Genomic DNA, 144,179 nt, shown 5'->3' with positions numbered 1-144,179 from the left:
TGTCACCTATTATGTCTCATGTAACAACCCGTTATTTCAAGTCAGTAAAAATCGAGTCTTGTAACCTCTTTGAGAAAGGAAATAGAATATCATCGAAAAATGAAGTATTCAAAAACTCTATTTGGAGTACACTATGTGGTAGTTATCGTCTTAAGGTTTCCAAACATATAAATAACACAAAAATCCGAGTTATAACGAAGAAGTTATGCTCATTCTAAGTTTTCCGACAAAAACCAGCAATGCGAAGTTGCGTAAAAACGCAAAGTTTCAATAAAACACTTTCCGACCTTAGGTGTCTAAATGAAAGTCGTAGATATCGTTAAACTACAAACATGCATAAAAAGAACGCTCAAATCGGACATCGTATGAATAAGTTATGAATTTTTAAAGAAATTCCTTAATCACGTCATTTTAATAAATAAATAATAAAAATAATTCCGGAATTTGCCAACGAAATCTAAATGAAAGTTGTAGATCGTAGTCTCACCTTCGCGGGAATATAAAGAACGTCAAAAACGGAGTTCGTATGAAGGAGATATGAATTTTCGAAGTTTGATAATTAATTTATATATATATTTTTTATAAAACTTCGGTATTATCCGAAGGGGAGTCAGCGTCCTCATCCGAGGTACGCGCTGCGTACTCCTGTATGCCCCGCGTACCCGAGGAACTTGGCCTCAAACCGTCCACATCGCCCTATGCGAGGCACCCGACCCGACCCGTCCCATCCGACCCGACTGCCTGAGCCGTCCCATCCGAGGCCGAGGCAGTCGAGGCTTTGGTCACGCATGACGTACGCGTACGCGTTGCGTACGAGCGTACGCCCCGCGTACGTGGCCTCTCAGGCCCCCCTATAAATAGCATGCGAGGGTTCCCGGGAAAATGGCCCATTCTCTCTCTTTTTCTTGTGTTTTACCTCGTTTTCCGTGCTCGCACTACCCCGAAGCCCTGGTCATTTTGTGCAAGTCCCGAAGGTCGATTTTTCTCCCGAGGAATCCTGAGATTTCCGAGGAAAATCCATTTCCCGAGACGAAACTCTGCCCGGTTTTCCATCTTGCTATCTTCAAACTTTCAAGTGAGTTCATACCCCTTTCAAACACACTTTAAATACATTTTAAATGCTTTTTATACTCTTTTAGGGGGGGAATACAAGTAAACATACGGTTATTATCGTGTATTTTATAAAGTTTCACTTCACTTGTTTTATCGAATAAATCACTTGAAACTCATTACTATTATGGAAAACTCTTGTCATACTTTGCGTGTATCAGACATTATACAAAGTATATAATGATTTCAAAGTAACTTTTGTTGTTAAGTCGTTTTATACATTCTAAAAACTTATGATTTTGCTTTGTCAAACATTGTGAAAAAGGGATAAACTTTGCATAGAAAACTATCACTTTAATACGGGCTTAATTGAGAATCCATGAGACGTGTATATCTTCAAACGTTACTTTTCTTTATTAGAAAGTAATGTTGCAAGTCCTGTCTATAACCAGAGTCTCCCGTTCGGAGAACATGTCAAATGTGTATAGATCTATACGGGAAGTCATGATCCCGCGCCCTGACTGTTAGCTACAGTCCGTCTTTTGGGGTGACAGTTGTCATAACGCTGCGACGCCTGAAGAATGTCGTTACAGGCATATTATGTTTAGTATGGTTATAAAACTCATCGGATATACAATTATTATGGTATTATGTTTTTATGAACGAGTAGCTATTAAAACTATTCTTCATCTAATAAATGCGATCTTCGTATGGTTTTACTATATAAAACTATGACACAACTTTTGAGAACGTCGGTTTCTTGCGATTTTCGGTCTTAGAGACTGCCAATTATATTAGGAAAATAAGGGTTTCTCCTGCATACAAACCAAACAACTAATAGGAAAATAAGGGATTTTCCTGGTGCAATTATTTACAACTTATAACACGAACATTTATATGCATTTCATACTTTTATAAGAAAATAAGGGTTTTCTTGGAAAACACAACAACTCGTATCTCAACCATTAGGGAAAATATGGGATTTTCTGGATCTAATACATTCACTTTCAACACAACAAATCACAACTCTTTACATTTGAAATGCTGCGTTTTCTGGAAAATATACACCCATTTTGGAATGGCATCCAATTTTTCTAAACTACTTATGAACTCACCAACTTAATTGTTGACACTTTTTCTTTGAAATAACTTGTATTCTCAGGGAACCGCTAAGCAGGTTTGGGAATCAACTTTTGGGATTAACGCGCTGGCGTTAATTACTTCTTTTGGATGATGTTTATGTATTTATCTTTTGAACATGTAATGAATACAATTATGTAAACATCTTGGAAACTTTAAAATATATGGTGGTGTGTACTTTCCTTTCTATGAACTGTTATGATACTGAATATGACGTCCTCCACCCCCGAACGTTTACGCCGTTATGGTTTGGGGGTGTGACATCTCATATTTGCCACTTGTCAACCTATTGATTATTCATTTAAATTTTAAATTTTAAATTCCTCACTCTATCTACATTAAATTAATAGCATTAAAAATCAAAATCAAAATAAAATTAATATAAATTATAAAGTGATATAATTCTACATATTTATTTAAATCAATGATTATAATTTTATATAACTAAAAAAATCTCTTAATTAATAATTTATTTAAAATAATTGATTAATAACTTTGAATTTTTACTATAAAAGTTTAATTAATTTTGTAACCGTGGTTCCCACGGGTTATAAACTAGTAATCTAATAAATCATCATCTCTCTATAAATGTCAATCTAATCAAGTTCTAGTTATGAGGGTAACCCAAAAAGGATTTTGCTTCTAATTACTATAATATACCAATTTAGTTACTAGCTTAATAACTTTAACCCAACATATTTACCAATCTTTCTCTCCTCTGTATCAACAATGTGTTTCGTAAATCGAGCTTTATCATTAAATTCGATGGTATACTCTTGAACCGGTTTCGACCCCTACACTAATTGTAAGAACTCTTGCTACAATTGTCGAACTATAGTTTGGGAATAATACTCTTCACAGAATTTCACTTTAGATAGCTCCCATGTCAACATGTTCACCAATTCCTTACCCAAAGTATTTTTGATCATGTCTCACCGGTAAGGAGCTGCTTCAGTCAGCAAATTAGCTGCATAATCCATCTTATCTTTTTCCGTACATTTGTTGGTGCGAAATTTCTTCTCGGTATGTGGTAGCCATGTCATAGCAGCTATCAAATCGTCTTTTCCTAAAAACTCTATGGGATTACAATCCATGAATTATATAGAGGTACATCTCCCTTATGTCCACTTATATCCAAACAATTCCTAAGTTTTGCAACTTGCAAGATAGAGACATTATTCTCTATGGATAGTATTGTTAATATGCAATACCAGCATACCAATTATCCTCCTACTAGCTTTGACATGTAGTCAGAAATCAACTGGACTTCTAGAAATCAATACCCTTTGAATTTTTCATGGAAGTGCGGATTCCTATTTCATAATGCTTCATCAAGCCCCTGATTAGGCTTCTTAAGCTTATGCATTTTTTCAGTCTAGTGTATATGTTCAAACCCTTTCAAGACATTATAAACATATTGTCACACCCCGGCTACCGGCAGAAACGTCGAGGTGCGCGACGTAAATTAGTAATTACAGTTATTGAATATAAATTGAACAATACAAATACAATCTTCTATTATTACCAATATAGAAATGAAATTGACAAGACCATTGCTAAATCAAGATACACGCCTAACAATTTGGCGTTTACAATAGTACAATAAAAATAACTAAGAGCCTTCGGAGCGAACACTTCCGACTTGCTAAATAACCTGAGAATACAGGCATTAAAAATACATCAACAAAATTGTTGGTGAGTTCCACTGGTTTTGACACGAAGTATTTTTATAACCAAAAGCGTTTTATAAAATTTATCTGGTTAAACAACTTTTATAAATACATACCTTTGTATCAGAAGTATAAGATAATTGAGTTATAAAAATGTATTTTGTCTCATTTAGAAACATCATGTGTTCAAATCCAAATTTTCAAAATTTTGCAAAATAAATATATGTCAAAACTTATATAAAAAATTATACGGTTCTCATGACCAAAATGCTTTTTATATAAGGATTTTAGTGCTAATTTATATAAAATAAAGTCATATCGCATCTTGTGAAAACATAAAATGACCAACTTTACTTTAGAAATCTTGCACAAGCGTTTGTATAGTTTATATGTAAAACTCAAAAGTTTCGAATTTTAAACTTTGTAAAATCGTGTCATGGTATTATTTAAGTATTATCTTACTTAATTTAGGAACCGACACTTAACCAGTGGTGAAAACTCCTCCCACATACATATTGTGTTTTCGTACAAGAACAAAGGGTTTATATAACAAAGGGTTTATATAAATAACTTATTAGCTGTAAGTTATTAAACCTTAATCAGACGTGTCATGATATTAATTAAGTGTTATATAACTTAATTTCTAGTATTGAAACTTATCGTTTTAGGTCACAAATTATTCCACTACCTACAGTCTCTTTCAACTAGTATCAGTGAACAAAACCCCTTGTACAAACCAAATGTTGATTCTATACGGTAACGAAACAAAACTAGGATTTTATGTTGAACTCATAATCGAACTTATGACACCATACTTTTACACCGGCACATTAATAGGGCATGTCTAAATCCCTTACACCACTATAATAGGTGGTAAAATACAATGGTACTAACATCAGCACCAAAATCCGTCTCGTCAGATTTAGTTATAGGTAGCAACTCCCAGGTTGGCCATCTAACCATACAAGATCAATAGTATGACACGTATACCTGTCGTTAGTCGTTATCTGAGGATTAACTATTATGAAAATAAAGAGTTTTCCCACTAAGACACACAATCTTAATATACCCAACAACATAGCTCAAATGGCTTAGGAAACGAACCTAACGCATATGGCTCTAGAAACACCGTAACACCAATAGGGAGACACTGGAGGGTTGGATCCTAGCAATGTGTTTAGGCATCCTAGTCCTAACTTCCCGTTATAAAATTGTTGAATATTTATGAATTTGTTGTTTAGGAATAATATTCGATTGAAGTCTTTTAATATTAAGATATGCAAGACTTAATGGATTTCTAAATTCCTATTGTCTGTTATAATGAAATTTAGGCAACATAACGGTTGCTTTTATAATATTTACCAGGTTTCAACCAACGTGAAACCAACAATTTCCATAATATTTATAATTCACGTGATTAATACAATATAATATTTCATAATTAACAACTCTTAAGTTCTGACAGCGATCATGTTATTATATGGCAGAGAAGTATAATCATATAAGATTATACATGTTTATACGTATATGCTTAATCATAAATGATTATACATATATGTCTATTCACATATTGAGTAATCATAAATGATTATGACAGTTGGTGGCAGAAGAGGTGGTGGTGACAGAGGTGGCGGTGGTATAAGTAATGGAGGTGACTGTGGTGGAGTCGGCTGGTGTCAAAGGTAGTGATAGTGGTGGTGGCGGTTATGGTGGTGGGGATCGTGGTGGAGGAGAAAGGAATGGACGGAGCTGTATAATCATTATACCAGGTCTGCCGCGCCGGTACACCAGAGGCTTAGAGCGGCAGATGTGAAATACGTAGTTGAGGTTGAATCTCAAGATCTCTATTTTATTTTTAATATCAACGGAACCTCTCTCTCTCTTTCTCTATATATATATATATACATATATACACACACACACACACACACACACACATATATATATATATATATATATATATATATATTAAAGGTTAAATTTGATAATTTTAACCAATAATTATATAATTTCATAAACTTGATCTATCCACAATTTATGACAATGTACCTTTTGTTTTATACGCGAATAATATTTTGGGTCATTTTTATATATTTTCATGCTTCCATGAGGTGCTTTAACTTATACATATAAAACCATCATTTTGTGACTTATAATATGAACTTGTGTTAATATAACAATCTACTTATAATCTTGTGATTTTTCTTAATAATTTTATTCATATTTCACATAATGCATAAATATATCATCTTTTAACAATCTACTTTAACTCAATAGATGTACTGGTGATTTATCACATTTTTAGATTGTTATTTCACAAATTTTTGATCAATAGTAAAGTATGATGCTATTTTGAATATGAAACTTGAAAATCTTCAAAACTTTAATAGACACGTATATATTATCCGCCACATATTAAAACCGTAAAAAATGGATCGTAGAAACTCACATTCGATGCGTGATCTTGAGTTGTTTGGAGTTCATTTATTTTTGCGAAGCTTGACATGAGAAACCGCAAAAGCACAATTCATGAATTTTGAAATATTTTCGGGACCATATGAAACGAATGTACCTTATAGGGGTTGATTTGTAACTTCACTAAACTATAGGGGCGGTTTGGTATTTTAACTAACCAGGTAGGACTGATTTTATATAAATAAATCAAACAGGGGTTGCTTTGAATAAAATAAAAGGAGTTAATATTTGAGGATTGGAATGATCTTTTAATGTATTGTCGAAGTGAGGGCTAATTTTGATTAATTTAAATGCAAGTTTGAGTTTTCTTTGACTTGACTTGGTCAAAATCAGAAAGTGTTATCAGTGTTGAAGCCCCGGAGAAGATGAAAGGATCACGAAAGGAAGCAGGCAACAATGGCGCGATCGTCGGTGGTTGATCCGTCAGAAGAGGAGGTGCACTTCCGGTGCTTAACTGGAGCAATAATGGTTAAAAAGGAAGCATCAAGGCTTCTTAGGCAGTCTCCATGTTTAATGATCGGGAGAGGAACGAGCAGTCGAAGTCGCTAGGGAACTCCGACGGTGGCTGGCGATTGTGAGAAGGGGAGGCGTCGATCTCCGGTGAACCTTTCTCGTTCCTAGCAGCTCGTCACGGTCAGCAATCCGTCAGAAGAACAACAACATTATCAGTCACCGTCAATGGGGGGTTTCAGTAGTTCTGATCGATGGGAGAAAAAGGAAGAAGAGGGTGGGTTTGGGTGGTGCTTTGTCGACCGAAGGGGGGCCTACAATCGGCAGCTCCTTTATGTTTTCTTCTTTCTGAAGCGATGGTACACTCACAGAGGGAAAAAACAACATCCAGGGGTGTTTGTGGGATTGGTACTCGACAGAAGGATTATGAGGAGGAGGGCTGCCATGGTGGCCGGCAGCCTCTTCTTTTGGCCGGAGACACCATCATCGGTGGGTGTTTTGTCGATCCCCAAATAGAAGAAGAAGGATCAAAGACCGAGAGGGATCAGAGGTTAGAGAGAGATCAAGATAAATGATTTGTTAGGAAAAATGGTAGCTTCATTTGAAGCTTTGGTTGTACATCTAAAAGTCTCACCGGCTTTAAGAGAAATTTGGGCTATACATATTTATAATGTATATTTGTGGTATAAATCCCGATTCTCGATTCACGTGCTGTTATATTGTCTCAAATTTCTTGAAAGTGACTGCTCAAATTTCCGGTGGATGTGATTTTAAAAACACAGACCAAATTCAGTTCTGATCTATCAAAGTCTTCGAATCAATGTTTAACATTTCACGATTAATTGATTCTTATACTACAGATTTACAAATCTGATTTTGATTGGAATTAAAAATATTATAAAAATAAAATAAAATAATAAACCATAATCTGAGTCCAAAAGTATGCTTAGAAAAAATTTATGAGGCTGGTAGATATCCCAAACGAAGCAGTGCACGATTCGTTTTAAGAAATTAAATAAATACTGAATTTTATAACTTTAAAGAGATGTAACTTTCTGTTACGATATCCGTTTTGGACGTTCGTTATATCCACGAAATCAGTAGAACGTAATCTACTCAAATTTCTTATCCATAACTCTCAAATACACTTAATGATAATATTTATTTTTAACGTCACAAATAGTTTTAATTTAGTGATTTTTGATGTGATCTTCAACGATAGATGGTTTGAGCAGTTTAAGATGTTCTGAAACTAATTATGAATATAATATTTCTAATATACATTATAAACATAAAATTACACACAATTGGTCCTTAACATATGGCGGTTCGCGGTGGCTTGAGCGCCGAACTCTGACCTTTTACCAATTGTTACACATATTTCCTGAAAGTTTTAACAATTCCTTTTTATTCCTCGCATTTTGAAATATGAAGAGGAATTTCGTAATCATATGTAAATTTGAGAATGCAGTTTACACAACTACTATCTATATACATCGGATCTTCAAAATCTATCATCAAAAGTATTTCCTTATAACCATATTGATCATGAATTAGAGCAAAACCTTTTGTCATTTAGATTTCAAGGTGCATACATTCTTATCCATGTGAATCTATCAATTCCAACCTATAATCATAAGGCAAGTTTTAGGAAAAACCAAAATCACATTTAGGTCTCCTTCATTGACTGAACTTTGCTAATCTAAATTTCTTGCCTTCTGGCAGCTCAAAAGGCCAACCAGTGCTTCCATGTAGTTAAAAGTTCACATATATTGATCAGTGATAGTACGCTGATAGATTTGGATGAACCTAACAACTACAAGGAAGCTATGGCGGGCCCAGAGTTTGCAAAATGGAAAGAGGCAATGGATAGCAAGATTCAGTCCATGTATGACAATCAAGTTTGGAACTTGGTTGGAAATGTATCGGGTCATAAGAAAATCAGGTACAAGTAGATCTTCAAGAAGAAGACCGACATGGATGGGAAAGTGCATACGTTCAAGGCACGATTGGTTGTGAAGAGCTTTATTCAAATGCTTAGGGTTGACTATGATGAGACCTTCTCACCACTGGCCAAGATCAAGTCTATTAGGGTTATGTTGGCCATTGTTTCATTTTATGATTATGAAATTTGGCAGATGGATGTCAAAACCGCTTTCCTTAATGGGAAGCTGGCTGAAGATGTTTGCATGTGTCAACCAGAAGGTTTTGTGGATGCCAAATACCTCAATAGAGTGTTCAAGCTTAAGAAATCCATTTATGGATTAAAACAATTGTCTCACAGATGATATTTTTGTTTCGATGAGAAAGTCAAATAGTTTGGATTTTTGAGAAGCGAGGATGAATCTTGTGTGTATCTTAAGGATAGTGGGAGTATAGTTAGCTTTCTAGTTTTGTATGTTGATGACATACTATTCATAGGAAACGACATTCTAACCTTGCAGGAGCTTAAGTCCTAGCTTGGGAAGTGTTTCACTATGAAGGATCTAGGATAAGTCACTTATATTCTAGGGATAAGGATATTGAGAAACAGAAGTAGAAGACTAACATGACTTAGTCAAAGTACTTACTTGGACAAGGTGCTGAAATTTTTTAGCATGGAGAGTTCCAAGAAAAGGGAACTATCGATCCAAAGCAATGCCAAGCTGAGTAAGACTCAGAGCCCGAGTACCGATGCCGAGATAGCAGAAATGTGTCGAGTGTTACATGATTCCACAGTTGGCTCGATTATGTATGCTATGACATGTACTCGCCCTCATGTGGCTTTTGTGCTAAGCATGGTTAGCCGATATCAAGGGAACCCGGGTAGAGAATATTGGACCACAGTGAAGAACATTCTTAAGTACCTGCGAAGGACTAAGGATTAGGTCCTTACCCTTGGTGGGAGTGATGACTTGAGAGTGACAGGGTACAATGACGCCAGCTTTCAAACTATCAGAGATAACTTCTTCTGACATTCGGGTTAGGTATTTACCCTGAATGGAGCGGCAATCACTTGGAAAAGTTCCAAGCAGGAGACTGTGGCTGATTTAACATGTGAATCAGAGTACATAGCAGTGAGCAAACCGTCGAAGGAGGCAATATGGTTGAAGAACTTCATTGGAGACCTCAGAGTTGTACCAGCCATAAAGGAGCATATGGAGATTTTCTAGTGATAACGAAGGAGTGGTTGCCTTAGCCAAGGAAATTATGGATCATGGTAGATCTAGACACATCGACAAAAAATACCACTTCATCAGACATTGGGTAGAAGAGGGACTCCTCGTAGTAAAGAGGGTATCGTCGGAGGAGAACCCAACAAATCCCCTTACAAAGGGTTTGAGTAGGTTTAAGCACTTACAGCATGCGAAGAGCATTGGTCTGAAGGACGATATTAGTTTTAGTGATTAGATAGTTGTTTAGAAACTTGTAATAGATAAAATGTAATTGTCATTTTATGATTAAATAAAGGAGTTTTATTTATGACTAAAGTTACTATTTTGTGTTAATTGTTTACTATTGTTTCACATTTGCACGTTTTACTTCCAAAATAATTAAATTATTTAAATTATCCACATTCAATCATACTATGGGAGTAAGTTATGAGGTTAGACTATCATGAATTGGTTTGTAGATTATCTAAGTGTTTAGATATAGCAAAGTTTTGTTGCAACGTTCATGAGTGCTCTTGAAATAAGATTTGAGTATTCGATTAAACCCATGCTCATTTGAATAACTTCATGGAATTTATCACGAGTGATTGTGAGACGATAATATCGTATAATCTTTAAACCGAGATATATGAGTTGTTGTTTACAAGTTGGTTGTGCGATGATAATACGTAAACGCATCGGTAACTTGATGTTATAAAACACGTTGTTGTGTACGATTTAATAAGTAAATAGTACAAGCATATAAGTCAAAGTTTATCTGTTCCTTTTATCCTAAAAGGGTAAAAGCGATATCTTGGGCCCCTTGATGATTTCGTGTTGACTTATGTGCCGGGCTCGGTCATGACTGAATTGATGTGTTCAATTAAATTCTATGTCAAACAACTCAGAAGTCAGGAACAAACCGTTGGGCATTGAGAATGGTTATGTTCCATGTCATTGTCCACATGATATCTTGCAGAATAGAGGATTATATGATCCCTTATCTAAAGGACACATCATTGACTAGGCCAGGGTTCGACAACGACTTTTGAGAGCTACGATTGCTAATCGGATTTTGAATTCATTCTTGCAGTTATGTTATTAGACTTATCCAAGTGGGAGACTGTTGGATTAGGTGTCTAAGCCCACAACTATAATGGGTATGTACTTGACATGATAGTAGCATGGTCCTTTTGGGTTACCTTCACCATATCAAGGTGATAGGATGAATTATGGAGAAAAAGGTTAATTGTGATTTATTAATAAATTATAAGAATAATATATTAATTCATAAATCATATTATTTAATTAGTATTGATCAGAAATAAATTTGGTGATCAAAAGAGACTGATTAAATTGCAGGGACTGATATTGCAATTATATGATAGTTGCAAGTTGGGCTTATGGATCCCTAGGAAGGGGTGAATGAAATTCTATGTGTAGCCCACATAGATTTCGTCCAAGGAGGCCTTCTGGAAGGATCTATTGGACTACTTAAAGCTTAAGCAATCAGATTAGGGTTTTACTTGAAACCCTAATGGCTCAGTTATATAAGGAACCCCTTGGAACCCTAAAATCGGCCAATGCTTCCAAGAAAAGAACCCTAACCGATTTTTAGAGCCTCCCAATCTCTATCATATTCTTCCAATTGCTACTTGGTGTTTGTAACTCATTAGAGGTGCAACAATTGAGGCACTAAGCTCTTAAAGGTCAAGATCTACAAGCTAAAAAGGAAAGGTATTCATCTAACTTTGTTTTATGTTATAAATCTCGAAAATTGTATGCTAGATAGGGTTCATGCTTTGGATGATTAGAATTACATGTATAGCTTGAGAAAAACCTAGATCCAAAGAATTAGGGTTGCATGCACACCATAGGAATGTTATAGTGCTCAAAAGCCATCATATCATCCTTCTTGGTTTGAAATGAGTTTCAAGTTACTATTAATAGTTACTAAAGCATGACTCTAAAACTTGACTGGAACAAAGTATGGCTCATCTATGATCGAACTATTTCCAACAATTTTTTATTCCTCTTCTTAGTCATAAAATTGCACTAACATGTTCTTAGAGGATTAATTGTGATACAATTCCACAAGTACTAAGATGATCATAAAACATTATACTAAAGCACCCTTATTTCTTTTCAGATTGAAGAATGATTTTATATTCCTGCTTAATTGATTTTCTATTCGTTCTTTTACTCTTTGAATCTTTTCAAAGTATCATAATTTTGTTTTATCTTATAAACAAAATCCTATTTACTAAAGCATCAGTAAATCACAATGAATAAAGTTATCATCCCTTGTGGTGGATCTGAAGAGTCAATATGAACATGTATTGGATCCATTTGTCCTTTACTTGCTTCAAATAAGCATGTGAACAATAAATTAAGGCATAATTTTCTAATGAACAATATTCTCATATATTATACAGTTTGACTTGTACAACACCAAGTATCTGTCCAGTTGTTGATGGAATTTCATTTCACTTGGTTAATTATGACAATACCACAAGCAATATGATAAGAATAAACTTCCTAATTAATATTTCTATTATTAGAAACATAACCAACACTTTCATTAATATCATTGAAATGAAATGAAATAAGGCAACTACGTAAACCAAAATTTCACTTTTATTGAAATAAAATAAAATTTGGAACTTGTCCTTATAATGCATAAAATGATAAACTATATTTCTAAACATCTTCAAAGACTAATTGAAATGTATTAAATTATCCTAACTCCCTAGAAGTAGCTCCAAATTCTGACCATCGAACCACGCAACGAAAGTCCATCTTTCACGATCTGATTTAGCTCACTTTGCTTAAGCTTTCTTCTTTCATTTAGATCATGCAATACCATCAAAATGTGATCATCGCATAATTTATTAAGAGTCTAAGAATAGGAACTTATGGAATTATATAATAGATGTACCTGGATTAGAATCACACGACATGACTTTACCATCTTTAAGATCTTTCATGTATTGTGGGTAGCTTCGCTTCCAATATCCCTTGAATTGGTAGTAAAAACAAATGGAATCGTTGGGGTCAACATGTGAATGATCTCAGAATGATCCTTTCTCTTTACCATATGATCAAATGGGTTGATCTTGGCCGACCCCTTTCTATTAGGAAGAGAAACCCTTTCTTGATTACCATTGTCAACATCCAATGAATGTTTGGGATTAGAACCTTTAAGAATTTTTTCTTTAGTTGTACTTTTAAGCATATGTGCTTCTAGAGTTATCAACATATAGGTCAGATCAATTAGGGTCACATCGAGATTCCTCATATGAAGGTTCTCAATGAACTGACCATATGACATAGGAAGCGAAAGAAGAACCAAATCAATGGCTTGCTCCTTTAGGAATATGACACCCATCCTTTCCAACTTGTCAATGTATGAACTCATTTTCAGAACATATGCACACAAACACACACACACACACATAGTTTCCATCTTTGTGCTTACATGCCAATATAGATTGAGTACTTTAATATTTTTTCAACCCGAGAAAAACATGATGTTAGGAGAGTCATAGGAGGAAGAGGTGGAAGATTGGAAGAGAGACGATATCCAGTACCACCATTTCTTAAGGATGGTAAGACATTTTCACCGTGACTTCAAAGTGGAAAACCATTTATATAATATTGAGGAAAACCATTTCCATAAGAACGAGGAAGACCATCATTGTCTTGATTTGACATCTAAAATTACGAGAATAGAGAATTCAAGTTTATTGAGTTTAATCCATAATTATTAACCCACAAATTTAAATTAATGTTAAGATCCATACTTTCAATTCAAACTTTGAAGAGGGATGTCGTAATCAAATTCAAATCTATTTTAGGTAGGTAGAACATTTCACCAGTATCAATCACATAAAACTCCTAGATCTTTTGTGTCACAACTAGCAAATCTAGGGTCAATGTTGTATCACTATACAAATAATTTCTCTATGTAACCTTGTTGAAATAGATTATTGTAATTCAAAAATGACAATCTTATTACATATAAGCATACACTAATAATCGAGTTGTAATAACCTCTTATAAGCTCAAGTTTGATCTAATAGCTAAACAAAAATCAATTTTTGGGCCTTTGGTTTAAAGTTTTCAGCCCAAATAACCCTTGACCAAAAACCCTTCTTATTGGGCCATATAAAACCCAAGAGCCCATATCTCCAAGACCAAAAACCTTATGTGAAGGGAGGGTGTTTTCGGCCACCCTAAAACTAAAAACCCCTTTGGTTTCGGCTGGACACAAGGGCCGAAATCCCTTGGCTTTTGGTTGGAACAAGACCCAATAATTTGACCTTGCAATGCCACCTCATAGATTTACACCTCATATAATATCAAACAACAATGCAAGGCAAGAAAATATCCTCCAAACTTCCATACCATGCAAGCCTTTATACATCATACCTCCATGCATAACACTAAATGGACCAATTTACAAAGGTAATAGGTATCCCCTCCTTCCTTTTTAAAGATGGCTGAAAAGTGGAAGATCTTCCACTCTTTCCATTCCTTCCCACTCTAACTCTTTCCTTCTCTCAAAAAATTCATCCAAGCTTCTTCAAGGTCAACACCACCAAGCCGGTTCTTGAGATTTTGGTAAGTTTCTTCATAAAACCTAAGTGTTTTTATACATTTTTGTCAAGTTCTTCATGTTTACACACATTTTTGTGTGTTACATCCTTAGAACGCTAATACCTCCAAGAAGTTATTCAAGTTCATACATAAGGCTAGGCTCGAAAACTCTCACATCTTCCTTCCTACAACCCATGAAAATCACCAAGGTGAGCTTCATACCCCCATTATTTTCAAGTTATACATGCTTTTAGGGGGGGAATACAAGTCAAAACACATTTAACCAATGGATATTTGCATGCATCAACTTGTTTATGGAATAATATATGCATGAAATGTTGAAATCCTCATATATTTACACTTAAAATTCGTGATTTGCAAGGTGTTATAAGCCCGAAATGTGTTTGTCCATTGGATATATGCATGAACTATCTATATTTGCATGAGTATGGGATAATCCTTATATAAAAGTAGATATTATTTGTCACACCTCCAAACCAAGGATGGCGGAAACGTCCGGGGGTGGAGGACTTCATGTATAGTATCACAACCGCAATTTCAATAGTAATTTAAGCAAACACAACCAACATATATATAATTGAAAAAAAAGTTACATCACTTGTATGAATTACATGTTTCAAAATCAATTACAATATGATGACAAAATATGAAAAGTTTGATGCCTTAACGTCCCATCCTCAAAAGCACTTGATTACCTGTTTAGTGTTTTCCTGAGAATACAAGTTGTTTGAAAAGTGTCAACACAAAGGTTGGTGAGTTCATAAGCTTTTATTAATAAACTTATAAGAAGTCTTTCACATGTAAATATCGCGTTTGTTTCGGAAAAATCCGATATTTTCCTTGAAATCCGAAAAATGTAGCCTTATAACCAAAGACTAAAATGTATAAGAAATCATCATTACTTAGTAGAAATGTCATGAGTTTAAAATGATATGGAAAGTAAATTTCTTTATCAACCTAAAACCTACTTCGGTTTTATGAAACCCCGTAAACTTTATGAATTTTTATCTCCCTAGGTGAGTCGCTATAATCATACTGTGACTATGTGAACCTGCCACAACGTTTCTCAGGCGTCGCGAAAATGAAATGACATTTGTCACCCGTAGACCTGCAGGTCCCACTGTAGCTAGCAGCAAGGTGTGGGGTGTCAAACCCAATATAGATCTATATACAAGTATCACGTTCTCCCTCAAGGAGATTCTGATTATAACTACCAGGAATTATATCCCGCACTCGGACGTACGGGGAGAGAGAGAGTCTCACAACATAGGTTAACAAGTTTACGTGAAATGTGTGTGGATATAAATCTTTCTTGTATGAATGTAACCTTTTTGTACGAGTGTGTTGAGTGATGTATCATAAACTATTCCTATTATAGTTTTTTTTCTAAAATGTATATAATATGTATGAATTCTTTTATGGAAATGTATTAGTGTTGTGAATTTATCGAACTATACTTTTTATAGTTACATAATACGTGTTCTAAATGAATGAATAATACTGAATATGAATGACTTAGTTTCAGTTCATAATGATAAACTAACAAGGAAACACATTCAAATATTAGAACTTATGATTATACACTTTGCTCAACATAATACAAAGTGTTATGATATTTACATGCTGTTGGCTAACTTTAGCAATTCTGCCCTGTTTTGGAAAAATCATAGAAAAATCATACGAAGTCAAAAACTAGATCCGTAAATTCTGAGAGTTCACAAAATGTGTCTAGTTTACTCATAATTTTTATCACGATTTTTAATGACCTCCAACTTGGGTGAAAAAGTCCATAATCACAGACTGGTCCGGATTGTTGTTTGAAATGATAGGCAGTTTTGTAAAAATCACCATAAATTGTAGAAAAATGGTATGGAGATGTGCAAGTAGTCATTTTAAAGCTACAAACTTTAACTATTTGCACCTTGTACAGTTTTGAAAACAAAAAATGTTTAAGATACCCAAAACAGTCCGTGAATGGAGTTGAACTTTTCTGATGAAGGCTGTTAGAAATATTTAGTTATGTTCTTGATGTTTTAACTTGTATCCCCCCCCTGAAAAGTTGAGAGAACATGAAAATGTAGGGGTATGAACTCACCTTAAGTGATTTCAGTAGATGATTGTTGAAGAATGGAAGTGTTTAATTCAAGAACACTTGGAGATGCCTTGAAGGTTTTCGAGAATCTAACATTATAGTTATGGAGTTTGTGTAAGCAATCAAAGATTTGAGTAGAATGAAGTGAAATAATAATAGGGAGGATGAATTTTTACTTACTAGGTGTGGAAGAACACTTGAAATCAGCCTTGAATCTTGAAAATTTGTGTAGAAAAGTTTGAGAGAAAAGTGGTGTTTGTTACTTAGTGGAATGAGAGAAATGAGAGAAAATGAGGAGTGTGGTTGTTTGTTCCAGCTCAAAAACGTGGGAGTGAGTGAAATTTGATTGTAAGGGAACATTGAAGTGACATAGGTAAGGTGGGGAGGTATGGCTAGTCATAGAGTGGGTGTGGGGTGGTTGCTTGTTTCATAAGTTAAGATAAAGTCAACACTCCACCTTAAATAAATCCCCCATTAGATCTTTATTATTTAGATAATGATTTTCATAAAAATATGTTTAAATTATGAATATTTAGAGTTTATTATGTTAAAATATAATTTCTGGAGAAAATCCCGCTTTAAAATCACGAAAAACGGGCTTAAAATGTTAAAAATATCAAAAATGGGCTAAAAGTGACAATTTCCCGAAGTCTGGCCGAGGTTCGGCCTTCTGGTGCTGAACCAAGAGAGAGGGAGGCAGAAACCGAGAGGGGAGAAGAGAGAGGGAAGGAACCGAGAGGGGGAAGGAGAGAACAGAGGGCGCGAAGAGACAGAGGGGCGGGTAGAGACCGAGCGAGAAGAGACAGAGCGGCGGGTAGAGACCGAGAGGAGCAGAGCGACGGGTAGAGACCGAGAGGAGCAGAGCGACCAGAAGAGAGACCGAGAGAGGCAGAGACCGAGGCTCGGTCTCGCATGCCTCAGCCACCAGAGGCTCGGTTCTGGTCCTAAGAGGCCTCTCATTCCGGTTTCGGTTCCTAAAGCCTATTTTTCTCGTTTTCGCCCCGTTTTAAGCCGTTTTTGACCCGGTTAAGGTCCGGAATGACCCGAATGATTCTAAAAAGTTACGGGAACTATTTGAGGGAGATTTGGGAGAGATTTCACATACTTGGAGAGATTTGGGAGAGATTTGACATTCTTGGAGAGATTTCTCATACAAAGAGATATTTGAGAGAGGTTTCACATACTTGGAGAGATTTGGGAGAGATTTGACATTCTTGGAGAGATTTCTCATACAGAGAGATATTTGAGAGAGATTTGGGAGAGATTTCTCATACTTGGAGAGATTTGGGAGAGGTTTGACATTCTTAGAGAGATTTCTCATACAGAGAGATATTTGAGAGAGGTTTCACATACTTGGAGAGATTTGACATTCTTGGAGAGATTTCTCATACAGAGAGATATTTGAGAGAGATTTCAAGTGTGGCATTTGTGAGTGTTTGGCTCCGCAATGCAAGTTTCTTGAGCCCCGTTAAGTCATGATTAAGGATCCCACTCCCTCCCAATGAGTATGCAACATGGTTTTCATCAGTTTAGTTCATTGATTAGCACTAGGGCTTAGGAAAAAAAAATTTTAACAGAAGACTTTTCTCAAGTGATGTTTTCCCATTAATATAGCAAGTTATACAGTATGAACACAACACAACCCTAATACACAAGGTTTAATAGAGTTGACCGACTTGACTTGATGACTTGACTTGACTCAAGATTGACGATTGTCACATCATTCCCCCGTTAGAGGGAATTTCGTCCCGAAATTTAAATTCGGCTGGGACTTCAAGGGTTTGGGAAAAGATGTGGATACTTTTGCTTCATTTGATCTTCACGTTCCCAGGTAAACTCAGGCCCTCATTTCGCGTTCCAACGAACCTTCACTATAGGAATGCGACTTTGTTTTGTTCTCTTGATCTCTCGATCCATGATCTCGACGGGTTCCTCCACAAAGTGGAGATTTTCATTAACTTCGATTTCTTCGAGTGGTATTACGAGTGTCTCGTCAGACAGACACTTCTTTAAGTTGGATACGTGGAAGGTAGGGTGTACATTACTAAGTTCTTGTGGTAGTCGGAGTTTGTACGCCACAGGACCAATCCTAGCAAGGATTTCGAACGGACCGATGTACCTTGGGTTTAGTTTCCCTCGTTTACCAAAACGTATCATCCCCTTCTAGGGGGAAACTTTTAGTAGTACCCGGTCTCCGACCTGGAATTCTAAAGGTTTGCGTCGCTTATCCGCGTAAGTCTTTTGTCGATCACGAGACGCTTTTAGTCTTTCCCGAATTTGAATGATCTTTTATGTGGTTTCCCTTATGATTTCAGGCCCAGTAAGGGTGCTATCAGGGACTTGCCCTCTGGCTAGCTGAGTATCTCCAACTTCTGTCCAACACAGCGGTGATCTACACTTGCGACCGTAGAGAGCTTCGAATGGAGCGACTCCAATGCTAGTGTGATAACTGTTATTATAAGAGAATTCGATAAGCGGTAGATGGGTATCCCATGCCTTACCAAAATCTATCACACAGGCTCTCAGCATGTCTTCTAACGTCTGGATGGTTCTCTCGCTTTGTCCGTCAGTTTGTGGATGGTAGGCCATACTCATGTCTAGCCTAGTTCCCAGAGACTTCTGTAGGGACTGCCAGAAACGCGAGGTTAATCTACTATCTCGATCAGAGATAATGGATGTTGGTACACCATGTAGTCACACGATCTCTTTAATGTACGTCCTGGTTAACTTCTCCATCTTGTCTGTTTCCTTTATTGGCAGGAAGTGCGCGGACTTGGTCAATCTGTCCACAACCACCCATATGGTATCCACCCCACCTGATGTCTTAGGCAGTTTGGTTATGAAGTCCATGGTTATTCGCTCCCACTTCCATTTGGGTATATCCGGTTGTTGAAGTAGTCCTGATGGCTTCTGATATTCCACCTTGACCTTGGCGCAAGTGAGGCACTTGCTCACATAAGTAGCAATTTCAGCCTTCATGTTTGGCCACCAGTATAACCTTTTGAGGTCTAGATACATCTTATCTAACCCCGGGTGAATGGAGTATCGAGTCTTGTGGGCCTCGTTCATTACAATGTCTCGGTACCCACCGAACTTCGGTGTCCAGATTCGATTCATGAGATAACGAGTTCCATCCCCTTTGACTTCCAAGTTCTTGTCCATCCCCCTTAGTGCTTCGCTTGCCACGTTTTCTGGTTTCAAGGCTTCTAATTGGGCGTCCTTGATCTGGGTGGCCAGTTGGGAGTGGATGGTCATGGCTAGGGATTTTACTCGGCGACCCGAGTATTCCTTCCTGCTTAAGGCATCGGCTACTACATTAGCCTTGCCCGGGTGGTAGCGAATTTCACATTCGTAGTCATTCAGTAATTCCACCCATCTTCTTTGGCGCATGTTAAGTTCTCTCTGATTGAGAATGTGCTGAAGACTTTTGTGATCAGTGAAGATGGTGCACTTGGTGCCGTAGAGGTAGTGCCTCCAGATCTTCAGGGCGAACACCACCGCTCCCAGTTCAAGGTCGTGGGTTGTATAATTAACTTCGTGAGTCTTCAATTGCCTTGATGCATAAGTGATGACTTTTCCCCTTTGCATGAGCACACAGCCGAGGCCTTGATTCGAAGCATCGCAATACACCAAAAAATCATCGGTTCCTTCTAGAAGAGACAAGACTGGTGCGCTGCATAGGGCTTGCTTTAGTGTCTGGAAGGCGGCTTCTTGTTTATCTTCCCATTCGAACACCACACCTTTTTGATTTAAGGTGGTGAGAGGCTTAGCGATCTTGGAGAAATTTTGTATGAATCTTCGATAGTAGCCTGCGAGTCCCAAAAACTGTCGGATTTCTGTTGGCGTTGCAGGTGTTGACCAATCTTCGATTGCTTTGATCTTTGAGGGGTCCACATGTATTCCTTCTTTGCTTACTACGTGGCCAAGGAATCCTACTTCACGGAGCCAAAATTCACACTTTGAGAATTTGGCGTAAAGCTTCTCGGTTCTTAAAATCTCCAGAACTAGTCGTAGATGTTTTCGGTGCTCTACTTCGCTCCTCGAATAGACCAAGATATCGTCGATGAATACGATGACGAATTTATCCAAGAAGGGTCGACACACACGATTCATCAAATCCATGAACACCGCATGCGCGTTTGTTAACCCGAATGGCATCACTACAAACTCATAGTGCCCATAGCGAGTTCTGAATGCCGTCTTGGGGATATCCTCTTCCTGAACTCGTAGTTGATGATAGCCCGACCTCAGGTCGATTTTTGAAAAGTAGCTGGCTCCTTGGAGCTGGTCGAAGAGGTCATCTATTCGGGGTAGGGGATAACGGTTCTTGATAGTGAGTTTGTTTAGTTCTCGATAGTATATGCACATGCGAAAAGACCCATCCTTCTTCTTTACAAATAAGACTGGTGCTCCCCAGGGCAAGAAGCTTGGCCTGATGAACCCTTTGCTCAATAGTTCATTCAACTGGCTGGATAGTTCTTGCATTTCTGCCGGTGCTAAGCGATATGGAGCCCTGGCGACGGGGGTAGCTCCTGGGATTAAGTCGATCCGAAATTCGACTTGTCGTGCGAGTGGTACACCAGGCAGATCGTCTGGGAAAACATCAGGGAAGTTGCATACTTCTGGAATTTCTTTGATGTCCTTCACCTCCTGTTTCTTGTCTACGACGTGGGCTAAGAAAGCATGGTATTGCTTTCGGAGGTACTTTTGGGTTTTAACACAAGAGATGATTTGTAGGTTCGCACTAGGTTTATTGCCATAAACGGTGAGAACGTTGCCATTCGGCAGATTGAGGCGGACGGCCCTTTCGTAACATAGAATGTTGACACGATGAAGGCTTAACCAATCCATACCAATGATTATATCGAAGCTCTTTATGGTGACCGGCATAAGGTCAATTTTGAACAAATGGTTGTCTAGAGTGAGAGTACACCCTATGTAAATATCATTAGCGCGCTCAACCTTTCCATTTGCCATTTCTACGATGTAAGAATCTTCTAGTGGTTGAGAATTTTGCTTAAGTATATGTTTGAATTGGTGACTTATGAAACTTCTTTCTGCCCCACTATCGAAAAGTACGCATGCATAAGAGTTATTGAGGAGGAACGTACCAGTAACCACAGAGGGATCCTTGATTGCTTCTCCCTGTCCTAAAGTTAGGACTCTCCCTACACCCCCAGCATTAGGGGCTCGTGCCTTGGGGCAGTTCCTCCTGAAGTGTCCCGTTTCACCACATCCATAGCAGGTTTGGCTTGCTCCGGTGTTGGCGGTCGTAGCGACTTGTGCGGCGGTTTGGGTAGTCGCTCTACAGAATCGTGCGGTGTGCCCCTTCTTGTTGCAGTTATTGTAGTGTAACTCTCGACAAGCACCGTTATGGTGGTAGTTACACTTGTTGCACTTGGGAAGAGTTCCCGTATACTGTTTCGGCGGCGCTGGAGCGACAGCAGTAGTGGCGGCACGAACAGCAACAATCTATTGCTTTTTGGCGGGGTCCTGAATTGGTTGTTTCTTTTTATTGCCCCAGAACTTCCTCTTGTTGTTTCCTCCTTTTGTTCGGTCGGTGGCGGTTATCACGGTACCACGGCTAGCCCTGTGATCTATGAGTTGTTGTGCCAATTCCTTGGCACTCTCAAAGGTAGTGGGTTTCGTGCCGCCACTACTGCTGTCACTCCAGCACCGCCGAAACAGTATACGGGAACTCTTCCCAAGTGCAACAAGTGTAACTACCACCCTAACGGTGCTTGTCGAGAGTTACACTACAATAACTGCAACAAGAAGGGGCACACCGCACGATTCTGTAGAGCGACTACCCAAACCGCCGCACAAGTTGCTACGACCGCCAACACCGGAGCAAGCCAAACCTGCTATGGATGTGGTGAAATGGGACACTTCAGGAGGAACTGCCCCAAGGCACGAGCCCCTAATGCTGGGGGTGTAGGGAGAGTCCTAACTTTAGGACAGGGAGAAGCAATCAAGGATCCCTCTGTGGTTACTGGTACGTTCCTCCTCAATAACTCTTATGCATGCGTACTTTTCGATAGTGGGGCAGAAAGAAGTTTCATAAGTCACCAATTCAAATATAGATGAAAACATAGAAACCCAATTCCTTGGCACTCTCATAGAAATATGCTTATGAACTCACAAACATTCAATGTTGACATTTTTCAAAATCACTTGCATTCTCAGGGAGCCAGGTAACCACCTCTTTTTGAGATCAAGTGATGCTGCACTATGCAATTTTACTTTTCTGTCACTTTTGTGTAGCTTGTGAACAAATACAGTATGTAAACTATGCCAGTTTGTATTCTCAATGTATGTTGCTTGGGTTTCTATGTTTTCATCTATATTCAACTATTATGATACTATACAATGACATCATCCGCCCTCGGACGTTTTCGTCGTCCTAGTTCGGGAGTGTGACATTTTGAGATTCACTGAATCTTAAAATGGCATGTTTAATCTTGATTATGCTCTTACCAATTGTTACTGGGATGTTGAGGATCACAATTAAGATGTGAATAACCATGCTAACTCACACAAACACCCTCAATCGATTTATAATATCCTATTGATGTGATGGTTAACCACATACGCTCCATCAACAATCATAAACACGAGTTGTTTCATTATTTTATATTTATAGTCCCAAAGTAGTGTTTCAGTTAACTACACATGCTCCACTAACTAGAGGGAGATTCTTTTAAAGAAGGGTATAATACTTTATATATTATAATTTTAATTTGATTATGTCATATCGAACCCTTTCAGCTAATGACCCTCCACCATTCAAGAGAGCGGTGGGTGAAAAAGACACCCATTTAACGGTCATTTTATAGGTCGTTTCTTGATACCCTCTTTATATAATGTCTTCGTGAATGAGACTTACTAGCGATTCGACTGATTTTCCTTATACATATATTAATTAATCTTATATTACATATATAATGGTGTATTTTAAAACATTTCAAAATACTAGGTTTAAGATTAATTATCTGAACTAATTGATTATTGAATCAAACATTTAAAGATTTAAAATTAATTATTTTAATTGATTAATTAATTAATCATTTAAACCATTTATAGATTTATAATTAAATTTTATTTAGTCATATGATTAAATTAAACATTTAGATCCATTAGGATAATATTAATTAATCTCATAACTAATCATTATCTTCTCTAAGATTATTTCTTAATATTTAGGGATTTTATTTAATCATCCAAAGCATGCAAAATCGGATTCTAACTGATTTCTAAGCAAATAGTTAACAAATAAAAATCAAATAAATCAAAATAGGCAAGAAATCCTGAAATTCTGGATTCTTACTGAGTTTACGTCGTGACAGATACACTGTCACGTCGTGACAGATACACTGTCACGTCGTGACAGATACACTATCACGTCGTGAGCTTAATCTAATAGACATTTTTTTGTTCAGTTCAACTAATGTGTTTTGATTGTTAGACACATCAATTAGCTCTAATATTACTGATGTGTTAGTTAGGTTTCAATCCTTCGTTTAAAGAGATTGTAAAGCTAGAACCAAAAGGATGATGCCTCTAATTGCTACACCTAAACCCTAGAACTAGAAAACACTTGAGGAGAGAGGAAGAGAGGTATAATTTTCTATCACACCCCGGTCGGCGGCGGAAACACCGGGCGGTGTAACGTCATTTCTTGTATCACAGTTATTGAATTTACGAAAACACATGCATTTTAAAAATACGTCAACATAAAGTTGGTGAGTTCACAGGTTTTGCCTCCATATAAAGTAATACTTTTCCGAGTCTCAAAAGTATAAAACATAGTTTGAAAAATGTCATTTTGACTCATACTTGTTTCTAACATATAGTATATATATCCTAGGTATAATAGTTTACTCATAAATTAAGTGATATATCAAAACATTCCTTGTACCTAGGGTATAAGTATGGGGAAACTTATACTTAACATTAATACTTGTATAACGATAAAGTATAATGTTTCTAACAATTTTCTAGCATGAGTCTGTAATCGATGCTATGACATACAAAACCTCTGAAACCTACTCATGCTTTCCATGAGGATAGCCCACTCATGATTTCCATGAGGACTTCCACAAAATACCGCGCGCTTCATCGACTCCGGAATAATAAACAAATAAAAGGACAGCTCATCACTCGCTTATGTTGGGTTGTAGCTAGCAACCACAAGTGGGGTTGTCAACCCGTATATTATTCATACACGGCTTCCTTGCTCCCACATGATTAATGGTTACAGGTCATAGGACTTTCACTAAGATCCCCAATCTTAGTTGATGAATACAGTAGCTCATGTAGACTTTGTCGGCTTCCTATAGTTCTAACAACAAAAAACATTTTCATGTCTAAAACCCTAGGTTACTAGACTATGCTTTTAAACATTACTCCTAATTTCATAATATTTAGGCAGTACAACAACTATAACTTGAGGTAAAACTAGGTTTTATCTTAACATAAAACCAACAATTACGATATATAACATACTAGGTTTTATCTTGACAGAAAGAAGAAGGTGTAATGAGAGAAGAGGCTAGACTTGCTATTTATAGATTGATTTTGGCTCTCTCATGTCGTGAGCCATGTCAAGAGTTATCTCGTAGCCTTCCCAGGTGTTTTCTAGCCTCGATTAGTGTCCGTTTGACTCCTCACATCGTGAGAAATCCTTGCTCACGTTGTGAGCTTTTGAATTATCGATCCATAGATTCTAGCTTCGAAATGTGGCGTTTTGACTCCTCACATCGTAAGAAATGAAGCTCACATCGTGAGTCCAGTCAGATTAGGGTTTCTGACACGTTTCATGCTCTCAGATAGGTGTAACTTCGGAATGTCATAACTTTTGCATACGAACTCCATTTTTGATGTTCTTTATATCCACGCGTAGGTAATTCCAAGTAATACAACTTTTGTTTAGATTCCAATAGCTAATTCTAATCCTATTTTATATTTCTCTTATTATAGATATTTTATAGTGTTAGAGTTTATCATAACCTCTTCACGCGAAGTCAGATTTAGCTGTTATATATATTGTTGAAATCGTATGGATGTCTAATTTGATTTATACCATAATGTATCTATGAAAGTTAATAATTGTATTAGAATTTACCATGAAATACATAGTGAGTTTACTACATTACTTGTTTGAGAAAATCACATTACTTGATTGATCTAACACATGTGATTGTTATTGGCCTATTTTAACCAGCGTTACATCCCCACCCCCTGTTGAAGTAATTTCATCCTGAAATTTATTTTGTACTAGATACCACCAAAGGGTCCTGGATAGCTTCCCGGCTTCCTATTACGAATACCCTACCACGACCTAACTTCCTTGACTCCTTAACTTTGGACATTCCTTCTTGATATATCCAATTTCACCACACTCAAAACATGCTCTTCTTCCATCATAGTCTGTTCCAGTGTTTGTTCCTTGACTTTCTGTTGTAGGCGTTGTGCTCGTGCAGTAATTCGTAGTGTGTCCCTTCTTTCAGCATTTCATGCAAGTATAACAGTCTCCTACATGTTGATGGTTACATTGACTACACCATGAACAATTACCTAGATGATGATGGTTGCACTGAGTGCACCCTGGGAATGTTCCAACATACTTCCTTGGTTGTATGGGTATTGTTGTTGTGGCTGCATAGTTAGTTGCCACATCTTGTCTCTTCTCATATGATTGTCTGGGATTCTTCCCATTAATTTTGCGCTTGTTCTTTCCAGATTCGGGAGACTCAATTGTAAATCTCACCTGGATTTCTGTGTTGGTTAGTTGATGAGCTATTCGCTTGGTACTTTCATATGTTGTAGGCTTTGATGCAATCGCCAAGCCTTTGATTTATGATGCTTAGCCCCAGATATATCGCTCAATATTCTTATATTTAGGGGTTACAAGTGTTGGACACATCACCACAAGATCATTGAATCAAGCTCACATCGTGAGTCTAGTCAGATTAGGGTTTATGACAAGTGTCATGCTCTCAAACAGCTATAACTTCAGAACGTCATAACTTTTGCATACGAACTACATTTTTGATGCTCTTTATATCTACGCTTAGGTGATTCCGAGTACTACAACTTTCTTTTAGAATCCAGTAGCTAATTCTAAGCCTATTTTAAATTTCTCTTGTTATAGAGATGTTATAGTGTTAGAGTTTATCATAACATCTTCATACGAAGTCAGATTTAGATGTTCTATATATTGTTGAAATCGTATGGACGTGTACTTTGATTTATACCATTAAGTATCTATGAAAGTTCGTACTTGTATTATAATTTACCATGAAATACATAGTGAGTTTACTACATTACTTGTTCGACAAAATTACATTACTTGATTGAACTAATCACATATGATTGTTATTGGCCTATTTTAACTAGTGTTGCATTTTCATTCATCACCATTGAGGGAAGTGTATCCACAAATTTGAGTGTCCAAGGGGCCTTATTTATAGATTAGGTAACTTAGCGACAAAACAATCTTTGAATAATTAAATAATGGATTTACTTCCAATTTAGTCCTATCCTTATTAATATGTAGGAGGCTTCTAAACACCCTAGAAAGGCTTCCAAAACCGTCTACCCTTGGATGGATTTATAATTGCATCTTTTGTTAAACTATTGAATAATTATAATTTAGCCCTACACCTTTCATTAATTCCAATTAACCCCAAAATAATTACTGATTAATTATGATTAATAATTAACTAATTCTAATTGATTTCTCATGGATTCATTAATCATATAAATTAATATATCAATTATTTTAATAATTGATCTCCTATTATTTATTAATCCCAAAATAAATTAACAAATCAACTATCTACTTCCAATTAGTATATTAATTATGTAATATCTTAACAAATCATTTCCTCATAATTTCCAATTAATTTTTTAATCATATAATAATCTAATAAATCACCATCTCTCTAAATGTCATTCTAATCAAGTTCTAGTTATGAAGGCAACCCAAAAAGGATTTTACTTATAATTACAAGAATATACCAATTTAGTTACCGGCTTAAACAACTTAATCCAACATAGTTATCAATCTTTCTCTCCTCTGTATCAACCATGTGTTTCGCAAATCAAGCTTTATCATTAAATTCGACGGTATACTCTTGAACCGGTTTCGACCCCTACACTAATTGTGAGAATTCCTGCTCCAATTGTCGAACTTTAGTTTGGGAATAATACTCTTCACATAATTTTACTTTAAATTTCTCCTATATCTACATATTCACTAGTTCCTCACCCAAAGTACTATTGATCAAGTCCCACCAGTAGTGAGTTGCTTAAGTCAGCAAATTAGAAGCATAATCCACCTTATCTTTTTCCGCACATTTGTCGGTGCGAAATTTCTTCTCAACATGTGTCAACCATGTCATAGCAGCTATTATATCATATTTTCCCAAAAACTATGCGTGCTTACAATCCATTAATTATTTAAAGGTACATCCTACCATTTTATAAGTTTCACTAACTTGGCCCCCAACTCTGGTCTCTCCTTCTCCTTCTTTATTTACATTCTTAGGGGTTTTATCTTGCCTTCGTTTCTAATTTGCCTCTTCCTGAGAAACAAGAAGAGTAGGCAACACATTTCGAAGGGATTCAGCTACCTCGTCTTCAATCATTGTTCTAAGGTTTGGGAGTTGTTCGGGTGGCCCTTCACGCCCTCCCTGGCGTATCGAACTTTCTGATCTTCTTGTCCACCACAAGAGCCACCCCCTCCACGTGATCCACCTCTATTTCAGGTATCTACCATCTTAAACAAACTTTTCAACAATTTAGTTCAATATCTCTCTCTTTCTCTCTCTCTCTCTCTCTATATATATATATATATATATATATATATATATATATATATATATATATATATATTGTAACGACCCAATTTTCACGTCCAAAAATTTCGTTTTTAAAACATTACTTTAGAAAATGTTAATAGATAAAAACATTGTTTGATCAAACTACGTCACAACATAAACCATGTTCAAAAGTCAAGTCATACAACCAATCGAAACATCAGAGTATAAATCCCAGAGAAATCTAATAAATGCGGAAACCCGTGTGTGTGCATGATGTGCCGCTACCGAGCCAACTCCTTCCCCTTCGATGAAGAGGTACCTGAAACCAAAACTGTAAACTGTAAGCACAAAGCTTAGTGAGTTCCCCCATTGTACCACAAACCATACAATCACATAACATACATAAATTATCAGGCATATCTGGGTGCCCGACCTACCCCTTCGGTCCTCTCGACCGGATACAGCCTAGCATATCTGGGTGCTGGCCTCCCCTTTGGTCCTCTCGATCGGATACTGCCTAGCATAGCTGGGTGCTGGCCCCCCTTCGGTCCTCTCGACCGGGTACCGGGGACTATTTGACCCCCTACTACTACAACATAACACATATATCACAAAGTCTATCTAGCATGGCTGGGCATGAATGCCCCTTCGGCCCTATCGACCGGTAACCTGGGGACTATCTCCCTTACTATCACTAGCACATAGCATCATATCATACAAACACATAAACATAACACAGGTAGTAGCAACCCTAGATGAATATCACAGAGACAATCATCTAATCATACATCTCCTACTGGTGGGCCGACATTGTGGCCGTAGACCCACCGCTACTGGAAGGTAACTCACCTCGTAGCTGCTGATCTGTGTGGGAATAGTCTGACTGCTGCTGCTGTTGCTTCGGAAATCCTCTGGCTGTAATTCATACCAAACACTTAGTCAAAAACTGCTAACCGACCTTTGGGTAAAATGACCATTTTACCCCTGATCATGCCCTAAGTCAAAGTCAGAGTCAACTTCCAGTTGACCCGGCTCGCCGAGTTGGACTGCCAACTCGCCGAGTCCATGTCCCAACGACTGTCCTAAATTCTATTTCTACTCGTCGAGTTAGGCGTCGACTCGATGAGTTCTCCTTCCAAACTGATGTTCAATTCCTTCATCCTACTCGCCGAATTGTATGAACAACTTGCCGAGTTCATCTTCATCCGATGAACAAGTTATAGTGTGACTCGCCGAGTTGTATGAACAACTCGCTGAGTCTGATCTTGATCTAAGGAGATTGCCTTGAACTCGCCGAGTCTGGGCATCGACTCACCGAGTTCCACTATGGGTGAGTTTTGGCTTCCAACTCACCGAGTCCATCCTGGACTCACCACACAACTCGACATAGCTAAAAGGGGACAAACTCAGAGACTCGCGACTAGACTCGCCGAGTCTGCTTCATGCAAGAGCCACAAATGCGATTTTGCTCGAATCCAGTCCATGCCATTCGTAGATCTAGGCTCCTAGAGCATGAATAACACGTAAAGTTTCCAACTTTACGTGTAAATATCCATCTATGGGGTTTTTAGGGTTCAAAATGCACCAAAAGAGTAGATCTAAGGTTTATATGCAATATGGGTTCATAAAGGTAGTAGATCTGAGCTCCTGGAGCTCAACCATGCTTAGATCTAGAGGCCAATCAACTCATTTCGAAATATGATGCACATACAAGCTTGGAAATGAGTCATGAAGGACTTTAATGGGGCCATAAGCATGGAGACAAGGGGGAAAACGAGCCATACCTTAGATATCACTCTGAAATTGCTCACAAGTGCTTGACCTTCTCTTCTTCTTCTTCTTGATCTCCTTCCCTACTCACTCCAATCTTCAAGAGGACACACCAAATGGCTTCAAATCCACAAAACAAGGCTTAGAACGAGGTATATGGCTCTTAGGGTGAATGGGGGCTGGCTTGGGGCGGAAAGGGGGATTAAATAGGGTGCAAACCTCTGAAACTTAGGGTTTCATCCAACAGTGGTGACTCGTCGAGTCCAGGATATGGACTCGCCGAGTCGCCAACTCAGACGTGTCCCGGGTCCCGTCCCTACTCGGCGAGTCGGACCTATGACTCGCCGAGTCCAAGGCTTAAAAAGGAAAATACTCAATTAAGATTTACATACTAGGAACCAGGTGCTACATATATATATGTGTATATATATATATATATATATATATATATATATATATATATATATATCATAATCAACATAACATCAATATCTTATCATTTCTATATGATATTCGCGACAAGTACACAAATAGTGTCGATTAGCCATCACAACTCATTTTGGTTTAAGTTTTAGGTATAAATTCATTTCAAAACCCAAATTTCACTCAAACCTCGGTTCTGATACCAAGTTTAACAAAACATATCATAATAAGTTTGATTATCAAAATACATTATGGCTACTTTACCATGCTCTTTCCCCTATTCGTAAGACTTGTACCTGTATTCATAAAAATATCCAAAATGGTAAGCTCGACGCTTAATGAGTAATTATCAACTATATAGTTAAACTAAACATATATCTACTTCACCATACTCTTTCTTTAACTAGTTGCTCTAATTATTATTAAATCGTAATACTTTGCTCAACACAGTTTATAATTTCATCCTTTCAAAATCTTTCATACATCGATTGTCATCTTTATCATGGTAATGATCTTTATGCAAGTAAATCCAATCAGGGCCGATCCAAATGTATATGGGGCTCGGGGTGAAAAGAAAAAAAGGCCCCTCAAAGACAAATATAATAAAGATTAAAAAAATATCATTTATTATTTGGTATAGATGTTTTCAATTAGCAATAACAACCAAGTCAAATTGTTTATCTTTTGAGCTAATTTAAATTTGAACCAACTTTACGCCCTAAAAATGATTTAGGTAATAATTATATATATATATATATATATATATATATATATATATATATATATATATATATATATATACACTACATAGCCCATAACTTTTGGGTCCGCTGGAGACGTGGGCCCTAGGCGGTCGCCCGGGTTGCCCACCATCTGTACCGGCCCTGAATCCAATCATCTCTCATGGGTAGAGTATATAAATATCATGCTTGTCCTCGACAAGCTCTTTTGTTTAACTCTATATCATTATATGATCTAGTTAGTTCTCATAAATCTATTTTGTATACCTTTATAATCTGAACAAGAATATCTTTTTTAGTGATCTCATATATAATGTAATGCAACCACCTCTCATGGATTCATTATGGATACTTCATGTACTTAATTAAGTTCCCTTTCATACATATATACAAATATTAGATAAGTAAACAATATATAATCTGTCTAAATGTTTCAAAAATCAATACTAATCAAATTCATCAGTTATCATCTATCTCATAAATTTAATCAAGAATTACTCACCTTGTTTATGGCCTATTCAGATGATATTCCAAACTTAGGACGTCCTTGATGAACCTCTTTTCTTGATTTCCTATTCACAACTAATTCATACACATCATTGATTAAGTCATTTACATGACTTAACTCATATAAATCATATATCTTTTATGTAATCATGTCATCATCTCAATTTTTACATAATCCATACATATATCAAATATTCAATACTATTATAAAGTTCATTTTATTAGTTATGAACATTAAATATATCATATTTTACCACTTAATGGCTTGATCCATTAAATCATATTATCCACCTATGAGCTCTTAATCTCATGGATTAAGTTTCCAACTCAACTCCTACTTTTTCACATACATTGTTCATAATCACTAGAATAAGCTATAATCAAGCTATATGACATCAATTGCTAACTAAATTTCACCATCCAAGTTCAAACACTACACTTAGGGTTTCATCATAATCCTCATAATGTTGCCCTAAATCAGAAATGGATATGTTAGATGGAAGTAATTCATACCTTAACCCAACCAATTGAAGCTTTAATATGATATTTGTATTTTTTTAAAATCCAAATTCATACCTTAACCCAACCAATTGAAGCTTTAATATGATATTTGTATTTTTTTTATCCGAATTCAGTTACCACATCATGGTAAATTGTTTGCCACGTCATGGTGTGTCTTTTATGACACTTTTCTTTCGCAACGAATTTTAACCCATCATTAAAATAAATGGTAATCTACTTTCCTCCACGATGTGGTTGGCTCCTCCGTGTCGTGGTATTTCCAAAATACGTTGTCGTCACTCACTACAAGAAATGTTAGCAATAGCAGCGACACCTTTAGCGGCGACGCCTAGCAACAAGGGCGACATGTAATTGACGCGTTACATGTCACCGCTATTACTTTGAGTCGCCGCTATTGCTGACACCGTGGCGATCCGCGAGAAATAATCCTTGTCCGTTCGATCATTATTCAATCCTACGGTTGTAAACTCCTAAAACACGCGCTTTCTTTTCCCTCCAAGGGTGTCGCCGCTAAAACCCTATGTCGCCGCTAAAAAACCTTCCTGTCGCCGCTATTGCCCGTCGCCACTATTGAGTTGCGACATAACCCCCTAGTCGACCCTTCTTTCCTTCTATCGCTGTATCTCTCAAACCGACTACGCCTTCACCATCTGCACCTTACGATTCCAACCATCGGGGGCCTGTTTACCGGCGACCCACCTTCATTACTGGCGACCCACCTTTATTGAGGGCAATTCCGTCCACAACAACATTTCAGTGAAATTGAGCAATCTAAGTTTGAATGTCTTTCCCTAATTTCTATTCTTCTTGTGTTTTGATGTTAGTTTTACCATTCAAACCTGATTGTATCATTGATTTCTATGTTTTCTAAGATTTTTTTGGTTAGTGATTTTTAGTGTCGACCAAGCCTTTTTTTGGCTGTAAATTGATAATTATTGAGTGATTATGTATGTTTTATCATATTTTATGCAACCTATTGTATAATTGATTTGTGTTTATGCTCATTGTGGTGTATTGGCATGAAAATGGAATTACACATGGTTTGTGTGATTTTGTATTTAGGTGTATATTTTTTAATGAAATTGGTATTGGATGTCTAAAATGGTAGGATTGTATGAAATTAGATGTATTGCTTAATTATTTGAAAATGGAATTTGAATTGGATCTATTGTTTAACTGTATGAAATTAATTGGAATAGGAAAGCTGTATTGTATGTCTAAAATGAAGTGAAAAAATGGAATTGAATCTATTGTATATATGTATGATTATGTGATATTTAGGTTTAATAGTTTGGTATACATATGATGAAGTGATAAAGTTCTTAATTGATAAGTTATAGTTTTTGTAGTAATTTTAATATGTGCTTGACATTTTATTTAGATGAATCTGTTTGATTTTCTATTTAGAAGTATATTTTGGTATAATGAATTTGTGCATGGAAAAAATTGAACAAAAAAGTAGGATGCAATAATGGAAAAAAAGTATGATGTTATATTGTGCATGTATTTGTATGAAATTTGGAAACTACATTGTTATAATAGAAACTGTATTATTTTTGTATATGTAATATGTGTAAATTCTATTCATATTGTAATTCTGCAAGCTATATATGGGGTTTAATTGGGCGATACTCTTCTATGTGATGACGGATGTTATGGGCTTAGGACCTGGAGGTGATGGAGCCGGGGATCCACCACCTCCTGGAGGCTTTGGTCGTGGTCAACACGAACAAGATGGTAAGTCTTATTATGATATATTTGTCAGATATTTTTATCCATTTATTATAAGCTATCGTGACTAATATTTTTAATTATATTTTTCAGCCAAGCTCCTTAAGAAAAGAAGAGGCCTAGCAAAAAACATTCAACTATCAAAGATAATACGGGAAAACAAGGGAAAGCCTGTAGATTTGGATTCGATAGGGAGCTGACATATTCCCTGTCGGGAACCATGGTAATTGGTCTACCCGTGAGATTGGGAAGTATATATGGATGAACATCTCTTTGAACGTATTTGGTTGGTACAATGTTTCCCCCGCTTTAAGGAATGCCACAGTGGTTCATTTAAAGGTAACTTGGACAATATTTTAAATTTAGTTCTAATTGATATTTAACTAAGTAACTTTTTTGTATTTGTAGAATAAGTTTGATTTAGATAAGGTTAACTTGGATCCCGAGCGTGCTTTGTTGCAGAGCATTGATGCGACTTTGCAAAGAATTTATAGAGGTCGGAAAAATAAAGCGCACAACAAAGGAGTCCGTGCACAACAACAAGTTGTAAACAGAGGGGGATCGTGCTCGTATAGAAATGAATGTTTCAAAGAAGTAAGCTATGATATATTTAACTGTTTATTTAAATTATAATTAATCTAATTTTTAATGTTAAATAGGACATCGCTCGAATCGAAGCATTTTGTAAGGCCAATACTGATCGCCAATGGGTGTTTAGTAGTCCTACAGTCGAGCAACAATACGTAAGTGGTTAATTTGTATTTTCATATAAGTGCTTATATCGTCAAGGGGTAGTTAGTAATCTAATTTTTATTATATTTTTTATTTTTTGAAAATACAGAATGCTTTACTCTTTGAGATCAGTCAACAAACTCAAGCTTCTTCTGAAGCCAGCGGTTTAACACCGAAGGATACACAAAATTGTTTTGAAAAAATATTGGGTGTTCGACGTGGCCATATCAGAGGCATCGGGCGTAAACCTTCTACGGTTGTGTCGATGTACGATCAGGAACAACCACTAACACAGCCACCACCACAATCACAGGTGACAAGACTATTTAATTTTGGTAATTGTTTAAAATGTTGGTAATTGTTGGTTTAGTAATAGTTTCAAAATTTGGTAATTGTTAGTTTGATAATAGTTTATATATTGGTAATTGTTAGTTTTGTTATAGTTTGATATATGGAATGTATATTTTGTATATAGAATGTTATAATGCAAGTTTAATTTATAAGACTATGTTGTTTTATTTGTAGTTGGAAATGCTTCAAACAATGTTAAAAGATCCGGCATATAGTGCTGCACTTGAAGATTGGTTTCGTTCGTTGCCACAATGAAATGAAATTGGAGGAAACGAGGAGAGCGATGATGCTGAGTAGATAGTTGTAGGATTTTTTTATGTTTTATCTGTGCAAGTATTTTAGACTAGTATTTTCGTTATTTTGTTATCTGTTAAATCGGACGAGTATTTTAAACGGATACTGTATTAATATTTTGGAATGGAATGATGTAGGATTAGATTAATTAATATCATACCAGGTTTTTTTTTTCAATTTTAATGTGAAATATATATATATATATATATATATATATATATATATATATATATATATATATATAAGAAAAACACCAATACCGGCGACGCCTTTAGTGGCGACAATCGGTTATTACCGGCGACAGGTCTTTAGCGGCCACATGAGTTTATTAGCGGCGGCACGTCTTTAGCGATGACAAACAAGTATTAGTGGCAACAACTCGATCAATAGCGACGAAACATCAGCGTCGACAAGCCCCACTTTTAGCGACGACGCTTGTCGCCGGTAATACTCCAGTTTCTTGTAGTGACTATTCATTTTACATAACTATAATCATCGTTGCGAGACCACGATGTGGTCTCCTCTTTGCCACGTCGTGGTGTGGCCTGAAATGTGATTTTGCTATAACTTTACTCACAAAGCTATTATCATTTGTACCCTTTACTCTATAAAACTTTTTCAAAAACGGGTATTACAGAATGAGTCACTATACTGGTAGAAACCATGAATGCTATTATACAGTTTAATATAAAATATTACAAATCTCTATAAATCAAGACTCCCAAGTAAGGATAAGATCTTAGTATGAACATGTCAAGTACTACCCAACAGTATCAGAAAGCACTAGTTTATCTTGAGCTACAATGAGCATGATGACTATTGACTCATTGCATAGCTTTCTAATTACATGTACACAATGTAGTGTATGTTCCCAAGCCAGTTTGATGGTGTATATCCTTGAACAAATCCACATACAAATAAGAAGTAAAGTTGACAACTTGTTCATATATACCTCGACTATGTAAGCTCTCCCTTGCTACAAACTGAAGCAAAACAGATTTGTGGATTCAGAGAGACAAGAGTATGTTTCTGATTTACTTAAAGAGAATACCTCAAATTAGTAAAAACCACTTGGAGAGAATTTGAATACACACTAAGTTCATGTTTCAACCAAAACCATAGTATATTAGAAAGAGGAAAAAAAATACTATATGGTACTGTAACACTACAAGCCAGTAGAGCCTATCCACTTGGTAAGTCCAAAAGTAATGGCCATAGCCATCCACCCTCCAACCAGAATCCTAAAACAAGATTTCACCACAGGACTCCCCCCAAGAACAGCCCCAATCCACCCGAAAACCACCAGCCCCAAGCTCACTGTGGCTACCACCACCCCCAGCCTAACCTTGTGGTCCACTATAAAAGCAGCAGCCAGTAAGGGCATGATGGCACCCAACATAAATGCAAGAGCTGATGCTGCAGCTGCCTGAATGGGATTCGGGAGTGCTTCCTTTTTACTTTCCTCCTCGTTTCCTGAAATTTTCTTATCTCTTTTCATCTGAGCCACCTCTATATCTCGTTGGGAGTAGACTGAAACAAATTCACCTATTGCCATACTGCATGCACCTGCAACTAAACCAGCAAAGCCTGTAAGAATCATGGCTCTCACATCTTCCTTCACAGCTCCAACTCCCATCATCAGAGATGCAACTGAGACTAAACCATCAGTGGCTCCCAAAACAGCAGCACGCAGCCACTGTCCCCTTTGTGAGTAATCACAGTCTTCCTCTAAGGACATTTGGCCATGTTTCTGCTCAAATTTGTCCTCGGGCTCAGGAACTGTGATGTGTAGATCGTTTTTTGCAGACATGGTGGAAGAACGAAAAAGGATATTTATTATATCACAAAGAAGGAAGAATTATAACCAGAACGATACACAACTTAATTGTGGAAGATAGAGTACTTCTATGGTATATATATAGCATTTATGTATGTATGTATGTATGAGTATACATGCATTATGTCAATAAGGATCAATGTGTTGGTGGTGAATTAAAGTTAAAGTCAGTGCAAAACCCACAAGGCTGATAGTGATATGAAACTAAAAGGTGGGTTGATATAGGTGCTGCAATGTTATTGCATAATCTTAAGGACCATGAAACTACAAACAATAAAAAGGTTATAATTCCTCTTCCTGTTACAAGCTTTCAGATTTAATTGTTTTCTCTAAGGTCATACCCCTGAAAGAATTATAGAAGCAAAATATAACTAAGACAATTACAATATTCACTCTGTTTTACTATTCGACTTTACTACCTTAATTAGGGATTTTGGGACATTGACATCAGAGTTACCACCCAGAAACTAATAAAACTATCGCCATAATTAGTTTGATTGACTGACTATATATCTATTCCAGTTAACGGTTTTGCCCCTATCTACTTTCTGTTTTGTGTTGATGATATTATGTTTATAAAAATTTCTATTTATTAACATCCTAGATACAATCCAATTTCAACAATTCATGCGTACAATTAAGAAATGAAATAAATACTTGAATATAATAAAGGAAAGAGTGTGCAGTCCATGGCTAAAGTTGGAGTAATCAATTTTATATAAATAAAAATAAAGCTTGTGGAATCCACACATCTGCCACAATCCATTCAATATAAAAATGGAGCAATATCTCAAAACATTATGAAACTGAAATGGAATGCCCAGTCCATAAGTGGTCTGTATTTGAGAGGGAGAAGGATAACCGGTGTTAAGTTGTGGAAACCGATTCACCCTTTTGAAGACCCTATAGCAGCTAATTCGCCTTCAATTTCGTGATGGGCCAAAAAAAATTTCATAGTATTTATATCCCTTGAATTCATGTAACCTAAGGTATCTGTAAGCCATTCAGCGATATCATCTCTCAGTGTGAATCACATAAATTGATTGTTTTCTAAATTTTCGTTTTGCGTTATTTTATCTTTGTGTGAAATTGTTTATCTTGTTGATCTGAAGTGCTTAACAAGTGGGATCTTTCGTGACATGTCAAAGGTAACGGGCAACAACTCATATGACAATTATGACATGATAGATGTTGCAAGTCTTTGGTCACTGTTCTGAAAAGCCTCAAATAAGTTATCGTGACCTTTTAATTGTCACGGAAAACAACAACAACAACAACAACAACCATGGTAGCAGAACTTTTAGCATGAAGACTTAAAGATGCCCATCCAACAATCTCCATGACATTAATAGAAACCAGCAGCATTTCATCGTATTGTCTCGTGATATAGACTCACCCTATATGTTGGAAACCATATTACTCCCAATATCTAATGATATAGAATAGATTCGAAATAGAAACAATCCACAAGTGTTTTTTCAAGATGCCCATCCAACAACTTTCTTGAATAATGTGGTTGAAAAACTATTGTTCCATGAGAAATTAAATATCTTCTTACTTTTTGTTCCTATAAATCCTCTTATCAAATTAAATGGTGACATATGTAATTTTAACGCCGATTTAATGATATTTTAGTGGGCTTTTGACATAAAAGTGATTAAATTTGTCAGGTTTTGTTGGTTTTGTCCCTGTGACACGATTTTTTGTTTGTTAATGTCCAAAATTTGCCAAGTTTTTTTTTACTTTTGTCCTTTTTATAAATCTTTGATGTATATACCCTAAGTATATTTTTAAAATTTGCAAAAAAAAACCCTCAAATTTATAAATCTTATATGTTTTTATCCTAAGTATATTTTCCAAATTTGACATTAAAGTCCTTAAGTTTGTTAAATTTTGTCGCTTTTGTCCCTAGACACCTACTATTATAGGTAGCAAGGGCAAAAACGAAAAAAACTTGGAAAATTTTGGACATTAACGAACAAAAAATCATCATAGCGACAAAACCAACAAAATCTGACAAACTTAAGGACTTTTAAGTCAAAAACCCTATTTTAGTATACTAATGTAACTCATGTTATTATTTAAATGGGTAGGAGGATTGTTAGGAATAAAAAGTAGAAGGATATTTAATTTCTCTTGTTCTATAGATGCTAATAGGAGTTTTTTTTTTTTTTTTTTTTTTTAGTTTCTTGACAACTAAACTCTTTTGCTTGTATGCTTGTTTGAACCACGTACCAATCCCACAGCGAAGTGCTGATTGCTACTGGGTTAGTGCTCACTACGCTGGTATATGGGCAACATTTACTGGAAGTTAACACTCAGAGACATACCTTAGGAATGTAAACAAAACCATAATCATGTTTATACCCTTTTTCATCCTAACTATATATACTAAAGCAAGTAAAACATATAATAACTCGATCCATACAGATGGACACTTTTCTCATTTCCTGCAACAGTGGTCTTTCTTTTCATCTGAGCCACATCAACATCTTGTTGGGAGTAAACTGAAAAAAATTCACCTATTTCCATCCTGCATGCACCTGCAACTAATCCTGTAGAAGTAATCATGTCTCTAACATCTTGCCTAACAGCTCCAACATGCACCCATCATTAAAGATGCAACAGAGACTTGGCCATGTTCTTGTTCAGATTTTTCCTTAAAAACTGGAACGCATGGATCATTTTGCACTGCCATGGTGGTGAGAGAAGGAAAGAGAATATGCAATACTATATTATGAATAATGGTAAATACTCGAACAAGAAATAAGATGAATTATTTGTGGATGATAGAGCCCTTCATATTGGACATATATAATGTGTTTGTGTGTGTTTCACCTTATTTTATATGTCTATAATTATCAATGTGTAAATGCTGAGGATTTTTTTTGTTTTTTTTTTTTGTTTTTTTTTTTTGTTTTTGAAAGTGTGCAACCCACAAGCCCTTGATAATGATATTTAATGAAAGCATTCCAAGAAATAGATTAAATAGTATCAGTAGCCATGGTGACAAGCACATCTTTTTTCTTGAATATAATCCACTGCAATTAAAATATGTTTATGTACGAAATATCATAGTTTGAAGTTTATCCTCGGTTGTTACAATAAAAGAAAAAAGTGTGCACCCCACAATCCAAGTTGAAGTAGTGAATCTCATGAAAAATAAATTAAAGATTGTGGAATATACACACTACCACAATCCACTCAGCATAAAAATGAATCAGTATCTCAAAAATATTAAACTTAAATGGAGTGTGCAGTCCATATATAAGTGGTAGAAAGATGAATTTAAAAAAATGAAAGGAGTGTGGATTCCACGCCACCCACAACATAAAGATGAATTGGAAATAACTGATGATTCTCACAATTAAAATATTTATGTTGTGTATTTCATAATAAGGTAAAGCCTCATTTTATAAATAAACTACATCCCACAATAAGAAATAAATGTAAAATAACTCAAGATGCTACAAAATCCTATACTACAAATACATTATCCAACACAATCTGAACAATGCAGTTGATTTCTTATGGTGTCCATATATCTACCATTCCGGCTTAGAGAAGTCCCCATAATTTGCTCCTTCCGCCAACATAAACCTTGGTCTAGACTCTAGACTTAATTAACTTGATCCCATTTCAGAATCTTCCATGGATTACAATATTGTCCCTAGCTATGGATAGAGAGTGCATACTTTTTAGTATATCATATAATATGTATTATTCATGTGTATGATCAGTTAGGATCAGTGTGTTGGTGGTGAACATAGTTAAAATAGTGTGCAACCCACAAGCTAAGCATTCCAAGAATTTGATTAAATAGTATCAGCAGACATGAAATATCATAGTTCGAAGTATATGGTACTTGGATTAGAATACAGGTTGACTTTTGTACAAAATATTGTTGTAGTGACTTAATCATCCATTTTCCATGTTTTATCGTTTATTACTTTTGTTCCATTTCTTCATGGTAATGTGCTTCAAGGAATTTAGCGAACTTATCAACCATACAATGTTTTATTCTATTGAGCAGGTTTGCTTATTCAATCTACTAGAGGGTGTAATCATTATTTGAAGCTAAAGGTGAGATCTTTATAGTGTGTTCATAGAGGAAATATTCAAATTTCTAAAGGCTACATTTTCATGAGAGGATTGTTCATAATACAATGTGTATTGTGTATTTCTAAGTGTGTTCGTCCACTACTTTTCTAGATTTTGAGCGTTAAAAATACCAAAGCAAAAAGGCATCATAACATACAAAAGAATTCATGGAAACATCTAAAGCAGCTAAGTTTACTAAACTCATTCCAACTTATTAGCAATTTTGATGGCCTTTTGGTAGGTAAGCGATTGCTTTTTCTTTGTTGCTCTAGGTTCAGCTTATAACTAATAAATTTGAAACACTATTTTGATCACTATCTCAAGCAAATGAAAGACCATAACATATTGGTATTTTTTTTAAAAACAGAACAACCAAATTTGGAGAAGGGAAATATCTAAAAAAAATACTAATATTTTACTCTAATTTACGAAAAAGTCTCAAACTAAAATTTGCTTACAAAAAAATCTTAATTACCGGTAAAAATGATGATTTGACCCATTTTTTCCGTTTTATCGGTTTCATTACTTACCCGGTTTCATTAAAATCTTATTATTTTACCATAATTTAAGAATAAATCTCAAAATAAAATTAAGTAATGATTTAAGCCCTTTTCTCCATTTAACATATATTTTATCGGGTTCATTGATGTCTACTCATTAAATTAGTTGATAAGATGGATATAATGAGTTATATAATGCTACGTTACCATAAAATTTAATATTCATCTCATCGGCTCATTTATGATTATGTATCACGTCAGCAATGAAACCGGTAAAATGTATGCTTTTGGAAAAAAAGATGGGAAATGAGCTGAAGAGATAGATATACTGGATTGCATAATATTAGATAGAAAATTTGAAATTTCTAATAAACATAAAAATGACGAATTTCTTGCTAGTTTATGTAATTATTGCAATTTTTGTTGGATGCATTTTATATTTCAAAAAATATACAGTAGATCATGACATCATTTTTTATGGTAAACATAACATTATATAACCTAATATATCCATATCATCAACTCATCTAATGACTATGCGTCTAGGTCAGTAATGACACCGATATTATGTATGTTACAGGGAGAAAAATGCTAAATCATCACTAAATTTTAGTTTGAAATTTTTTCGTAAATTATGGTAAAATAACGAGACTTTAATCGAACCGGGTAAGTAATGAAACCAACAAACTGGGAAAAATGGTCAACTCGTTATTTTTACTGATAATTGAGATTTTTTCATAAACAAATTTTAGTTTGAGACTTTTTCATAAATTAGAGTGAAATATTATGACTTTTTCAGAGATTTTCCTATGGAGAATCACCAAACTGCCCCTGCCCTCCCACTTTATTACATAATTGCTACTTATTTCCAAACCCTTAAGACCAAGTGTAACAGAAACAGTGCACAAGTGTTTTTTTAAGGATGCCCATCCAACAATTTTCTTAAATAATGTGGTTGAAAAACTATTGTTCTATTAGATGCCAACATGTGTTTTCTTTTTCAGTTTCTTGACTGCTAAACACTTTTGCTTGTCCCCATCTGTCCCAAGGTGGCAGAAATGTCATTTTATGTGCTTCCTTGAATCACCCATCCCACAGGGAAGGCTGATTGCCACGGAATTAATGCTCACTATGCTGGTATATATATGGGCAAGATTTACTGGAATCTTATTACTTGTGTCATCCACACCTTAAAAATGCGCCTATATTTGCATTTTGCCAAAAATACTTTACTTTCAAGCAGAATAATCTTTGTGTGGATCAAGGCTATTCAAACAAAAAAGAGCAATAACCAGTGGCAAGTCAAATATAAACCATCAAAAGAGCTAATATTGGAGGGCACCTGGCATCTTAGCTGCTTGCTGCCCACATCTTTCAGCAGATATCTCACACTTACAAATAGAAAGGTCTCATGAGAAGAAGCAATATCAGACACCTGAATGCAGTTTGATAGTAATTTTTTGGGGAAGGAAGTACCTCCCATAAAATCTATTAGTAATAAAAAACCATATACAGTGTCCCACACGGAAAAATAACACTCCGAGATATACCTTAGGAATGTAAACAGAAACATAATCATGTTTATACCCCTTTTCATCCTATAGCTATACTAATTACTAAAGCAAGTAAAACATATAATAACTTGATCCATACAAATGGACACTTTTCTCATTTCCTGCAACAGTGGTCTCTCTTTTCATCTGAGCCACCTCTACATCTTCTTGTGAGTAGACTGAAAAAAATTCTCCTATTGCCATCCTGCAAGCACCTGCAACTAAACCTGTAGAAGTAATCATGGCTCTAACATCTTGTTTAACAGCTCCAACACCCATCATTAAAGATGCAATAGAGACTTTGCAATGTTCTTGTTCAGATTTTTCATTAGAAACTGGAATGCATAGATCATTTTGCACAGCCATGGTGGTGAAGGAAGGAAAGAGATTATGCAATACTATATTCTGACTAATGGTAACTAGTCAAACAAGAACCAAGATGAATTAGTTGTGGATATAGAGTCCCTTCATATAGGACATATTTATAGTGTGCTTTTGTGTGTTCCACCTTATATTATATATTATATAGTCTATAATTACCAATGTGTAAATGCTGAGGAAAAAAAAAGTGTGCAACCCAAAAGCCATTGATAATGATATTTAAAGAAAGCATTCCAAGAAATATATTAATTAGTAGTATTAGCAGCCATGGTGACAAGCTTACCACTGCCAGCGCATCTTTTTTCTTGAAAATAATCCACTGCAATTAAAATATGTTTGTGTACGAAATATCATAGTTTGAAGTTTATGTTAGGTTGTTACAATTAGTAAAAGAAAAAAAATGTTCAGTGTGCACCCCAGAACGAAAGTTGAAGTAATCATCTCATGAAAAATACATTAAAGCTTGTGGAATACACACACACTCAATATAAAAATGAAACAGTATCTCAAAAAATTTGAAGTGAAATGGAGTGTGCTGTCCAGAAGTTGTTGAAGGATGAATTTAAAAAATGGAAGGAGTGTGGAATCCACGCCACCCACAACATAAAGATGATTTGGAAATATCTGATGAATACTTATATATAATTATGCAATGTAAACAATAATAATCTAACCTAATTACAAGAGTGTCTAATGCCCCCACCTGCAAAGTTAAAATAGTAACACTGATACTTATTTTTAAATAAACCATTCCAAGGATTTGATTGAATAGTATCAGCAGATATGGTCTCAACTCACAAGCTTAACTATGAAGTCTATGATTAAAATATGTTTGTTTACAAAGATCATAGTTTTAAGTATATGGTACTCGGATTAGAATACAGTTTAACATTTGTACAAAATATTGTTGTAGTAACTTAACCATGCTATTGTGGTACACAATGTGAAGATCTTTCATCAACTCCACGTTCATCTTCCATGTTTTATCGTTTTTTTTTTTAAATTTGTTCCATTTCTTCATGGTAGTGTGCTTCAAGGAATTTAGGGATCTTATCAACTGTGGAATGTTTTATTCTCATGAGCCGATTTCTTTATTCAATCTACTAGAGGCTTAGTCATCATTTGAAGCTAAAGGTGGCATCTATACGTGTGTTATTAGAGCAAATATTCAAATTTCTAGAGGTAACATTTTCATGGGAGGACTGTTCACAATACATGTGTATTGTCTAATTCTATGTCTAAGTGTGATAGTCCATTGCTCTTTTGGATTTTGAGAGCAAAAGACCAAAGCTAAAAGGGATCAAAACATACAAAATCATTCATGGAAACATCAAGAGTATTAGCCATTTTGATGGCCTTTCACAACAAAAAAAGGCACCTTTAGGGACGACAAAAAGCGTCGCTAATAGTCAAGAAAGTCGCCCCTAAAGGTATTAGGGACGACTTGTCGTCTCAATTGGGTCGCCTCAAATACCTCGTAGCTAATACTCCAAAGTCGTCCCTAAAAGCGTCGTCTCTAATACTTATCGTCGCTAATACCACTCGTCGTCCCTAATAATATTCCGGCCACCGACCAGTATTATTCCGGCCAAATATTCCGGCGGGATGTGTCGTCGCTAATGCTTAAGATCATCCCTAACGGTGTCGCCACTAATGATTGTTTTTTTAGATAAAATTTATATTTTATATTAGTTTATAATATAAAAACGCAGAATTTATAAAATTATAAAACATATAATTTAAAATTTTGAATTACATAAAACATCAAATAACATAAACAAAGTATATCACATTAACATCATCTAAATCTATAATAACATCATCTATAACATAAAACAATATATACTAATCGTCTTCCCCATCATCGTTTTCATCGTTGTTGTTGGTCGCATTGTCGACTTGCTTGCTAAATGAGCGCATAATATCTTCAATTACCGTCACAAACGTCGGGTTTTGGAGAAAAGTATTAACATCCACATCCTACAAAGTAAGAATATAAGTTAAAATATATCATACTATAAAAACAAATTATTCTTACTTAACAATTAAGTCACCTTACAAAAGTTTTATGCGGTTCTTTTATTCTATTATTCATACATATTATTTATGAGCAAAAAGTTGTTATTTAAAAATGTTGCAGTGACGTTATCTTTACATTTGATTTTTAGTTTATTTGTAAGAATATTTTATATTATTGAAATTTAAATAATATATACTCTTATGTAGTTGCATTGATGTTATGTTTACACTCATTTTATCTAAAATCAAACTATATACATACTTGCAATTATAACATCATATATACACTAAATTAATATACAATCAAACACAGTTTCTCAAAACAAATTTTCAAAAGCACATACATACATACGCGTACACTTACCAAATAGACATATACACATACCAATTCAATACCAAATACAAAAGTACCAATTATACATATACAAATACATATATACAAAATACCAAATAGACATATACACATTCCAAACATACCAAATAGACATATACATATTCCAAACATATATATATATATATATATATATATATATATATATATATATATATATATATATATATATATAAACACTTTTTCTTGAAATACATTTTCAAATAGACATAAACATATATCAAATTCCTTATACAAAATAAACTTGCAAACATATATCAAATTTATACATACACATATACACAAAAATTGAACGTACCTGTGGTTGTAGAGCTGAAAACAGTGGAGCTAGTGGAGAAGTTCGTCGGAGATGGTGGATGTCGCCGGAGACAGTTGACATCGATGGAGACAGGCGGCAACAGTGGCGTTGATGTGGTGGCTCTAAAAGTCGGAGATTAGAGAAATCTCCAGAAAACCACCAAAATCAACAAAATTAGAGAAGAAAGGAAGAGAAAGAGAAAGAGAAAGAGAAAAGATGGTGGAAATGAGAAAGGGAAACGTACCTTCACCGGTGGAGAAGTTCATCGGAGACTGTGGCGAGCTGAGGTGGTGATAGTTGCCGGTGGAGCAACTGAAACCCGGTGAGAAGGTGCAAATCCCTCCGGCGGAAGAAGTGGGATGCACTGAAATTCGTCGGAAAATGCTTCCTGATTGTCACCGGAAAAAATGAGAAAGAAATGGAAACTGGAAATTAATCAGGTTCTGCGACCTAATGGGGAACAAAAGGTGGAACCCTTTAGGGGCGACACCTTTAGGGACGACTATGAATCATTAGAGACGACAAATCGGAGGGAAATTTACGCGCTCATATTTTCGCCACCTTTAGCGGCGACAACGTCGTCACAAATGGTGTCGCCCCTATTGGTGTGAACAGTAACTAACCCCATCCATTGGATCAGGATGCAATCGTAGGGACAAATTTTGATCAGGAAACATTCACGCGGATCGCCAATCAAACCCTTTAGTGACGCCCTTATTAGCGACGACGCGAGGCTTTAGCGACGATAAGAACGCGTATTGTCGAGTGTCGTCCCTAAAACTTCGTGTCGTCCCTAATGGTGTCGTCCCTAAAGATTATATTTCTTGTTGTGTTTAGGTGGGTACGTGATTGCTTTTCTTCATTGCTCATAGTTCAGCTTATAACTAATAAATTTAAAAGAGTTCTGATCTCTATCAAGCAAAAATATGACCATAATATATATATATATATATATATATATATATATATATATATATATATATATACACACACACACACACACAGGGCCGGCCCTGAGATTTCGAAGGCCCTGTGCCACTTAGTAAAATTAAGCCCTAAAACTTATAAATTACGAAATATAACATAAAATCTAGTTTTTCATTTCATCTAGTAATTTACTTCAAGAAAGTTTCATTCAAATATACATAAAACTTTTGTTTTTCACTTCGTCTTGTAATATACATAAAATTATTACATTTTTCATGTCCACCTTCATTTTTTTGAATCCAGGAGGCATTTTATAAGAAGGATATAAACACCTCTAGTTTGTAAATTTATTTTTCCTTTGTTATTTGTAAATTTATTATTTGTAAATCAGATAAACTGAAATATAAAATTCAGAATAAGAAAGAAAGAAATATAAAGTCTGAAATCGGTGAAAGGTAAATGAATCTGAAATGTAAAACTCACAAATATAAAAATCTGAAATTTATATAAGATCAATGTTTTACCTCTAAAAATCTGAAGAGCAACAACCAAGAACAAAGAGAATATGAAAACGACCACAAAGGAATCTCTTGAGCAACATTGTAACAATAACAATGGAACTCAAACTGATATATATATATATATATATATATATATATATATATATATATATATATATATATATATATATATATATATATATATATATATATATATATATATTACCTTGAGCAACAAAATCAAGAGAAAAAACAGTAAAATTATAAGACAAAAACATTCGACAGTTAAAGAATCAAGAATAAAATCAAACTTGATGCTGGTAAGAACCTCGAAGCTCCAATAGTTTGAAGAAAATCAGGAAAATTAGAATTGCTCGAGGAAAATAAGGAAGGAAACAGTAACAGTAGAACATAGTGGCTTTTTTTTTGCTGAGATTTAATGTCTTAATGAATTGCTTGAGGATTCTGGAGGTAAGGTTTGAAGTTGGAAGATAATACTAGGGCAGACATAGAGAAATCATATTAATGTTACCAAGAGAAACCAAACGTCTTCACTCTTCACGCGTATGATCTGACATCGAGAAGCCAATAGTCGGAAATACTTCAACTCAATTTCCCGCTCAATTTGCTGCATACGTTTGTTCTTTTGCTGCAAACGAATGACAGAACGAGACAATTAATAACGTAAAAGTTAACCTAGGGTAATATTATCAGTAGAAAACGTCTTGGGCCCTTATTAGAGAGTGGGCCCTGTTCGATGGAACTTCTTGAACCCCCTTTAGGCCGGCTCTATATATATATATATATATATATATATATATATATATATATATATATATATATATATATATATATATATATATATATATATATATATATAGTCAAGATCAAATAAGAAGAAAATTTTTAGTAGGAAGGTAAGAAGTTTTTTTTCCTACTTATTTTTTTCGCGAACAAATAAAATGAATCATTAGATAATTCATTTGTAAGATGATTCACAAGAAAAAATTCTCAAAAAAACATCTCGATGATTCATTTATACAATGATTTTGTTGTTATTCACTAAAATTGTCATAAAAGTGGATTTTTTCTTAATTTACTTAAAAATGAATCATAAATATGTTTTTTTGAGAATTTTTTTCTTGTGAATAATCTTGCAAATGAATCATCTAGTGGTTCATTTAGTTTGTTCGTGAAAAAAATATGTAGAAAAAAAACTTCTTACCTTCTTATCAAAAAAATTTCTTACCGGATCTATATCCTCTCTCTCTCTCTCTCTCTCTCTATATATATATATATATATATATATATATATATATATATATATATATATATATATATATATATATATATATATTCTCAGAGGGAACAACCAAAGCAGCAAATCAGAAAAGAAAGAATGTAATCCAAAGAATGTGTGAATCTAAGCTTCATGTGTTCATAAATACAGTGGATACTGCCCAACCGTAAGTGCAAGCTTTGTTGGATTTCGAAGGAATACAAACTTAATAAAGCTATATGTTTGTCATACATATTAAAAATATACACCATAAAGAACAATGAAAGATTAAATATTAAAAAAAAAAAGTTGAATCCACGCCACCACCATCCGCTCAATATTCAAATGGGAATCAAAAGCCATGAATAAAAAAAATACACACAAAGGTACTGTGCAATCCATAAGTATTGGAAAAATAAATGATAAATGAGAAAGGAGAGTAGGATGCTTGCAAAGGCAAACATTATCATATCTATGGATCTTAAGAAAAACTCTTTGTATATCTCCATAAAATAATAGTAAGTGTATATATAAATATAGGGATAGGTTAAGATGTAAATGACATATATTGTGTAATGTGTAACTTAATCCTAACCATTGGATCACGGGAAAAAATAATCATTCCGGAAAGAATACTATTACATTTATTATTAATTTTTTTTTAAAATTCAAATTCTAAAATGTCTTGGGGGTAAAATGGACATTTTCTCTAACCTTATTTTAGTCAACAAAATAATGAAGTCCTGAATTTTAGGAAGCAAATTTATTAAATGAAAGAAAATATAATTCTGTAAAACTCATTCTCGTAAAAATGAAAAGATGAAAATTATAAATTTATGAATCTTATGAACAAAGTAAATATTCTTGGAAGATAAAAGATATTCCGGTAAAAATGAAAAGAGATTACAATTCCAAGTTTATATTTCTGATTAGAATATCTGATAATTACAAATATAAATCTATAAATCTTTTAATACGGAAAGAATTAGAAGAGAAAAAACATAAAGTGCAAGCATAAATCAAAAATTGTAATGACAATGGAAGAACTCTAACAATGAAGAATCTACTACATTGTGACTATTCTAAAAAACTAGGCTTCATAGTCATTGTCATTTCTTGAATTCATGGAAAAGAAAGGTGTTGCTATTCTAGAAAAAAAATTCGGTTTAATCCAAATGTATTTCTTGAAAGATTATCACTTCTTTAGATAAAATTAAAAAGTATGATGGGATAAATCATATAAAGTAAACAGATAAAAATAGACATGATACAAATTGATGATATGATTTTCAAGAAATATGAGATTAAAAATAATAAAAGCAATTAGGTTCCAAATCAACTTATCAATTCTTTCATTCATATTTAATATTGCAAAGATAATAGTTTAAGATAAATATGAAAACATATATTATACCGGTCTTACTTCCAAAATGGTAAATTGCACCAACAAGAACAACCAAAAAGGCTCATTTGTTAAAATGTATACCATAGAATTGTAGCAAACTGATGGTTTTTGGGACTCTGGACTTTCATCAAACAGTTGGCATGCGTATTTCTCACAAATATGAGGAAAACAAAATGGATATGTCAATTTGATGAATGGGAAATTAGAATAGCAGCAAGCAAACATATATATTCATGAGCATCTGTCTAAGATGTTGTTTGTCAAACCCCGCAAATTAACGACAAAAAAAGAAGAAAACTTACTTTTGAAAAGATACTAGAGGTCGCCGGATAATATGCACCGGAGGTCGTGACCGGTGGAAGATATTGTTAACCGTTGGTTGCTAGAAACATTACAGAAAGTAGCGATGAGTGTCATTAGGCGGGGTGCCAAAGCAAGGAAACAAGGCATTGGTTCAGCACAATAATGATTTGTTTGGACTATGGTGGTTGATTTTTTGCCCTTGAATTTCTGGTTGAATTAGTCAATTACCTAAATAAATGAAGTTGCTTAAAGGTGTGTATAGAAGGTGTATTGATGTTTACTTGCGGTGTAGAAAGAGAATACGGGTCAAGTATGGGTCAAGGTCTAAGTCGTGATCAACGAAAGTCATCGACCAGGTCGCATCGTGTAAGTTATGTGTTGCTGCATGCTGAGATGTCCATTCGGTGGACACATGTTCTCAGATCGAGAGAGATGGAGACACAAGACAAGTGGTTGAAACAGAGGGATGCAGGAGGCATCATGTGGCAACTCTAGATTTGGTGTTTATTTGAGGAGATTTGGCAAAATAAAATTAAAACAAAGTTGGAGAGATTAGTTCTCAGGATTTGATCGGAGGGTCGATGCTAGGACGTAGGGATACAACTTATCGATTGGGATAAGGTATGCACTTGTTCCGCTATTAGGTTATCGTGTTTTATAGTGTAATTAACATGGATTGTTGCGTATGTTATCGATAGCGATGAAATAGTAACAACTATTTCATTTAGTAAATGCCTGTTAAAATATTAATATTACTTCTACTTTCACATATTTAGCCTTTAAAATATGATTTTCAAATCGTCCTCGTATACGGGGTCATCATCCACTACTTGTTCCCCAACATTATAAAATATTTTCGATTATAATATATTTATACATTTCTAATTATTTTGAAAATAATGAGCTACATATTTGTTCAAATATGCTACAGTTACGTTCACACCCTAATGAACTACATGTAAAAATTAACACATTAATCATAAACTTTTTAAATGTCGGTGTTGACGATCCACATTACATCCACCACTCCGCTACTAACAAAATGAAAAAATAAGTTAAATTGTATTAATATCTTAAAAGAATACATATGTTATACGTGTACACATAGTGAGAGCATTACTCTCATTTTTGTAGCTATCGGAACCCCAAAAATCTTTGTGTGCCTCTGTATATAAGGAGCTTAATGTGAATCTTCAAATCTTGTAGAGTTGAGGATCAACGACTGGATCAGGGATTTCAGTAGAAATAAATTGATCAAGCTGTTCTGGGGTATGAATTTTATATGGAGGTGACACCCACAGGAGAGTATGGAAATGGGGCATACCTCTTTTTTGGAATTCTATAGTATACAGCTTTGCATGCATAAGAAAAAAAACATAAGACAAGGATATAATATTTTGAGACAATATATTGTAATGGATGAACAATATGCCAGTTAGTTAATAATGACATTACCTGCTACTACATGTCCGAAAGGTTTTTCATTTTTCAAATAGTGAATAAAATCCTTAACCTTCATCTCGAATATTCTAGTAATAATATCAGCCCTATCCTCAACCTTCATTCCAGGATATTGTGCTAGATATCTTGAAATCTCTGGCCATTTAACATTGCAAGTGTATGTTATAAAATATTGAGGATTTCCATGGACTCTACATATAGCAAGGGCATCCCACTACTAGAAACATGGGTTTTAGAGACGGACGGATCCGTCGCTATTCCGTTGCTAAATGTTGTTTGCGATGGATCAACGACGGAGATAATTAAAACGTGGCGAATAACCTAGAGAGTGTTTTAGCGACGGATCGATTTTCCCTTGCGACAAATTTAGCGACAAAATATCCATCACCAAATAATCACTCAATACATTTAGTCAGGACATTGGTGACAAAATTTCCGTCGCTGTTCTGTCACAAATTTCCTATTTTTTCCATAGCTAATCCCTGGCAAATTTTATACATTAATTTTTCTTTTTTCCGTCGCTAATCCATTGCAAACTTTGGACATGATTTTTTTCCATAGCTAATCCTTCGCAAAATTCACACTGATCCATCACAAACTTTAGACATGAATTTTTTTCCATAGCTAATCCCTCGCAAAATTCACACATTTATTTTTTTCCCCTCACTGATGCGTCACAAACATGTAATATCATGTTTTTTTTTATTATGATTCTAAAATAAAAAAAATACTACAATTATCAAATTATTATACAAAAAAAAAACATCAAATAATGATACGACCAAACATTACAATACCAAAAACTATCAAAATTTACCAAAGCATCATTCAAAAAACATCCAAAAACAAAACTATCCACATAACATCAAACTCCCAAAGGAAATGAGTTTTCACAAAACATAACTTCAAAATAACATTTTAACTGCTCTCTTCATTTCATGTTCATCCAATCATCTTCGGTTCTCATTCCTGAAATTAACATTTTAGATTATTAATAAAGAAAGATTAAAGTGACCACCTACCTAGGAGAAGGTTGTCGTTTTTGAGGAGGTGGGTATTCCCTGATCCTTGCTTTCAAATTTACAAAAGCACTTTCAGTAGCCTGATAAAAGTAAAACATGAGAGAGAAAAATTCAAAATAATAATAACATTTGATTGGGATTGATCATTGATCATTGATGTGAAGAAATAAGTGACAAGAGATACCTGCATCTTAGCTTCATCCCATGTTAACACGACTCCTTTACCCCACACTTCCCCGTCTATTTCAACCTGAAGAGACATTGACTAAAACTAATTAACATGTCAAATGTCAAAAATAACTACAAAATAATAGTACATTACCAACATGTGCATATAACTTGTTGGTCTGGCCCATGTTATTTGAAACGTGTGGTTGAGGTTGGAAACTCATGCCCAAACCTTCCATTATACACTGAAATAATCGAAAAGAAAAGGTAAGATATACATACAATAACTGATTAAGATCTTACTAGTTCATTAAGTGCTGCAATCGACCCTTTCTTAGGACCCAGCCCCTCTAACCCAGAATCTAAAGACCACCACCAGACTTAGCATGAGACAGATACTTATCTGCAAAAACATTGCCTAAAAAGGATCAGAATCATTATCATTATTTGTTTTGTTGCAATTCGATTCCATTTGAATCCTAAGGACTAGGGGAAGGGTGGAAGGAATTCATTTCTATAAATTCTTTATACTGTTATAAGACAAAAACATCAAATATTTTTTTACCAGCCAAATTCATAAGAGATGCCTCAGCCGCGTGATGTTGAGCTTCCCTACGTGTTCTCTCCAGCAAACCATACTAGGGACCAGAGCGGCAGAGCCTGCTTGAACTCCACCTATTATATATTTATATAAAAACAGTGAGTTAAAAAATATAATAAACATTTGGTAAATTAAAAGGAAATATTGTTTCATAGACATACCTTAGTTCCATATTTGTAGGTAATGAAATGCATATATTCAAAAGGGGGTTCAATAAAATTTTCGTTGTTTCCAGCTTCAATCTCCATATCTCTGTTCCTCCTTTTTAAAATACAATTCAATATGGTTTAAATTTCAAAATAAATGTAGCATCTTACCTGAATATGGAGGGAAAACAGACGACGAATGGCTTAACCTCAACCGATCATCCCTTTGAAACACCAATAGCATCATATAACAACATTATGCAGCTATTCATGTGAAATTATTTATTTTATAGCATAATATAACCTCAATTACCTCTTTAGGAAGCCTCTGACTTTCATGAACTCAATCTTCTTCCTTTGATTCCCATATAAAAGTACATACATAGTCGAGTCGAGTCCAGTTGAGTCTTTGACCATAAAGCTTGACCTTTCTTGTTTTGATGGGTTATGTTTATTATTTATTAAAAGTGAATGGGAAGTTTGTAATATTTGAGGTGTTATTTATCAAAAGATATGAACTCATAATGTTACGTTCATCTTTTTAGATCCTAATTAGTAATTAAAATAAATGAATTTAATTTTGCATCAGAATTCATTTTAAAACATTTTGGCAAATCAAACTCAAATCTTGTGATTAAAGATCTTGAAACCCATGTCAAGAATCTTGAGGAAGAGTTAGTGAATCAAGAACAGGACGATTCGGGCAGAGGAAAAGTTGAGAAAAATGAGATTGCAAAATGTTAATTTGGCTGCAAGACTTCAAGAGGAACTTAGAAAGGCTGTCACAAAAAATGGGTTTTGCATTTGAAATAAATGAGAAAGCAGCCATGAAAGTTGTGGAGGAAGCTGATAAATTATGGGTAGAGAAACAGGTTCTTGAAAATATGTTTTTGAAAGTGAAAATAGATTTATGGGATTTGTGTGATTATTTTGAAGAAAAAGTTGTTGGTTTTTTGGAGGAAATGATTCTAAAGTTGAAACAGTTGGAGAAGATGAAGGATCAGATTGAAAATATGAAGGGGATTTTGTGGGTAAATGGAAAGATGCAGAATCTGAAAGGTGAAAGATTGAATGGGAACTTGTTTCTACTTAAGCAAAAATATCTTCAACTTGAAATTAAAGAGCTTGAAAAAAAATTGGATAGTCTTGTGCAGAAAACTGAGAAATCACAGGTATTTACCTGAATTGTTTATCTTAGACTTCTTTTTACATTGAATTTTGTTCACAATGACATGTCAAATATGTAAAAAAAAAAAAAAAAAAAAAAAAAAAAAAAAAAAAAAAAGTTGGGAGTATGAATTCTTTAAAAAAATGATTTTGTAAAAAAAAAAAAGTTGGGACGTAAATGGGACGTAAATCTAGTACAAAACACCTATACATAGCTGAACAGTAAGACTTTTTGTTCCTGACTTTTGTCATCCCACATCACTAACTATAAGACTTATCATTTTACTGATTCTTTTTTATAACCAAAATAACCGAACCGATTAATAACATATGTAAAGATAGTATTGACAAACTATGAGCTGACCTAAACACAACAAAGATCCACGCATTGGTGTCCAGGGGTAAAACGGTCAGAAAACAGAAAAGCAAACCCAGTTTCCTGTAACTCATAGATTAGACAGAGAAGTTGAAGAAAGTGACTCCTAACAAGCCTGGTAATATAAGCACTCAGAGTTTGCACTGTTTTATGTTGAATTCCCTCACATAGAAGCTTGTTACTTACGTGAATTCACCAAAAGATACACAAAAACAGGTATATTATCACAGAAAATGAACCTTCAGCGCACAACAATATATAAACAGTTATAAAGGTGTTTGTTCATATGATGATGCATCAGGTAAAATCAAAATGTTGACAACCTAGAGACAGTAAATAGACATATATAGTAACAAACTTACCTTTTATGTGATATGTTATACACATAAAACCAAAGTAATATGCTGCAAGTTTAGACTTTTTAAAACAATCATAACCTAAAAGGCATTATCTGAAATCTCAATTATAAACAAGTTTTTTACAGATGATCCAAATAGATAATTTAAATAAGTCAATTTCTTTTTGAAGTGATTAGGATTTGGTGGGTCCCTTATATGATTATAAACTTACAATTTGCACAACATTTTGTCTGAGATACATTTCTTTTCTCTGCAATTGGCCTTTATTATTAGGTATGCCTTATCTTTTTGTTTCAAACTATCATCTAATTCTCAATTAACCTGTTAAATTCAACTAGCAAGGTTGTGAATCAGATAAAAATACAAATATAGTCTAATGAACCTCAAGTGAATTCACCAAAAGAAATACAAAAACAATTTCTATACTTATAAAGGCGTTTGTTCGTAGAAATAGGAGATGAGACTATGTTCAAGATGTTTCTGTTCAGAGTTGTGTACTTCAAAGCAGGCTTTCCAATTGACAAGAACAAAAGGAGTAAACTTAAGGGGAGCAAATTAGGTGTCATTTTGGGTAAGCTATTCTCTAAACCACTATATGTTCTTTATCGGCGTTTTAATTCCCTTCTACTTACTTTTCCATAAAATTCGTGTAGGCTAGACCTGTAAGAACTCATGGATCAACAACAACTAACCAATTTATAGCTTTTAAACAATAATTAACCAATCAATCCCTAAATCAAGTTCTAATTCTAAGTGTCTATTCTTATATAGATGTAATCGATGGTAGACCTGAAATTAATTTGCTGATAAAGAAGAAGGCATTCCATATGGCTATGATACACAATAACCAGAAAGCTTCAAGGTGATTCGTGTATATATAATGCTGAGATATAAGAGGAATGACGATTGAAAAAGGGAAAAATGGAGAAATTAAGCCCTAACATAAACCTAACCTAATATACGAATAAAGCAAATAAAATCAAGAGATTTACCTGAATCGGAAGTTAACGAAGAATAATTTTAGATTTTAAAATGTGGAGGCTGCCGGAATCGGAAGCTGCATTGGTCAGTGGTGTCGTCATCTGTTTGAACGGAGAAGGTGAGATTAGGTTAAGCTGCAACTCGAGAATCATGTGTGCTCAATTGGAGTGATAAAACAGATTTGGGAGAGAAGGAAACTTACATAAACTTTGTGAAACTGGAATTGGATAGCGCCAATTTCAGCGAGAGATCGTCAATTAAAGATTGAGAATTATGAGGTTGTTGGACATGAGGTGTTGAAATATGAGAGTCCTTGAATACCGAAAGTTTTGTACAAGCCTTTTTGACACACGATTTTTTGTAGATTTAGAACTCGATGGGCTATCAGAAAAAGCATGTGGGCTGGATTGTGGAGAAGAAACATAATTTTCAAGTGGATGTTCATCATTATGATTAAGCTTTTTCTTTTTTCGTTGCATATTGTTGTGAAACGAATCGGTGAAAGAAATAAGTTGGCTTTTAATATAATGGAAAATCATAACAATATAAGATAGAGGCATCAAGATATAGCAAAAACAAATCAGTTAGTAAAGAAAAAAGGCCAAGCTAAATACGCGATGAAAACAACACATTATACATAACACGGCTTAGAGGGTACCTTTTTGAAATCCAAAGGTAGGAAATAGAACTAAAGCAACAGATAACAATATAAGGAACCTGAAACAATCATTTAATGGCTAAGAATGTAGACATCGGCAATAAATCATTTACATGTAACAGAATAAAAATCAAATTTAACAATTGTTCAAACTTTGATGCTAATATTTCTTTTTGTTTACCAAAGGAAAAATGCATTATGGCAGAAAGCAAAGAAACAAAACTGGTATTTAAATTGATTATATAGGAAGAAAGAGAAATTAAGGCATTTACGTAATAATTGGGAACTGAGATTAATGAATATGTGAAGAACAAACTAAAGTGAGGAATTTTTACCTTTGTCTTGCTGTCTTGGGAGCTCCATTCAAACCACTGTCCTGCTTGCTTCTCTTATGACCCCTGAAGTCGAAAGTCGATTGCAAGAATGGAACTGTGAAGATGAACAGATTCTGGTGATTGAAGGCCACAATAGTTTTTTTTACTAAATTTGTTTATTGCTGGTCTACTTTTGCTTAAGCCCTAATTTATAGAATCAACATAATACCATGGGAACTTTAGCCCTAATTTCTGCTCAAGGTTTTCTATCATACAAACATAAAATTCTGATACAGACTCGATAGAATAGCATGGAAACTTTAGCCCTAATTTAATCCCATGTTTTTTTTCTGTCATATGAGCACAAAATTCTGACATGGGAACATAGAAGGAAAGGAAAATGACCCAAAAAATCTTTGAAGATGCTCAAAAGATATCAAAGAAGAAAATACCTTATGATGGGTGAGGTGTGACTGACAGCTATGAGGTCATAGAAATAGAGAGAAGAGATAGAGCAACCAGTGCAAAGAACAGTTCCAGCAAGTGGCGCGCATGTGGAGGTAGATGTGACGATGGTGGTAATTGGCCTGACTCAGGCCGCCTGAGATGTAGAAATTCAGAGAAGAGATTGATTTGAGCTATTCGTGCAGAGAACGGATCGAGCAAGTGGTGTGCACGTAGAGATAGGAGTTGCGGTATGATTCTTAGAGTTTGAAGAACTCTATACCTTTTTAATGGTCATATCTTGCCTTCTAGACATTCCTAGTTGGATAAGGTTTTGGCCCTTAAAGTGGATTTTGTAAGTTACGGTTTGAGATCTTGTTTGTTAAAGGCAATGAAATAAATAAAGTTGAAAACTTTTTCCACTTGGACATTGTAGGGCTTTAGATATGAGATTTAGAGCCTCTAACTTTAAGGATTAAGTGCTTAATGGTGAGGCTATTGAGCATAGGGAGGGGCACACCTAAAGAAGGCCACGGCGTGCTTTAAAAGTATTATATCTATTTTCTAATTGTGTAGGGTACGACACGTTTGACTTGGTTGCGACACATCTGTTATGTTGACGTTGACTCTTGACCTTTGACACTGTTGACTTTTTGACCGGTTTGACTTTTATTCGAACTTTAAAGATTTGAGCCATAGGTTGAAGTTTGATCTCAGATTGTTAATTAGGCAGTTTGTGTTAGTTGTTTCATCTGCCAAGGTTGCTACTATGATTATGTTGTTTGGCTCATGTGAGTTTCTTCTCACTATACTATAACATTGCATGTCCAATGTGTGGTAGGATTGTATATGCTATTAAGTAGATCGTTGATCAAATGCCTTAGGGGTTGTAAACGTATATAGGATTAGATAGCTTGAGAACTCTTCAACTGGTTTATTGCATTGTTCCTGTTTGATATATTGTTTTTGTGTAGAATCAGTTGTTTGAATGTCTATCATTTCCCCCGACTATGTGAGTCTATGTCATTGCATGTTAGACTGAATTGGTTTTGTTTTAGGACATCTACCAATTCGATTATTTGGATTTATGTTACCATTTGTAGATCGCCGAGTGGGTGCCCTAGAGGTTGTGTACAATTTAGATAGGATAGCCTCAGAACTGTGAACTCTTGATCTGGCCTTATTGCATGGTTCTTATTTGATTTAAAAGTAGTTTGTTACACAATTGCTAAAAATGCAATAGTCGTCGCTATTGTGAATTTCGTACCACAAACTGGTTAATGAGGGTTACAAAACCTAACAAGTAGAATTGTGAAAACCTATGAGATTTAGCTAAGGACTTACGGGGTTAAGCCAATAGCAATTGTATTGTGGAGTTTAATTATTTTATCTTGTATACCAATTTAGTTTTGAAAAGAATGAAGGTAGAACATTTTGTTTGAGAGAAATTGGAAAAAACATGAAAATGTAATTGCCGTTTTTTTTAAATTAAAAAAAAAAAAAAAGCAAAAAAAAAAAAGCAAAAAGCTATGTTAGGGTTGATTTTGAAAAAAAATGCAATGAGGTATCCTTGATAAAAAAAAAAAAAAAAAAAAAAAAAAAAAAAAAAAAAAAAAAAAGGTATGTAGAATGCTATGTTTAGGTAGAATTTGAAAAAAGATGAAAACACAATATTATATAATGTTAGTTTTTTTAAACACGATAGTCTAGTGTTATGTTTGGGTAGAAATTGAATGAGGCTAGTTTTAAAAAAAATGAAAGTAAAATGCTATGTTTGTGTAGCATTTGAAAAAAGATGATGGAATTTCAAATGAGGCTAGTTTTTAAAAAATGAAAGTAGAGGGCTATGTTTCGGAAAGAGATGAAAATGCAATGGTATATATGCTTAGTTCCAAAAAAACAAAGATTAATATGCAATTGTGTAACAAGCTATTTTTAATAAAAACAAAGTTGAATGTGAAAAATGATGAAAATCAAATGCTATATGAATGTAGTTTTTTTTTTTTTAAAAAGTAGATGAAAATGCAATAGTATATCACGGTAATAAAAAAAAAAAAAAAAAAAGTAGAATAATTTGTTTGGGTTTGAAAAAAGATGAAAGAGCAAAGGTATACATTGTTATTTTTTTAAATAATAGTATAGTATTAGATTTGCGTAGAAATTGAAAAAGATATGAAAATGCATGGTATATACGGTTAGTTTCCTAACAATGATTGTAAAACGCTATGATTGGATAGATTTTGAAAAATATGAAAATGCAACTGCGTAACAAGCTAGTTTTAATAAAAAGAATATAAAAAGCTATGTTTAAGTATAACTTGAAAAAAAAATGAATACACGATGGTATATAAGATTAGTAGTTTAAAAAATGGAAGTAGAATGCTATGTCTGGGTAAATGTTGAAGAGATGAAAATGCAATTATAAATAAAGTTAATTTTAAAAATAAATTACATTATAATGCTATATTTTAGTTTATTTTTCAAAAGAGATGAAAATGCAATGGTATATATCAGTGTAGTTTTAAAATACATGCAAGTTATATTCAGGTAGAGTGTCAAAAAAAATGAAATGTTATATAATGGGTAGTTTCTTATAAAATAAAAATAAAATGTTATGTTTTGGCAGAATTTCAAAAAAGATAACAATGAAATGCTTTATGAGGATAGGTTTAAAATAATAAAGTTTAATTCTATTTTCGTGTAGATTAAAAAAAAAAGATTAAAATAAGAAAGTTCATCACTATGTTTGAGTATTATTTGAAAAGATAAAAAAAAATGCAATGGATATCAATGTAGTTTTGAAAAGAATGAAAGTAGAACATTTTATTCGAGTAGATTTGGAAATGAGATTAAAATCAATTGTATATCAAGTTAATTATTAAAATTTGAAATTAGAATGGTATGATTGGGTACATTTTGAAAAAAAGATGAAAATGCAATGGTGTATCCTTGGCTTAAAAAAACTAAAGTAGAATGCTATGTTTGGGTAGAATTTGAAAAAATATGAAAATGCAATGGTATTTGGTAAAAAGAGTATTATAGTGTTATGTTTGGGTATAAATTGAAAAACAGATGAAAATACAATGGTGTATATAAAGGTACTTTTAGAAAAAATGAAAGTAGAAAGCTATGTTTGGGTAGAATTTAAAAAATATGAAATTAGAATGGCAAATAAGAGTAGTTTTCAGATTACTGAAAGTATCATGTTATGTTTGGGTAGAATGTGAAAAAGATGAAAATGCAATGGTATATCATGATAGTTTATGTAAAAAAAAAAATGAAAGTAGAATGCTATGTTTAGATAGAAATTGAAAAAAGATGAAAATGGAATGGCAAACAAGGCTAGTTTTTTTTTTAAAAATGAAAGTAGAATGCTAGGTTTGGGTATAATGTGAAAAAAAGATGAAAACACAATGGTATAAAAGGTAAGTTTTTTTAAAATAAATGAAACTACAGTGCTATGTTTGGGTAGAATTTGAAAAAGATGAGAGTGCAATTGTGTACGTTTTAATAAAAACAAAGTAGAATGTTATGTTTGGGTAGAATATGGATCTTAATGAAAATAAAATGATATATAACGGTAGTTTTGAAAAATAAAAGTTCAAAGCTATGTGTAGATTTAAAAAAAAAGTTGAAATGCAAAGGTATCTCAATATAACTTTAAAAAAATAATAATAATATAGTACAGTGCTATGTTTGAGTATAATTTGAAAAAGCATGAAAAATGCAAAAGTATATCAACGTAGTTTTAATGAAAATGGAAAATAAATAAGAAAAGTTTGTTTCTGTTGTTTAATCTGGTGTGCAGTTGGATTTTGTTTTTTATGTTAATAAATAGGTTTATGATGTCCATACTATTTTCACGTTAACTAATAGTAATCTAATTTATGTCCATTTGTAGCATCATACTTTCATGTATATAATACCAAAATACCCGTAACCGGTGAAATGTCTTAAATTTCCCAATGGATAGGAAACCTAATGCCAATATGTACATAATGCCTTAAATACCCCTACGGCTAAAAAACCAAATAGTGACTAAAATGCCCGTAACTGCTAAATTGGCTAAAACGCCTAAAATGGTCAAAGGCCTTCCTTATAAGTCCACGATGACTAAAATACCCCTAATTCCCTAAAGGCTAAAATGGCTAAAATGGCAAAATTCCCCAATGGATAGGAAACCTAATGCCAATATGTACATAATGCCTTAAATACCCCTACGACTAAAAAACCAAATATTGACTAAAATGCCCCTAACTACTAAATTGGCTAAAACACCTAAAATGGTCAAAGGCCTTCCTTATAAGTCCACGATGACTAAAATACCCCTAAAGGCTAAAATGGCTAAATTCCCCAATGGATAGGAAACCTAATGCCAATATGTACATAATGCCTTAAATACCCCTACGACTAAAAAACCAAATAGTGACTAAAATGCCCCTAACTGCTAAATTGGCTAAAATGCCTAAAATGGTCAAATACCTTCCTTATAAGTCCACGATGACTAAAATACCTCTAACGGCTAAAATGGATAAAATAAGTAAAGAAATCCCTAAAGGCTAAAATACAAATACACCCCTAAAGGCTAAACTGTCTAAAATGACTAAAACACCAGTAAAGGCATCCATTTCTCTTCTGCCTCTCTTATAGCTCATGCAACTCGGTATGAACGTCCTCCCTGATCAATGACACCACCAACTGTGTTTGGAGTAGGTTGATGGCCATGTCTTCTTCTATGACTCCATTAGACCTGTTCTCGTCCAAGTGAAGACGATCGCTCAAGGACCACCTGTTAGGGGGAGATGGGAGTGACAACATGTTCTTAGCGATTAGGCTATGAACTTTGGATTTTTGTCATTTTAGGGCACCAGATTGTGTTTGTATGGATTGTGTTGATGTACAAAGACGGATATGAATAGTGTTGACTTGGGCCCTACGATTCATACGATGATCAGTTAAATGGTAACAATTATGTGGTTGTCATGTCATGTATGATGGATGTGGTGAGCAAACTGGTTAAAACAAGTCTAGGGGACTAAAATAGTTTAGGGACTAAAATGGTCAGCCTTAGAAAGTTCGTAGGCCATTTATGTCATTTCCCCTATGAAGAAATATGAAAAATGAAATGGTATAACAATGTAGATTTGAAAAAATTGAAAATAGACCATTTCGTTTAGGTAGTAGATTTGTAAAAAAGATGAAAATGAATAGAAAAAAAAAAAAAAAAAGGCTAGTTTAAAAAAAAAAACATAATAATAAATAGAATGCTATGTTTGGGTACAATGAAAAAAAAAGATGAAAACACAATGGTAATTAAGATTAGCTTTTAAAAAGATGAAACTAGAATGTTGTGTTTGGATAGATTTCGAAAAAAGATGAAAATGAAATTGTGTGACAAGCTAGTTTCAATAAAAACAAAGTAGAATGCTATGTTTGGCTATAACGTAAAAAAAGATGAATCGCATAGGTATTTAAGGTTAGATTTTTATTAAAAAAAAAAAAACAAAGTAGAATAATTTGTTTGGGTTTGAAAAAAGATGAAAATGAAAAGGTATATAATGTTAATTTTTTTTTAAAAAAAAATGTTAGTATAGTGTTATATTTGTGTAGAAATTGCAAAAGATATGAAAATGCAAAGGTATTTAAGGGTACTTCTAAAAAATGATTATAAAACGCTATGATTGGGTAGATTTTGAAGAAATATGAAAATGCAACCATGTAACAAGCTAGTTTTAATAAAAAGAAATTAAAATGCTATGTTTAAGTAGAACTTGAAAAAAAATGAAAAAGCAATGGTATATAAGATTGGCTATTTAAAAAAATGAATGTTGAGTGCTATGTCTGGGTAAATTTTGAAAAGTGATAAAAACGCAATAATGAATAAAAGGTAATTTTAAAAATAAATTACATTATAATGCTATATTTGAGTTTATTTTTCAAAAGAGATGAAAATGCAATGGTATGTCAGTGTAGTTTTAAAATACATGAAAGTTATATTCTGGTAGAGTTTCAAAGAAGATGAAAACGTAGTGCAATATAATGGGTAGTTTCTTCTAAAATGAAAATAAAATGTTATGTTTTGGTAGAATTTGAAAAAAACATTAAAAATGCATACGTATATCAATGTAGTTTTGAAAAAAAAATTGGAAGAATATTTTGTTTGAGTAGATTTACAGAAAAGATGAAAATTCAATGCTATATGAGGGTAGTTCTAAAATATGAAAGTTCAATAATGTTTGTGTAGCTTTAAAAGAAGATGAAAATGCTAAGTTTGGGTATGATATGAAGAAATATGAAATTGTATATCAATCTAGTTTTGAAAAATTGAATGTAGAACATTTTTTTTTAAAGAGAAAAATGTAGAACATTTTTGAGTAGAATTGGAAAAATATGAAAATGCAATAATATATCAAGGTAGTTTTTAAAAAAATATATGTATGAAAGTAGAATGTTGTGTTTGGCTAGAATTTGAAAAACTATGCAAATGCAATGGTATAATGGTAGTTTTTAAACAAATGATAGTATATTATTATGTTTGGGTAGAAATTGAATAACAAATTAAAATGAAATGGTACATAAGAGTAGTTTTTTAAAATACAAAGTTAAAATGTTATGTTTGGGTAGAAGTTAGGAAAAAATATTAAATTGCAATGATATATAAGGTTAGCTTTTAACAAAATTAAAGTAGAATTGTATGTTTGGATAGGATTTTGAAAAATAATGAAAATGCAATGGTATAAGGGTAGTTCCAAAAAAATAGAAAGGAAGAACTTTTGTTTGCGTAGATTTTGAAAAAAAGATGAAAATCCAATTGTGTAATAAGATAGTTTTAATAAAAAGAAAGAGGAATGTTATGTTTGGGTAGAGTGGGAAAAAAGATGAACATTCAATGGTATATAAGGTTTGTCTAATACAAAAAATGAAAGTAGAATGCTATGTTTGGGTAAATTTTGAAAAGAGATTAAAATGCAATTATAAATAAAGGTAGTTTTAAAAAAAAAAAAAAGTATAATGCTCTAATTGGAAGATTTTCAAAAAAAGGTAATATTGTAATGCCAAAAACATAAAGTACAATGCTATATGTGGAAGATTTTCAAAAAAGATGAGAATGCAATGTTGTGTAGTTTTAAAAAAACGCAAGTACAAATACTATATTTGTGTAGATTTTCAAAAAATATGAAAATGCAATGCTATTTCAGGATAGTTATAAAAAAATGGAAGTAAAATGTTATATTTGGGCAGATTTTCATAAAAGATGAAAATACAATGTTATATTTGGGTAGATTGTCAAAAAAGATGAATATTCTTTATCAAAGTAGTTTTTTAAAAAGTTGAAAATGCAATGCTACAAAATGGTACTTCTAAAAATTCATGTAATTATAATGTCATTTGCATAGTTTTTTTTTTAAAATGCAATGCTATAAAAGGGTAGTTTTAGAAGGGAAAAAGGTAAAATGCTATATATTTGACAGATTTTATAAAAAATATGAAAGTTTAATGATAAATCATAATACTTTGAAAAAAAATGAATGTACAATGCAATATTTTGGTAGATTTTCAAAAAAGATGAAAATGCAATATTATAAATGGATACATTTCAAAATAAAATGAAAGTACAATGCTATATTTAGGTAGAGTTTCAAAAAAAGATGAAAATGCAATGCTATATCAAGGTAGTTTAGAAACATGAAAGTGCATTTAGATAGATTTTTAAAAAAATATGAAAATACAATGCTATATCAAGGTAGTTTTAAAAAAATGCATAGTACAATGCTATATTTGGATAGATTTCAAAAGATATGAAAATGCAATGCTAAATCAGAGTAGTTTAAAAAAAATAATACAATATTTTGGTAAATTTAAAAAAAAATTGAAAATGCAATGCTATATCATGGTGGTTTAAAAAAAAATAAATCACCATTCTAAATTTGGGTAGACATTCAAAAAAGAAGAAAATAAATACAATGCAATATAAGAATCATTTTAATAAAAATGATGGTATAATGTTATATTCTGGAAGATTTAAAAAAAAATAAAAAAATAAAAAAATAAAAAAATAAAAGATGAGAATGCAACGCTATATTTTTTTGGTATATTTTCAAAAAAGATTGAAAATGTAATGCTACATTAGGGTAGTTATATAACAATTGGCAGTACAACACTATATTTTGGTAGAATTTCAAATATATGCAAATGCAATGCTAGATCAAAGTAGTTTTAAAAAAATGAATGTACAAAGCGTTATTTTGGTAGATTTTTCAAAAAAAAAATGAATGTAGAATGCCATATTTGGGTAGATTTAAAAAATAAATAAATAAATAAAAAAGATAATGTACGTTGTGGAAGAGTTTCTAAGATGATGAAAATGCAATGTTACATAGTGTAGTTTTAATAAAAGGGTAAATTACACCGTTGGTCCCTCGTGCACATGCCAGAAAGCATGTTTAGTCCCTATTTCCAAAATTTAACTCGTGCAGTCCCTCGTTGTTATTTATCTTGCATGGTTAGTCCCTATGTACGTTAACTTTAACTCCTTCCGTTTAAGCCACCCACGTGCCTTGCACGCAGGGGCATTTTCGTCTTTTCAGGGTTTGTATCTATATTTAATGCCGTTACACTGCAACCCTCTTTTCCTCTGTATCCTCTCATTCCTCTCTTCCCCTCGTTCGTCTCTTCCCCTCGTTCGATCGATTTCTTCCAAATACATAACAATGATCGATATTAAATGCAATTGTGGAGCCACTGCAGTGATTCGCACATCTTATAGCAAAAGAAACCCTGGGAAACTCTATTATGCTTGTACAGTAAAGGTAAGGTTAATGACTTCAATTTCGTTCTTCGTCTTCTCTAATTTTGCCCTAATTCTTCATCTACTTTAATTGGTTCAGGGACCATTATGCAAGTTCATAGGATGGGTGAATGATTATGATCAGGACTGTGATTGTATGGCGTTTAGGATGAAACTTGAAGAACAAAATCGCAAATTGAAGCTTTACCTAGTTATTAGCTGGGTTTTTTTTTGTTTCAGTCCTTATATATAAAGTGTAGGTTAAGTAATGAAGTTGTTAGTATTTTGGTATGTGTATATTGTAATGGAGACTCTTTGTAATGTTATTTGTATTAATAAAAAAATTTCAATTTTAGTTACAATATATTGTGTAATCATAATGTGGTGTTATCAGTTGGTGTTCAAATTTAATGAAAATGTGGTATATGGCATACAAACAATTAAACCATTCAATATACCATATGCAACATATGCAATATACCATTCAATACTAGCATATGCAACATATGCAATATACCATTCAATACTATGCAATATACCATTCAATGTTATCAGTTGGTATGTGTATATTGTAATGGCAACATATGCAATATACCATTCAATACTAGCATCCAATATAACAATTAAAAAGGACAAAAACTCTAAAATATCCAAGATAACCATTGACCATTAACATAAAGGGACATCCAAAATAACAACATAGTCTTGTGGCATACAAACAGTTATCCTACACAGCAACAAAGTATCAAAATACAACACATAACAACAAAGTATCAAAATACAACACTACAAATTCTCAAAGCATGGGGCTTTTTCCTTTGTTCCCAACTCCATTTTGTACACCACCACTGCTACCTGCTGCACCTTCTCCTGTTGTATTCCCTGCTGCACCTTCTCCTGTTCCATTCCCAGTCTGTGATTGTCCCTTGCAGGTCCTTCCATTATGGCCCACATTTCCACATTTTGTGCATGTTACAGATTTCCATTTTGTGGACACTCCATCATCTTCTGTTGCAGATCTTCTTCTCTTTTTTTTTTGGTCTGCCAATAGGGACACGATACTTTGGTGGTATCAACTTGGTAGGACATGTGCTTTTTTCCCACAATAACCTCCCATTAATAGGTTCAACTTTGAAGACATACATTTCTTTCCATGTCTTGAGCCAATAAGTTGGGTGTACCCATGTCTCAGGTATTCCAACATTTTCATTGTTGAGCCTCATATCCCATATAGCTGCTATACTATGTTTGCAGGGTATGCCTGTCAGTTCCCACCTATTACATGAACAAGTTTGTTGGTCCATATTAACCACATACTGATTAGTACCTTCACTTGTAACCTGGTACTTCCCATTGCCACAGAACACTGCCCTACACTGTGATGCCCTTTCTTTAATTTTTTCAAGGGTCTTAGTGGCTGTAGGAGTTAATGGGCCATTAGCTTTATCAATTTCTTTTTAAACCATGACAATTTTCCTCATGATATACTCCCTAATAAACTCCAAGCAACTGATAATTGGCTTATCACGACCCTTCACTATCTTGCTATTCAAACTCTCACACATATTATTCAACACAGCATCACAATGTGCCCTCCCTAATAAAACACAACTGTATTAGATTATTTTTAAAAATTATACACTTATAAACATAATATTATATACCTGAGAAGTGGGATCTGGACCAGTGCTTAGGTGGAATAGAATTAAGCCAGTCATATGCTTCACTGTTAAGTTTCTTTAATTCTTCCATGGCACTGTTGAATTGTGGTATGGTGGTACATGTTGCACATTTCCAAAGACAATCCTTGAATTCCTTGCCCCTCCATTTACGTTTCATGTTCTCATGAAGATGCCTTAGGCAATATCTATGCTCTGCTGCTGGGAAAAGTTTCTCAAGTGCAGGCAATAACCCCTAAATCATCAAAAGAGTGAGGTTGCTTATTGAATTGTAAAACATGCATGTGAAAATGAATGGAGAAATTTATTTACCTTCTGTCTATCTGATATGAAAGTGAAGTTGGAGTTCGCATACAAACCAAGATCATCTCCTAAGTTAGTTAAAAACCAGGTCCATGAATTAAAGTTCTCTGCTTCAACAACTGCATATGCCAAAGGGTATGTGCAATTGTTCCCATCTAAACCCTGAATTATCATGTCAAACACAGTAATAAGCAAACAATTAACTATGGTCAAACATTAATCAAATACTAAAATATGATTATGCACATACCACTGCTGTCAGGATCATACCATGGTATGGACCCTTCATGAATGCACCATCAAGCCCTAGTAAATCTCTTTTCCCTGCTGCAAATCCACTTTTCAGTGGACCAAGACAAATGTATACTCGTTCAAATACCCTGGTCTCAGATGCATAACATGGTTCACTTTGCACTTGAAATTTGACTGTGGTGTTTGGATTTCTACTCTGCACCTCCTGTAAGTAGTCTCTTAGACATGAGTACTGAGCAGCAAAATCTCCCCTAATTGATTCCAGGGCTTTCGTTTTTGCCCTATGAACTTTCATGTCTGACAATCCAAGTTGGTATTTCTTCTCAAGCATCTCACGTAATGCTCTAAGTGGTATTTCTGGGTTTGCCTCCACTGTGTCAACAATCTGTTCAGAGAGAAACTTGTAGTTACATGCCCTAATTTTCCTTGTTTGAAGGCACGTATGTTGCTTTTCATAGGTCTTAACAGTCCAGTTAATGTCTTTTTTCCACTTACTCACTAGTAGAACCCATGGGCATTTATGAACAGAACCATCTTTCACTTTCTTTTTCTTTTGACTTGGTCCCACTTTGTCATTACTTTTGCTGGTCCCACCTGTTTCTAATATCCCAAGGTTTGGTATTGTCCCTTTGCAAACCACTCTAATCCTATTTTTGTCATTCTTGACGAAGTCTAACTCCCTTCTACTCTGTATGGAATGAAGATAAATTTGTTGCTTAACTTCCTTGGCTGTGCTAAAAGTCTGGTGGATGTAAAATGGATCTTTGATAGCAGCTGCTTCATTCTTATGTGCTCTTCGTAAATCTCTTATCTTCTTCCTTTTTTTACTAGCTTCACCCTCATCTGATGAAGATGCAGATACAAATTCTTCAGTGTTTATAACCTCTAATTCTTCATCACCTTCTACTGCTTCATCTCGATCATCAGGAAAACTTCCAACCCACTCCACCTCTTTGTCAATGTTGAGGTGAAAGTTCTTCATATCAACCTCTGGATCATCTAACAAATTATCTTCATCAACTATGTAATCGCTATCTTGACTGTATTCACTATCTTCAGTGTCATCACTATCATGACTGTCTTTACTAGCTTGACTGTCTTCACCTGCTTTTTCACTATTTGGTTCATCTTGTTCCATAGGAGTCCCACACCATTCAAATGTATCATCCCAACCATCAACATTAGGACATGTGCTTCCTATCATTGGTTCAGTCAAAGGGCTTTCAATTCTTGGTATATAGGCAGGGGTTGACTCAACTGTTTCACTCAATGTAACAAGGGGTTGTTCCAAGGTTGTTTCAAGTAATGTACTAGGGGGTTCGTCCATAATTTCTACATTCTCAAATACAGGGGCTTCTTCACTAGGACAATCCCCTGAATTTGACCATGTCAATAACAAGCTTTTACGACAAAGGGACTCAGGAATTTCGTGTATCTTTATCTTTGCAGGGTTTGGGGACATTTGATACGTATGGAGCTTGGTTTCCCAAAACTCTGTATACACTTCTATCACCTTGTGTTCATACACGTATGACCTAAAGTGGTTTATATCTTCGTCACAACCCAAAGCATATAACCCAAAATCTAAATCCCAGGTTGGTCGTTTGAAATGATAATAAATACTTTTACCTGGTTCCACACAACCAAGCAATTCCATTATCTCGTCCATATCATGCACCGAGAACAAGTCACTATCAATGCCATCAATATATTTCATCTTCCCCTTTATGTATTTGCGGCCAAGAAACTTCGTAAAAACTCCACCATAGTTCAATCGTATCGAGAACATACATGGATTGTCAGCTGCGAACCCAAAAAAAAATTACGTTTTAGGAACGTATAATGGATGATCAACTGAAAATGTAGAAAATTTTACCGTATAAGCTTTGGAGATCGTATTCCTCCCATTCTTGCCTAATCCTCCAGTTCACCATCGTAGAAAACTAGGGTTTTCTCGTGCAATGCTAAGGGTCGACGGAGGATGAAATCAGAAATGATCGATTATCGAAGTCGCGCCATACTGGTTCATGTATACAAACCCTGAAAAGACGAAAATGCCCCTGCGTGCAAGGCACGTGGGTGGCTTAAACGGAAGGAGTTAACAGTTAACGTGCATAGGGACTAACCATGCAAGATAAATAACAACGAGGGACTGCACGAGTTAAATTTTGGAAATAGGGACTAAACATGCTTTCTGGCATGTGCACGAGGGACCAACGGTGTAATTTACCCTTAATAAAAAATTGAAAGTACAATAATATATTTGGGAAGATTTTCAAAAAAAAAAAAGATGAAAACAATGCTATATATGGATAAATTTTCAAAAAAATTAAAAATGCAAGGTTTGGGTTGTTTAAGTAATCAGCAAAGTATAGTTTTTGGATTTGTACCTCTTATCAAAGGTGAGTGACTTAGTAAAATTTTTTGGTTTTCTTCATGCTTTGTTCTGAGCAGCATTGTTAGCCTCTGTTTGCAAATTTGAATCAGAAGAATAGGTGCGTCCAATGTCATGTTTTCTAGTTCTTGATTAAGGCCAAAAACTTAGTGAATGTAAAAATCAACAAAAATGTTTATTTGTATTAGTTCCATAAAGACTAGACATTTATTCATATATGCATAAGTATTGTCAGTATGAAGAAAAGCCTTTATGGAACTAGTACAAATAACCAAACAGAAGCAGACAAGTAAATACTGAATTACCAAGGAAGATTGTTGACTAAAACATCATGTCTAATAACATTAGTTTTTTTTTTTATATTCTTTTTTATGTTGTAATGGGTTAAACTAACAAATCAGGGTTTGCAGAAAAAAAACCCTCCAACAAAAAGATGTAGAAGTAAAGGTAATATTAGAAACCCAACGAGAAGAAAGATAATAAACCAAACAAAAAAATAGCAATTGACCTTCGATTCTTCGTTACTCAAGCATCAATCTCAGTTTTATAAGGAAATTACAAAAAAAACATAAAATTTAATGCAATGCTATATAAGGGTAGTGTTAAAAAAATGGAAGTAAAAAAGTTATGTTTGGTCATATTTGTCAAAGGAGATGAAAATTTAACGGCATATCAGGGTAGTGTTAAAAAACATTAAATTTAATGTTATACTTGGGTAGATTTTGAAAAAAGATGTAAATGTAGTGGTGTCTCTTTAGTTTTAAAAAATGAAAATAGATTGCTATGTTATAATAGATTTAAAAAAAAAAGATGAAAATATGAAAGTATATGACAGTAGATTTTGACAAAATGAATGTAGAATGCTATAATTGGATAGAGTTTTAAAAAAAGATGAAAATGCAATTATGTAACAACACAGATTTATTAAAAGAATCTAGACTGCTATGTTTGGGTAAAGTTTGAAAAGGGATGTAAATACAATGGTATACCAAGGTAGTGTTAAAAAAACAAGAAAGTTCAATGCTATATTAGGATAGATGTTTTTTTTTTAAAATTGAAAATACAATGCAGTATAAGGGGTAGTTTTAAAAAAATGAAAATTCAATGTTATTTTTTGGTAGAACTTGAAAAAGTATGAAAATGAGTTTCTATATGAGGAAAGTTTCTAAAATGAAAGGTAATGCTTTGTTTGTGTGGATTTAAAAAAAAGACGAAAATGCAAAGGTAAACTAGGGTACTTTTTTAAAATATAAAGTACAATACTATGTTTGGGTATGATTTAAAAAAATATGAAAATGCAATGGTATATCACTGTCGCTTTGAAAAGAAAAAAAAAGAAAGTAGAATATTTTGTTTGACTAGATTTGGGAAAATGATGAAATTGCAATGGTATAAAAGGATAACTGAGAGTAAAATGCTAAGTTCAGGTAAATGTTGACAAAAAGTGAAAATGCAACTATGTAACAAGGTGGTTTCAAGAAAAAAAAAATGAGAGCAGAATGCTATGTTTAGGTAGATTTTATAAAAACAAGAGAATGCAATGGTATGTAAGGGTGGTTTTAAAAAAAATGAAACTAAAATGCTATGTTTTGGTATACTTCTCAAAAAAGATGAAAATGCAATTGCATATCAGGTTAGTGTTAAAAAACATGAAAATTTAATGTTATATTTGGGTAGATTTTTAAAAAAACGGAAGTAAAATGCTATGTTTGGGTAGATTTTGAAAAACGATAAAAATGCAATTGTATCACAAGCTGGTCTTAATAAAAAGAAAATAGAATGCTATGTTTGGGTAGAATTGGATAAGATATGAAAATGCAATAGTTTATCTTTAAAAAAATGAAAATTGTTTTTAAAAATGAAACTACCTATGTTATGGTGAAATTTGCAATGGTATATAAAATTGTTTTTAAAATGGATAGTAGAATGCTATTTCTAGGTAGAATTTGAAAAAGTAAAAAAAATGCATTGGTAGTTTTTTTTTTCAAAAAAGAAGTAGAATGGTATGCTTTGGTAAATAAAAAAGAATGAAAATTCAATCGTATATAATGGTAGCTTTTTTACAAAAAAAACTAAAGTAGAATGCTTTATAAGGGTAGTTTCAAAAAATCATGAAATTTCAATTCGGATAGATTTTCGAAAAAGATGAAAATGCAAAATGCTATATAAAGTTATTTAAAAAAATTAGAATGATATGTTTGGATGGAATTTAAAAAGAAATAAAAATACAATATGAGAGTAATTTAAAAAAAAAAAAAAAAAAAAAAAAAAAAAAAAAAAGATGAATGTTCAATGCTATGTTTGTGTAAATATTTAAAAAGATAAAGATGCAAAAGCAAAAGTATATCAAGGGTAACTTTTGAAAAAAAAATAAAACACAATGCTATGTATGGGTATGATTCGAAAAAAAAAAATGTGAATATGAATTTGCATATGAATATAGTTTTGAAAAAAAAAGTAGAATGTTGTGTTTCGGTAGAATTTAAAAAAATGTTAAAATCAAAAGGTATAGCAGGGTAATTAATAAAAAAAGAAAAAAGATGTACAATACTATGTTCGGGTATGATTTGAAAAAAATGAGAGTAGAATGCTTATATTTGGGTACATATTAAAAAAGTTGAAAATGCAATTGCTTATTTTGGTAGTTTTTAAAAAATGATAATATGGTGTTATATTTGGGTAGCAATTAAAAAACAGATGATATTAATTAAAGTAGAATGCTATGTTCATGAAAAGATTGAAAAAGATGAATATGCAATGGTATATAATAGTAGTTTTTTTAAATTACAATAGATTTTTATGTTTGGGTAAAAATTGAAAAACAGATTATAATTTATTGGTATATAAATGTAGTTTTAAAAAAATGAAATTAGATTGTTATGTTTGGGTAGAAATTGAAAAACAGATGAAAATGCAATTGTATAAAAGGGTATTTTTTTTCAAAAAAACAAAAAGTAGAATGTTATGTTCATGCAAATGTTGAAAAAGGTGAATACAACTATGTATCAAGGTAGTTTTAAAAAAAATGAGAGCAGAATGCTATGCTTGAGTAGATTTAAAAAAAGCCAATGGTTTACAAGGGTGGTTTTAAAAAAAATGAAAGTAAAATATTATGTTCGGGTTCATTTTTCAAAAGAGATGAAAATGCATTGGCATATCAGGGTAGTGTTAAAAAACATGAAAGTTTAATGTTATATTCGGGTAGATTGTGAAAAAGCGGAAGTAGAATGCTATGTTTAGGTAGATTTTAAAAAAGATGAAAATGCATTGGTGATGTTATGGTAGATTTTGAAAAAAGACGAAATTGAAAAACATATGAACATATAATGGTATATAAGGGTAGTTTTAAAAAATGAAAGTAGATTGTTATGTTTGAATAGATTTGGAAAGAAGATGAAAATGCAATGGTATAAAAGGGTATTTTTTCAAAAAACTAAAAGCAGATTTTTATGTTCAGGTAAATGTTGAAAAAAGGTAAAAATGCAACAATCTATCAAGATAGTTTTCAAAAAAAGAGAGGATAATGTTATGTTTGGGTAAGTTTAAAAAAAAATTAAAAAAAAAAACAATTAAAATGCAACGGTATATAAGGATGGTTTTTAAAAAAATGTAAGTAAAATTTTATGTATAGTTATACTTGTCAAAGGAGATGAAAATGTAATGGCATATCAGGGTGGTTTTAAAAAACAAGAAAACGCATAAGGGTGGTTTTAAAAAAAATGAAAGTAAAATGCTATGTTTTGGTATATTTTTCAAAAGAGAAGAAAATACCATTGCATATCAAGTTAGTGTTCAAAAACATGAAATTTTAATGTTATATTCGGGTAGATTTAGAAAAAATGGAAGTAAAATGCTATGTTTAGGTAGATTTTATAAACACAAGGTAGTTTTAATAAAAAGAAAATAGAATGCTACGTTTTGGTAGATTTTGAAAAAAGATGAGAATGTAGTATGAAAGGGTAGATTTTAACAAAATGAATATAAAATGCAATGTTTGAAAAAAATGAAAATGCGATACTATATCAAGGGTAGTTTTTTCAAAATTGAAAAAGAGAATGTTATGTTTTGGTAGAGTTTGAAAAAAGATGAGAATGCAATTGTTTTAAAAGGTAATTTTAATAAAAAGAAAGTAAAATGCTATGTTGGGTAGATTTTGAAAAAAGATGAAAATGCAATTGTGTATCAAGCTAGTTTTAATAAAAAGAAAGTTAAACACTATGTTTGAGTAGATTTTGAAAAAATATGAAAAATGCAATGGTGTATTTTTTTAGTTTTTTTTTTTTTAAGTAGAACGCTCTATGTTTTAGTAAATTTTGAAAATATATGAAAATGCAATTATGTAACAAGCTAGTCTTAATAAAAAGAAAGTATAAGGCTATGCTTTGGTAATTTTGAGAAAAAATGAAAATACAATGGTATATTATGGTAGCTTTTTAAAAAAATGATAAAAGAGTGTTATCTTTGGGTAAAAATAGAGAAACAGATGAAAATGTAGTGTACTGATATACAAGGGTAGTTTAAAAAAATACATGCAGATTCTTATGTTTGGGTAGAAATTGAAAAACAAATGAAAATGCAACTACATAAAAGGGTATTTTTTTCAAAAACTGAAAATAGAATGCTATGTTTTAGGTAAATGTTAAAAAAAAAAGTGAGAATACAACCATGTATCAAGGTAGTTTACTTCCATTTTTTCTAAAAGAAAGAAAAAAAAAATTAAAAATAGAAGGCTCGGGTTGGGTAGATTTTAAAAGAAGGTGAAAATGCAATGTAAAATGTTATGCTTAGGTATATTTTTCAAAAGAGTTGAAAATGCTATATTCAGGTAGATTTTGAAAAAATTAAAAACTTGAAGATACAATGCAATATCATGGGTTGTTATAAAAAAAACAAAAATAGAATGTTATGTTTCGATAGAACTTGAAAAAAGAGGAAAATGAAATGCAATGGTAAATAAGGGTAGTTTTAGAAAAAATGAAAGTAGAATGCTATGTTTGGGTAAAAATTCAAAAGAAAGGAAATCAAATTATAAATAAAATTAGTTTTAAAAAAAACTAAATAGAATGCTATATTTGGGTTGAACTTTCAAAAGAGATAAAAATACAATAAAATATCAGTGTAGTTTTAAAAAACAAAAGGTTCAATATGGGTAGATTTTCAAAAAACATGAAAATGCATTGCTATAAAAGGTTAGTTTTTTTTTTTTAAATGAAGACAGGATGCTATGTTTGGATAGACTTTGAAAAAGGATGAAAACAAAATGCTATATAAGGGCAGTTTTAAAAAAGATGAAAGTTTAACAATATGTTTGTGTAGATTTTATAAAAATATGAAAAGGCAAAGGTATATCATGGTATTTTTTTTAAATAGTGTGCAATGCTCTGTTTTGGGTACGATACGAAAAAAAATGCAATGGTATATCAACATAGTTTTGAAAAAGATGACAATAAAATATTAGGTTTGAGTAACTTGAAAAAAGATAAAAATGCATTGCTATATCATTAGTTTTTTTTTTTTGAAAATGCAATGGTACAATGGAAGTATTAATTTAAAAAAAAAAAAAAAAGATAGTAGAATGTCATGTTTGTGTAGAATTTGAAAATGTTGAAAATGCAATGGTATCAATGATAGTTTTATTTTTTTTAAAAGTAGAATACTATGTTTAGGTAGAATTTGAAAAAAGAAGAAAATGCAATGGTGTGTCTTTAAAACAAATGAAAGTAGAATGCTATGTGTGGGTAGAATTTGAAAAAGTTGAAAATGCAATGGTACTAATAATAGTTTTATGTTCAGGTAGAATTTGAAAAAAAATAAAATTGCAATGGTATATAATAATATTTAAAAAAAAAAAAGAAAGTATAAGTGTTTATTTGGGTCGAATTTGAAAAAAAAGATAAAAATGCAATGTTATATAACATAAATTTTAACATAATGAAAGTAGTTTTTCAAAAATTTAAAGTAGAATGTTATGTTTGGGTAAATTTTGAAGAAAGCTGAAAATGCAATGGTGTATCAAGGTAGTTTTATTAAAATGACATTTTTTTTCTATGTTTTGCTAGAATTTGAAAAAAAGAGGGAAATGCAAAGGTACATAAGGGTAGTCTTCAAGAAAAAATGAAAGTAGAATGCCATGTTTAGGTAAATTTTGAGAAAAGATGATACTGCAATTATGTATCAAGGTAGTTTTAAAAAAAATGAATGTAGAATGCTATATTTTTGTATATTTTTCAAAAGAGATAAACTGCAATGGTATATCAGGGTAGTTTTAGAAAACATGAAAGTTCAATGCTAAATTCGTGTAATCTTTGAAAAAAAAAATGCAATCCCATATCATGGGTAGTTTTTTAAAAACTAAAAAAAGAATGTTATGTTTTGGTAGAATTTTAAAAAACATAGAATTACAAGATACCAACTTATGAGACAAAATGGCTTTTTCATTAATACCCTATCAAACATATTGCATGTATATCAAGTAAAAAGCAGAGTAAAGTTGTCAGTTTTGTACCTTATCATAGGTGAGTGACTTGATAGGCTCTTCAGGTTTTCTTAAGTGTTTTTTTTGGGGAACATTGTTAGCTTCTTCTTCCTGTTGTTTCTGCATTTGGATTCAAAGAAAACAGAAAGAATGTCATTTTAGAAAACCAAATCAAGAATGAAGAAATGTGACACCAAATAAGAGACAAACAATGTAATGAGCTTTCTTGTTCCTTCTTTCTCCTTGTTCTGTGTTCTTCTAGTTTACATCTGCTACAGAAGAATCATACTCAGTCAAGATGTAATGGGAAATCACTGAAATCTAACACAAACATAAAATGAAGACTCAAAAATTTAAAGTCTAAACCAGTTTGAGACTAATCAAAACCCCGTATTTGCAGATTTTAAACATGATTTTTTCAGTCAGTGGATAATCTGATGAACATACTCACTAATCGCCATTTTTTCAAATGAAACAAACTCACTAGATCTCAAATTAAAGAGGAATTTTCCCAAAATAACATAGGAACGACTATATTTCAAAAGATTCAGCAGAAATTACATGAAAAAAACACGTATCTCAAGTATTAAAAGGTATCTGTTGCTTATAAAATTGCAAAAAGCCACATTTGATAATCAAGACAACAAACTGAAATTGATCGATTTGAGTTTCAAAACCCTACATGTCAAAATTATTAAAAAAAAAAAAGTCAAACCTTTGTTTGCCTGTTAAATCAACGTCCGTTCATCTTGTTGTTCTTGATTATGACCAAAAAATATCAACTGCTCCGGTTATCCTATAAGATTGTTGACAAAAACATCAGGATCTGATAAAATTCGTTTTCTTGTCCATATAATAACTTTATTTTTACAGAAAAAATAACCAGAAGACGCAGACCAAGAATCCCAACGAGAAGATCGACAGAATGCATCTGGTGCAGTTAGTTAAACTGACTAAATCAGGGTTTACAGAAAAACCCTTCAACGAAAAGATTAAGGAGAAGATAGAGTAGTACTAGAAACCCCAACGAGAAGCAAGAGAATCAAAACAAATTAAAAAAAGCAATTTACCTTCGATTCGTTCTTACACAAACATCAATTTCAGCTTTACAAGGAAATTACAATATCTTAATCACAAAAGAACCCTCGAGAAAACTTACAACGATCTTGATAATTTCTTGGATTACAGAGATGAATGAGAATCTCCTGCGAAGGTTGGAGGCGTTTAGATCTCCGGCAGCGGAGTTGCATAGATTGCACTGGGTCTAGAGGGGTGTTTGGGTTTGTTGATAGAGGAATGAAAAACGAACTTATATATAATAAGCGACTACGAAGCAATGCTTTTAAATTCGAGGGTTTCTTAGATCTCCGGCGAAGGAAGGTGGTGCTTTGGTCGCCAAGGAGCGGAGGAGTTGCTGGAATCACCATGGATCTCTGGGGGTGTTTTGGGGTCTGTTGGGAGCGGGATACCTGAAGCTGAAAGAACGTATATATTGCGGGAATATTAAGCGAGCCCTATCGACTTCTAACGGCTAATTATTACAAAAGCTTTCCAAAATTAATACTTTCTAAATTACGGCTTATAAAAAAAACTGATATATTAAATCTTAAACTTACAATGACTTATTGGTTACCCTTGTAGTTAAGTTTGATATATTATTTAGATTTAGATAATTATTAATGTGTTAGTTACATAAAAAAACTTATATATTAGGATTTTTCCAAATTAAATTTTATTTTTATTTTTTTTTAAATCTCCTAATTTTTTTTTTCTTTTCGAAAAAACTCATAGTTTGGAAACATTTTTGTTTTGACTCCTAACTCCTTTGTTTTTCATGTACTTCTTTATAACTATTTTGATAATTTTCAACTTTAAAATTTGGCGATACATTTGATTTTTTTAAACAAAGAGAAAAGATGTTGTGTTCAGTTTGTGTTGGCAAAATGAATATCAAAATTTATTTACATGATAGTCGGATATTGTAGCATGTGAAAAACATCAGTCTAAGTTGTTTCGGTATCTTATCTTACACAGCTTGGAGTTAAAAGTTGTCTTTATGTTTGATACTTAACATAAGCTGAGATGTCAAGCTAGCTTAGATTGCTACAATCTCTGTGGGTTTGAAAAACATCAGTTTAAGTGGGTTTGTGGTCTTCTCTATGAGAGCTTCAAAATAATATATTGTATGTTCAAAATGGAGTATATGTGAATGAGAATATTGATACTCAAAGTTATGTATTTGAGAATAGAAGATAGTAAGAAAGGTGGGTGTGGGAATGAGTCCCACATTGGTAGAAATACCATATGCATGTGAGTTTATAAGCTTGAATGTATGATAGGCTTACAAGTTTGTATCTATGGTTTTACTCCGACTCTTACTCGCATGCCGGGGGATGCGAATCTTGAATTTGGTAGACAAAATTCACAGAACTTGTGCATGGTCACACCATGCCGACATGAATACAGCTTCGAAAGCTCGAGCTCGTGCCACCCTTAGTGTGAAATTAATGCCACAATCAATTCCTTAATGAGGAATTTATTTCTTGTTGTTCCATAAATCAGTATAAAAACAGACTCTACAGCCTCAGTTGATACATATGAAAATACTTATCTTCTTCTTCCTTTTCTATGCAACTGTTTTTGGTGATTATTTCAGGCAAGTAGTCATATCCCGCAGTACACATTGTTACGGTTCTTGTACCCCGGGAATAAACGACAAATTTGTTTAAGGTAATCGAGTCCAACTCGAGCCTCATCAACTGCGTTTATTACTAACATTTTTCTTGTAGATTATGTAACACCCGTTTATTTATTAGTTAAATAAATAAATAAATTAGTGAACGAATGGTAGCCTAAAATAAATAAATAAATGTATAGAAGCCCTAAAATCAAGAATAAATGACCAAGGCATTAGTTCGAGGAGTTAAAAGTTATAATTATAGAAGTTGAGGGATGAATTGTAATTCACGGGTTAGTTTGTAAAGAATGTTGGAAGTTGAGAGTGATTTGGTAATTGTGGGTTTAATTTGAAATAAAATCATGAAGGAAGGGGTTAATGTGTAGTATTGGATTCAATTTAAGAATAAATTATGGAGGAGGGGCTGTTTAGTAATTTTGGGGTTTATTATGAAAGGAATTTTAAAAGCCGGGGTCTAAAGGATAATTATTGGATTAGATTTGAAAGTCCAAGGGGAGGGACCAGAATTGTAACTTCTTCAGTCGTCAACCCTAACCCGAAAATGAGAGGCAGTCGTCACCCACCCTTATGCCTCCCTCCAGCCGCCATTCACTTCCTTCTTCATCTCCGACCTAGCGCCGCCATCTCCCCTCCGCTGTCAACGATCAGTGTACCGGCGAAGAGAAGATCAATGCATCAACGTCGTGTTAATTGGGAGGAGCGGGAGAGTGTGGATTGTGGAGGTCGTGACTGCTGCCGGTGTCACGTCAGTCGGTGACGGAGGAGCAGTTCATCTCCGTCGCACCTGCTTCACTCCATTCTTTTCTCTCCCTCAGTTCGTTGATATTCCATAGTCCTTCCATGCCTCATTCTTCTTATTCTGCCGGTTGTCGCTGCTTTATCTCGTCACCACCAACCGTCGTGGGTGGTGGCTGCGAGTTTGGGTGGATGTGTGAGGTTGCTTCGAGATTCATGTGACTATTGGCTTGCTGTCATTGGGAGCGAGCTCCTAAAGACCACCCCCTTCGTGTGTGCTGTTGCCTAACGCCGTCAAGACCGCCGCTGCCACCTTTCTATGGTGTTGCTGTCGCCAATCGCCACCAGGAGGGTGGTTGGACCTGTTTGCAAGCAAGAAAAGAGTGTGGGTGTTTGTTCTTTCTATACTTTGTGTTGTGTGTGGCTTGTTGGCCAGAAAAGTCGCTACCACCACTGTGAGGTGGTGGCTGCCACCATAAACTGCCTTGGATGCGTGTTGATGTAGTTAGTGTGTGTGTTTATTCTTGGTTAGGGCATGGTAAACTGTAATTAACTAAAGTATAATGAAAGAAATTTAAAACCACCACCTTCGGGTGATGGTTGCCGCCTCCTACCGCCACCGGCCGCTGTGTCGGGTGGCGGTGTGCTTTGCCTCGCGATGTTGATTCGTTGGGGTGCTTGAAACCCTTATGGGCCCAAAGAAGCTCAAATGGGCCCAATGAAGCTTAATGGACCCTAATAGACCCAAGGAAGCCCTAATGGGCCCAATAAGACTTAATGGACTTAATAATATTTTAGTGGGCTTAATAGGCCCAATAAACCCCAAATGGACCTAAAAGCCCAACAAATTGATAAATGGACTAATATTTGGGTTGGAAAAACCATAATGCAAATAAAACCCTAATTTGTGGAAATTGCTTGGGGCACGAGAATTAATTATTAAATCTTATATAATTAATAATCATTGGCAAACTAGCGTAAGGCATAATGGACTTAATGGATTAAGTCTTTAATGGGTTAAGAAAGAAACACTAAACCTTAATCATCATTGCATGTGAAAACTCTAATTTGGGATTACGGGCTTGGACTTATCGACACCCATATTTGGGCCATTGGAATGGAATTGTGTGATTAAGCCCAATCACATCATATGACTTATTTAGAAGAATGATGGACTTAATGGATTAAGTCCTTAAAGGAATAATTCCTTAATGGGTTAAGTAGGAAACTTACCCCTAATCGGCATTTTATGTGAAACCCTAACTTCACTTGGGTTTATTGTTGGGCCTTTCTATTGGGCCTTGATGATTGGATTATAAATGGGCCATCCAAGAATAATTATATGGACTAAAATAATTTAATGGGCCTAGGGTAAGTCCCATGTAAGGGGTTGGGCCTAATTTGGAAAATTGGGCCATAGATGGACCATAGTTGGGCCTTAATGATTGTATAATGTTGGGCCTTAGAATAAGACCACATATAGGCCTGGGCCCAATTCAGAAAATTGGGCCATATGCTAGGCTTTGATTCCTAGTTCGCTTTGGGCCTATGGATTGGGCCTTGGGCTTATATAAGCCAAGCCTGAGGTAATGAAGTAATTATCCAAGTATGTATTATGGTTATGTGTTGGGACCCAATTATTAATTGGGTGTTATTTTGGTGTTGACAGTTCGGGAGTCTGTCAGCCAGCAGTTGGGGTCGAGTCTGCGGGACTTCAGCAAGTGTGGGATTGTGTCTTCGGGACTTCAGCAGTGTGAGGTGAGTTACCTTCCAGTAGTGGTGGGTCTAAGGCCACAATGCTGGCCCACCAGTAGGAGACGTATGATAGATGATTGTCTTTGTGATATCATCTAGGTTCGCTACTACCTGATATGTTATATGCTAGCATGATATGTTGTATGTGATAGTAGTCGAGTCCGGTTGTTAGGACCGAAGGGTAGTCAGACACCCCAGATACATCTGACAGTATGTGATGATATGTTTTCATGTTGGCTTCTTATGTTATATGCGATAGAGGTAGTATGAGGGGACCGGTCCCCATGTTTGGTTGTTAGGACCGAAGGGTAGTTCAGGCACCCCAGATATGTCTGATAGTATGATTATGTTATGATATATGTGATAGTAGCAGTAGGGGGTGGAATAGTCCCCGAGGGTCGATTGTTAGGACCGACAGGTAGGTCAGCACCCTAGAATGGCTTGACACGGGTAGGTCAGCACCCCAAAATGGCTTGACACAGGTAGGTCAGCACCCCAGAATGGCTTGACACGGGTAGGTCGGGCACCCCAGAATTGCCCGGCAATATGCTATGTGATTGTATGGTATTTGGTATGATGGGGGAACTCACTAAGCTTTGTGCTTATGGTTTACAGTTTTGGATTCAGGTTCTCGTTTTCAAAGGAAAGGAGTCGGCTTGATCGCAACGCATCACACTATGTTTTCCGCACATGAGATCCTTGGGGATTACGCTCTGATATGGTTTTATGAAACTATGTTTTGCATTGCTGACACTTGGGTTTTGACATGAGACGTTATTATCAATGTTTTTATACTGATGGTTTTATGTAAGAACATAATTAAAATGAAATTTTTGGCCTGTATTTTTGGGATGTTACAAGTTGGTATCAGAGCCTTGGTTTGAGGGATTCGAACATACTCTCGTGTGTGTCTGAACTCAAACTAAGAGCTTGGTATGAAAATTTTCAAAAGAGAAACCATTTTATAAAAAGGAGTAAAAAACAAGAATTTTGAGAAGAACAAAGTGTGTGATGCGTGCAATCAGCCGAGCTCAAGTAAGTTTTCCCCAAGATACCCATACATGTTATGATATGATTATGAGAATTGCATGCTAGATTAGGGCTAAGGATCTAGGAGGATGCCTTAAATGCCTATTGTATGTGCTTGTAGAATTGCATGCTAGTACTGATCAGTCAGTGATAGGATAGCCTGTGTAGGTTATGCCTGATTGTATGAGCCTTTGAATTTTATGTACAGATTCTTGAATAGAAGATAGAATGATTTGATTGGTATATGATGGTTAGATTTTCCATTGTCTGAATGTTGCTTGCTTTGTGCTTTGTGGACTCTTAGTAATGTGAGTTAGCTATTAAGTGAATATGCTAAGTCACATGTGGCGCAGGCTGGATAATCTCAGAATGATAGGTTTGACCCTATTGCGCAACTCTCGTCTGAGTCTAACCGTTATAGGGATGAGTCTGTACTTGAAGGATTATCTGATCTGTGTTGCATGTGGCTATATTCATGAGGTAACTAGTTGACATTACTGGGAATCTTTCAGCAGCTGAGGATTGGGTGAGTTTGGGAACCTAGGGAAGCCTAGGATATATTCCAGTGAGTTAGTAGTGAGGTTCAGTGACACTTGGGTGTTCCATTTTGAGGAAGTGACTTGGAGGATTCGAGAGGATTGCTGAGGAAAGTATGGATAGGTGTGGAAGGTAGTATTGGGCTCGTACTACTGAAAGCACAGGATCCATACTCGAATCAGTGAGAGTCTTGGAGAATCTAAGAAGCTTCAGGGAAGAGTTGTGACCCAGTTTGGGGACAGAGGATGTTCCAGTTGTTGCAGCTTAGACATTGGCAAGCGAGCTAGTGAGCGTGACAGGGTGTCAGACCCTAAAGGATATGATTTCCAAGAATTGCAGATGCGAGATCGATTGGGAGCACTTTGAGAAGAGAGGTTTGTACCAGGTGCATATAGTTGAGGGTCGCGGGAAGAGACCCGTCACCTCCGATCATCGGGCGAAAGGCCAGCAGGGCCGGAGTCAGTGCAATGCGTACGAGAGAGTACATGAGGGAGTTTGTCACTCCAAGGGATTAGGCTGCCACATGTGTGGCAGGGATGGTCATGTCTGCAGAAGGTGACCAGTATTTCCCCAGACGTTGCGAGTATGTCATCTTCTATTGCTAATTAATGGATGTTGGGGATACGTATCGCGTTGGAATTGTGAGTGAGTTTAGATAAGTCAGACCTCGAGTTGGTTTTCTGCTAGTGTTTGGGTTATCAGGGATCATATATGCCATTCAGCATGCCGAAAGGTCCATGATGAACCCAAAGAGGGATGCATCTTGCGGAGTGGGTTCCGCGCATATCGTTATCATTTCGGATCTTTGTCGGGATCTATGCAGGAGTGTCATTTAGAGCATACTCGATCAGGGTTGGAGTGATTGTTCTCCAATGAATTCAGCGTTCAAGGGTTCTATCATTGTTCAGGTATGGTCGGTGATTGTTTATGGATGAACTTTAGAGTTCAGTGGTACTGCAAGATTGGGAGAGGGAATGAGGATTCGTCAGCTAGAGTGAAGATTAAGGTCTTCAACTAACATCATGTTATATGGATTGAGGTGTCAGACTGGATCAGAACTCAAGAGTACTCATCGAGATTTCCGAGGATGGGAGATCTCAAGGTTTAATCGATGATAAAACGCCAGCATTGGCAGACACATGTTGTCATTAGGGGGATATTAGAAAGCGAGAAGGATTGAGAATCCTTCAATTCTCATGTGATGTTGCATTTCATAATAGTCTCAGCAATTATCGCAAAATAATGGCCATAATTGTGACCATTTGAACACCACCCATGTGGTTTCTGACTAAGGGTGAGATGCCTAGTTCAAGTTGTGTAACAAATAAAACATACATACATGCAGATTTACCTTAGTTTATTTTTGCTTATTAATTTGTTTTCTATCCCCTTGTTTCATATGTACTAATTGAACATGCCGATGTGTTGAGTAAGATTTACTTAAAAATGGGTTTGTGATGATAGGCAGAGAGGGCTCACCCTTTGGGCGATATGCTTATGTCTTTTGTGTAAGATTTACTTATATCTATTAAATTGTCTTCCTCTAGCTAAATAATTTTGTTTATGATCAAGGTTTTAAAATACGGAATCGGGCCCCAAGGCGTTTACCCCTCGCCTCACGAGGCGTAAGCCTCGAGGCGGAATAAAATAATAATATATTATATTAATCATAAAAAACATACTAAAGTCCAATTTCAAACATAAAAGTCTGTCTTAATGTCATCATCCCAAAAATAAAAAGATACTAAAATTCATAATAGTCTTCAAATCATGCCAAATTAGTAAAAACAAACGCATAATAGTCTTCAAATCAAGCCAAATCAACAAAAACGAAAAATAAGGAGTGACGAGAAGAGAAAAGAAAGAAGAAATGAGAGAATAAGGAGTGACAGGCCGGAGAAAAATTAGGTCAAGTAAAGATATCACGTGATTTCTAAGGTCAAAAAAAAAAAAAAAAAAAAAAATCCCCAGAACGCCTCTTACGCCTCACCTCGGAACGCCCCGCCTCGGACCGCTTTTCACCGCCTCACAAGACTGAGGCATGCGCCTCATTCTCCCCTAAGAAGCGTAGCCTCATAATCGTTTTTCATCCGCCTTGCCTCAAGGCGGGCCTCGAGGCATATGCCTCGAACGATTTTTAAAACCTTGTTTATGACAGAATGGTTTTAATCAAAAGAGTAGAGAACTATGGTTCTTACAATGAAAAGGAAAGAGTGCACTAATTACTTAAAAGCTAGTAATCAATCTTAACAAAAAAAATATCAAGGATTATGGAATCCAGATGACTGCCATAATCTGCTCAATATAGAAATGAAATAATATCTCAAAACAACGTATAACTGAATTGGTGTGAGCAATCCACAAGTGGTGTGGAAAAGTGAATATAAAAATGGAAGGAGTGTGGAATCCACAGTACCACCCACTCCCACAGCATAAAAAATTGAAAGAAAAAGGAAAAGGCACATCAAAAGAAACTGATTAAATACTATCAGCAGCCATGGTGACAAACTTATCAATGCATGCCTATCTTTTTTCTTGCTTATATAGTCTAGGGTGATTCCAATATGTTTGTGTACAGAATATTGTTGTTTGATGTACAAGGTACTTGAATTGTAACACATTTTAACTTATGCACACTATATTGTAGTACTAACTTAACCAACCTATTTTGTACACAAATATGAAGAACTGATTTTATCAGCTCCATTTCCACTTTAGCATTTTTTTTTATCGTTTATCAATTTTGTTTCATTTCTTTATGCTAGTGTGGTTTGAGGAATTAAGGGTATTTATCTATTGTTCAACTCTAAAGGCATTGTTCTTATTCGAATTACTAGAAGCATAATTATCACTCCAAGCTACTGGTTTGCATCTTTAAAGTGTATTAATTGAGTGCTAAATAACAAAGCTAGAAGGCATAATAACTAATTACAAAAGCATTTACAGAAACAACTAAAGCAGCTAGCTTTTGAGCTTTCAACACATCATTTCCAAGAAAGAAACAAATAAGTATGCTACGGTGGACATGTGGTAAATCATTGTTGGTCTAGATACCAGACACAACATTCATATTTTCGTTGGGAGTGGCGTCCATCACCGAAAACTTAAAGTAAAGGAAAATTGTGGTGGTTCCTCTATGTACAAAAGAGACAACCAAGTAGGAAGATAGTGTGAGGTTGGACATGAAGGAGTTGGCTCTTACCAAGGACATGATCTCAAATAGTAGGTTGTGAAGGTTTAGAGTAACGATAGTGGAGTAGTTTAAGTCCTAGTTTCCTTCTTATATGATTGTGATTTTCGTACAACATTTTTGTACTAACTTTTACCCCTATGTGTTCATTCTTTTCTCCCCTTTTCCCTGTAAGTCATGTTAGTCCTGGCTTTATGAGTAGTTCCTTCTTTTTTCGATGTTCTACATCATATGAGCAAGTAATCAAATTTCTAAGGAAAGTGTTTCCACGAGTAGACGGTTCATAATTCGTTGTGTACTGTCAATTCTAATTTCAAAGCGCCATATTCCACTACCTTTTTATACTAAAAGATATCATAACTATAAAAACATCTAAGGCAACAATTAAAGCATATAACTTTACTTCAAGTCACACATCATCATAGCTAGGAAAGAAACAAAAAATGAAATGTGTAAAGCCCCTTGAAAAGGCGGGTGACCGAATAGACTGTTTTTTAAATAAATTCAAGGCTTGTGGAATCCACACGACTGCCACCATGCACTCAGCATTCATAACTGAAAAATATCAAAAGCGCTTTGTACATCAAGCAAAAGGGAGCGATGATCCCAAGTGGTGGAAAGATAAGTACTAATTACTCTTTCCAATTTCAGACTTTGAATTTTTATAGGTTTTTAAGATGTAATCCTTCTAACAGAATTCTAGAAGCAATATGAGTAGGACAATGTAATCGTTGCTCAGAATGTTCCCTACATGTTCTTGTTCAGCTTTGTCCTCAGAAACCCGAATGCATAGATCAATATTTCCAGCCATGATAGTGAAAGAAAGAATGCAAAAGGAAGTCTTACTTGTTGAAGATAGAATCCTCCCTATATGTTATATATAATATATGATGATCAATGGGTAGGTTGTGAAAAAGTTAAAGATAGTGTAAAACCCACACGCCCTCAGATTTTGGTATGCTCATTATAGAAAAAATAGAAAGAGCCAATACTAAATACATAACATGGGAAGATTGATCGCTAAAAAATTCAAGGCTTGTGGAATCCACATGAGCCATGCACTCGGCGTCTAATGAGAAAAGCATCAACAGCCCTTCATAAGTAAACAGAAAGGGAGGGGTGATGATGATCTCAAGTGGTGGAAAGATAGTAAAATATATGAAAAGAGAGTGGCATCCACACATATGCATATTGATGAACCTAACAAAATGAGTAGGCTCATGGTCTGATGATCTGATCTGTTGACCACTTTCGTGATCACAAAATGGCACTAATACTACTTACAAGTAAAACAAAAGAGTGTAATTTCCCTAATAAAATTATAGAAGCAATAGGACTAGGACAATACAATCGTTGCTCTGTTTAATTTCCTACATTATTATCAAAGATATCATCCCCTTGAATTGGTAATAAAATTACTACCTTAATTAGGGAATTTTGATCCTTGGCACTTTCTTTTCTTTCTTCATGGTATTGTGTTTATTTAATGTGCTATATCACTACAAAAAAATGTCAATTAGTAACCAAAACGAAATGGTCATTAACTATAGAACTAGTTGTCCCTAAATGGTTTAGTGACCAAAATTCTGGTTGTCACTTTTCGTCACTATAGATCCGTCACAAAACCGATTTAGTGACCAAAATAAGATATGGTCACTAAATAGTGACTAAAGTAAACGCGTCACTAAATCTGTGATGACCAGTTTCGTCACTAATTGTTGTCACTAATCAATGAAGGTTGTCACTATTTTAACTACGTAGTGACCAATAAAAGTCGTCACTATCTTATCCGATTAATGACAAAAGAAAGTCGTTACTGGTTTATCCGATTAGTGACTATAACAGGTCGTCACTAATTTATCCATTTAAACAAAAAAAAGGGTCAATAAAGATCAATGTAGATTAAAAATCCGGATAACAAGGAGCGAGTTTTAGGAGTGTGATCCATAAAGTTCCAACCTACCTGCATAGGAGCATAAGAATGTATTAATCACCACATTTGATCGGCAAACAATTGATAGTCACTAATTCCTTCAACCTGTGTATACAAATAGTCAAAACGTATCGAAATTCGTTCTTGTATTTATATACGAAACTAAAGTATATATAAAAAAATAATAAACATACTCGAATGTTAGTGTGGGGTCCATTGATGCAACTGTCATGTGGAGCTATGTTCTGTCAGCTGGATCTGTTTCTATTCTGACCAGACATAACATTGCACGTGTACTTTCTGAATAGAAGGTTGTGCTTGCTACTAAATTAAGCACATTTGGATCCGGAAAATAATGCAAAAAAATTGTTTAGAGTTAAAAAAAATAAATGAAAGTACATTGTTATTGTAGATAATAAATAATAGAAAGAACTGACCAGTCCAGGACAAACCATCAATCTCAAAGTGTTGAACAGATTTTTCATTTCTCCTAATGACATTGCTCTCACACCTCTTACCTGTATAAATTATGATGGAACTTGAAAGTCAATATAATATAATTTCCACAAAAACTTAATAATGTAAATAGGAAGGAGGGGTAAAATGGACAATCCACTTCTTGAAGTTTTAAAGGAGGTCCAGATAGTGATCTCCATTTAGGGAAAACTTCCTTAGTGGTAACTTGAATAGGAGTAAAAAATTTGTTCAACCTGTACAGCCAAAAACAAATTAAATACTTGAAAAGTTAAAAAAAAAATTAATTAAATTAAATACCACTACAACTATAAAAAATATCAATTGGCTCCCAAACTTGTAGGAGAAGTCAAGAACAGGAACATCCCTACTAGGTCGGAGGTTTACAATTTCAAGTGGGCATTGAACCTAAACAATTTAAAAAAAAAACAATTTAATAAAACATTTCAATTAAAAAAAAAAGTAAAAAGTAAAAAATAATCTGACTTGTGCACGTGGAGGTAAAACCACTGCTTGTACTAAATCAAGTGGACCCATATTTTTGTTTCCCAAAAGTAAACAAGTCTACCCTGGTGATTTCTCCATTCTGCTTTAAAACCAATCTGCAATAACAATATTAATAATATTAAATATTAATTATCTTAAATGAACTGTTGTATAATAAAAAAACATATAAATTACCTGAACGCAAGGATCTTCATATAGAACCCCACTATCTTTGAGACATAAAGCATGAAATCTTTCTGCAATATCTCCTATTGGCTGTGAAGGATTAATAAAAAAATAAGATAAATGATAATTAACAATTAAAAATTAATAAAGATTTTTTTAAGGGAAAAAGAGATAGAACCTTGAAAGTAGATTCCTGGTCTTCAATAGGTGCAGGGGCTAAAGCGTCATTTGAACCAACATCATGGACTCATTGAGACTCGTCAATAGCCAGTGAGCTTAAAAGATCACCAGAAGGCTGAGGGTCAACAATGGTCAAATCCCCATTTGACTAAGGCAACGGTTGGTCAACGGGGGGAGTATGATCCTAAAATACATATATACCAATTACAAAAATAAACTAATATCTAAATTCTAACCAGAGTTAAAATTATAATTTTATCCGGCGTGTAGGACCCTCACCGTATCAATTGTGGTAGGGATCATAACCATAGCGAGTTGACTCACTTGTGGGCCCCCATTAGAAGGGCGCTGATCTGTCACCATTAAAGTAGTAGACACCTGTTGTTGTGTTAAGCATCTGTATCTTCCACTTTTTTAATCAACGAAGACTTCACAACACAATTTAAATTTAAATTTTTAAAAAAATGATGAAAGATTTATTTCAAAAGAAGAAGTCCATATAATAAAAATACCTGGCGTTCTGGGAATTTTGGCATTTCAGCTAATATATCCATTAAAGCTTCACCTTTCCTACTCAATGCAAAATACTCCACTGCTCTTTGCTGTATTTCAGCATCAATGCAACTTTCATATCTAAAATAAAAACAAATTTGTGGTTAAAAAATATGAATTTGTGAATAAATAATGAAATGACATTAGATATTCAAATGTAAACAAACTTGCTGTAATTTGCCCAGATTTGATTCTGTAATTCAGGATCTGGTGGCTATGAGTGCATCAAAATCTTTGCATATGTTGTTAGAAGGATAGAGATTATAGGTGTCCTGAAAAAAAACATAATTAATTAAATACTAAACACAAGGGCAAAAGCGTAAATAACCATGTATACGTACGATATAGTAGGAAGCTTCTCATGTATGAGGCTGAAAATTTCCTTTGGACTACAACCAGGGCGTCTTGCCAAAAGTGGCTGTATTCTCCAAGAAGATAACCACTCACCTTTGCATTTCAATAAAATTAAATTATTTAAAATATAAAATCATATTTTTAAAAAAGTTAAGGAGTTATAAAATGAGATTTCACACACACACCTTCACCATTGTCTCATGTATGGCGGGTTTATCAAGATACTCTCTGGCTTTTAATTTTGAATAAGGCTAATGAATTATACGATAAGAGAGAGTTTTAAAACTTATAAATGATTTTATTTGTATAAATAAAGTATATATATATATATATATATATATATATATATATATATATATATATATATATATATATATATATATATATATATATAAAGGTACCTGAAGGTCTTCATTGTCAATCAACTGAATATAACATCCACATACCTAAAAGAAAAACAATGGAATTTACAGTTATACCCTTGGATGTGAGTGTATCAAAAACATAATAAATGTACAACTTGCTCAAAGCTACTTACATCAACACTTTTGCATCTTTATTCTTTCATTCTAGTTCATCATTAACCTCTTCCCTGAAGCTTATCTTTAACCCCTCAGCTCCTTCAACAACTAAGCATGATTCCGGAATAACTGAACAGAGTGTTGTACTGGTATCCATGGTTTCACTTGTAGTCAGTTGTTGGATCTCTGGAAAACCTGAATTAGACTCAAAACGGTCTTTGCCACATGATTAGTCTTGTTCATCTAAGACTTGTCCATATGCTATGATAAAAGAAAAAATCATGAACATAATATAATTGTATAATGACAACGATAAAATTTAAGAAAAATCAAGTGGGATCGTTAAATTGTGCAATAAGTTAATCTAAACTTTGTATATGAGATCAAAATTGAAATGTGCTACTGACTTATAGATCTATTAAATATAAACTAGCATGCCAAATAGTCTAAAGTAGAATCCGGAAGTTGTGAGGTTTAATAACTCTTTTATGTTATATATGTAATTACTTATTGAGGCCATCAAAGATTTCATGACTACAAAATAAACAAAGATTACTTACAACATATTTATCTGTGTGCAGGCCTTGAAGAGGGAGGAAGTCATGAAAAATATCAAGAACTTATAGAGCTAGAAGAGATAATCTCCCTTCAGAATGCTTTGATTTATATCCGCCAAAACAACCAAATAAAAAGTACCTTGATAAATTTTCTGATGTAAGAGAGATGTTTTGAGAATGAATGGAATTTGGATTTCCATTGTGACTACATCAGAGCATGGTTCGAATTCAACAGTTTGGTAGAATGGGAGAATAAACAAAAAACAGCTAATTGTAAACTATATGCTAATTTAATCAAGCTTTTATGTTTGTTGAGAAAGTCATGTTTCAAGTTGCTATGATTTTAGGTACTATTTGGTAGAAAGGAATCAGGGAGCCGATCAATTAGCAATTGAACAATTCTAGTGGAGAAGATGTACCTGTTTGGCTTCTAGTGGAGAACCGATGTGTGTCCATGGGAGGGTATGTCTTGGCTACGATTGACCGAAGACGATGGTGACCGGCAACGATTGACCGACAATGATTGACTGGCGACGCTGGTGCCGAATCGCCGATGGTTGATATGTCGATTTAGGGCAAAGAGGAGAGATGTGGTGACGAGAGAGGCGCGGTGACATTGAGTTTGAACATTATGATGAAAACAGTAACCTTTTTCCCCAATTCAGTAAAAGATAAAAGGGCCAAAATAATTTTAGGTCGTCTATATTGAGAAGGGTAGTATGGTAAATATGTTTGATGAGAAGGTTTTGGTTAGCTGTAGAGTGTATGGGGACTTAAATAAAGACTTGTCAAATAAAGTCTTTGGAAAAATATGTTCGTAAAGAAAATAGGGAAAGCTCCGTTCATTTTCAAAAATACAAAAATTTTAATTAATGACAACAATTAATAGTCACCAATTGTTTTTCGGTTCGTAAATCAGTGACAACAATTAATTTTTTAGTCACTAATAGTTATTTTGATATGAAACAAAAGTATTTTAATTTTATTCACGGTGTAGTGACCGATTTAGTGACCATCACATATAATTGGTCATTAAATTTGTTGGATTACCAAAATTGAGTGATGACTAAATTTTTGGTGACTAAATGATGTTGTTAGTGACTAAACTTTAGGTCGTCACTAAAAAATTGGTCACTAATAAGGACTTTTCTTGTAGTGTATGTTCAAGTCATCCCAGAGTGGCTAAAGTTTTCTTAATAATCTTTCAAAGCAGTATTTTAGGTGTTTGGCTGCATTTCATAATACTCTCAACAATTTTCACAAAAAAGTAGCTACAATTATAACCATTGATCAGGGCCAGTTTAAGGCCATTCAGGTGGCCTCTGACTAACGATGGGTTGGACAGTTTAACGTGTGTTATAATATCTGTATATATTATACCTTTTGGTCAGGAATGCTGATGAACTCATGAACCTAATTTGTTTTTATGCTTATTATTAGTTTGTTTCTTTTCTATCCATTACTTTCATCTGTGCCAAACATTCCTATCTCTAGTCTCTACTCTCTACTGGATTCATGCTAATTATCCTAGCATATGTGAAAGATTTACGTTATGTCTATTAAATCTACGCCTACAAGATGAGCCTACCATTGCAGCATGCAACCAAATGATTTTTTTCTAGCAGAATAAGTTTGTGTGATGTGAAGGGCTCTACTCAAACTAGTTAATAGGGAGAACTTACGCTTCTTTTAAATTATATATTGAAAAGGAAAAAGTGTGCATTCACAAGTCACAACTAAATCTGTAGTAATCAATCTCAACAAAAAACAAGGATTGTGGAGTCTACACTAGTGCCACAATCCACTCAATATAAAAATGAAACAATACATCAAAACATATAAAACTGAATGGTGTGTGCAGTCCATAAGTGGTGGAAAGATGAGTTTAAAAAATGGAAGGAGTGTGGAATCCACACCACCCACAAAAAAAAAAAGATGAACTGGAAAAGGAGAAGGCATGTATTGAAGTATTTTCCAAACAGCTACTTTCAAGCAAAAAAATTAGGTAGTAACGTTACATAAAAGGGTATATTATTAGATCACCTCATCCCAAATACAGAAATCAAAAGAAACAAGTAAATACAGAAGGTGAGATTGATGGAATACCTTTCAATACGTAGATGGTGAAAAGAAACTGAAGATAACTACCAACCCAGAAACCCCTGACAATGATATTTAAATAAAGAATTCCAATAAATATATAAATAGTGTCTCAGCACCCATGGCTATAAAAGACTGTGCAGGAGGGGAGCAATGATAAGCGTGCGTAGAAAGGGGAAGAAGAAAAAGAGACGTACGTGGGTTACTTGTTTTTTATTAAGAGTATATATTTAAAATAGCAAAATCTCCACAAAAGTCTCACTAATTTTTGGTTAGTTTACTGTTTAATCGAAACATTTATTTTTTAAACAGAGAAGTGTCGATTATCTAATTTTATACGATAATCTATCATTTTCAATTGAAAAAAATAAGGATTTTTCGTTAATTTGGACAAAATACAAAATAATTGAGATATTTCTATTCAAAAAATAAAATTAATTTGTGATTAACCCATTAATTTACCTAAAATATTGAGACTTTACCAGAGATTTGTCTTTAAAATCAGGATAACTAACCATGTCTTTTATAAAGTTTTAACAAAGATGACATTTATTTTCATCAATTCTAAAACTAACCAACTTGTCCGAAATGTGGCATTTTCGAATCATGAAAATAGGTAAAGTCCGTTTGTATGGTACGATCAAATAGTTTGGAAAAGAGGGTAGTTTTTAAAAAATAATGAAACAGCATGCAATGCATTGGTATAAAGCATGAAAATGCAATGGTAGATGTTGAACAAGTTCACAATAGAATGCTATGTTTAGGTATATAACAGTAGTTTTTAAACAAAATGAAAGTAGAATGCTATGTTTGGATATATTTTTCAAAAGAAATGAAAATGCAATGATAAATCCAGGTAGTGTTAAAAGACATAAAAAGTTTAATGCTATATTCTGAGAGATTTTGAAATTATTTTGAAAAAACATTGCCATTTTAGGGGTAGTTTTAAAAATAAAATAAAAATAGAATGTTATGTTTTGATAGAATTTGAAAAAAGATGAAAATGAAATGCAATGGTTTATAAGGTTAGTTTTAAACAAAAATGAAAGTAAAATGCTATGTTTGGGTAAATTTTGAAAAAAGATTAAAATGGAATTATGAATATAAGTAGTTTTAAAAATGATGAAAGTAAAATATTCGGTTTGATTAGATTTAGAAAAGAACATGAAAATGTGATGCTATAATGGCAATTTAAAAAAATATATATTAATAAAAAAAAGATAGTAGAATGCTATGTTTGGGTAGAATTGGAAAAAAAAATATGAAAATGCAATAGTTTATCTTTAAAAAATAAAAGTAGCTAGTTATGTTTGGGTGGAATTTGAAATGGTATAAAAGGTTGTTTTTAAAAAAAAATGGAAATTAGAATACTATTTCTAGGTAGAATTTGACAAAGTAAAAAATGCAATAGTAGTTTTGTTTTTAAAAAAAGTAGAATGGTATGGTTGGGTAGAATTTTAAAAGAATGAAAATGCAATAGTATATAATTGTAGTTTAAAAAAGAAAAAAAAAAACTGAAGTAGAACGCCATATCACTACAAGAAAATTTCAATTTAGCTACGGAAAAATTCCATAGCAAAAAGTTGAAATTTCGTAGCTAAAGCTGAATAACTACGGAATTTGTTACACAATTTATCAATTAGATTCCGTAGCTTTTTTTCTCGTAGCAAACTGTTTAGCTATGGAATTATATTTCCGTAGCAATTTTGCAATGGCAGTTTCTACGATATGTATTTCTTGCAATTTGAGTTCCATAGCAAATTCCGTAGCCGTCTGTTCCGTGGCAAATTCCGTAGCCGTCTGTTCCGTGGCAAATTCCGTCGCCGTCTGTTCCGTAGCAAATTCCGTAGCCGTCTGTTCCGTAGCAAATTCCGTAGCCGTCTGTTCCGTAGCAAATTCCGTAGCCGTCTGTTCCGTGGCAAATTCCGTAGCTGTCTACTCTGTAGCAAATTCCGTAGCGAATTTCATAGCTATTTGTTCAACAATTTGTTCAATAGCAATGTGTTCTAAAGCAAATTCGGTTTGATAAATATATTCAACAACATCCAATTTTCCAATTATAATATTCATAAAAATATATAAAAGTATAGTAAATATAAATTTAATAGTTACATTGATTTTATAGATATATTATATCATCGAAAATTATTCTACAAGGTTGTCTAATCACCAAAACTGATACTAATTACAAATACAACCAAACAATGTAGATTTGAACCGCCACGTATGCTCAACCAAAATGGCAAAACCTGCAAAATCAAATTTACAATCGACTTGATTTAAATTCAATCTTATGTATGAAATCCCATTTTGTTTTGCTTTGAGGGTTTCCCTAATTTTTAACCAACTAGAAATATTAAATCTAAAAATGAACACAAAATAAAAACAACAATCCAACTCTTTTATTTGAAATACTATTAACAAACAAAATGAATCACCTTTTGAGAACCATCAAATCCAACAATAGCATGTTTGTTTTTTCTCTTTCCAATCTGTCACATGGTGTCAAAAGGATATGAAACTGTCACATGATGTTAAGAGGATTTGAAAAAAGTTGAAAGACAAATGATAATAGATTGATCATTGACATCTAAATAGTGATTATTGACTTATTTTTATAACACTTGATTCTCTATTATAAAAAGTAAAAAAAACTAAACCTAGATAATGATCTTATCTATTTTAGCATCCTACTTTTTACTTTGAAAACTTACCTAATTATAGCAATGTGATCTAAATACAAAAAACTAAAAGTATAATGCAAATACTTTAATGAAAGTAGATTGCTATTTTTTGCATTTAGGCTTAGCCCTTTAAAAATGAAAAAAATTAAAAAAATAATAACAACTTATTTTTAGGATTAGCCCCTTTTAAACTCAAAATGGAACTATTTTCTAAAGTACAATGTCATAATAAGTATAAAAGATAAAACACAAAGCTTAAACATGATGGTTTTGTTATCACCTGGAGCAGAGTGGAGTGGAGTGGAACCTAAGCTAAGAAACTTTATCTCAAGAAGTAGAGTGGAGCAGAACCTGGAACAAAGAAAAACACACAATCAAGAGATATATCAATTTTTCTATGCTTATAAGTAGATTGTAAATCACATAGATTTTCTTTTCAACCATGGGGAAGTATCTATAGGAGCATAGGTGGTGTTTGATAGAAGAAGAAGTGTTAGAGTGAATGAGAGGTACTTGAATGTGCGTCTAAAATGATTATTGCATGTTAAAGCTTGTTTGGCAACTGGTACAGATTAAGATTTTGATTTTCTGATTATTAAGGTCAAAATAAACTCTAATCTAAAAACGTAACCATAAACCCAAATTAATATCGGTTTTTAACCGAATTGAAGTAGAAATCCTCATTCCATGATGAAACGAAATTAAATGAAATTATCAGAACAAGATAACTGCGCCAAATCTAACAAGATCAACATGCAAAATGTGATGTTTTTCTGTCCAATTTAATATGATGAGAGAAGACCTACTTTACAGTGATCATAAGCTTAAGGGATAAAATACATAGCATAGCGAACAAAGTTATGATGCAAAAACACGAAAAACAGATCAGGAATGGATACTGAATTATATTTTTGGAATATTAAATGCGAAACAGGAATGCAATCAAATTCACCAATAAAAACTTGAATCCAGCTGTGTGTATGGATTGGTAGACTTAACAGAACATTAACTCGCTTCAGATTCAATGGATAGATTAATAGATCCTTAAGGTCATTGGATGATACAAAGAGAAAACAGAGAAATAGAACGGGGAAGAACGTTACCTGGTAGGGAGGAAGACGATCGAGAAAAATCTATCAATTGAAGGAGCAAGCGGCGAACGACATAGCAAACAAGAGTGAGAGGATCCCCTATAGAGCGAAGTCCGATCGATAATGGCGTAAGGGGAGATTGGGGTAAAACCGCAGAATGATGAATGAGGAGTTAGGTCAAAATAAAGAGCAAAAATTCCACCTACAAAATAATTCAGCCGTTCACTAGTCGAAATTTAACACAAATATCTATTTATTTAATTCATTTGGTGATTTCATTATACACGTTAGAAGATAATTAAAGATTTTTTTTTAAATATAAAAAGAAATTCAATGACTTCATTAATTTGTTATGCGTAAAATATTTATCTTACGATCTCCTATTCATTTATTTATTATCATAATGACTTCATTAAGTTGTTTATAGTTGTAATTGCGTGTGATTTTGGGGAACATGTATGTGAAGGCGTGTGCACTAAGTTCATCAAGTTGTTCACGTTCAATAAAAAAACTAATATATAAAATTGGAAATTAAAAATGGTGAAAGAACCATCCATATTTAATTTGGGATTAGGTGTACTAATCCTCTAGATTAGCTATTAATCTCTTTTAGATTTATATTGAGACGAGTTTTCGGAGAGGGTCATATCGATTATGCAGAGACCATGTATCATTTAGGGAAGGTAATATAATCGGATATCTTTACCTTTTTTATTCCATTTTTTTTATATATTTCTTCTCTGCATATTTATTTTCATCATTTTTTTCATTGCATAATGTAAAAGAAAAATTAAATTGATTCCTACTTTTTATACCTACAAATATGCCTACCCAATAAAATTATGACAAGTATCATCTTTCCATATTTTTTAAACTAAATCATTAAGACTATATTAGGAATATATCAAATACAATTAAATTGAATGGTGATTTGTCATAATTTTAGTAGGTAGGAATAATTGTAGGAATAAAAGGTAGGAGGCAATTTAATTTCTCTGTAAAATACTTGTATTTTCATCATTTTCTTGATTTAGTCCCTTAACTTTATCTTTTGTAGTGATTAAACCATTACACTTTTTTGATGGTTTAAAAAACCATCTTTCTCGTTTAATCAGTTTTGAAAATGGAGAAAGAACCATTACATTGTTGATTTATTCGTATTATATTATTACAATATTTGTACATATTTATTACATTAGTTTATTATTTTATAAGTATATTTGATTTTAACCAAAACTAAATATTTAAAAGTTAAAAGGTAATAACACACTAAAAAGTTAGCAACAAAATGTAAGGTATATAAAAGCTATTATGAAATTTCCTCTGTTGTTCTTCCACTAGTTTTTAACGCTTCCTTTCCTGTTTACAAATTAGAATAATTACACAAATATGTTACTACAAACACTAATTTCATGTTGTGTTGAATCAATATGACATTTAATTCTTTTGCACAAACTAGAACCCAAGTTTTTGTCCTGCTTAATTCACCTTTTTGGTTGGATTAGATGTTGCAAATATGTTGCTACAAGCACTACTTTCATGTTGGGTTTGTTACATGGGACATGAACCTTTCTAGGGATATTTTGAATCAAAAGGGTATTTACGTCTTTTGCATAAACACAGATCAAGACCCGAGTTTCTGTCCCACTTGATTTAACTTTTTGGGTGGGATAAATACTGTAATTTTTATACGGTTAATCTTTCTAAGGATATTTCTGGTTATGAGAATGAGAAGGGCATTAACGTCTTTTGTCCCACCTTTTTGCTTTGGATTAAAAACTATTTTGTCCCATTGACATGAGTTTTGATCAAGTCCAATGTTTTCAAAAGCATTTACTGTCTTTTTCCAAACGAGTGGAAAGCAAGTCTTTAGCCGCATCTTGTTCCACCTTTTTTGGTTGGACAAAAGATATGCATTTTTTCCTATTGATTGTGAAAATGAAGCTGAATCTGGATGTATTAAAAAGTTTAGGTCGAGAAAATGCATGATTCAAAGGTGTGTGGTTTTATTGTTAAATTAAATATTACAATAAAAATTATATTTATATTTATATATATTAATAAATAAAACAATGAACATTTTTTCTTATTATTGTTCAAATAGAAAGCTCATGTGAAAGCTAGATGGGTAGTGGGGTTATGATAAATGTGGGATGTGTTTTCTATTATTCAAAATTAAAAGAAAAAAGAATTACAAATATTATAAAAAAAATTAAGGGTAAAAATAGTTATGAAGTTTTATTCAGTTTTTTTAGCAAAATTACATAGCATAATAGTAATGGAATTTCATTTCGTAGCAAAATAGCTATAGAATTTGTTTTTGTAACTAAATTCCATAGCAAAATAGTTATGGAATATCATTTTGTAGCAAAATAGCTACGAAATTTAGTTTCGTATTAATTTTCATAGTAGAATAGCTATAAAATTTTATTTGGTAGCAAAATAGCTACGAAATTCATTTCCGTAACTAAATTATGTAGCAAAATAGCTATGGAATATCATTCTGTAACAAAATAGCTACGAAATTTTGTTTTATAGTAATTTCCGTAGCATAATAGCTATGAAATTTCAGTCCGTAGCAAAATAGCTACGAAATTCGTTTCTGTAACTAGATTCCGTAGCAAAATAGCCATGGAATATCATTTTGTAGCAAAATAGCTACGAAATTTTGTTTCGTAGTATTTTCCGTAGCATAATAGCTATGAAATTTCACTCCGTAGCAAAATAGCTACGGAATTCGTTTCTGTAACTAGATTCCGTAGCAAAATAGCCATGGAATATCATTTTGTAGCAAAATAGCTACGTAATTTTGTTTCGTAGTATTTTCCGTAGCAAAATAGCTATGTATTTTAATTTCGTAGCAAATTTGGTACCAGACTAACTACGGGTTACAATTCCGTAACAATTTTCCGTACTTAGTTCTAAGTTTGCAACGGAATTTTATTTCGTAGAAATTTTTGTAACGAAAAATCTACGGAAAATCATTTTGTAACATATTTCGTAGCAAAATAGCTATGAAATATGATTTTGTAGCACTTTTCCGTAGCTAAATTGAAATTTTCTTGTAGTGTATAAGGGTAGTTTCAAAATACATGAAATTTCAATTCGGATAGATTTTAGAAAAAGATGAAAATGCAATGCCATAAAAGGTTAACTTTAAAAAAATATATATTGCTATGTATGGGTATGATTTGAAAAAAAAAATGTCAATGAATTTGTACATAAATTTAGTTTTGAAAAAAAAAAATAGAATGTTGTGTTTGGCTAGAATTTAAAAAAAATGTGAAATTTAAAGGTATAACATGGTAATTCAAAAAAAAATTACAATACTATGTTTGGGTACATATTAGAAAAGTTGAAAATGCAAATGTATAATTCGGTAGTTTTTAAAAATGATAGTAGAGTTTTGTTATATTTAGGTAGAAATCGAAAAACAGATGATATTAATTAAAGTAAAATGTTATGTTCAGTAAAAGATTGAAAAAGATGAAAATGAAATGGTATTATAATAGTAATTTTTTAATCACAATAGATTTTTATGTTTGGGTAGAAATTGAAAAACAGATGAAATTGTATTGGTATATAAATGTAGTTTTAAAAAAATGAAATTAGATTGTGGTGTTTGGGTAGAAATTGAAAAACAGATGAAATTGTATTAGTATATAAATGTAGTTTTAAAAAAATGAAATTAGATTGTGGTGTTTGGGTAGAAATTGAAAAACAGGATGAAAATGCAATGGTATAAAAGGGTATTTTTTTTAAAAACACAAAAAGTTGAATACTATGTTCGGGTAGATTTAAAAGAAAAGCAATGGTATATAAGGATGGTTTTAAAAAAATGAGAGTAAAATCCTATGTTTTGGTGTATGTTTCAAAAGAGATGAAAATGCAATTGCATATCAGGTTAGTGTAGATATTGAAAAATACAAATATGCAAATGCAAAAGTACTTCAGGGTAATTTTTGAAAAAAATAAAGCACAATGCTATGTATGGGTATTATCTAAAAAAAAAAAAATGTGAAAATGATATTATACATGAATGTAGTTTTGAAAAAAAAAAAAAAAGTAGAATGCTTCGCTTGGGTAGAATTTTAAAAATGATAAAAATGTGATGGTATATATGGGTAGATTTTGACAAAATGAATATAGAATGTAATGTTTGGATAGAATTTAAAAAATAAATAAATAAATGCTTTGGTATAAAGGGTTATTTTAAAAAAAATTTGGAAGTATATTGCTATGTTCAAGTAGATGTTGAGAAAATTTGAAAAGGAAACAATGTATCAAGAAAGTTTAGAACAAGTTGACTTCAAAATGCTATGTTTGGGTAGAAATTAAAAAAAAAAAAAAAATGCAATGAGATATAACAGTAGTTTTTTAACAAAATGAAAGTAGAATGTTATGTTTGTATATATTTTTCAAAAGAGATGAAAATCCAATGATAAATCAGCAGTGTTAAAAGACATAAAAGTTAAATGCTATATTCAGAGAGATTTTGAAAAAAAAAAAAATTGAAAATACAATGCAATTTCAGGGGTAGTTTTTAAAAAACTAAAAAGAGAATGTTATGTTTTGATAGAATTTGAAAAAAGATGAAAATGAAATGCAATGGTCTATAAGGTTAGTTTTAAATAACAATGCAATTATAAATATAGATAGTTTTATATATGATGAAAGTAAAACATTCGTTTTGAGTAGATATGGAAAAAAAGCAAGAAAATGCAATGTTATAATGTTAATTTAAAAATAAATAAAAAAAGGATAGTAGAATGCTATGTTTGGGTAGAGATGGAAAAAATATGAAAATTCAATAGTTTATCTTTAAAAAAATGAAAGTAGCTAGTTATGTTCGGGTGGAATTTGTAATGGTATAAAAGGTTGTTTTTGAAAAATAGAAAGTAGAATGCTAATTCTTGGTAAAATTTGATAAAGTAAAAAATGTAATGGTAGTTTTGTTTATCAAAAAAGTAGAATGGTATGTTTGGGTAAAATTTGAAAAGAATGAAAATGCAATGGTATATATAATGGTAGTTTTAAAATAAAATAAAAAAAAAAAAAAACAACGAAAGTAGAATGCACTCAAAATACATGAAATTTCAATTCGGATAGATTTTCGAAAAAGATGAAAATGCAATGCTATAAAATGTTAATTTAAAAAAAATAAAGAATGCTATGTTTAGGTGGACTTTGAAAATAAATGAAAATGAAAATACAAGGTAAGGGTAATTTTAAAAAAAGATGAATGTTCAATGCTATGTTTGTGTAGATATTAAAAAAGATAAAAATAAAATCCAAGAGTACATCAGGATAATTTTTGAAAAAAATAAAGTACAATGCTATGTACGGGTATGATCTAAAAAAAAATGTGAAAATGAATTTGTATATGAATGTAGTTTTGAAAACAATAAAAAAGTAGAATGTTGTGTTTGGATAGATTTTATAAAAAATGTGTAATACAGAGGTATAACATGGTAACTTAAAAAAAATAGATGTACAATACTATGTTTGGGTATGATTTGAACAAAATGAGAGTAGAATGCTATATTTAGGTACATATTAGGAAAGTAGAAAATGCAATTGTATACTTCGGTAGTTTTTAAAAAATGATAGTATAGTGTTGTTATATTTAGGTAGAAGTTGAAAAATAGATGATATTAATTAAAGTAGAATGTTATATAATAGTAGTTTTCAAAAAATGAAAATAGAATGTATTGTTTTGGTAGAAGTTGAATAAGTATGAAAATGAGTTTGTATATGAGAAAAGTTTTGAAAAATGGAAGTTCAATGCTATGTTAGTGTGGAACTGCAATGGTATATCAATATAGTTTTGAAAAAAAATGAAAGTAGAATATTTTGTTTGACTAGATTTGGAAAGAAGATGAAAATGCAATGGTATAAAAGGGTATTTTTTTTCAAAAATCTAAATGAAGATTGTTATGTTCAGGTAAATGTTGAAAAAATGTAAAAATGCAACTATGTATCAAGATAGTTTTAGAAAAAAAAAAAATAAGAGGAGAATGTTCTGTTTGGGTAGTTCTCTTTTTTCAAAAAAAAGATGTAGAATGGTATTGATTGGGTAAATTTTAAAAAGAATGAAAATACAAAAGTATATAATGGTAGTTTGAAAAAAAAAAATAAAGTAGAATGCTATATAAGGGTAGTTTCAAAATACATGAAATTTCAATTTGGATAGACTTTCGAAAAAGATGAAAATGCAAAATGCTACATACGGTTAGTGTTTTTTTTAATAGAATGTTATGTTTAGGTGGACTTTGAAAAGAAATGAAAATGAAAATACAATATGAGGGTGATTTTAAAAAAAGATGAATGTTCAATGCTATGTTTGTGTGGATATTAAAAAACATTAAAATGCAAAAGCAAAAGTATTTCAGGGTAATTTTTGAAAAAAATAAAGCACAACGTTATGTATGGGTATGATTTGAAAAAAAATGTGAATATGAATTTGTATATGAATGTAGTTTTGAAAATAAAAAGTAGTATGTTGTGTTTGGGCATTTTTTTTAAAAAAAAAATAGATGTACAATACAATGTTCGGGTATGATTTGAACAAAATAAGAGTAGAATTCTATATTAGGGTAAATATTAAAAAGTTGAAAATGCAATTGTATAATTTCGTGGTTTTAAAAAATAACAGAGTGTTATATTTGGGTAAAATTTGAAAAACAAATGATATTAATTAAAGTAGAATGCCATGTTCAAGAAAAGATGAAAATGCAATAGTATATTATTGTAGTTTTTTTAAATGACAATAGGTTTTTATGTTTGGGTAAAAATTAAAAAACAGATGAAAATGTATTGGTATATAAATGTAGTTTTAAAACATGAAATTAGATTGTGATGTTTCGGTAGAAATTAAAAAACAAATGAAAACAAATGGTGAAAAGGGTAGTTTTTTCAAAAAACAAAAAGTAGAATGTTATGTTCAGGTAAATGTTGAAAAAGGTGAAAATGCAACTATGTATCAAGGTAGTTTTAGAAAAAAAAAATGAGAGCAAAATGCTATGTTTTGGGAGATTTAAAAAAAATCCAATGGTAAATCAGATTAGTGTTAAAAAACATGAAAGTTTATCGATATACTTAGGTAGATTGTAAAAATATGAAAGTAGAATGCTATGTTTGGGTAGATTTTAAAAAAGATGAAAATGCAATAGTAATGTTATGGTAGATTTTGAAAAACGATGAAATTGAAAAATATATGAAAATGTAATGATATATATATAAGGTAGTTTTAAAAAATGAAAGTAGATTGTAATGTTTGACTAGATTTGGAAAGAAGATGAAAATGCAATGGTATAAAAGGGTATTTTTTTCAAAATACTGAAAGTAGATTGTTATGTTCAGGTAAATGTTGAAAAAAGGTAAAAATGCAACTATCTATCAAGATAGTTTTAGAAAAAAAAAATAAGAAGAGGAGAATGTTTGAGAAGATTAACAAAAAAAACATGAAAATACAATGGTATATAACGATGTTTTTTTTTTTTTAAAAATGAGAGTAAAACGTTATGTTTGCTTATAAAACGTTAAGATTTTTTTAAAAAAAAATAACAAGAGAAAAATGTTTGGATAGATTTTGAAAAAAAATGATAGTAGAATGCTACGTTTGGATAGATTTTGAAAAAAGATATAAATGTAGTTGTGTCTTTAGTTTAGAAAAATGATAATAGAGTGCTATATTATAATAGATTTTGAAAAAAGATGAAAATATGATAGTATATAATAATAGATTTTAACAAAATGAATGTAGAATGCTATAATTGGATAGAGTTTTAAAAAAAGATGAAAATGCAATTATGTAACAAGATAGTTTTATTAAAAGAATCTAGAATGTTATTTTTGGGTAGAATTTAAAGAAAGACGAAAATGCAATGGTTTATAAGGATAGGTTTTTTAGAAAATGAGAGTAGAATGCTATGTTTGGCTAAAGTTTGAAAAGGGATGTAAATATAATAGCATACTAAGGTAGTGTTAAAAAAACAAGAAAGTTTAATGATATATTCAGATAGATTTTAAGAAAAAACAATTGAAATACAATGTAGTTAAAGGGGTAGTTTTAAAAAATGAAAATAGAATGTAGTGTTTTGGTAGAATTTGAAAAACTATGAAAATGATGTTCTATACGAGGGAAGTTTTGAAAAATGAAAGTTCAATGCTATGTTAGTGTGGATTTAAAATATATAATATGAAATTGCAATGGTATATCAATGTCGTTTTAAAAAAAAAAAATGAAAGTAGAATGTTTTGTGTGACTAGATTTGGAAAGAAGATGAAAATGCAATGATATAAAAGGGTGTTTTTTTCTAAAATCTAAAAGTAGATTGTTATGTTTAGGTAAATGTTGAAAACATGTAAAACTGCAACTATCTATCAAGATAGTTTTAGAAAAAAAAATAAGTGCAGAATGTTGTGTTTGGACTGATTTAAAAAAAATATATAATAACAAAAAAAAAATAAAAAGAAGATGAAAATGCAATGGTATATAAGGACGGTTTTAAAAAACTGTAAGTAAAATGTACATTTTGTTATATTTTTCAAAACAGATGAAAATGCAATTACATATCAGATTAATGTTAAAAAACAAGAAAATTTAATGTTATATTCCGGTAGATTAAAGAAAAAATGGAAGTATAATGCTATGTTTGGGTAGACTTTGAAAAAAGATGTACCGGTAGATTTTGAAAAAAGATGAAAATGTGATGTAATATAAAGGTAGATTTAAACAAAATGAATATAGAATGCTATCTTTGAAAAGAAAAAATGAAAATGTGATGATATATCAAGGATAGTTTTTTAAAAATTCAAAAATAGAATGTTATGTTTTGGTAGAGTTTGAAAAAAGACAAGAATGCAATTGTGTTAAAAGGTAAATTTAATAAAAAGAGAGTAAAATGCTAAACTGGGTAGATTTTGAAAAAAGATGAAAATTCAATTGTGTAACAAGCGAGTCTTAATAAAAAGAAAGTAGAATGCTATGTTTGAGTAGATTTTGAAAAGAAGATGAAAAATGCAATGGTGTATTTTTTTTAGTTAATGAAAAGTAGAATGGTATGTTTGGGTAGATTTTGAAAAAAGATGAAAATGCAATTGTGTAACAAACGAGTCTTAATAAAAAGAAAGTAGAATGCTATGCTTTAATAAGTTTGAGAAAAGATGAAAATGCAATAGTATATAATGGTAGCTTTTTAAAAAAAAATGATAGTAGAGTGTTATGTTTGGGTAAAAATAGAAAAACATATGAAAATGTACTGGTATACAAGGGTAGTTTTAAAAAAATACATGTAGATTCTTATTTTCAGGTACAAATTGAAAAACAAATGAAAATGCAATTGTATTTAAGGGTATTTTTTTTTGAAAAACTGAAAGTAGAATGCTAAGTTTCAAGTAAATATTGAAAAAACGTGAAAATACAACCATGTATCAAAGGTAGATTTAGAAAGAAAAAAAAATGACAGCAGAGAGCTTCGTTTGGGTAGATTTTCAAAGAAGGTGAAAATGCAATGGTATATAAGGGTGGTTTTAAAAAAATAAAAGTAAAATGTTATGCTTAGGTATATTTTTCAAAAGAGATAAAATGCTATATTCCGGTAGATTTTGAAAAAAAAAACAAAAAAAAAAACTTGAAGATACAATGCAATATAGGGCGGGTTTTAAAAAAAATAAAAATAAAATGTTATGTTTTGATAGAACTTGAAAAAAGAGAAAAATGACATGCAATGGTATATAAGGGTAGTTTTAGAAAAAATGAAAGTAGAATGCTATGTTTCGGTAAATATTGAAAAGAGAGGAAAATGCTATTATGAATAAAGATAGTTTTAAAAAAAAAACTATATAGAATGCCATATTTGGGTTTAACTTTCAAAAGAGATGAAAATACAATAAAACATTAGTATAGTTTTAAAAAACAGAAGATCAGTTTGGGTAGATTTTCAAAAAACATGAAAATGCAATGCTATAAAAGGTTAGTTCTTTTAAAAAAAATATGAACATGGGATGCTATGTTTGGGTAGACTTTGAAAAAAGATGAAAACGAAATGCTATATGAGGGCAGTTTTAAAAAAGATGAAAGTTTAACCATATGTTTGTGTAGATTTTATAAAAAGATGAAAAGCAGAAAGGGCAAAGGTATATCAGAGTAATTTTTTTTTTTAAAAAGAGTGCATTGCTCTGTTTTGGGTATGATACGGGAAAAAAATGAAAATGGAATGGTATATCAATGTAGTTTTGAAAAATATGATAATAGAATATTAGGTTTGAGTAGATTTGGAAAAAAGATGAAAATGCAATGCTATATTGTTAGTTCTTTTCTTGAAAATGCAAGGGTACAATGGAAGTTTTAATTATAAAAAGATAGTAGAATGATATGTTTGGGTAGAATTTGAAAAAAGAGGAAAATGCAATGGTTAAAAAAAATAAAAGTAGAATGTTATGTTTGGGTAGAATTCGAAAAAGTGAAAAATGCAATGGTATTTAATGATAGTTTTTTTTCAAAAAAAAAAAATTAGAATGCTATGTTTGGGTAGAGATTGTCGAAAGATAAAATTGCAATGGTATCTAATGAAAGTATAATGGCTTATTTAGGTTAAATTTGAAAAAAATATGAAAATGCAATGTTATAAAAAATAGACTTTAACATAATGAAAGTAGAATGCTATGTTTGGATAGAATTTGAAAAAAGATTGAAATGCATTGGTGTAAAAGAGTAGTTTTTCAAAAATTTAAAGTAGAATGCTATGTTTAGGTAGAATTTGAAAAAAAGATGAAAATGCAATGTTGTATCTTTAGTTGAAAAAAAAAATGAAAGTAGAATGCTATGTGTGGGTAAACTTTGAAAAAAGATAAAAATGCAATTGGGTATCAAGATAGTTTTATTAACTTGACATTTTTTTTCTATGTTTTGCTAGAATTTGAAAAAAAGAGGGAAATGCAATGGTACATAAGAGTAGTTTTCAAAAAAAAATGAAAGTTGAATGCCATGTTTGGGTTAAATTTGAAAAAAAAAAATGATACTACAATTATGTATCAAGGTAGTCTTAAAAAAAATGAATGTAGAATGCTATATTTTTCTATACTTTTAAAAAGAGATGAAAATGCAATGGGTAGTTTTTTAAAAACTAAAAATAGAATGTTATGATTTGGTAGAATTTGAAAAAACATAGAATTATAAGATACCACCTTATGAGACAGAATGACTTTTTCATTAATACCCTATCAGACATATTGCATGTATATCAAGTAAAAAGCAGAGTGAAGTTTTCGGTTTTGTACCTTATCACAGGTGAGTGACTTGATAGGCTCTTCAGGTTTTCTTAAGCGTTTTTTTTTGGGCAGCATTGTTAGCTTCTTCTTCCTGTGGTTTCTGCATTTGGGTTCAAAGAAAAAAGAAAGAATGTCATTTTAGAAAACCAAAACAAGAATGAAGAAATGTGACACCAAATAAGAGACAAACAACGTAATGAGCTTTCTTGTTCTGTGTTCTGCTAGTTTACATCTGCTAAAGAAGAATCATACTCAGTCAAGATGTAATGGGAAATCACTGAAATCTAAACCAGTTTGTGACTAATCAAAGCCCCATTTGCAGATTTTAAACATGATTTTTTCAGTCAGTGGATAATCTGATGAACATACTCACTAATCGCCATTTTTTCAAATGAAACAAACTCACTAGATCTCAGATTAGAGAGGAATTCTCCCAAAACAACATAGGAACGACTATATTTCAAAAGATTCAACAGAAATTACATGAAAAAAAAAAAACGTATCTCAAGTATTAAAAGGTAGCTGTTGCTTATAAAAGTGCAAAAAGTCACATTTGATAATCAAAACAACAAACTGAAATTGATCGATTTGAGTTTCAAAACCCTAGATGTCAAAATTATTTAAAAATAAAAAAATAAAATAAAAAGTCAAACCTTTGTTTGCCTGTTAAATCAACGTCCTTTCATCTTGTTGTTCTTGATTATGACCAAAAAATATCAACTGCTCCGGTTATCCTATAAGATTGTTGACAAAAACATCAGGATCTGATAAAATTCGTTTTCTTGTCCATATAATAACTTTATTTTTACAGAAAAAATAACCAGAAGACGCAGACCAAGAATCCCAACGAGAAGATCGACAGAATGCATCTGGTGCAGTTAGTTAAACTGACGAAATCAGAGTTTACGGAAAAACCCTCCAACGAAAAGATGAAGGAGAACGCAGAGGAGTACTAGGAGCCCCAACGAGAAGCAAGAGAATCAAAACAAATTAAAAAAAGCAATTAAACTTCGATTCGTTCTTACACAAACATCAATTTCAGCTTTACAAGGAAATTACAATATCTTAACCACAAAAGAACCCTCGAGAAAACTTACAACGATCTTGATGATTTCTTGGACTAGAGAGATGAATGAGAATCTCCTGCGAAGGTTGGTAGCGTTTAGATCTCCGGCAGCAGAGTTGCATAGACTGCAATGGGTCTAGAGGGGTGTTTGGGTTTGTTGATAGGGGAATCACAAACGAACTTATATATAATAAGCGACTACGAAGCAATGCTTTTAAATTCGAGGGTTTCTTAGATCTCCGGCGAAGGAAGGTGGTGCTTTGGTCGCCAAGTAGCGGAGGAGTTGCTGGAATCACCATGGGTCTATGGGGGTGTTTTGGGGTCTGTTGGGAGCGGGATACCTGAAGCTGAAAGAACGTATATATTGCGGGAATATTAAGCTGAAAGAACTTATATATTAGGCTTTTCCAAATTAAATTTTATTTTTGTTTTTTTTTAAAACTCCTAATTTTTTTTTTTCGAAAAACCTTGTAGTTTGGAAACCTTTTTGTTTTGACTCCTAATTCATTTGTTTTTCATGTACTTCTTTATAATGTTTTTGATAATTTTCAATTTTAAAATTTGGTGACACATTTGATTTTTTTAAACAAAGAGAAAAGATGTCGTGTTCGGTTTGTGTTGGCAAAATGAATATCAAAATTTATTTACATGATAGTCGGATATTGTATCATGTAAAAAACATCAGTCTAAGTTGTTTCTGTATCTTATCTTACACAGCTTGGAGTTAAAAGTTGTCTTTATGTTTGATACTTAACATAAGCTAAGATATCAAGCTATCTTAGATTGCTAGTCTTCAACTCTACAATCTCTGAATATCTCGTAAAATAAAAAATTTATATGCATTTTTCTTATAAGAAATTGAAAGTGGAAATTATTTTGGATCAATTTACTTTTAAGAGTGAATATAGTTCTATCAGGGAAAACATAAAAGTGTAATTAGATTCTAAGAAAAGATAGGGGTTCTGAAAATTACCATTAAGAAAAAGACAAATTACTAAAAAGTAACTACACCTAAGATGATGTAGAAGTTAGTTGGAGTTGACTTCATTATGACATATAACCTAAAAGACAACTCTGCCTTGAAAACAATGTGCCCACTGTTAGGTTTCGAGCAATACATCATTCGTATGGTGTACATGCAAACTCTAATAGCTTTTGGATCTAGTTTGTTTTTTTTTTTGTTATATAGCATTAACAATCAATCATTGGCTTCAGAAAGCTTAGTGTCTTAAATGTTGCACCTTTAATGGAGTCACAAACACCACTAAGCAACTTAGATGAAGAAGGAGGAGAGATAAGGCACCAAAAACGACTGGAAACCCTAAAGCAAGTATTCACCACGTTTTTGGGGCCATAAGGGTTCTTTATATATGCTGGCTATTAGGGTTTACAGCTAGGAAACTCTAATCTGACTGCTTAAGCCCTAAGCAGCCCATAGACTCCATCTTTAGAAGCCTTGGACGATTTCTAATCGGTTTCCCCAAAGAATTCGTCCACTCCAACTTCTATGGAGTCCATTAGCCCATCCATGTAATTATCTTATAATTACACAATAAGTCCCTTAAGTTTAATTAATCTCTTTTAGCCACAAAATTAATTCTTAATTTAATTCTTGACTAATATTAATTAAACAATATGATTTCTCCTTTAATATATTATTCTCATAATATATTAATAAATCATAATTAAACCTTTCTCTCCTTAATTCATCTTACATGTTGTTATGGTGAAGGCAACCCAAAAGGACCATGCTCATAATCGGGTCAAGTACATACCAAAATAGTTATGAACTTAGACACTATTCCAACAGTCTCTCACTTGGATAAGTCTAATAACTATTTTGCATAACTTCAGAACCTGGTCAGCGATCGTAGCTTTTAAAAGTCGATGTCAACTCTGATATTATCAGATACGCGTGTCCTTTAGATAAGGGATCATATATTCCTCCATTGGGTTTATTGTTGTCTAACATCATCTAGATCATATAATCCATCATAACTTCACATTCATATACAATATCTCTCAATTTGGGATTCTAGGGGTTCTTGGTGGTCTTTTTACCTAAATCATCAAAACAATCAATGGAATTATTGGTTTGAGATTGGAACCACAAAAACTACCCAAGAAATGTTAGACACCAAACTCTAATCACTGAATCCCATAAAACTCGGCATTGGGGTTTCACCCAATCCACAAATTCGATTTTCTAGGTTAAAAGGGAAGAGTTTTACCTTGCAAGCCTTAGTTCTTTTCCTTCTTTGCTCGGTTCCTTAATTCACCACTTGAATCAAACCCTAGATATTAAGAAATGAAGAAATCACCATTAGAGATACCATTTTTTGAAAAACAAAAATATGATGAATAAGGGGAGTTTATGTGAATCTTATTTCCTTAATTTTTTACATTTGGTCCCTCTAGTTTGAGCATCTTGCCAATTTTTACCATTATTCCCAACTTTATCATGTTATTTGATATATTTAAACCACTAATATCCTTATTTTATTTTTATTTAAATTTTTAGGATGTTACATGATCCCTACAAGATGCAGCTAAAGATCAATGGTAAAAAAAATATTGTTGACCTTCTTACTACGATGTCCATTTCGAAGGCGTTCAACATGTTAGATCTTTACAAGTAGTCAAGGTCGAGTTCTCATCAAATGAGGGCGTATCCCATACTCTTGTAATTATCTTAGAGTAAGGGTACCTAAGTGTTTATCTCTGAGATCTCTTTGTAACCTATTATATTCATTTCTATACAATACATAGTTATACACCCCCCTAAACAAAGCAAAGTGATAAAAAATTGTAATTTACTCTTTATTATATTACACAATACAAAATTATAAGAAGGTGGAAAGCTCTGTATGATGACACTTGCATCAAGGATTTAGGGAATCGTTACCAAGATTAAAATTTGGAAGGAGTGTGCACTCCACACTAAAGGCGGAAAATACAATATTAGTTTAGGAAAAGGTTGCAGGATCCACACAAATACTTGAGCTACCATCCGTCACAACGTTTTAACAACCAAAAGTTAAATTTTGGTAGCATTATTGTTTCTTTTTTCTTCCCACCATAGTGGATAGAATTAAACTTGGTTAGTTATGAGAATTCTAACTTGCCATATATTCATCTTGATCATCCTTAAAATTTGAAAATACCCATAAATTATCAATTTAATTTATGACCGATGTCTTAAGCTTAGTCACCCGCATAAACATAGATAACACAAACCCCCTAAGTTCCCTTATGTCAAGGTAGTCTTAAATGATTTCCGAATGTTTTATTAAACAAAATATCAATTTAGTAGTACAAAAAGCTCATATCACATAAACTCAATAGGGTGTACTGCATAATGCCAGGTGCATGAAATCAACTTCAAGCTGTTTACACAAGCTTAATTAGATAAGACTAAAGTGAGTAACAAGAAAAAATCTAATTAATGTTTATGGGAACTAACATACTGAAACTCATTGCATCACCATGGCTATGAAGGTGCAAGGCTGCATAGGATAGAGCTCACAGCATGCATCCTCCTCAAAAGTCGTAAACAGTTACATATACTTGAAGGATTATAAAATCACATAACAGATGCACACCATGTGTGTCGATATGTAAAATGAACAAGGTAGTCAAATTTTCTTCCCCATTATATAATAATCATTGCATGGTGTTAAATATCACATGAAAATCACTGATGCTTTGTCAATCATATCTCTTTAATTGTGATTGAAACCAGTGACCTTATGGCTAATTGGAACAAACAGAAAGTGCAAGCTTCCAACTGTAATATATTAAAAACGTGAAAATACAATCTGGTAAGTACAACACTACATGACAGTAGATCCTATCCCCATGGTCAGTCCATAAGTAATAGCCATAGCCAGCCACCCTCCAACCAGAATCCTAAAACAAGATTTCACCACAGGACTCCCCCCAAGAACAGCCCCAATCCACCCGAAAACCACCAGCCCCAAGCTCACTGTGGCTACCACCACCCCCAGCCTAACCTTGTGGTCCACTATAAAAGCAGCAGCCAGTAAGGGCATGATGGCCCCCAACATGAATGCAAAGGCCGATGCTGCAGCTGCCTGAATGGGATTCGGGAGTGCTTCCCTCTCACTTTCCTCCTCATTTCCTGAAATTCTCTTATCTCTCTTCATCTGAGCCACCTCTACATCTCGTTGGGAGTAGACTGAAACAAACTCACCTATTGCCATACTGCATGCACCTGCAACTAAACCAGCAAAGCCTGTAAGAATCATGGCTCTCACATCTTCCTTCACAGCTCCAACTCCCATCATCAGAGATGCAACTGAGACTAAACCATCGGTGGCTCCCAGAACAGCAGCACGCAGCCACTGTCCTCTTTGTGAGTAGTCAAATTCTTCTTCTTGTATACAGATTTGCCCATGTTCTTGTTCAGATTTGTCCTCAGAAACACGAATGCATAGATCAATATTTCCAGCCATGATGGTGAAAGAAAGAATGAGAAAATTATGTCACAAAGAATGATAAATGAAGTGTTACTTGTGGAAGATAGAATCCCACCTATGTGTTATATATAGTATGTATGTGTGTATAATGAACAATGGGTAGCTGGTGAATAAAGTTAAAGCTACCCACAAACCCTCAGATTTTGGTATATCTATTATACAGAAATAGAAAGGGCCAATGTATACTACATACAAAACACAAGAAGCTTAATAGTTAAAAAATTTAAGGCTTGTGGAATCCACACGATTGCCACCATGCAATTTGCATCTAAATTAGAAAAACATAAACAGCCCTTCATAAGTAAAAAAGGGAGGGAAAGATAGTAAAATATATGAAACGAGGGTGGAATACATGTTTTACAATAACAAAATGGCACTAACACTACTTACAAGTTAATAAAAGAGTGTAATCCTCCTAAAAGAATTATAGAAGCAATAGGACTAGGACTATATTACGTTCATATATTTCAGTTGAAGATATCATCCACTTGGTAGGAAAATTAATTATCAACCAAAAGCCAGTAGAACTAATCAACATTTGCTTGAGTGGACTAGTATTTCTATGCCAGTAACTGGTTTTGATCCTCTGCACTTTCTGTTCTGCTTCATGATATTGTGTTTATTTAATGCGCTATCCAATTCATCCCAAGGTGACTCAAGCTTTCAAAATGCTCACCCGAAGTAGTTTTTAGGTGCCCTTCTGCGTTTTATAATATTGTCAACAATTTTTACAAAAAAAATGGATACAATTGTGACCATTCAGGAGCATTTGAACGCCATATTCTGGTGGTTTCTGACTAAGGATGGTATAGTATAACCAGTTTAACCAGTATAACATATGTATATATTATAACTTTTGGTCACCATTGGTGCTGATGGACCTAATTTGTTTTTATCCATATTATTAGTTTGTTTCTTTTCTAACCATTTTTTTTATCTGTACATTGCATTCGTATCTCTACTAGATTCATGCTCATTAACTTGGCATATGTGTAAGATTAACTGTATATATATTAGACTGTCTTGCTCTAGACCTGCAAGATGAGCCTACCTTTGCATTATGCCACCAAATATTATTTTTCTAGCACAATGATTGTGTGCTGTGAAATATTCTACTCGAACAATATAATAGGGAGAAACTTATGCTAGTTAAAGTGAAAAAGAAAGAGTGTGCACTCACACCTGAAGTGGACTATTCAATCTCAACAAAAATTAAACTAGGATTGTGGATTCCACACGACTGCCACAATCCACTCAATATAAAAATGAAACAGTACCTCAAACCCTTAGTGGTGGAAAGATAAGCTTAAAAACCGGAAGGAGGCAGAATCCACAACATAAAGATGAATTGGAGAAGGAGAAGGCTCTTTCTTTGATATATTGAAGTATATTCCAAACAGCCACTTTCAAGCAAAACAATTAGGTATTTGTGTTACATAAAAGGGTGTATTTACCTCATCGCAAATACAGAAATCAAAAGAAACAAGTAAATACAGAAGGAGATTGATGGAAAACCTTTAAATGCGTAGATTGTGAACAGATATCGAAGATAACTACCCAGAAACCCCTGACAATGATATTCATATAAAGCATTCCAAAAAATAGATTAAATAGTGTCAGCACCCATGGCTACAAGCATACAAATGCTTATTTATTTTACTGTCTGTATAGCTATAAGTGTTAGTGAGCTTGAGTGGCTGATGATTTCTCTTCCAGTGACTTTTTTGCCTTTACGCCACTTCCTGTTGTCTTCATGGTATTATGTTTTCTAATGTGCTATGCATTTTACTTCAAGATGAGTAAAGTTTTCATAATGATCGTAGCCAATCAGCATTTAGGTGCCCAGTTGCTGCATTTCATAATAGTCTCAGCAATTATCGCAAAATAATGGCCATAATTGTGACCATTTGAACACCACCCATGTGGTTTCTGACTAAGGGTGAGATGCCTAGTTCAAGTTGTGTAATAAGTAATACATACATACATGCTGATTGACCTCAGTTTATTTTTGCTTATTATATGGTTATTTGTTTTCTATCCCCTTGTTTCATATGTACTAATTGAACATGCCGATGTCTTGAGTAAGATTTACTTAAAAAATGGGTTTGTGATGATAGAGAAGGCTCACCCTTTGGGCGATATGCTTATGTCTTGTGTGTAAGATTTACTTATATCTATTAAATTGTCTTCCTCTAGCTAAATAATTTTGTTTATGACAGAATGGTTTTAATCAAAAGAGTAGAGAACTATGGTTCTTACAATGAAAAGGACAGAGTGCACTAATTACTTAAAAGCTAGTAATCAATCTTAACAGAAAAAAATATCAAGGATTATGGAATCCAGATGACTGCCATAATCTGCTCAATATAGAAATGAAATAATATCTCAAAACAATGTATAACTGAATTGGTGTGAGCAATCCACACAAGTGGTGTGGAAAAGTGAATATAAAAATGGAAGGAGTGTGGAATCCACAGTACCACCCACTCCCACAGCATAAAAAATTGAAAGAAAAAGGAAAAGGCACATCAAAAGAAACTGATTAAATACTATCAGCAGCCATGGTGACAAACTTATCAATGCATGCCTATCTTTTTTCTTGCTTATATAGTCTAGGGTAATTCCAATATGTTTGTGTACAGAATATTATTGTTTGAAGTACAAGGTACTTGAATTGTAATACATTTTAACTTATGCACACTATATTGTAGTACTAACTTAACCAACCTATATTATCCTGCTAGTACACAAATATGAAGAACTGATTTTATCAGTTCCATTTCCACTTTAGCATTTTTTTTTATCGTTAATCAGTTTTGTTTCATTTCTTCATGCTAGTGTGCTTTGAGGAATTAAGGGTATTTATCTATTGTTCAACTCTAAAGGCATTATTCTTATTCGAATTACTAGAAGCATAATTAATTATCACTCAAAGCTACTGGTTTGCATCTTTTATCTTTAAAGTGTATTAATTGAGTGCTAAATAACAAAGCTAGAAGGCATAATAACTAATTACAAAAGCATTTACAGCAACAACCAAAGCAGCTTGTTTGTTGAGCTTCCAAAACATCATTTCCAAGAAAGAAACAAATAAGGATGCTACAGTGGACATGTGGTAAATCATTGTTTGGAGTGGCGTTGATCACCAAAAACTTAAAGTAAAGGAAGATTGTGGTGGTTCTGCTATGTACAAAAGAGGCAACCAAATAGGAAGATAGTGTGAGGTTGGACATGAAGGAGTTGGCTCTTACCAAGGACATGATCTCAAATAGTAGGTTGTGAAGGTTTAGAGTAAGGATAGTGGAGTAGTTTAAGTCCTAGTTTCCTTCTTATATGATTGTGATTTTCATACAACATTTTTGTACTTACTTTTACCCCTATGTGTTCCTTCTTTTCTCCCCTTTTCCCTTTAAGTCATGTTAGTCCCTACTTTATGAGTAGTTCCTTCTTTTTTCGATGTTCTACATCATATGAGCAAGTAATCAAATTTCTAAGGAAAGTGTTTCCACGAGTAGACCGTTGTGTACTGTCAATTCTTCTTTCAAAACGCCATATTCCAGTAGCTTTTTATACTAAAAGATATCATAACTATAAAAACATCTAAGGCAACAATTAAAGCATATAACTTTACTTCAAGTCACACATCATCATAGCTAGGAAAGAAAAAAAAAATGAAATGTGTAAAGCCCCTAGAAAAGGCGGGTGACTGAATAGACTGTTTTTTAAATAAATTCAAGGCTTGTGGAATCCACACGACTGCCACCATGCACTCAGCATTCATAACTGAAAAATATCAAAAGCGCTTTGTACATCAAGCAAAAGAGAGTGGTGATCCCAAGTGGTGGAAAGATAAGTACTAATTACTCTTTCCAATTTCAGACTTTCAATTTTTATAGGTTTTTAAGATGTAATCCTTCTAACAGAATTATAGAAGCAATATGAGTAGGACAATGTAATCTTTGCTCAGGTTCCCTACATTCTTATTAAAAATTAAAGCAATTAATGAGTGTTATATTGAAACTTCGACCCTTACCAAATCTGGTCATGCTTTTGACAAGATCCCTTTTCCATGAACTTAAGCTTCCATTCATCAAGAATATACATGGCTTAGTAGTAATAGGCACCCATCCAATCAGAATAGATGTTTAAGCAAAAGAAAGAAAGCAATAAGAGCTAAATGATATAATCTTAATAAAACGTTAATTTATAAACTTGGCCCATCTTAAACATCTTTTACTGTTTGGCATGAAACTGAAATAAGCAACAACAGAGAAAACAACTACTATAGTAAAAACACGTCAACTATAATACGTTGCAATGCTACAAACGAGTAGATCCTATATCCATCTGATCAGTCCAAAAGTAATGACCATAGCCAGCCACACTCCAACTAGAATCCTAAAACCAAACTTCACAACAGAACTCCTCCCTAGAACAGCTACCATCACCCCCAACATAAATGCAAGAGCAGCCACTGCATCTGCCTGAATGCATGGGATTTGGCAGTTCATCCTTCTCCCTTTCTTCTTTTCCCAAAATGCCCTTCACTCTCTTCAGCTGAGCCACCTCTACATCTTGTTGCGAGTAGACTGAAACAAACTCACCTATTGCCATACTACATGCACCTGCAACTAAGCCAGCAAAGCCTCTAAGAATCATGGCTCTCACATTTTCCTTCACAGCTCCAACACCCATCATCAGAGATGCAACAGAGACTAGACCGCTCAGAACAGCAGCACGCAACCACTGTACTCTTTGTGAGTAGTCAAATTCTTCCTCTTGTATACAGATTTGGTCATGTTCTTGTTCAGCTTTGTCCTCAGAAACCCGAATGCATAGATCAATATTTCCAGCCATGATAGTGAAAGAAAGAATGCAAAAGGACGTCTTACTTGTTGAAGATAGAATCCTCCCTATATGTTATATATAATATATGATGAACAATGGGTAGGTTGTGAAAAAGTTAAAGATAGTGTGAAACCCACATGCCCTCAGATTTTGATATGTTCATTATAGAAAAAAAAAATAGAAAGAGCCAATACTACATACATAACATGGGAAGATTGATCGCTAAAAAATTCAAGGCTTGTGGAATCCATATGAGCCGTGCACTCGACGTCTAATGAGAAAAGCATCAACAGCCCTTCATAATTCGTAAACAGAAATGGAGGGGTGATGATGATCTCAAGTGGTGGAAAGATAGTAAAATATATGAAAAGAGAGTGGCATCCACACATATGCATATTGATGAACCTAACAAAATGAGTAGGCTCATGGTCTGATGATCTGATCTGTTGACCACTTTCACGATCACAAAATGGCACTAATACTACTTACAAGTAAAATAAGAGAGCGTAATTTGCCTAATAAAATTATATAAGCAATAGAACTAGGACAATATCGTTGCTCTGTTTAATTTCCTACATTATTATCAAAGATATCATCCACTTGAATTGGTAAGAAAATCACTACCTTAATTAGTGAATTTGGCACATGGATATCAAAGTTACCAACCAAAAGCCGGTAGAACTATCAACATTTGCTTGAGCAGCTGACTATTTCTATGCCAGTTACTAATTTTGATCCTTGGCACTTTCTGTTCTTTCTTCATGGTATTGTGTTTATTTAATGTGCTATATGTTCAAGTCATCCCAAGGTGGCTAAAGTGTTCTTAATAATCTTTCAAAGCAGTATTTTAGGTGCTCGGCTGCATTTCATAATACTCTCAACAATGGGTTGGACAGTTTAACTTGTGTTATAATATATGTATATATTATACCTTTTGGTAAGGAATGGTGCTGATGAACTCATGAACCTAATTTGTTTTTATGCTTATTATTAGTTTGTTTCTTTTCTATCCATTACTTTCATCTGTACCAAACATTCCTATCTCTAGTCTCTACTCTCTACTGGATTCATGCTCATTATCCTAGCATATGTCAAAGATTTACGTTATGTCTATTAAATCTACGCCTACCATTGCAGCATGCAACCAAATATTCTTTTTCTAGCAGAATAAGTTTGTGTATTGTGAAGGGCTCTACTCAAACTAATTAATAGGGAGAACTTACGCTTCTTTTAAATTATATATTGAAAAGGAAAAAGCGTGCATTCACAAGTCACAACTAAATCTGTAGTAATCAATCTCAACAAAAAACAAGGATTGTGGAGTCTACACTAGTGCCACAATCCACTCAATATAAAAATGAAACAATACATCAAAACATATAAAACTGAATGGTGTGTGCAGTCCATAAGTGGTGGAAAGATGAGTTTAAAAAATGGAAGGAGTGTGGAATCCACACCACCCACAACAAAAAGATGAATTGGAAAAGGAGAAGGCATGTATTGAAGTATTTTCCAAACAGCTACTTTCAAGCAAAAAAATTAGGTATTAACGTTACATAAAAGGGTATATTATTAGATCACCTCATCCCAAATACAGAAATCAAAAGAAACAAGTAAATACAGAAGGTGAGATTGATGGAATACCTTTCAATACGTAGATGGTGAAAAGAAATTGAAGATAACTACCAACCCAGAAGCCCCTGACAATGATATTCAAATAAAGTGTCTCAGCACCCATGGCTATAAAAGACTGTGCAGGAGGGGAGCGATGATAAGCGTGCGTAGAAGGGGGAAGAAGAAAGAGAGACGTACGAGGTAGAAAAGTAGAAAACCCAGCGTGGGTTTCTCGTTTTTTATTAAGAGTATATATTTAAAATAGTAAAATCTCCGCCAAAGTCTCACTAATTTTTGGTTAGTTTACCTATTAATCTAAATATTTATTTTTTAAATAGAAAAATCTATTTTCAATTGAAAAAAATAAGGACTTTTCGATAATTTAAACAAAATAAAAAATGATTGAGATATTTTTATTCAAAAAATAAAATTAATTTGTGATTAACCCATTAACTTACCTAAAATATTGAGACTTTACCGAAGATTTGTCTTTAAAATAAGGATAACTAACCATGTCTTTTATAAAGTTTTAACAAAGATGACATTTATTTTCATCAATTCTAAAACTAACCAACTTGTCCGAAATGTGGCATTTTCGGATCATGAAAATAGGTAAAGTCCGTTTGTATGGTACGATCAAATAGTTTGGAAAAATCAAAAAAAAAAAAAAATAGAACTCCAATTTTGAAGTTCTTTTTGAAGAAAAATATGGATTCCACGAACCAGGTTAGTTTACATGTTTATCTGCTTGGATTTTATGTCATAATGTGTAAATTACATGTTTGGAATGCAAAGAACATCTCTGAAATACAAAAAGCAGGTACAAACATATAATCTATGTAGGCTTGGATTCTATTTTTTCTTTATTTCTTTTGTTAGATTTTTCACTAGCCTACTTATTTTGTAGCCCATACAGCTTTAGAAAAATACTTTTAGAACTCCAGATTTATCTATAATTACATGATCTTTTCCAAAATACGAAGAACTATTTGTAATGATTTTTTTTAATTTATTTAGTAAACCACTACATAAATAGTAGAATGTTGTGTATATAGTTTTTTTAGTAAATAATAATGATTTTCATACAATAAAAATTTTAGAAGTCTGAAAACCAAAGAATTAGCCCGAATGAGTACGATGGTGTACCCAATCAATTTACAAGTATCTTGCTTAAGAAAATAGGATTTACATATAAGGAAATAATGGCACACCTACAAGAATCTTCAAGATTAGAGGCGCTGAGGTTTGTCTCATAATATATATATATATATATATATATATATATATATATATATATATATATATATATATATATATATATATATATATATATATATATATATATATATATATATATATATTGAGAGAGAGAGAGAGAGTCAAGATCAAATAAGAAGGAAAATTTTGGTAAAAGGTAAGAAGTTTTTTTTCTACATATTTTTTTAGCAAACATACAAAATGAATCATTAGATAATTCAAATAAAAAATTCCCAAAAAAACATCTTCATGATTCATTTTTAACTAAATTAAGAAAAAATTCACTTTTATGACAATTTTAGTGAATAACAACGAAATCATTATATAAATGAATCATCAGTGTGTTTTTTTGAGATTTTTTTGGTGAATCATGTTATTTTTTATTCATCTAGTGATTCATTTCTTTTGTTCGTCACAAAAATATGTAGAAAAAAAAAACTTCTTACCTTCCTACCAAAAAAAATTTCTTACCGGATCTATATATATATATATATATATATATATATATATATATATATATATATTCATTTGTAGAAACAAACTCGGGTGTGGCAATAGAAAAAAAATCCATACCCATCATGTCAAACATGAAAGTAATAAGGAAATTATATAGGGTATTAATGCATAAATTAATAATAAATAGAACTCTGAAAGACCTCAAGCCTTGAGAAATCTATTATTTTACCGTTCTATAATGTTCAATTATTTTGTAAACATATCACTGTTTTATAGAATTGTATGTTTTTTTTTTATCATAGTCTTCAACATCCACCGCTACACCATCTACGCCAATAGAATATGAAGTGATAGATGTTGAGGTTAGACAACGAGGTCTTATTGATACGATTGCATTAGAAATGATTCGTGATTTTCAAGGTGTACAAGAGCAATTGTTAGTATTGGAAATCCCATTACAACATTCAGAAGTCGATGATCATAGAAAGTTAGCTCTTTATAATATGAAAATCCTCATGATTACAATGTCTAAAGATATACAAAAGTTTCTTAACTCAATGAAAAGAATCGAAGAAGCACGTGGGGCGAGTGCAACACTTGAGGAGCGAGTTCAAATTGCCGATAATACGTTCAGCTTAATTGAAAGCTACATGCAATTGTTTGAAGTTCACATAAACACTGCTTGTTTGCACCGTATGCAAGTCCAAAGTAATAGTGGATATCACATATAAAGAAAATGCAATGTTATTTTAAATAGTAATATGTAACATGTTATGGTTTTGATGAATGATAATACTTTTCATTTTCATTAGGTAAAAGACCTTACAACACGATACAAGAACCTTACAATTCCATTCGTTGCAAACTTTATTTTTGGGTACACATGTAACACTCGTCCTTTTTACAAAACATGTTGTTATGGCTTGAAAACATCTTCTGACATTTAAGTCAAGTTTATCAAAATATGGTCCCAAAATTTTCTTTACATTTTAAAATCACTTTACATTGATTGATTAATTATAGGGTTTCATCCGATACTAACATAATTACAGTAAAGCGGTGAATATACCGTCTCTATAGAAATTATGTCTAGCTTTTACACTTCATTAGTTTACTGCAATACAAACACAATTCTTTAATGCTTCATATTTGAGCCTTGAGCCTGAAACACATTACATTTACCAACAAACAATAGACAATATTTTTTGGTAAGTTATATAGCTAACAAATATAAACAATTTATGTAATCATAAGTACGTTTGATTTTCATAAACTGTAACATCCCAAAAATCACGATAAAATTTTCATTTTTCAATTTAGGTGAAATCATTGTTTTATTGAAAACCCAAGTCATAAAAAATAAGTATCAAGTACAAATATCCCAAAATCAAAGTGTCATAAAATCTACAAACAAATCACTAAAAGATGTGTACAATCATCCCTTTGCCTTGCCCCTAACCTTTGAAATACCTAAAACCATGACAATCTAACTATAGGGAAAAGCTTAGCGAGTTCCCCCCAAAATACACACACAACAAAGCATATACAACCATGCATGCTAGGTCTGATCCGTTGTCGGACTGGAATACCCTCGAGCCCACAACCATCTGGTTAGATTACCCCTGAGACTACTACATGAGTTTGGTTTGCCCACCTATCCCACGGCTCATGTTTAGATTGCTCTCGAGCCTAAAGTATAAGTTTGGCTTGATTTTCCGACCCACAACTTATGTATGGCTTGCTCCTAGGTTTGTTGACCTCCGCGTAGAGTAATATTGCCTCCACCCAACCCCACTAAGTCAACATATGAAACAAATAAATATATAACAGCAAAAAGATAAACATGCATATCTTAATAGTGTAACACTATAAATTTTCAAACATTTTTTTTTGTTTTGTTTTTAGATCATATAAAACTCAATATCACATTTTCTCAAAAACGACAATTATCAATTGTCAAAACACAATTCAATAAAATATCTAATAATATCCCAGAATCCTCATTCATAATTGCGAACATGTATGTACAATCAAGTCGATGCCTTCCCGCGATTCTGAGAAATACCTGAAACACATATCACACAACACGGTAAGCACGAAGCTTAGTGAGTTCCCCAAAATACCGCACACATATCATTAGCCTCTCATGACTATATATCGCTAAAGACCCTCCGATCAATGTGTCTCAGTGAAGACCCTCCGGTCTCACAACTCGGGTTGGACCCTCCGATCCTAACTCAATAAAGCACAAAATAATATACAACATAAATCACAAAGACATAATGCATGATATCACATAACTCAATATAAGTATACAAGACCCTCCAGTCAATGTCTCAAATAAGACCCTCCTGTCATATTGTATTACCACTCGTGTAAGTATAGTAAGAAGACTCACCTCGCAGAATAAAGCAGTGTAACCCAGACTCGAGCTCCTGGTCTAGACTCCGCCTACACGTATCATAATTATCTCTACTTAAAAATTATATAAATGTTAAGCTAACTCCTCTACTAAATCTCATAAAGGGTGAAAATACCATTTTACCCTTCCATGGTCTCCAACGTCCACAGTTAACCAAAACCTAAAAGTCAACAGAAGTCAGCACTCAAGTCAACAGCCCAATGTATCACAAGAAAGAAGACGCCCAACCGGTCACCTACTCAAAAACCATGTCAAAGAAGGAAGAGTTGGTCACCTTAATGAACAAGTACAAGAAAGAATATGGTTGGATGATTGCTATTATCAAAGGTTTGAGTCCGGTATGGTTCTCCCGTAAAAAGAAAGTCAAATACAAGAAAAGAGTCTCAATGGAGGTGTGGAAATAAAAAAATGTCGACACGGGGAAAATTTACAAGGTTAATGGACATCGATTGAAGCCATTCAATGAAGTTTTTGATTCAAATGTCCAAGATGTCGTCCATTTGGACGCCCCAAAGTGTTAAAGTGAAGTTTGGAGGCGTCTCGCCAAAGACGTTAAAGAATGGCATTTTTGGAAAGCATTGTGTTTTTGTGTTTTTAATTTGAATAAATGACTTTTGAAGATGCTTTTGGGATTCAAAAGAATTGTTTTTGAAGAAATCAAGAGTTTCTAGGTTTTTGGGGCCTTCCAAAGTGAGAACGGGTGAAAAACAAAGAAAAATGAAGCAAAACTGAAGATCAGGATCAGGGGGTTGCGTGACCCGCGTGCTGTTGCGCGGGTGGGTTGCGCAGCCAGGTGTGATGAAGTGACATTGGCCCAAGACTTAACTGCAAGGTCTGTGCGACCCGCGTGCTACACTGCGCGACCCGAGCATTGTGCTGGGCAATTTGGGCTATTTTTGGCTATTATTTGACCAGGTGTTGACCAAAGGTTTTAATGAGTTGACCTTTTGACTTTTCTTGACCAACATTGACCGAAATTGACCCTTTTTGACCCATAGATTAAAATGTTCAGCTTCTCTTCTTCTTCATTTAATCATCTTGACCTCCCACTCCATTCCTCTCATATAACCTTCCAGCACCCACCTCGCTCGAAAATTCAAGATTGGCGGAGTTCTACCGGTCGTAATTTCACGAAACCACCGCCACAGACATTTCCCGCCGCCCGACCCTCCGATTTAGGTCCTTTCCGCCCTTTCCTTAAGCATTGAGGACAATGCTTGTTCTTAAGCTTGGGGTGGGACATTTCCCTTTTTTTTCTTACTCTTTTTCATGCATTTTTAGTTGGGTTGCATAACATATTAGTTTAAGTTAATTTGCATTCATTTTTTTTTTATAAAATTTCAAAAAGATTTTATTTTCTTCTTTTCTACTTTTTATTTTTGCATAACATTTAGCTTAAGACATTAGCATTCATGCATTTTTGTTGTCTGTTTATTCTCACCTCTCTTGGATGCCATGGAACAGGTTCACAGTTATTGTATCATTATTGGTCCAGGATCTTGTTGCTATCTCACCCATCGAATTGGGACCACTAGCTGCAGTTTGGGATTTCATACTTGGGATCAGATGCTGGTAGCTTAAAGGGGTAAGTGATCATGGCCAGGTAGTTTCATGAAGAATTATGCATAGAATACTAACAACTGTAGGATATACTATAGCAATGGGTGTTCTTAGCCTTGCGGTCACTACCACGGAGAGGATCACACTTGATCATGTTTGAACTGTTAGGATGAAGCATTGGTGCTTGTCCCCGAGTAGAATCCATATCCGGTCTCTTTACATCACCATATCTTTTTGCGATTTTCTTAGAATTTAGAGAGTCTTTTAGTCCACATTTGGACACTTTCATTATCTTTGAAAAACCACAAGTTTGAAAAGGAGCTTGCATTACATCTTTATGCTCCACACATGGTCATTTTCACACTTAGGCCATTCGGATTATATCATTACCCTTTCGGTTCCACCTACACACCTTTGGGAACCAAATTTTGAGTCAAAGGGTTTTCTCATCAAAAAAAAAAAAAACAAAAACAAAAAAAAATGAAGCATGCAAATTTTCAGTTGCAACTATCTTAGATAGGTGGCCGGTTCAATTATTGAACAAATTTTCCAACATCTTGGTCACCCGGCGTTTGATATTCATTTGTATAGGTCTGTTTTATTGTATATAGATCGAGTTGTTATTTTTTTTTTTCTTTTCTTTCTCACAAATTGGTGATGTTAGAGAGACTGTCGAGTCGGATACTACGGGAGGTTTGGGCCAACACTAAGTGAACTGATTCCTACAACGGTGCCCGAGCGATTAAACCTAGTTACATATGAGAGAAACCGGCAGATGTGAGATCAGAGTGTGCACTTAAAGAAGAGCTCCACCCGAGCCCATCCAGTTGCTTTCTCCCTACTACAGATGTTCTTCATTGTATACATGTTCCATTGAGGCTGCAACTGCTCATCCCTCCTTACTCACCTAAAGGAGTTGTCCTGGCTGTGGTTTATGGTTCCATTGTCATCGGATGAAAAAGTTGTGAGATAGCAACGAAATCAATTCTGACCATGTTGACTAACGTCGAACAGGTTCCATGGTTCTATCCGTTCTTTTTATTTCTAGGGTAGTTCATCCCAAGTTCATTTAGTCTTGTCTTACTTGAGGACAAGTAAGGTTTAAGCTTGGGGTGATTTGATAGCTTCATTTTATTTACTTCTTTTTATAGTTTATTTTAGCATATTTCATTCATAATTTAGATAATTTCCATGCATATTTTCCTTTTTGTTATTTTATGACTATTTCGGGTACTCTCGAATCTTGTGAGCATAATTGCAGGTTTTCGGGTCTAGCGGAGTGGGAGTGTTCGGGACGTATAGGAGGCGATGAGATTTGGTAGACAAAAATGACGTTGGGCTTGATGGGTAGTGGAGATGATGCATAGAGTGATCTTGATGATTATTTGAAGACTTGGAGAGAAATAAACTTTAAATTTGCAAGATGCGGGGGAATATTCAAGGGTACGTAAATTATTAATCGGGCGAGTTCACGAGCTTTGGAGGACTTAGAGAGGTCAAATTGGGCTTAAAATGAAGAAAAACTTGAAGAAAATAGGCTAGGAGGTGATTGGATTCGACCTGGGCCAAGTGGGCTAAGCTATAGAGGCCCAAAACCTCAAAGATGCTACATCCAGGGACCACCCGCGCAACCCACCCGCGCAAGAGCACGCGGGTCGCGCAACCTCCTGCAGGGGCAGTTTCGGAAATTCTTCTTTTGAGCTATTTGAGGAAGGTTGGTGCCCATCTTTTGCATACTCTTGGACATCCGATTTTTGAAGATTCTCTCTGGAGTTTTGAAGACTTTTGAAGGCCAAGAACCCTTGAAGAACATCATATTTTTACCTCTTGATTCTTGCTTAATGTTTGGTACAAATTTCTCTAACTTTGTTTCTTTGTGTTTAGCCATGCTTGGCTAAGCTAATCTTGGTTGACTTTTGGTTAATCCTTTGAACTTTTTTTTGAATGTTGAAGAATCCATGAACATGTTCTTGAATCTTTATGGGAATGTTTTGTGTTTTAACATCTTATCATTACTTGTATGTTTTAGTTCATGAGTTTAAATGTGTTTGTGGTGATTAGTTGGCTAATTTCTTGATTAAGTAAAGGATCCTCAAATTAGCAAGCAACAAATGATTTTTGTGTTGTTTTTGCTTCACACAATCATAAAAACATTTCCTCCAACATGGTGGTGAAAGCATTTGACCCCTCTTGGATTTGGTGACTTTTTGGTTCTTAATGCTAGTTGACTTTCACTAATTACATGCTATTTGGAATTAGTGACTTTAACTAAGGAAATTGTTATGAGCTTCTCTAGCCATTTCAACAATTAAGAAAAGTCTAGGTAATCTCAAGCTCCTTGGATTACTATAGCCAAATTAAGGATTTAAATCAAAGTATTGCACCATTGGATTCTAATGATATGTTCATCAAAAGTCAAAGTGAGGAAACTTTAAGTCAACCATCTTTCCCTTATTGATTTTACATCAAATTCTTATTTTTGTTGCAATTATCTATTTAAATCATAGTTAATTCTAGTTTGTTTCAAGTATTTCAAAACATCAAAACCCCCATTTTTAATTTATTGTCATATTCCAAGTATTTTACAAAGAGATTTTTCATAGAGTTATCAAATTGAACCAATCTCCGTGGATTCGATCCCTTTACCACTATACACTATTTTAGTGTGTAATATTTAGGGTTATTATTTGTGTTGGCCTCGACAACCACCAAATTTTTGGCGCCGTTGCCGGGGATTGGTTTATTTTTAATCAATTTGTTTCTCTATGCCTAGATCTCATTGTGCAGGTACTCAAATTTAAATTCCTGAAATTAAAAAAAAAAAAAAAGAAGGAAGTATGGTTCGGAGATGAACACTTATTGCACCGAAGAGCGACTTTCTGAGCTAGCTCAGTTAGTTATGATGATTGAAAGTGACCAAAGTGTGCAACCCACACCTCTTCTTTGCGATTTTTGTGCCCAAAATGGACATCATTCCGACATGTGTTCATATTGTTGGGTTGAAGATTATTTTGAAGATTGCGTCTTTTGGGCTCGATAGTATAAGTTACTTTGCATTCCGGTTTGGGCCTATCCAACCGAGAACCTTTTATGTTTTGTATATAAGTTTACGCTTGCATGCTTATTAGGTTAACAATTTTAGAGATTAACGACATAGCGTTTCATCTAGAGGATAACAGGTTTCTTTAATCGTTCTTGTAACCTACCAATCCTCTACAGTTGATGTTCTTAATCGAGCTCTTCTGAGGATTTTGTTTAATCATTCGACACGTTTAATTCCATCTTGACTTGTTCTTATTATTGCGTTCATACAGTTTTATATTTACATACTTGTTCAAGATCTAATCGATCTTTGTAGATTAAAGGTTGGTTTAATCGCATCAATTGGTATCAGAGCCGGAGGCTGTGTAATTGATACAGTTTTGTTTAATCATTCGACACGTTTAATCCCATAAGCAGTTTAAATCATACTCTTTGGCGAAACTGGTGGGTATTCTCAAGTCCCAAGAGAAGATTGTGTTGCAAGAAAAGAACATCGTTTCTAGTCTTGGTTCGTTGGCCCTCCTATCTAAAAGTAAAGCTGTGATGGAGGATGAAGACCTCAACTTGGAGGAATATGACCTCACGTCTGAGGATTATGCCATGATGGTGTCCAATCCCAAGAGGTTCATAAAGAAGAGATTCCCCAGCAACAAAAACTGAAACTGGCAGGGGAGTTACAGCTCTGAAAAAGTGAACAATGAACTGAAGGCTGAGGAGCCCTAGAAGGAACCGAAGGTGGATGGCGATTCCGGAGTAAGCTGCTTCTACTGTGGTGGGAAAAACCACTATGCTAAGGACTGTGTCCTTAAGAAGATGGCTGAAAAGGATGATGGAAATGATGAGGAAGCCGTGTTACAGAAAAGATTGGACGAGTTGAGAAAGAAGAAGTCTACCGCTAACCCTTCTATTAATGCTCTCATTGTGCAGGGTTCGGTTAATGATGACGAGTTCGGTAGCACGGAAGTTTGGTCTACCGACTCAGAAGACGATGAAGTGAGGAAGCCTACCCATGGAAAGGCTTATGTGGCTAAGGAGGAAAGCAGTGGAGGAAGATGCTTCATGGTGACTGACATATCCCAAATGAGGGGATACAACACCGATGGAGGAAGCGATGGATCGAAGGTACAGGAGGACATGTGCTTTACGGCCAAACCACTCAGCCAGCAGTTCAATGAGCTCGATGAACTGATAAAGAAGGTACAATCTGTTTTTATTTCATCCAAAGTACCACCATCCTCATATGAGAAAGAACTAAAAAATGTTAATACAAGAATTTCTCATCTAGATAGTAGCTTAACTCAAACTCGAGTCACCAATTCTAACCTAACTGATCAATTAAGCAGGGTGGCGTTGAAGAGTGAGGAGCGGAGAATGTGGATCGAGTTAAAGGAGTCGGAATTAGTTAGAGTTAAAGATGAAAACATTTATTTGCAAAGAGACAATTTAAAATTGTTAAAACAACGGAATGTTTTTTGTTTAATTGCTAAACGTTTGTATTCTAATATTACTCAGCTTCACTTGGATTGTGAAATAGGCCATAAGATCCATCGCATGATTTTTCCCTTCCTAGAGTTTAAGGAGGATGAAATCGATGCCGAAGCCTACAATTGTGAGAGTGTGATATCGTCTGATGATGTCATTCCGACCTACATGTATGGACTGGACAAAATTGAGTCCTTCATTAAATCCAAGGACCACAAGGACATGCTTAAAAACCTTTTGGATGAAAATGACAGACTTAAACTGAGAACCGAAACCATGCAAAAATTTGACTCTTTAAACGCCAACGTAAGCTCAGAAAACAAAATTGATGTTGAAAATGCATCTGAGCTTAATGAGGACGAAAACATGAGTGAAATTTCTGTAGAGGACACGGTTGACTGCTCAGAATTTGTTAAAAACGAACCTGAAAACCACAAGAATCTTATTTCTGAAAATTCAGTGGAGTTCGCTCGATTTTCCCATCAAAAGTCCCCAATATTAGTTGAGAAAGCAGTTGTGTATCAAAAGGTTAGGACCACTCCGAATCAAGTATACAAGGTGACAGGAGTAACCGAACATCAAACAGCTGAACTCACAGCTATTGTAAACGAAGACAATGCTGATGGCTGCGATGAGTACTTCTGGGAAGCTCCAATAGATAATGCAAACGAAACCGTTGGCTTATCTGAAAGAACCTCCTGGATGAGTAAAGGAAGATACATACCTGAACCCTTGAATAAGCCGGACAATTTCGATGAGCCAAGCACCAGTGGTACGAAAGATATTCCTCAGGAGGATGATCGTTCGGCAAAAGAAGATACTCCCTCTGCTCCTTCGGCTCAAAGTAAAACTCCTGCAGTTCAAAAGGAACCAGCCAAGGAGACACCGAAAACGAAAGCGAATGTTCATCATCAACCTAAACAGATGAGGAATAGGAAGAGAGAAAGGAACCATAGATACAGGAAGAACCTTTCTGAAAGGAAACAATTCTGGCATTCCCAGAATGCATACTTCTCACACCAAGACAAGAATCTGAAGTATGAAAACAATCCTGTAGGAAAGCTTGAAAGTCACAACAACCGAAAGCCAAGGTTCGGTTCACAAGAAAATATCAACCGAAGGCAAAGGTTCGGCTCTGAAAAAGACTCCAACCGAAACCAAAGGTTCGGTTCCAAGGACAGCTCAAACCGAACGCAAAGGTTCGGTTCTGAAGTCAAAAGAAAACAAGACTCTAAGATCGGTCCCCCCAACGATCAAAAGCAAAAGGGTCATCTAGAGTCTCCAGCCAGGAAGTCCTCTCAATACAAACCCTCTCATTCTAATTCTTCTCGTTCTTCTAACTCTTCTACTTCCACCGATTCATCTCCATCTTGCTCTAAAGCCAATTCCCCTTTTTCTCAAAAATCTCATTCGTCAGTTGAACAAAAGGGAAAGCAGAAGGTCAATGAATCCAAACCAGAGTCCAAACCGAGCACACCCAATCCTAACAAAATAAAAGTTTTTACCATTAAAAGGAAAGATGAAACAACTCTTATAAAACGAACATATCTAGTTGACATCTCTCTTACTGTTCCCGTTCCCATGAAAAGCTCACGTGGACCCAAGAAACTTTGGGTTCCTAAATCTGCCTAATTTTTGCAGGTTATAAGTGACGAGCAGTTCGACGAAGAATGGTACATCGATAGTGGCTGCTCACGTCACATGACAGGGAGGAAAGAGGAGCTTAGGGAATACAGATCTCTTGCAAATGGTGGCAATGTCAAGTTTGGAAATAATTCTTTCGGCACCATAAAGGGATACGGGATGATAACAAATGGGGACTTTACTATAAGGAAGGTGGCTTATGTGGAAGGACTCCAACACAACCTCATTAGTGTATCTCAGCTTGTTGGAGGTACAGGTCTCAAAGTCTCATTCGATGATGAAGGTTCTAAAATCATAGAGAAAAGGACAAAGAAAGTGATTCTCAAGTCAGAGCGAAAGGGTGAAATGTTTCCCTTAAACCTTAAACCCATCAAAGGAAACCCAACTATATGCTTGTTATCAAAAGCTCAATCCGACGAAAGCTGGTTGTGGCACCGAAGGCTCTCTCATCTCAATTTTAAAGATATCAACCGACTTGTCACTGGAGGTCATGTTAGGGGTCTTCCATTGCTCAAGTTCGACAGAGATCATTTGTGTGCTGCATGCGAAATGGGGAAGCAGAGTCGTCAAAGTCACCCATCTATAATCAACACAAAAGTTATTGAACCACTCGAATTACTTCATATCGATTTGTGTCGTCCTTCATCTATCGAAAGCATCGGTGGTAGCAAGTATATTCTTGTTATTATTGATGACTTTTCACGATTTACATGGGTATTCTTTCTAAAGCTTAAATCTGAAGCGACTCAAAAGCTGAAAGTGTTTATCAAGCAAATTGAAGTACAGCTCAAGAAGGTTGTTCGCAACATCAGGAGCGACAATGGTCTTGAATTCAAGAACAGGGAGTTTGAAGAGTTTCTTGCAGAAAAGGGAATTAGTCACAATTTCTCAGCTCCCTACACACCACAACAGAACGGAATGGTCGAAAGACGAAACCGATCTTTGTGTGAAGCTGCCCGAACTATGCTAAGTTTCGCTTCCTTACCTCTTTATTTTTGGCATGATGCTATTTCGGCTGCTTGTTTTACACAGAACAGGTCCTATCTCAACAAGCGATTCACGCTCACACCATATGAGATACTAAACAACAGAAAGCCCAATGTGAAATTTTTCCATGTGTTCGGCTCAAGGTGTTTCATCTTTAACTCTAAAGAACACCGAAACAAGTTTGATGTCAAAGCCGACGAGGGAATTTTTCTGGGTTATTCGCTCACATCCAAGGCATACAGGGTCCTAAACAAGCGTTCGAGAAGGATTGAAGAGACATACTATGTGACCTTTGACGATAGCTATGTCAAGAAGCTACAGGCCAAAGAAGACACCGTTGGGGAAATCTTTCCTCTAACTGGCCAGGTCACAGTCTCGGTCGCCAATTTATACGACAAATTTCTAGAGCTCTTTGAAGAACCGGAGAAAGCTTCACTCTCCGAAGCAGGTGCAGCAGACAACAAAGTTGATAATATGAAGCAGATTGTCGAAGATGCTGCAAGAAAAATGCAGGAAGGAGAATCGACCACTAATGACTCTCCATCCAACAACGCTTCAGTCGAGGGGGAGCCAAGCTCTCATGTCGAGGGGGAGCCAAATTCTCATGTCGAGGGGGAGCCAAGCTCACAAGTCCAGGGGGAGCCAAATTCTACAACATCAACCGAAGGTCCTTCATCAACCGAAGGTGCTTCTCCAACCGAAGATACCTCTCCAACCGAAGGTGCTTCAACGCCTGGAAGCTCAGCACCACAAGAAACACCTGAACCTCATGTTTCTCAAAGCTCATCAATTGAGGGGGAACATAATGATATGACGCTCGATTACGACAGCCAATCTGAGCCAGAAGAAATGATTAATGCTGAACTAGACCCAACCTTTGATCTGAATTACCCTCCTCTTGTCAAAGGGACCAGAGATCATCCTATCTCTCAAGTAGTTGGTGATGTATCTGAAAAGGTTCTGACCCGATCACAACTGAAGGCAAAACATACATCCTTATTTTCAAAGGTTGATTTTTGTATGTTTAACTCATTCGTATCAAAAGTTGAACTGAAGACAGTTAACACTGCCCTAGATCACTCTGATTGGGTTCAAGCAATGCAAGACGAACTGAACGAATTTGAAAGGAACAAAGTCTGGCGCCTCATTCCAACTCCTCCAGATGCTTCGGTTGTTGGTCTCAAATGGGTTTTTAGGAACAAAATGGACAAGGAAGGTAATGTTATCAGGAACAAGGCTCGTCTGGTGGTAAAGGGATACTGTTAGGAGGAAGGGATAGACTATGAAGAGACTTTCGCTCCAGTAGCTAGGCTAGAATCTGTTAGAATATTTCTGGCTTATGCTGCTCACAAAAACTTTGAGGTTTTCCAAATGGACGTCAAGTGTGCATTTCTCAATGGAGAACTCGAAGAAACTGTGTATGTGGAGCAACCTCCTGGGTTCGTGAACGAAAAGCATCCAAATCATTGCTATATTCTGGATAAAGCTGTGTACGGCCTCAAACAAGCTCCGAGAGCCTGGTATGAAACGCTTACAAAATTTTTAAAGATGTCTAAATTTAAACAAGGTTCGGTTGACCCAACCTTCTTTCGCAAAAAGGAAGGTAACCACCTTATGATAGTTCAAATTTATGTCGATGACATCATCTTTGGCTCCACGAATCCCAGCTTAACAGCTGAATTCAGAAAGCTGATGGAAACTAAGTTTGAAATGAGCTCAATGGGTCCTATTAACTTTTTCCTTGGTTTAAACATAAGACAGGGACTCGAAGGCATCTTTATTAATCAGGAAGCTTACACGAAGACTCTCCTAGCAAAGTTTGGCATGATGGGAGACTCAAAAGTCAAAGTCCCAATGGCATTCGGCACCAAACTTACCCCATCTCTAGATAAACTGGCTGTTGATATCACGCTCTATCGTCAAATGATAGGCTCACTGATGTATCTAACTGCTAGCAGACCTGATATCATGTTTTCTGTGTGTTATTGTGCTCGATTTCAGGCAAACCCACGTGAACCTCACATGCTTGCAGTGAAGAACATCTTACGCTATCTCAAACGAACCACCTCCTTAGGTCTATGGTATCCATCCAACTCAGGCTTCTTCGTTCAAGCCTATTCTGATGCTGACCTTGGAGGATGTGGACTCGACCGTAAAAGCACAACTGGTGGCTGTCAATTCCTTGACGGGAAGTTGGTCAGCTGGCAATCCAAGAAACAAACGTGTGTGTCATTGTCTACTGCCGAAGCGGAATACATTGCCGCTGCATCCTGCACATCACAAGTGATTTGGATCCAGAGTCAACTTCGAGACTATGGACTCAATATGAAGAAGATCCCACTATATTGTGACTATGAAAGTGCAATTAGGATCTGTCATAACCCAGTTCAACACTCTAAAACCAAACACATAGCACTGAGGTATCACTTCATCAAAGATCACGTGGAAGATGGAAACGTCGAAGTTCACTTCGTAAGAACCACTGATCAACTGGCTGACGTCTTTACCAAAGCTCTTCCTGAAGCATCATTCAATAAAATATTGCAAGGGCTAGGTATGATGGAATCAGAGTCAGTACCTCACACTACCTCTCAACCTCAAACGTAAGAAGCGAAACCAACCGAACGTTCGGGTTCGGTTCAACTATCTGACTCGCTCATTACTTCAAAGGTAGTCTTTCTCTGTTGTATATTTCTTGTACAATTTTGTTTTTCCTTGTGTTAAAAATATTTTTCCTTGTATGTCTAAATTCCTTGGTTTCTCAAAATTTCTTCAAAACCGAAACCTACCGAAGGTTCGGGTTAGGTTTTTCAAAATTTTGTTGAACCGAAACCAACCGAAGGTTCGGGTTCGGTTTTTCAAAATTTTCCTAAACCGAAACCAACCGAAGGTTCGGGTTCGGTTTTTCAAAATTTTCTTGAACCGAAACCAACCGAACGTTCGGGTTCAGTTTTTCATATTCTTTCCAAAGTTTTTTTTAAGTTTTATTCTTTTTCTTTTCTTTTTACTTATTTTTTTTTAATCTCAAAAACTCCAAAAATATTTTTTTTAATTTCTTGTGTGTTCGTGTTCGTTTATGGTGATAAATTTGATGAATTACCTAAGTGTCCCTAGAAGCATGCTGCTGTATGTGTCTCAAGCCTCATAAGATTTTGAATAATGGCCTTCATGACCTGGTATACACAAACCTTGTCTTCCCAATAAGGCTAACTCATTTATTCTAATCGTGAGCTACCTCACTCTTTTCTCACATGAGTTAAGAGTTTCCTGCTTGGTCCTTATTTTCGCAGCAGAGGTACTACGTTCTCTTACACCATCTCCATTTTACTTCTCCACTACACTCGTTCCATCATAGTAACCCTTGAGACTCTCAGAAATTACCGCTAAGGTTTATGGTTACACAACATCTGTATTTATGATCTTAGTCTCGTGTCACTACAAGCTGCGTGAAACCCAAAATTCAACACCTAATGAATTGATGGTGAACAATTAAGTTGCTCAAGTTTTCACTAAAGGATTGACGAATGTACCCTACTAAAATCTCAAATTCTATTTTGTGTGATTCCTATGAAATTGTTATACACCATAACATTTCTTCCCTTGGGATCCAGTTTTTAATTTTCTTCTGAGATTTTATATTTTTCCAAGCCACCCTTATTTAGTCTAATTAAAAGAAGCCTTTCAACATTTCTTAATAAATGTTTGATCGTAATTTAACGGGAATCCACACTTAAACCTTAAGGTCTCTCTTGTTCTGTGGCATTAAATGCACGTGTGGAAATGGTAACGGCTTTTCTCTCTGAAACGGCGCTAGTTGGGCGGCGTGATCCGAGGAACCTGACACTCTCTCTCCTACGTGATCATCGCACGCCTCAACTGTCATCCATCTGTCACTCAAGAACCTGGTTCATATTTCCATACGAGATTTGAAACGATTTTTCTCTCTCCTCTCACCCACTATAAAAAGCCCTCTACACCACCTTTTACCTCTTTACTGCCTCCAAAATTTCCAAAGAGCAAATACTCCCAAACAGTTTCCTGTTCATCCTCTTCTTCATACCTGCATAAATGGCTGACTCATCTTCCGTTCATGCTACCTCACAAATCCTTCCAATCCACCCACAACAATGTCTGGTCATTGATCTTAACCCACTGGCGTACGACTCCTATATGTTCCCGGTCATAGAATGTTTGAAGTATTCCCAAGTTGCTCCGGCTCTCTCAAGAATTGAATTTGTGTCAATGGTGGCCCTATCGCAGGTTTACGCGACTGCCTACTACGACAAGGCCGTCGACCGGGTGTTTTTCGAGCTTGCAGAACACAAGACCTCAGTCTCTTGCCAACGCTTCTGCACCTTGCTAGGGTTTGCTGTTGACCCTTCAAGAGTTCATCCGGAGTCGATTCAGATTGGTTATCTGTATAACATGTTTTACAACATGGGATACACAGAGGTTCTCACCTCTGTCGCTAAGTTTAAAAAGTCTCGCCTGCCGCCACAGTGGAATGGCCTATTTACAGTCCTTTTCAAGGGCTTGTCGGAAAGGAGCTCAGGATCCGACGGTGCAAGTCGTCTCTTCCTGTTAATAATGTACGGGGTTTACAACGGGATTAACCTAGACTATGGGTTTATCCTATGGCAGCAGCTTATCCAGAGCCTCTCCTCATCATCCCGACACTCTGAGGTGTCATTGGCCCGGTTCTGGATCTTGATTACACGATGGGCCATGGATAAATTTGATGTTCCTACTGCTGACGGTGCATCGATGTCTTCTGTCGGTACGTTCCATACCAAGAAGATCATCGTATCAGATGCATCGAAATTTTCCTTCATTGGCTCCATCCCGGAGTCAATGTATGGCGGCGTGCCATCTGACAGCAGGTTAATTCGGAAGATCAAGGAGCTTAGACCATCTGGTCCAAGGGAACTGACACCGGATATGCTTAGGTCGATTCACGATGTAAACAAACCGGTGAGCAGGGGCAAAAAGGCAGAAAAAGGGAAGCATGCGTCCAAAGCTCCAAAGGGACCTTCTCCCAAAAAGAGGAAACAACCGAAGGCTGCATAATCCCCACAGCCGAAGAGGAAGAAGACTCAACAGAAGCGAAAGCTTGTAATTCCCTCTTCTTCGAGTGACTCTGAGGGTGAGAGTTTGGGCTCTGACGGCTCTCAAGGAGACGAATCTCCTCAACGAGGCAACACACCACCTCGGTCCCCTACCCCAGAGATGGAACTTCACAATTCCCCAGTTCCTTCACCTCCACCAATCTTTACCACTGCAACCGAAACACCACCAGTAACCGACCTACCTCCCATAACCGAACCACCACAAACCAAAACCCATACAACCGAAACTACCCATACTCAACCACCACCCAAAATTATACCAACACCCACTCAACTTGATCCTACCAAACCCACAACACCCCCAACTTCACCACCCCCTTCATCTCCTGAAAATGCCTCTGATGGCGAAAACCCTTACCTTGGTGGTGAACACATGATCTTTGATTCGGTCTACTATAGTCCGTTTCAAGTTCAAAGTGACGAGGAGGATGATGCTCCAGTGACAAAGAAGCATCTCAAAGAGCTTAACGAGAAGGTTGACCTACTTCTCGCCTCCTCTTCCAACCAGCAGCCCTCTCTTTCTGAAGCTGCCCTTCAGAAAATTGTTGATGTCTTTTCCAGGGCTCAACATGATTCGGTGGTCTCAGCAACTGCTGCGATTGATGCCTCCACCAGAGCCTGTGAGGCTGCGACCAAAAAAGTCGATAAACTATTCTCCGACGCTTCTGTCCTGCTGAAGTCCTTGCAGGAAAGCGCCCATGCCACCAAGACATCTTTGGAACCATTTGTTCAGCAATTGGCCAACTTTGTCTCAACGGAGTTGAATTCGTTCGCTACTCTTCGCCAAAACCTAAGCGACGACAACTCGGCACTTCGTGCCTCCATCGATGCTCGCCTCGCTAAGCTACAAGAGGATCTTGCAGCTGAGCATTCTTTGATGGACGTTCCGGCGGGCAAATCAACCGCCCTCGAAGTCAAGAGCACACAACTCTCCAACTCCCAACAACAACTGGACGATCTTCGATCCGAAAGGGAGGTGATCAAAACGTGTGTTTCGGATGTCCACGCCGCATTATCCAACATCCTGGAAGCACACGATCCCATTCTAAACTTTTCGGTGAGGCGTACCCTCGCTGAAAAACTCTCTCCGGCCATCGATCTTCTCAACAAAATTGAAGGACTACCGAGTTTCGTGTCCATTCCGAAACAAGGGGGAGATGAGAAGACTGGATCGAAACCACCTCCTTCCTCTAAAGCTACTCACACGACCGAATCTCCTCCGGCTGGTCAAGCTTTGGGTTCGGGTGTGAAGAACAAAGGCAAAAACTTAGCTTAGGAAGAAGATGAAGAAGGAGACAAGGAGACCATTGCTGACATATTAAAAAGAAAGAACAGTCGCAAGGTTGACGATGATGCCAGTCGTGTGGCGCGAGAGGCTGAAGAAGCCGAACGCAAACAAAAGGAAGCTCACGATCTCCTTGAAAGCCGGAAAACTCTCTTCCCTGCCTGGACCAGGGAGCGTTTGATTAAAGAGGCCATAGAAACTCCTAGCATTTTATGGCTCGAGCCGGTTATCTCGTTCGACTGCAACAATACTGTCGATTCGCAGTTCGACATGCCGCTAACTCGAAAGGCATTCATCTTCCACGTCTTCTCAAACATTTTTGAAGTCCCTCACCCGAATTCTGAGCTTGACAGGGAGCTCATTGACTTTTATCTGGCGGCTGCTCGTCCTCAATTCCTCACTTGGAGCGCCCAGAAGATTGTAAATGTTCGGGTGCTGAAACCTTATACCGAAGGTCGTTTTATAAACGTTCGGTTCAAGTTGATTCGGGGATCTGCAAGAACTGCTTATATTATCTCCCTGGCAGATCTACCGAATCTAAATCCTCATGATTGGATTGTCCTGTATAATATCCTTTTGACTAATGAAGCTGAATATGGTCCCATTCTAGACCATGTCAAAAGGATGTTAGCCTGCTACATCATGGAGGTTGCCCTAATGGATCAGAAGGTCGCCACAGTCTTCAAGAAGAAACCAAAGATTGCTCCTGTGGGATCGGCCAGTGATCTCAACCAAATGCAATTGGGCAGGATCGACCCGAGACGCAACTCAGTTATGTTCACTAGAGCGGAAGGACAGAAATGTCTCTTCGCTTTAGCTGACAAGCACCTTTACACCACAACTTGTTTGGAGCATGTGTTATTCATTATCAAACGGTGTAAAGAGAACACAGCTGATGACATCAAGTACTTCAATGATATGATCAATTGGTACATCCGGTTTAGACAGACCATTCTCTCCATCACCAAATGTCTGTTTAGCACCGTGAAGAAGAAGGTACCTGCTTCAGCTGCTGGCGCAAGTAACTAGTGAAGATCTCGCTCCAAATTGATGCAAAGGGGGAGATTGTTGGGCTGAAGATTATTTTGAAGATTGCGTCTTTTGGGCTCGATAGTATAAGTTACTTTGCATTCCGGTTTGGGCCTGTCCAACCGAGAACCTTTTATGTTTTGTATATAAGTTTACGCTTGCATGCTTATTAGGTTAACGATTTTAGAGATTAATGACATAGCGTTTCATCTAGAGGATAACAGGTTTCTTTAATCGTTCTTGTAACCTACCAATCCTCTACAGTTGATGTTCTTAATCGAGCTCTTCTGAGGATTTTGTTTAATCATTCGACACGTTTGATTCCATCTTGACTTGTTCTTATTATTGCGTTCATACAGTTTTATATTTACATACTTGTTCAAGATCTAATCGATCTTTGTAGATTAAAGGTTGGTTTAATCGCATCACATATTTACAAGGAGAATGGGGAGACGTGCAAGAGAAGGGAAGCTACTATTTGTCAAACCAATCGAGTTATGATCAACCTCAACATGATCAATGGTGGGACAACAACCAAGTTTGGGGAAATAACCAATACCAAAACCCATACCAAACTTGGGGAAATAACCAATACCCACCAACTCCACTGTTCCAAGAACCCTATCCTTACCCTCCTCAACAAACCGAAACGTCAATCATGTCCTTAGAGGACATTGTTAAAAGCATTGCCACTTCTACCCAAATTTTTCAGAAAACAACCCAAGCTAGCCTCAAAAGCTTAGAGCAACAAATAACACAAATTGCTCAATCAATTAGTTTAATGGAAGCTCAAGACAAATTACCATCCGAAAAGAGCCCATCGCATAGTGCATGTTCCATTCCTTTGAATGATGAGAAAATTTTTGATGGCCCAAGAGTGTTATATGAAGAAGAGGAATAAGAAGTAGAAGTGGAAGAGG

General features: G+C 34.2%; 1 protein-coding gene, 7 long non-coding RNA genes and 4 pseudogenes across 12 annotated transcripts; 3 read left to right on the top strand and 9 right to left on the bottom strand.

Moving 5' to 3' along the window:
- Positions 1-3,682: 3,682 nt before the first annotated feature.
- On the bottom strand, positions 3,683-7,462 carry LOC144997566 (uncharacterized). The gene is made up of 2 exons (XR_013659851.1): positions 6,310-7,462; positions 3,683-3,844 (listed from the first exon to the last, which is right to left on the bottom strand). It is a non-coding gene; the product is annotated as an uncharacterized LOC144997566 (long non-coding RNA).
- Positions 7,463-36,625: 29,163 nt separating this feature from the next.
- LOC145047532 (vacuolar iron transporter homolog 4 pseudogene) lies at positions 36,626-37,421 on the bottom strand (annotated as a pseudogene).
- A 754-nt stretch (positions 37,422-38,175) lies between these two features.
- LOC144997907 (uncharacterized) lies at positions 38,176-39,013 on the top strand. The gene is made up of 2 exons (XR_013660009.1): positions 38,176-38,349; positions 38,473-39,013. It is a non-coding gene; the product is annotated as an uncharacterized LOC144997907 (long non-coding RNA).
- A 14,193-nt stretch (positions 39,014-53,206) lies between these two features.
- On the bottom strand, positions 53,207-55,577 carry LOC144997901 (uncharacterized). Of its 3 annotated transcripts, none has more exons than XR_013660006.1 (6): positions 54,431-55,577; positions 54,234-54,343; positions 53,997-54,071; positions 53,823-53,913; positions 53,685-53,750; positions 53,207-53,580 (listed from the first exon to the last, which is right to left on the bottom strand). It is a non-coding gene; the product is annotated as an uncharacterized LOC144997901 (long non-coding RNA). The 3 variants fall into 3 exon arrangements; XR_013660007.1 differs by having other exon boundaries at positions 53,827-53,913; XR_013660005.1 differs by having other exon boundaries at positions 53,823-54,071.
- A 261-nt stretch (positions 55,578-55,838) lies between these two features.
- On the bottom strand, positions 55,839-80,057 carry LOC145047531 (uncharacterized). The gene is made up of 7 exons (XR_013682267.1): positions 79,766-80,057; positions 79,322-79,402; positions 78,817-78,875; positions 78,637-78,726; positions 58,292-58,385; positions 57,501-58,015; positions 55,839-57,399 (listed from the first exon to the last, which is right to left on the bottom strand). It is a non-coding gene; the product is annotated as an uncharacterized LOC145047531 (long non-coding RNA).
- LOC144998398 (uncharacterized) lies at positions 67,374-67,864 on the top strand. Its single transcript, XR_013660299.1, has 2 exons — positions 67,374-67,524; positions 67,603-67,864. It is a non-coding gene; the product is annotated as an uncharacterized LOC144998398 (long non-coding RNA).
- LOC144997560 (uncharacterized) lies at positions 68,150-71,530 on the bottom strand. The gene is made up of 4 exons (XM_078957454.1): positions 69,735-71,530; positions 69,494-69,646; positions 69,167-69,416; positions 68,150-69,099 (listed from the first exon to the last, which is right to left on the bottom strand). The coding sequence occupies exons 1-4, from the start codon at positions 71,523-71,525 to the stop codon at positions 68,960-68,962; spliced, it is 2,334 nt and encodes a 777-aa protein (XP_078813580.1). The 5' UTR covers positions 71,526-71,530; the 3' UTR covers positions 68,150-68,959.
- Positions 80,058-90,311: 10,254 nt separating the features above from the next.
- LOC145046562 (AP-2 complex subunit alpha-1-like) lies at positions 90,312-93,393 on the bottom strand (annotated as a pseudogene). Its single transcript, XR_013682028.1, has 16 exons — positions 93,326-93,393; positions 93,254-93,269; positions 93,117-93,161; positions 92,901-92,966; positions 92,703-92,808; positions 92,529-92,633; positions 92,322-92,442; positions 92,089-92,237; positions 92,011-92,026; positions 91,808-91,875; positions 91,639-91,719; positions 91,444-91,559; positions 91,093-91,365; positions 90,921-91,001; positions 90,678-90,807; positions 90,312-90,513 (listed from the first exon to the last, which is right to left on the bottom strand). The product of XR_013682028.1 is annotated as an AP-2 complex subunit alpha-1-like (transcript).
- A 4,560-nt stretch (positions 93,394-97,953) lies between these two features.
- On the bottom strand, positions 97,954-112,350 carry LOC145047530 (uncharacterized). The gene is made up of 7 exons (XR_013682266.1): positions 112,040-112,350; positions 111,596-111,676; positions 110,952-111,042; positions 99,681-99,870; positions 98,858-98,928; positions 98,332-98,385; positions 97,954-98,142 (listed from the first exon to the last, which is right to left on the bottom strand). It is a non-coding gene; the product is annotated as an uncharacterized LOC145047530 (long non-coding RNA).
- A 3,427-nt stretch (positions 112,351-115,777) lies between these two features.
- Positions 115,778-116,566, bottom strand: LOC144997556 (vacuolar iron transporter homolog 4 pseudogene; annotated as a pseudogene).
- Positions 116,567-120,721: 4,155 nt separating this feature from the next.
- On the bottom strand, positions 120,722-123,180 carry LOC144997553 (vacuolar iron transporter homolog 3-like; annotated as a pseudogene). Its single transcript, XR_013659847.1, has 2 exons — positions 123,000-123,180; positions 120,722-121,420 (listed from the first exon to the last, which is right to left on the bottom strand). The product of XR_013659847.1 is annotated as a vacuolar iron transporter homolog 3-like (transcript).
- Positions 122,940-125,493, top strand: LOC144997554 (uncharacterized). The gene is made up of 3 exons (XR_013659848.1): positions 122,940-123,170; positions 123,582-123,695; positions 124,985-125,493. It is a non-coding gene; the product is annotated as an uncharacterized LOC144997554 (long non-coding RNA).
- The last annotated feature ends 18,686 nt before the right edge of the window (positions 125,494-144,179 follow it).

The sequence above is a fragment of the Lactuca saligna genome, chromosome 5 (assembly GCF_052625555.1).
Source record: "Lactuca saligna cultivar CGN05327 chromosome 5, ASM5262555v1, whole genome shotgun sequence".
Taxonomy (NCBI): Eukaryota; Viridiplantae; Streptophyta; class Magnoliopsida; order Asterales; family Asteraceae; genus Lactuca; species Lactuca saligna.
Note: the sequence above shows the minus strand (reverse complement) of the source record. Positions and strands in the feature narration are given on the sequence as shown.

Excerpts from the sequence above, each read along its gene's own strand:
- LOC144997560 (XM_078957454.1), bottom strand. The coding sequence starts at position 71,525 with ATGTTCTCGATACGATTGAACTATGGTGGAGTTTTTACGAAGTTTCTT. Across the intron at positions 69,647-69,734 it reads GTATGATCCTGACAGCAGTG|GGTTTAGATGGGAACAATTG; the intron begins GTATGTGCATAA and ends ATGATAATTCAG. Across the intron at positions 69,417-69,493 it reads TCATATCAGATAGACAGAAG|GGGTTATTGCCTGCACTTGA; the intron begins GTAAATAAATTT and ends TTGATGATTTAG.